At 49.6% G+C, this 141,946-nt stretch overlaps 6 protein-coding genes, 1 long non-coding RNA gene and 2 pseudogenes across 7 annotated transcripts; 2 read left to right on the top strand and 7 right to left on the bottom strand.

The window, feature by feature from the left end:
- The first annotated feature begins 45,611 nt into the window (after window positions 1-45,611).
- On the top strand, window positions 45,612-47,138 carry OTOS (otospiralin). The gene is made up of 4 exons (XM_006077168.4): window positions 45,612-45,866; window positions 46,158-46,239; window positions 46,330-46,356; window positions 46,876-47,138. Exons 1-4 carry the CDS (start codon window positions 45,768-45,770, stop codon window positions 47,058-47,060), a joined length of 393 nt encoding a protein of 130 aa, XP_006077230.4. The 5' UTR covers window positions 45,612-45,767; the 3' UTR covers window positions 47,061-47,138.
- Window positions 47,139-52,583: 5,445 nt separating this feature from the next.
- COPS9 (COP9 signalosome subunit 9) lies at window positions 52,584-57,216 on the top strand. Its single transcript, XM_006077169.4, has 3 exons — window positions 52,584-52,735; window positions 54,576-54,648; window positions 56,947-57,216. Exons 1-3 carry the CDS (start codon window positions 52,673-52,675, stop codon window positions 56,982-56,984), a joined length of 174 nt encoding a protein of 57 aa, XP_006077231.1. The 5' UTR covers window positions 52,584-52,672; the 3' UTR covers window positions 56,985-57,216.
- A 12,301-nt stretch (window positions 57,217-69,517) lies between these two features.
- Window positions 69,518-70,468, bottom strand: LOC102391535 (olfactory receptor 12-like). Its single transcript, XM_006077179.4, has one exon. It carries the CDS (start codon window positions 70,466-70,468, stop codon window positions 69,518-69,520), a length of 951 nt encoding a protein of 316 aa, XP_006077241.3.
- Window positions 70,469-83,788: 13,320 nt separating this feature from the next.
- LOC112585493 (olfactory receptor 12-like) lies at window positions 83,789-84,930 on the bottom strand. Its single transcript, XM_025287384.3, has one exon. The coding sequence runs from the start codon at window positions 84,928-84,930 to the stop codon at window positions 83,980-83,982; it is 951 nt and encodes a 316-aa protein (XP_025143169.3). The 3' UTR covers window positions 83,789-83,979.
- An 11,779-nt stretch (window positions 84,931-96,709) lies between these two features.
- On the bottom strand, window positions 96,710-97,651 carry LOC112585797 (annotated as a pseudogene).
- A 13,325-nt stretch (window positions 97,652-110,976) lies between these two features.
- Window positions 110,977-111,927, bottom strand: LOC102392186 (olfactory receptor 12-like). The gene has a single exon (XM_044944066.2). The coding sequence runs from the start codon at window positions 111,925-111,927 to the stop codon at window positions 110,977-110,979; it is 951 nt and encodes a 316-aa protein (XP_044800001.2).
- Window positions 111,928-113,505: 1,578 nt separating this feature from the next.
- Window positions 113,506-120,216, bottom strand: LOC123333938. The gene is made up of 3 exons (XR_006551529.2): window positions 120,068-120,216; window positions 114,593-114,702; window positions 113,506-114,200 (listed from the first exon to the last, which is right to left on the bottom strand). It is a non-coding gene; the product is annotated as an uncharacterized LOC123333938 (long non-coding RNA).
- Window positions 120,217-126,127: 5,911 nt separating this feature from the next.
- LOC102408867 lies at window positions 126,128-127,855 on the bottom strand (annotated as a pseudogene).
- A 5,004-nt stretch (window positions 127,856-132,859) lies between these two features.
- LOC123333936 (olfactory receptor 12-like) lies at window positions 132,860-133,810 on the bottom strand. The gene has a single exon (XM_044944065.2). The coding sequence runs from the start codon at window positions 133,808-133,810 to the stop codon at window positions 132,860-132,862; it is 951 nt and encodes a 316-aa protein (XP_044800000.2).
- Between the last annotated feature and the right edge of the window lie 8,136 nt (window positions 133,811-141,946).

Genomic DNA, 141,946 nt, shown 5'->3' with positions numbered 1-141,946 from the left:
GTGGATGCGCTGGGGTAAAGGCTCTGTTTGCTCGGACGTGGAGACAGGAGATGGGCGCTTCCAATGCCTTCCTTGACTCCAGTGAAGAGCAGGGAGGGCGTCTTTAATAATAAGGCTGATCCATGCTATGGGTTGAAAACCCATAATAAGCCAAAGCAGGCGGAAAGTATTTGCAATGCATGGAACAGCAAAGAATACAGAAGAGCAAACCAACAGTGAATACAGATGGCCCAATGGGAAGAGGGCCAAATACATGACCAGGAGAGGGTGTGGCAGGTACCCCATCCTGCTGGCATCGAGGGCTTGTAACTGCGCCTGCAGTCCCCAGGTCAGGGCCCCCTTGCTGACCCCGTGGCTGCAGCCCACCCTGGCCCATACTCACAGGTGCCTGAAGGACCTCCTGAAGCCAAGCGTAAGACCTCACCCTGGGGCCTGCTGGGGTGGATGATTGGAGCAGGGAGGAGCGGCTGACAGGCCGGGCCCCATCTCCAGGAGGGGCAGCTTTGTGTGCAGGCTGCACCCTGGAGTGCCTGCGGGTCCTCGGAGGGGCCGCCCGCAGCCGAGACCACCGCTCATCTTCCGCCCCTCCTGCTTCCCGCCCTTCGCATTTCTGCAGTATCGCAAGAGCACCCATCCCAGGCTCTGCTTCAGGGACACCTGCCCCAAGACACACGGTGCACCTTCAGCATACCTGTTAGGAGGGCTCTGATCCAAAAGCAGGAACGAGGATGTGGAGAGACGGGTGCCCTAGTGCAGTGCAGGTGGGAATGGAAAATGGTGCAGCTGCTGTGGAAAACAGTCTGGAGGCTCCTCAGAACTAAACACGGACCCACCATGGGACCAGCAATCCCACTGCCGGGCACGTGCCCGGAGGAGGGGAGAACAGGGGCAGACACTTGCACCTGCTTGTCCACAGCAGCCAAAACGTGGAAGCATCCCAAGTGTCCGTGGACAGAAAAACGGGTAAACAAGACGAGGCCCATCCATACGAGGGGGTATCACCCCGTCTTTAAAAGGAAGGAAATCCTGACACGAGCTATGACACGGATGAACCTTGTAGACATTATGCTAAGTGACATAAGCCAGTCACGAAGGGACAAGCACGCATGATTCCACTTGTATGAGGTCCCTGGGGTCGTCAAACCCTGGAGGAGGAAATGGCAGCCCACTCCAGTGTTCTTGCCTGGAGAATTCCATGGACAGAGGCACTTGGCGGTCTTCAGTTCATGGAGTTGCAGAGTTGGACACGGCTGAGAGACTAAGCACAGCACAGGGTCGTCAAAGTCTTAGCAACAGAATAGAATGGAGATGGGGTGGGGAGAGTTGGTGTTTAACCGGACAGAGTTTCGTTCTGGGGAGGTGGGCAGAAATGTGGAGATGGTGGTGGTGATGACCGCACCAAGCGTGAAGGCACCTAATACGACCGACCTGTGCACTTAAAAGCGGTTACAGCGGTAAACCTTATGTTATATGCGTACTATAAACTAAACGCTCATCTCCTCCTCAACTCCTGTGTTCAAAGTCAATCCTCCATGTGATGGTGTTAGGATGTGGGGTCTTCAGGAACGGATTAGTGCCCTAATAACAGACCCCCAGGCAGCTCCCTCATCCCCCCAATGTGAGGACCCCAGAGGGACGGACGGCCATCCATCCAGGGACCAGGAAGTGGGTCCTCGCCAGACCAGGGAGCCTTCTGTCTTCATCTTGGACGCCCAGCCTCAGAGCTGGGACAAATGTTGTTTATACGCCCGCAGGCTATGCTGTTCTGTTACAGAAGCCAGGGCAGGCCAAGAGAGTGTATTTTACCATAGTTAACAATCTTAGACATTAATAAAACCCTTTCAGCCACAATCAGCTTACTGAATGACTGGGATTTACACGGCCGACATAAGGCTGTGGGGCAGAGGGGACCTTAGTACCCTGGGTGACCCTGACAGGGGGCTGCCCACAGACGGATGCTCACCTTGCGAGAAAAGACAAGGAAACAGGAAGCAGGTGGGCAAAGAGGCAGGGAGAGGCTGCAGTCCCTGAGGGTCAGAGTCCTCCCTCCCTGGGCTGCGGAGACACGGTGAGGACGCGCCCCCGTGAGGACTCTGGCCCCCCGCGCCCCCCACCGTGAGGACGCGCCCCTCCCGTGAGGACCCCGCCCCCGTGAGGACCCCGCCCCCGTGAGGACACGCCCGGTGAGGACCCCGCCCCCTGTGAGGACGCGCCCCTCCCGTGAGGACACGCCCCCGTGAGGACCCCGCCCCCGTGAGGACACGCCCCTCCCGAGAGGACCCCGCCCCCGTGAGGACACGCCCCTCCCGTGAGGACAAGTCCCGGTGAGGACCCCGCCCCCGTAAGGACGCGCCCCCCGTGAGGACGTGACCCCGTGAGGACGTGACCCCGTGAGGACGCGCCCTCCGTGAGAACGCGCCCTCCGTGAGGACCCGGACCCCGTGAGGATGCGCCCCGTGAGCGCGGACAGGCAGGCAGGCGAGGGGCCTCCTCCTCCTCCTCCAGAAGTCCCTTCCTCAGCCCCGCCATCCTGTGCCTTCGCCTGACTCCAGCTCTCAGCTCGGAGGTCGCTTCCTTGAAGAGTGCTCCTTGGTCACTTGATTGGCGCTCTGATGTCCATCTTTCCCCTGCAGCTGCTGGGGAACCACTACCGACCGTCCCTGGCCTTGCCCCTGCTTTCTTCCCTCTGTCCACTGACAACCACCCAGGCCTCGCCCACTCTGTCCCCTCTGTCCACTGACAGCCGTCCCCGGCCTCGCCCCTGCTTTCTTCCCTCTGTCCACTGACAGCCGTCCCCGGCCTCGCCCACTCTGTCCCCTCTGTCCACTGACAGCCATCCCTGGCCTCGCCCCTGCTTTCTTCCCTCTGTCCACTGACAGCTGTCCCCGGCCTCGCCCACTGTGTCCCCTCTGTCCACTGACAGCCGTCCCCGGCCTCGCCCACTCTGTCCCCTCTGTCCACTGACAGCCATCCCCGGCCTCGCCCCTGCTTTCTTCCCTCTGTCCACTGACAGCTGTCCCCGGCCTCGCCCACTGTGTCCCCTCTGTCCACTGACAGCCGTCCCTGGCCTCGCCCACTCTGTCCCCTCTGTCCACTGACAGCCATCCCCGGCCTCGCCCCTGCTTTCTTCCCTCTGTCCACTGACAGCCATCCCCGGCCTCGCCCCTGCTTTCTTCCCTCTGTCCACTGACAGCCGTCCCCGGCCTCGCCCACTCTGTCCCCTCTGTCCACTGACAGCCGTCCCCGGCCTCGCCCACTCTGTCCCCTCTGTCCACTGACAGCCGTCCCCGGCCTCGCCCACTCTGTCCCCTCTGTCCACTGACAGCCATCCCCGGCCTCGCCCCTGCTTTCTTCCCTCTGTCCACTGACAGCTGTCCCCGGCCTCGCCCCTGCTTTCTTCCCTCTGTCCACTGACAGCCGTCCCCGGCCTCGCCCACTCTGTCCCCTCTGTCCACTGACAGCCGTCCCTGGCCTCGCCCCTGCTTTCTTCCCTCTGTCCACTGACAGCTGTCCCCGGCCTCGCCCACTGTGTCCCCTCTGTCCACTGACAGCCATCCCCGGCCTCGCCCCTGCTTTCTTCCCTCTGTCCACTGACAGCCGTCCCCGGCCTCGCCCACTCTGTCCCCTCTGTCCACTGACAGCCATCCCCGGCCTCGCCCCTGCTTTCTTCCCTCTGTCCACTGACAGCCGTCCCCGGCCTCGCCCACTCTGTCCCCTCTGTCCACTGACAGCCATCCCCGGCCTCGCCCCTGCTTTCTTCCCTCTGTCCACTGACAGCTGTCCCCGGCCTCGCCCCTGCTTTCTTCCCTCTGTCCACTGACAGCCGTCCCCGGCCTCGCCCACTCTGTCCCCTCTGTCCACTGACAGCCGTCCTGGCCTCGCCCCTGCTTTCTTCCCTCTGTCCACTGACAGCTGTCCCCGGCCTCGCCCACTCTGTCCCCTCTGTCCACTGACAGCCATCCCCGGCCTCGCCCCTGCTTTCTTCCCTCTGTCCACTGACAGCCGTCCCCGGCCTCGCCCACTCTGTCCCCTCTGTCCACTGACAGCCATCCCCGGCCTCGCCCCTGCTTTCTTCCCTCTGTCCACTGACAGCCATCCCCGGCCTCGCCCCTGCTTTCTTCCCTCTGTCCACTGACAGCTGTCCCCGGCCTCGCCCACTCTGTCCCCTCTGTCCACTGACAGCCATCCCCGGCCTCGCCCCTGCTTTCTTCCCTCTGTCCACTGACAGCTGTCCCCGGCCTCGCCCACTGTGTCCCCTCTGTCCACTGACAGCCGTCCCCGGCCTCGCCCACTCTGTCCCCTCTGTCCACTGACAGCCGTCCCCGGCCTCGCCCACTCTGTCCCCTCTGTCCACTGACAGCCATCCCCGGCCTCGCCCCTGCTTTCTTCCCTCTGTCCACTGACAGCTGTCCCCGGCCTCGCCCACTGTGTCCCCTCTGTCCACTGACAGCCGTCCCCGGCCTCGCCCACTCTGTCCCCTCTGTCCACTGACAGCCATCCCCGGCCTCGCCCCTGCTTTCTTCCCTCTGTCCACTGACAGCCATCCCCGGCCTCGCCCCTGCTTTCTTCCCTCTGTCCACTGACAGCCGTCCCCGGCCTCGCCCACTCTGTCCCCTCTGTCCACTGACAGCCGTCCCCGGCCTCGCCCACTCTGTCCCCTCTGTCCACTGACAGCCGTCCCCGGCCTCGCCCACTGTGTCCCCTCTGTCCACTGACAGCCATCCCCGGCCTCGCCCCTGCTTTCTTCCCTCTGTCCACTGACAGCCGTCCCTGGCCTCGCCCACTCTGTCCCCTCTGTCCACTGACAGCAGTCCCCCCCTGCCTCTGTCCTAACAGTTGTCAGCTGGATGAGTGAGTGTCCACCCAGGACACCATCATCTTACAAACACTTGGTGACCCCAAATAGGAGAGCGGAGGTCCCAGGCCCCCCGTCCATCCCACCACCAAACACCCTGACTTTGGGGGCTGGGTGAGGGCTCATAGGAGGGCAGAGGGTGGGGTGACTGATTTGACATTATATTATATCCATGGATAAGAAGTTCTTAGGCCCCATTTCAAAGACCCACCCAATATCTCTGGTTAACCTTTCTTAGAAAACCTTCATAGACCTTGTTGTTTTCACTAGTATCACATAGAATAACCAAAACACAGGTCTTAAAGGTTAGCAGCTGCCCCTGCGCGACACGGAGCCATATGCAGGCAGCTGGGCAGCAGTGTCCAGGCGGGCGTCAGAGCTCCAGCTCCTGAGTCCTCATCTCCTGCGAAGCGTTGCCCACGGCAGTCATCACAGGTCATGTCGGGGCGTCAGACACGAGGGGCCTCCTCTGGAGCCATCGTGGAAAGAGAACTCTTTCAGATCCACCAGAAAACGTTAGCTCTCCAGAAAGACCTCTGAGAAGTAGTGGGACAGTGGAAATATAACAGGACCGGTGGGAGTGTGACACATTGCTTTTAGGACAAGGAAGGCACGGCTCTGTACCCATCACCCTGATAGGCCGGCTTGAGGCTGGTCCTGCTGCCCAGGAGTGAGAGGTGGAGCACGCTCAGGGCCACCTGCAGAGGTGGGGAAACGGGTTTCCACGGGTTTCCGCAGGCGTTTGTCTTTAGAAAGGGCTTCCCAGGTGGCTTGGTGGTAAAGAATCTGCCGACAATGCAGGAGATGTGGGTTCAATCCCTGGATCGGGAAGATCCCCTGGAGAAGGGAATGGCAACCCACTGCAGTGTTCTTGCCTGGAGAATCCCATGGACAGAGGCTACACTCCATGGTGTCACAAAGAGACATGACTGAGAAACTAACACTTCCATGGGTGTGTGCAGGGGGCTTCCCTGATGGCTCAGCTGGTAGAGAATGCCTGCAAAGCAGGAGACCTGGATTCAATCCCTGGGTTGGGAAGATCCTCTAGAATAAGAAATGGCAACCTGCTCCAGTATTCTTGCCTGGAGAATCCCATGGACAGAGAAGCCTGGAAGGCTGCAGTCCATGGGATTGCAAGAGTCAGACACCACTTAGCAACTAAACCAAATCAGATTAAAAAGGAGTGTTTCTTTTCAATGCCATATTTTCTCCAGGGATGGCCCTCAGGCCTTCACTTAACACCAGCAAGTTGGAAATGCATTTGTGTTAAAGTTGATCGACTATCACAGACCTGGGGAGCCGTATGAAAGGTCTGTCTTTCTCCTTGTCCCACGGTACCCCCTCGTACCCCCCACCCTCCCAGGCTGGGCAGATTCAGAGGCAGCATCCCCGACAAGATCTCCCTTTCAGCTCCCTCAGTGGCTAGATTTACTGCATTTCATTCTTCTACTTTTTTCCCTGTGAAACCCTATGAGGTGAAAAATAAAATTTCCACTTTTGTTCCAAATAACTAGCCGTTTATTTCAGTATCCTTTATTACAGCATCATTTATTGACTAAATCTCTCCTCCTTGTTGATCTTCTGCATCAGAGATCGAGTTTCCTGGCTACCAGTTTTGGTTTCTGGATCATCTGTTTCCCATTGCCCTAGAAGTTGCCCTAGAAGTTGACTTGCATGCCGATTTCACACGAGGTTCCTTACTGCACTATTATAATGCTCTAACATTTGCCTCGATGGACCTGAGTTTGAGCAAGCTCTGGGAGCTGGCGATGGACAGGGAGGCCTGGTGTGCTGCAGTCCCTGGGGTCGCAGAGAGTCAGACACGACTGAGCGACTGAACCGAACTGAACATCTGCTGGAGCTGGTCGCTCCTCATGCCTCTTCCTGAAAAAGTAATTATTGTTTTAAAATAGTAATTATAAATAAGCTTATTTATAATTTACAGCTTTGCTTTGAAGACCATGTGAAAGTTCACTGAGATAATTTTAGAATTTTGCTGTTGTTGTTCAGTCGCTCAGTCATATCTCACTCTTTGTAACCCCGTGGACTGCAGCACGCCAGGCTTCCCTGTCCTTCACTGTCTCCCAGAGCTTGATCAAACTCATGTCCAATGAGGAGATGATGCCATCCAACCATCTCGTCCTCTGTCGTCCCCTTCTCCTGACCTCAATCTTTCCCAGCATCAGGATCTTTTCTGATGAGTCGGCTCTAACCATCAGGTGGCCAAAACGTTGGCTGCTGCGGGGCCAGGGGCACTGGCTGGGAGGCGTGGCATGTTGGCATAAGTCCTCTTGGAGGAACTTGCTATGAGCCCTGCCATAGAGCCTGTATGGGCCTTAGGAAGCATCACTATGAACAAAGCTAGTGGAGGTGAAGGAATTTTGGTTGAGCTATTTCAAATCCTAAAAGATGATGCTGTGAAAGTGCCACACTCAGCATGCCAGCAAATTTGGAAAACTCAGCAGTGGCCACAGGACTGGAAAGGTCAGTTTTCATTCCAATCCCTAAGAAGTCGCTCAGTCGTGTCCGACTCTTTGTGACCCCATGGACTGGGGTCCCTCAGTCCATGGGATTTTCCAGACAAGAGTACTGGAGTGGGTTGCCATTTCCTTCTCCAGGGGATCTTCCTGACCCAGGGATTGAACCCCGGTCTCCCACATTGTGGGCAGATGCTTTACCGTCTGAGCTACCAGGGAAGCTAAGAATGCTCAAACTATTGTACAATTGCATGCATCTCACACACTAGTAAAGTAATGCTCAAAATTTTCCAAGCCAGGCTTCAGCAATACGTGAACCATGAACTTCCAGATGTTCAAGCTGGTTTTAGAAAAGGCAGAGGAACCAGAGATCAAATTGCCAACATCCGATGGATCATTGAAAAAGCAAGAGAGTTCCAAAAAACATCTTCTTCTGCTTTATTGACTATGCCAAAGCCTTTGACTGTGTGGATCACAATAAACAGTGGAAAATTCTGAAAGAGATGGGAATGCCAGACCACCTGATTTGCCTTTGAGAAACCTGTATGCAGGTCAGGAAGCAACAGTTAGAACTTGACATGGAACAATAGACTGGTTCCAAATAGGAAAAGGAGTACGTCAAGGCTGTATATTGTCACCCTGCTTATTTAACTTCTATGCAGAGTACATCATGAGAAACACTGGGCTGGAGGAAGCACAAGCTGGAATCAAGATTTTCGGGAGAAATATCAATAACCTCATATATGCAGATGACACCACCCTCATGGCAGAAAGTGAAGAGGAACTAAAGAGCCTCTTGATGAAAGTGAAAGAGGAGAGTGAAAAAGTTGGCTTAAAATTCAACATTCATAAAACTAACTTCAGGGCATCCAGTCCCATCACTTCATGGCAAATAGATGGGGAAACAGTGGAAACAGTGGCAGACTTTATTTTTTTGGGGCTCCAAAATCACTACAGATGGTGATTGCAGCCATGAAATTAAAAGACGCTTACTCCTTGGAAGGAAAGTTATGACTAACCTAGACAGCATATTAAAAAGCAGAGACATTATTTTTCTGACAAAGGTCTGTCTAGTCAAGACTATGGTTTTTTCCAGTAGTCATGTATGTATGTGAGAGTTGGACTATAAGGAAAGCTGAGTGCCGAAGAATTGATGCTTTCAAATTGGGGTGTTGGAGAAGACTCTTGAGAGTCCCTTGGCCTGCAAGGAGATCCAACCAGTCCATCCTAAAGGAAATCAGTCCTGAATGTTCATCGGAAGGACTGATGTTGAAACTGAAACTCCAATACTCTGGCCACCTGATGTGAAGAGCTGATTCATTAGAAAAGACCCTGATGCTGGGAAAGATGGAAGGCTGGAGAAGAAAGGGACAACAGAGGATGAGATGGTTGGATGGCATCACTGACTCAATGGACATGAGTTTGGGTAAACTCCAAGAGTTGGTGATGGACAGGGAGGCCTGGCGTGCTGTGGTCCACGAGGTCGCAAAGAGTCAGACACGACTGAGTGACTGAACTGAACTGAACTGAATTGAAAGCCTGTAGCCCTGCCATAGAGACTGCAGACTCCAGGACTGGTCTGCCTCAGGCCAGACTCAGGGAGACAACACAGCCCCATCCATCAGCAGAAAATTGGATTAAAGATTTACTGAGCATGGCCCTGCCTACCGGAGCAAGACCCAGTTTTCCCCCACAGCCAGTCTCTCTCATCAGGACACTTGCACAAGCCTCGTATCGTCATCCATCAGAGGGCGGACAGAATTTCATTAAAAAGCTATAAATTAGTTTAGGGAAAAATTGGTGCTCATAGAATAGAATTGATTCTATTCATTTTGTCATTCCAGACTTGAGCAGAGTGTGTCTCTATGTCTATCAAAGACTTTTTAATGTCTCTAAGTTGTTCTGTATAAAGAAAGCTGAGCGCCGAAGAATTGATGCCTTTGAACTGTGGTGTTGGAGAAGACTCTTGAGAGTCCCTTGGACTGCAAGGAGATCCAATCAGTCCATCCTAAAGCAAATCAGTCCTGATTGTTCATTGGAAGGACTGATGTTGAAGCTGAAACTCCAATACTTTGGCCACCTGATGGGAAGAGCTGTCTCATTTGAAAAGACCCTGATGCTGGGAAAAATTGAAGGTGGGGGGAGAAGGGGATGACAGAGGATGAGATGGTTGGATGGTGTCACCGACTCAATGGACATGAGTTTGAGTAAACTCCAGGAGTTGGTGATGGACAAGGAGGCCTGGCATGCTGCGGTCCATGGGGTCACAAAGAATTGAACATGACTGAGTGGCTGAACTGAACTGAACTGAAGTTGTTCTGAACTTTTCCATGTCTGTCCCAGGATTTCTCCACAAGGTTATTCCTAGGAATCACTTGCTCCATCACGCATAGCAGGGATTTGTCCAGCCCTGGCATATGGCAGATGGCCACTCTTCTGTGGGCGGTGGGCAGCCTTGGGAGGCTGTTAGCAGGGGAAGGACGTGATCCTACTGGGATTCTGGATCATTCTGGGGGAGGGGCCTCGTGGAGGTCAGATTGGATGGCCAGCTGAAACTAAGGCCCCTCCCCACTGTGTGGTCCCCTCACAGCAGAACCCCTTGCCCATTCCCAGCCCTGTGTGGTGAACCAGAAGGTACAGGAGACCCGCTACCAGGTGTGCTGTGCCACAGACTGAGAGAAGAAAGCTTCCTTTCAGGCCCTGTGAGTGCGTGCCCCACCCCCAGCCAGGTGGCTCTGATGTTCCCACTTGTCCACCCCCCTCCCAGGGCCGGGTGCCCTGCTCACGGCTCCAACCCGTGGTCCCTCTGGGCTTGAGGAAGGGCAGGAAGGACTAGCTGGGCTGAGCTCAGAGTGGGCTTTGCTTGGGTTCACTCCCCCTGCTGCTGATGGCTGGGCAAAAGTTCCCAGGGAGAAGGGTGCAGGGTGGACAGGTGCCCAGCTGCCCCCACCATGGTGGAACTGGCAGTGTTCGGCAGGATGTCTGAGCAGCAAGCAGGGCACTGGGTCCTCCTGGCCTGGCTGTGTCTACACCCCTGGCTCTAAGGCAGGCGAGCAGTGCATCCCAGGAGCAGGGGCCCCACCAGCCGGACCTGGGTCGTGGCGTCCTCACTGTGACCACCGTCTCCCCTGGCTGCAGCTGCTCGGTGCCCCAGAGGGTGTCCCTGTGTCCTGGGCCAGGAATGGCCGGCACCCTGCACCTTCATCCGGGTCCCGGGATCTGGGGGTGCCGCGTCCGCTCCCAGAGCAGGTGCTCCTGCCAGTGTGCCCCAGGCCCGCCTGCGCTGCCTCCCCACGTGCCCCATCAGCCCCCAGCCTCCCAGAAACAGACCCCAGGTCCAGAAGAGGCTTCTGAGCAAGACGCTGACCCATCCAGGGCCGCCACTGTGGGGATGGTGAAGCAAGGGCGTGGCCCCCTGTGACACCCCCATCACTGCCTGGGGTCCTGGTTATGCTCCCCATGGCCACTCCTGAGCTCCTGCCCCGGGCGGCCCTCCCCGGGTGTGGACTCTACCCTTGGGCTTCCTAGATGTTCTCATAGCCCCGGGGCGTCTGTGCAGCAACTCAGCTTCGGTTGTTAGAGGCAGAAGCACCCAGGAGCTGGGGAGGGGCTCCCTGACACGTGCCTCCATCCCAAGGCCACAGGACCTGCTCATCTGCTGCAGTACTCGCAGCCCCAAGCCTAGCGACTTAACACTAAGCACCGCCAGCTTGTCCTGTGGCCAGCACCCTAGACACCACTCAGAGGGCGCCTCTGGCTCGGGATGGCTCCTGAGGCTGCAGTCGAGCCCTGTTGGCACGGCCGTGGTCTCCCCGAAGGCTCCGCTGGACGTGGTCCACCTTCAGGCTCACTCAGGTGGTCACTGCCCAGACACAGTACCTGGCCGACTGTCTGTCCATCCTTCCCCTGCTGGACAGCTCACCGCAGGGCGGGCAGCTTTCCTAGAAAATCAGCATTGGCGCTCCACAGGCAGGACAGGAGCCAGAGTCCTTCTCGCTTCATCTTGGAAGGGCCATCCCATTCCTTGCACTGTCCTTTCTCATTTAGAAGCAACTCATGGGCCCGCATCACTCAGGGCAGGAATGACCCAAGGCTAACGGGGTGGAGCTATTAGGGGCCACCAAAACTGCCTTCCTAGCAGCCTCATGGAGCTGCTGCTCCCCAGCCGTGAACCCCAGGGTCCGAGTGACACCTCTGCCTCTAGGGAGACAGATGCGGCCCCCCATCTTGCTGGCACGGAGACCTCATCATCCCCACCCTCGAGCCCCCAACCTGCCACCAGGGAAAGGCTGTTTGATGAGAGGCTGAACGGGTTCCAGGGCTCAGTCCTCATTACAGTGAAGCAGAAGGTGTGAAGATTCTCAACTTTCCTTTTAATCAGGAGGCGTCCACTGGGGAAATCTGCCAGGTCGTCCTGAAGAGCCCTTGACAAGTCCAAGCTCCTGAGGAGACTTAATTAAACCTGTGAAAATGGCGGGGCCACACCGGCGACGGGGACCAGGCCAGCAGCTGCCAGTTGCTTGGGTGCAGACACGCCTTGACTCGCCCGTTCTAAGCCTGCACATGCCTCGCCTGGCGGTCCTGTCCTCGGACCCAGCCCCTTTCCTCTTCACAGACCCCCAGCCGCCTCCTGCCCTCGCCGATCCACTGACCCTCCCTTGAGCCCCACCCCACTGCTCCCAGGCTGGGCAGCCGCCCCACTGGAAACATCATCTTGGTTTGCTGTCTGCCCACTCAGGTCTCCTCTGGAGCCCCAGCGCGCTGTGCCAGGGGTCTCGCTCCTGGGCTGAGGCAGAGTTTAGATTTAGGATGCCGTGGGGTGCAGAGGGTGGGTGACCCGCTGGCTCACCCAGGGCAGAAGCAGCCCAGGGAGCAGAGCTGGGTGAGGGGTGGACGCACCAGGCTGATAGAGGAAGAGATGAGGGAGTGTGTTGAGAAGGACTGACATATACACACGCTACTATATGAAATGAGATGAAAGTCACTCAGTCGAGTCTGACTCTTAGTGACCCCATGGACTACACAATCCATGGAATTCTCCAGACCAGAATACTGGAGTGGGTAGCCTTTCCCTTCTTCAGGGGATCTTTCCAACCTAGGGATCAAATGCAGGTCTCCCGCACTGCAGGCGGATTCTTTACCAGCTGAGCCACAAGGGAAGCCCAATATATAAAGAATAGATAACTGATAAGGACCTGTGGCATGGCACAGGGAACCCTACTCAATACTCTGTAATGATCTACAAAGGAAAAGAATCTAAAAAGGACTGGATATATGTATTAATATATGTGGGCTTCCCAGGTGGCTCAGTGGCGAAGAATCTGCCTGCAATGCAGGAGACCGGGATTTGATCCCTGGTGGGAAGATCCCCTGGAGGAAGGAATGGCGGCCCACTCCAGTACTCTTGCTGGGGAAACCCCATGGACAGAGGAGCCTGGCGGGCCACAGTCCACAGGGCTGCAGAGTCGGACACGGCTGAGCGACTGAACAACAGCATATGGTACGACTCACACTTTGCCATTCACCCGGAACCAACACAGCGTTGTCATCAAATAAATCCCAAGAGAAACTTTTAAAACATAAAAAGAAAAGGCTGGCCTGGCTGGAGGATGCTGGGGAGGTCGGGATGGGGATGGGGCAGGCAAGGATGCAGGGGCAGCCCCGGCAGAGGCACTTGGACAGGAAGGGGTGATGGCCTGGTGCAGCTGGTGCTGTTTCCCACGGCCCGTCAGACCCATCCTGGTCACAGCACCAGGACTCCTGAGTCACCAGAGAAGACCTCTGAGTTGTCCCCAGCAAAACTGTGCTCCTGAGGAGCGAGGAAGAGAGAGAAATCCCGTTGCCCACCCTTTGCTGAGAATGCTTCCTTCCCCTGCTGCCTGGCTGGCAGGAGCTGAAGTTGCTGCTGTCCTCATGACTACAGAGCTCAGGGCTCCCCTGGGATGTGGTCAGAGTAGGACAGGCCAGGCTGGATGACCCACTGGGAGGGGGCATTGATGCCCAGGTCGTGCTCTCTGCCCCCCAGAGTTCCCGGATCCCTGAGCAGCTGCATCCCTGAATCCCCTCCTCAGGACCTTGGACCAGCCCCCAGGGTCACCACAGACCTGACCCCTCAAGTGTGTGCTTGAGCTCTTGTCCACACCCACTGCGAGTCCACTGGAAACACCACCCTGTGAAGACCACATGCTGCTTCTGGAGATGCCCCTGGTTGCAAAAAGCAAAGCCTCTGTTTCCTGGAGGACAGCACCTGCCCCAGGAGGGCCACTCGGCTGAGGCTGTGACCGGAACCCACTGGGCTCAGGGCCCGCCCAGCCCCGTCCCTCCTCCCAGGAGGCTGCAAGTCAACACAGGTGAGCCGACTTTCTGTCTCCTGGAAACAGCCAGTTGGAAGCTGAAATTTAAAGAAAACCATTTATAATAGCATCATAAAATGTGGAGTGTTTAGGGACAGATCTGACACTGTGCAAAACCTGCTCTCTGAAAACCCAGAACACTGCTGAGAGAAAAGAACTGAGAAACGGGGTCATGTTTCATGTTCCTGGGCCAGGGGACTCAGTGAGGTCAAGATCCCACGTCTCCTCCTTCTGATCCATATCATCAGTGCAATTCCCGTCGGGAATCCCGGCAGGATCTTCTGAAGAAAATGCCAAGTCTAAGATTTGTATGGAATTGCAGAGGAATTAGAAGAGCCAAAACAAAGGGAGAGGACTCACACTGCCTGGTTTCAAGCCTCATAAAGCTGCTGTAACCGAGACGGTGTGATGTGGGCACAAAGACGGATAGGTCAGTGCTCCAGGACAGGGCTTCTGGAAGCAGACCCACATACATGTGGGCAACTGGCTTTCAGCCCATGTCCGCAGGTCATTCAATGGTGAAAAGGAAGTTTTCACAAATGATCCTGGAATAATTGGACGCCCATTTGAAAAGAAATATCTCTATCAGGTGGGGAGTGGGGAAGGGAGGGCTGCAGAGTCACTCGGGGCACAGGAAATTTTTAGTGGGGGTGGGTGGGCATGTCCCTGTCTTGATTGTGGTGATGATTTTTACAATTTATACCTGTAAAAAATTGTCAAGGTATACTCTTTTAATATGTGTTTGAAAGTGAAAGTCGCTCAGTTGTGTCCAAATTTGCGACCCCATGGACTGCTGCATGCCAGGCTTCCCTGTCCATCACCAACTCCCAGAGCTTGCTCAAACTCATGTCCATTGAGTCGGTGATGCCATCCAAACATCCCATCCTCTGTTGTTCCCTTTTCCTCCCACCTTCAATCTTTCCTAGCATCAGGGTCTTTTCAAATGAGTCAGTTCTTCGCATCAGGTGGCCAAAGTATTGGAGTTTCAGCTTCAGCATCAGTCCTTCCAATGAATATTCAGGACTGATCTCCTTCAGAATGGACTGGTTGGATCTCCTTGCAGTCCAAGGGACTCTCAAGAGTCTTCTCTAACACCACAGTGCAAAACCAACAATTTTTTGGTGCTCAGCCTTCTTTACATTCCAACTCTCACATCCATACATGACCGCTGGGAAAACCACAGCCTTGACTAGACGGAGCTTTGTCAGCAATGTCTCTGGTTTTTAATAAGCTGTCTAGGTTGGTCATAGCTTTCCTTCCAAGGAGCAAGCATCTTTTAATTTCATGGCTGCAGTCACCACCTGCAGTGATTTTGGAGCCCCAAGGAAATAAAGTCTGTCACTGTTTCCATTGTTTCCCCATCTATTTGCCAGAAGCTTATTTTATGTTAAAAGTTGCCCTTAAGACCCTATGTGACAATGGAAAAATGGGCAGAAGACCTGAACAAAAATTTCTCCAAAGACAATGCCCAGGTGGCCAGGAGGCACATGGAGAGGTGCTTCACATCATTGACTATTGTATTCACACTCAGTCATTCAGTCACTCAGTCGTGTCCGACTCTGCCACCCCATGAACTGTAACCTGCTGGGCTCCTCTGTCCATGGGATTTCCCAGGCAAGAATACTGGAGTGGGTTGCCATTTCCTCCTCCAGGGGATCTTCCCAAGCCGGGGACTGAACCTGCGTCTCTAGGATCTCCTGCACTGCCGGCAGATTCTTTACCACTGGGCCATGAGGGAAGCCCTCACTAATTATTAGAGAAATGCAAATCAGAACCACAATTAGGTGTCACCTCACACAGGTCAGAATGGACATTATTAAAAAGTCTATAACAAAGGTAGGAGAGGGTGTGGAGAAAAAGGAACCCTCCTACACTGTTGGTGAGAATGTATGGAAGACTGTGTGGAGGTTCCTCAGAAAATAAAAAATTGTACCACATGATCCAGCAATCCCACCCCGGGGCATATATCCAGACAAAACTACAATTCAAACAGATACATGCGCCCCTATGCTCATTATGGCACTGTTTACAATAGCCAAAATGAAACCTGGGAACAGCCTAAATACCCACCGACAGATGAATGGATGAAGAAGACGTGGTGCACATGTAGAATAGAATCCTGCTTGGCCATAAAAAGAGTGAAATGATGCCATGTGCAGCAACATGGACGCAACTAGAAATTTTCATACCAAATGAAGTACGTCGGAAAGACAAGTATCCTATGATCACTTATGTGTGTAATCTAAAATATGGCACAAGTGAAGTTATGTCCAATACAGAAGCCTACTCAGAGACACAGAGAACAGACTTGCGATCGGCAGGGTTGGGGGTGCGGAGGAGAGCGGTGGACGGGAGTCTGGGATTAGCAGAGGCGGATTGTTACACTTAGAACACAGGACAAGGTGCTCCTATACAGCACAGGGAACTACTAGCTGTAGAACCAACTTCTGCCTGCGCTGGCGCTAAAGTAATTGTGGTTTTGTACTGTTGAGCTTTGCTGTTTGATGCTGGAATACATTCTTAAATATTCTTAAATGGCTATGTTATATATAATTTTAATGTGCATTTCTAGCTTTATGTATTTTTTGCTAACAACTTATCACTTGCTGTTTATTTTATATTTATTTTAGACTGGGAAATGATGTTAGACTAAAAGCAAATTCAAGCAATTTTCTTATTTGAGTTCAAAATGGGTGGTAAAGCAGCAGAGACAGCTCACAACATCAAGAGCACATTTGGCCCAGGACCTGCTAACGAACGTACAGGGCTCGAGGAGTTTTGCAAAAGAGACGAGAGCCTTGAAGATGAGGAGCCCAGTAGTCGGCCATGGGAAGTTGACGGCAACCAACTGAGAGTTGTCATTGAAGCTGATCCTCTTATAGCTACACAAGAATTTGCCAAAGATCTCAGTGCCAACCATTCTATGGTCGTTCAGCATTTGAAGCAAATTGGAAAGGTAAAAAAGCTCGATAAGTGGATGCCTCATGAGCTGACCACAAATCAAAAATATCATTGTTTTGAAGTCTCATCTTCTCTTAATCTGCTCAGTAACAACAAATCATTTCTCAATTGGATTTTGATGTGTGATGAAAAGTGGATTTTATAAGACAACTGACAATGACGAGTTCAGTGGTTGGACTGAAAAGAAGCTCCAACTTCCCAAAGCCAAACTTGTGCCAAAAAAACAGGTCATTGCTGCTGTTTGGTGGTCTGCTGCTGGTCTGATCTGCCACAGTTTTGTGAATCCCAGTGAAACCATTACATCTGAGAAGTATGCTCAGCAAATCGATGAGATGCACCAAAAACTGCAACATCTGCAGACAGCGTTGGTCAACAGAAAGGGCGCAGTTCTTCTCCATGGCAACACCTGACCACATGTCGCACAACCAATGCTTCAGAAGTTGAATGAAATGGGCTGGGAAGTTTCACCTCATTCGCCATATTCACCTGACCTCTTGCCAACCGACTACCACTTTTTTCAGCATCTCGACAACTTTTCAGAGGGAACGTGCTTCCACAGGCAGCGGGATGCAGAAAACGCTTTCCAAGAGTTCGCTGAATCCTGAAGCATGGGTTTTTATGCTACAGGAATAAACAAACTTTTATCTTGTTGGCAAGAATGTGTTGATTGAAATGGTTCCTATTTTGATTAATAATGATGTGTCTGAGCCTAGTCATAATGATTTAAAATTCATGGTCCAAAACGACAATTATTTTTTCACTAACCTAATACATCCAATCTCTTGGGATAACTATATTGGAAAAGAATTTTCAAGAAAGAGTGTAACTGAGCCAATTTCTGTACAGCAGGGGTTGGCACAACACTGTAAACCAACAATATGTCAATTTAAACAAAGAGCCTGTCTTTGTGATCTGCCCGCCTTCCCCTGACCTTACCTCCCACCCCTCCATCTTTTGCTCTGTCGCCCTGTCTACAGAGGACGCTTTGCTATTTGGCCACCCTCTCACCTCAGGGCTTTGCACGTGCTCTTCCCTATGTCTGGACGCTTTTCTCCTGAAACATGCTGTCTCAGTCTCACCACCACAGCCTCTGTAGGTCTTGGCTCAAATGTGACTACTCACAGGCTTTCCTTGGCCATCCTACTTAAAATCAACACCTTCTACCTTGTGTGCACATGCGTGCACACACACACACACACACACACAGTCCTGATCCACTTTCACATGGTACCTGCTAATATTCTACGTTCTTCACTTCCTGTCACCCTTCCACACACCGTTACATATACCTTCCAGAAGAACAGCAGCTTTATCCCTCTTGTTCCCTGCTGTGTTCTCAAAAGTTGGAACACAGATGGTCACTTTTGAGACAGTCAGTACACATGTTGCATCAATGAGCAAAATGACCAACTACATGCTCCTTGGTCAGGTTCCCTAAAGAAATGTTTGCACACTGGTACATTGCGTGCCAAGTCACTATAGTCTGCCTGACTCTTTGTGACCCCGTGGCTGTAGCCTGCCAGCCTCCTCTGTCCTTGGGATTCTCCAGACAAGAACACTGGAGTGGGTTGCCATGCCCTTCTCCAGGGTTCTCCAGGGGATTTTCCCAACCCAGGGATTGAACCCATGTCTCTTGTGCCTCCTGCATTGGCAGGCAGCTCTTTGCCACCGGTGCCAACTGGGAAGCCCCAGTGGGACATTACTCAGCTGTTAAAAAGGATGGAACACAGTTACTCATACTGCCTTCTGCTCTGCTTGGTCCGTCTCAAGGGGCCTCAATTTAAACAGCATCTCCTGGGTCTCTCGCATGGGTCTCCCAGGCCCCCACCCCAGGAGGCCTCCAGCCACCCTTCCAGCAGCTCAGACCTGTCTCCACCTGCAGCAGCCCCACCACATGCCCGCACCCTGAGCTCTGAGGCTGCCTCTTCAGCCAGGGAGCTGAGCCCACCCATCAGCCCTCCCTCCCTCCCACGCCCCTGAAAATGTCAGATTAGAAATGAGGGAAGTGAGGGGAAAGTGGGAAGTGGGCCTATTTATCATTTCCAGCTCCTGTTTTTGTTTTTATTAGGCAGAAAAATTTATACAAACCATAAAATTCTTCTGGCTTATTTGTGATGCATTTTTGAGTCAAATTGTGCTCTCTGTTTCTCTGAATATTAGCAAGAGGTAATAAAATCTAAATAAAAAAGTCCCCAAATCAGGTAAACATCCACCTCCCTAATTTTTATTTCAACTCTAAGTTGGCTAATGCCCAAATAGAACCTTAAAATGCTGTCCCCGCATGTAGAAAGATGTCCAAGATACAGTAAGTAAGTGAAGCAGTTTGCAGAGCAAATATGGAGAGGATTTCAGTTATATAATATGAACTGTGCATGCGCACACGTGTGCTCAGTCGTGTCCGACTCTTTGTGACCCAGTGGACCATAGCTCACCAGGCTCCACTGTCCATGGGGAGCCTCTAGGCAAGAGAACGGGAGTGGGTTGCCATTTCCTACTCCAGAGGATCTTCTGACCCAGGGATCGAGCCCTGGTCTCCTGTGTCTCCTGGGGATTCTTTACCACTGGTGCCACCCACTTACTCAAAAGAATGTATCAACAGTTGTTCATTATAGTTGACTAGATAATGGTGGAATTGTGGAGGATGTGCAGTTTCTTATGTTATGCACACTTCTGCAAAATTCAACCATTTTCAGTCAAACATGTATTATATTGATCATCATTGAATAATAACAGTATTTCCATTTTTGGTGGGGGGAACACAAACGAAATAGAGCAAGGAAACATTTGCAATGGGTCTTCTAAATATTCCAAGAAGGCAGCTTTTAAGAAGAAACAAAAGACTAGAAGATTCTTGGTTTTGTTCCTGAAACCTCCTTGTTGTTTAAGAATGCTTGAAAAATAAGCACTGGAATCATCTCGATCCCCTACCTCTCCCATTTGCCGCGCATTCTTTCCCTCTTGGCAGAGGCTCGTTTGCATTTGGCTCGCCCGTGGATAAACATGTGTGTGGAAGATAAGCTCCAGATCAGGAAGAAAGCCTGTTCTCTTTCCACAGGGGGGCCCGGAGGAAAGCATGAAAACGCTGGAGCCTCGCGCAGGGGCATCTCTCTGCGGCAGGCCTGTTTGGTTCATGGCAGTCGCCCTTTAAGCGAAGCCTGTTGGGTGGGGCGGGTAGTGAGGGCAGCAGAGAGCCCCAGACAGAAGACCACGGTGTGGCTGTGGTTCCGGGAAGCTCCGTGAGCCTAAGCACCCCACGGCAGGATGGATGCCTCACTCGGCAAACGGCAGAGCCCTGTCCCGGGGTGGGGGCAGGGAGGAGCAGAACATTCAGCAGCCAGGGTCTAATTAGCTCATTTCCCTACGATTTGGGCTTCCCCGGTGGCTCAGTGGTAAAGAATTCATTTGCTAACGCAGGAGACCTGGGTTTGATCCCTGGGTCGCAAAGATCCCCTGGAGAAGGAAATGGCAGCCCACTCCAGTACTCTTGCCTGGGAAATCCTGGGGACAGAGAAGCCTGGTGAGCTACAGCCACCAAAAGAGTCACAAAGGGTTGGAAATGACCTAGCAACTAAACAAGAGTAAAACCCTAAGGTTCAGATGAGTGGGGAGGTACTTTGAAGCCGAGGGCTCTGCCTAACCTGACCACTGCAAGAATGTGGCCAGGACAGAACAGCGGTGGGAGATCCTTGGCCACCTGGGCCAGCTGGACTCCACGGGTGGGTGGGGGGCTCCCTCTTTGGAGATTCCATAACCCAAGGAAGTCAGCTTTCTGGCCCAATTCTGTTACTGAGGCCAAGCTCACACTGCTCGCCTCAAGACAGGCTAATAAGTCAGGAGACGAGTTGTTGGGGCAAAGAATACTGACTTTATTCAGAAAGCCAACAGACTGAAAGGGTGGAGGACTTGTATCCCAAAGACCCATTTTGCCAGAGTTAGAATCCAGGCTTCTTTTATACTATTAATAAAAGAAGAGGAAGTAAAGCCAAACATTTCCTGGTCCCCATCCCGGCTGTGTTGATTTCTTCCTTCCTGCAGAGGTTCACATGAGGGCTTGGTCAGGATGTTCCCTGTGAGCTAAACAAAGGTATTTTAGCTTAAAGCTCATTGCCTGGGGGAAGGGTTCCTAGAGATGGGTCACCGTGTATGATTTCAGTGCACAGACAACATCCCTTTAGTTGAACTTGTGATAGAACAAAGGTCCTTCCCTAGAACAATCCCATTGACAAAAATCTACCTTCATACTAACTTTGAAGAGCAATAACTGGCCCCTACTGGTTCTGAAATGGTGTCAGGATTCCCCCACCTGGCATGACTGAGCGACTAGCTTTTTATTTTTATTTAATTAAAGGAACTACTACCAGAAACCACCCCAGCAACCGAAGCATAGTCAGATCATGGTAATGTGCTAAGTCGCTCAGTCATGTCTGACTCTGTCATCCCATGGACTGTAGCCCACCAGGCTCCTCTGTCCATGGGGATTCTCCAGGCAAGAATACAGGAATGGATTGCAGGGCCTCCTCCAGGGCATCTTCCCAACCCAGGGATTGAACCCAGGTCTCCCGCATTGCAGGCAGTTTCTTTACCGTCTGAGCCACCAGGGAAGTCCACCAGGGAAGCCCAACTGGGCCATAGTTGAGTCTTTAATCTATTAACCGAAATTAAGTGAATGATAATATGTGAATAACTGGTTCACCTTTGTCACTATTATTATATAAACAAGCTTCTACCTCAGCCTAGAAAATAAAATTCTCAGTTGACTCGATGATGTTGACTTAATAAAGCATAAAGACAAATCTCAGTAAACACGCCTGTAATCGCATTCTTCACCACTTGCCACTTGAGACTAAAGAAAGCTGGGCATCCTGCCTCTTCAGAAAATCTCTTGCTTCTTGGAGCAGAAGGTACGTGGCCCCTGGCAGACACTCTATGGACAGAGCTTGGCCGGGGGACAGCCAGACTCTCTGCTGCCCGCGTGGAGCTGGTGGGCCCCTCGGAGAAATCAGAGCTTGGCTCGGGGTGGTGGGGTTTCTGACTCTGGGCTCGAGGGAAGGCAGGGAGGGTGTGCAGGAATGGAGCTGTGGCCGGGTCTACCTCCGGCCTCTCAGCAGGTCCTCACGGGCCATCAGGTTTCAAGTCACATCCCAGCTGCCCGGTCTCGGGACCCACACCCTTCCCCACTGACCAGAGCACGTTTGTGATCATGACACGACTGAGCACACACACACACACACACACACACACACACACACAGAGGACAGCAGGTGTGCACAAGCCGTCTCAGGGAGGCCAGGGTGACCCTTCCCAAGCCAACCCAGGGCCCCTACCCGTGGGTCCTCCGCGGCTCAGCCCTGTCGTGCGACGACTCAGCTCCTGGTGGGGACTGGGGGCTGACGCTGGGAGGAGGCCTCCCTGACGGCCCGGCCTGGGCCCTGGGGTATTTGTGGGACTGTCCAGGCAGAGGTCGCAGCAGGGACGCGCCCTCGACAGCAAGACCGAGCTCTGTATCTCCAGGTCACAGCAGAAATCCCAGGCAGACAGGCGGGGAGAGAGCTCAAGGTCTGGGGGAGACAGGCAGCTCACCTCACAGGACAGGACAGGGACCAGGTGGCCCGCTCTCGGGGCCACAACCTGTCCCTGGAGGGCTTGTGACATGGGGGGAGGGCTGGAGTCTCTACAGGGCGTGAAGTCGCCTGGGGCGGTCAGCTGCCTTGGACTCTGGTGCTGGGAGCCAAGTGGAATCTCCAACCGCAAGGGCCGTTCACAGCTGTCCAAACCCAGTGGTCAGAAGCCCAGAGACAAGGCTGGAGGTGGGGGCGGCAGGCCCCGGAGAGGAGGGTGACGGGCCAGAGGGAGGAGGAGGCGGGGGGCCTGGAGAGGGAGGGCAGATGGAGGGGGTGCATTCTGATGTGGACTGTGCTCCTGGCGGGGGGCCCACGCCCTGGTCCATCAGCGGCCCCGCCCTGCACCTCCTGGCCAGTCCCATCACGGCCAGCTTCCCCTGCACCCCGCCCGGGCCAGGGAGCCTGACGGCCCCACCAGCTGCATGTCCACCTTGGGCGCCTTCAGAGACGCTGCCTGGACCATGCCCGGAAGCCCACATAGGACGCTGCCTAAGCGGGAGGCCATCTTGCTGTTTCTCCTTGCCAGGTGGTTAGTCTTTTTGAGCTTGTAACCATATTCTATTTTACCTTATATTTTTAAGTATATGGTTAGTTTTTTTTTTTTAATTATTCTTTATTGAAGTATAGTTGATTTACAGGCTTCTCTGATACCTCAGTTGGTAAAGAATCCACCTGCAATGCAGAAGACCCTGGTTTAATTCCTGGGTCGGGAAGATCCGCTGGGGAAGGGATAGGCTACCCACTTCAGTATTCGGAGGTGAGACAGGGAGGGAGGTGAGGGGGATGAGACTGCAGGACTGGACTGTGTGGACCAGGGTTCCCGAGGCTCAGGGAGGCCGAGGTGGGTCCTGTGGGAAGGTCCCTGCAGGTCCCGTGTCCTCTTCTCCTCAGAGCAGGGGGCAGCATCGTCTGGGGGCAACCTCCTCCAGCCCTGATTGGTGGACGTGCTCTGTTACCATGGAGACGGCCCAGCACATGCCCCATCAGCCACCTGGGAGAATGCGGCCCCTCTCCAGGAAGAATTCAGTCACCTTGAGGGTTCCTCCAAAGGCCACAGAACCTCCTGTATGCAGGACACACCGGGGGGAAGGGGGTACGGCAGGCTCCTGGGGCCACCACCGACAAAGCACCACAGGACAGGGGACTTCAAAGCACAGAAAGCTATTGTCTCGAAGTTCTGAGGCCACAGGTATGAAATCAAGGTGTTGGCAAGACCAGGCTTCCTGCAAAGGCTGCGGGGATGACCCTTCCTGCCTCTCCCAGCTTGTGGCAGCCCACGCCTTCCCTCCTGGCCTCCATCTCCCCATGTGTTCTTCTCCCTACAAGGACACACGGCACAGTCCCTGTGGGCCCACCCTCCTCCCGGGGATCCCGTCTTCCCTTCACCGATCGCGCCTGTGATGACCCTGTTCCCAGGTAAAGGCCCGCGCTGGGGAGGGACTTCCACACGTCTCCCTGGGGGGCTACCGCTGCCCGGGGGCCTCTGGGGCAGGTTCCTCCGTGGGCCAGGTTGGTGCTGGCCCTGCTAGCAGAGGGAGTCCTGGGCCCTGCACCCTGTACCCCCGCCTTCCACCAGGGTCTGCTGGCCCCTCGCCCTCTGAGGCTGGCCTCCCGCCTTACAGACCTGGGTCTCCCCACGGCAGACCCTTCTCTGTGCTCCTCCCCCAACGGCCTTGCACGCAGGTTTGACCTTGGAAGCCTCATACTCAGTCGCTGTCTCTGCAGACCCTCTCCTGTCTCCAGCGCCGCCCCCCTCCACCCTGCTTGGTAGCCCCTCTGGGCCCAGCCTGGGCCTCAGCAGGCCCCTCGGGCTCCATCCTCCGGGCTGGATCCTGGGCCGACCGTCTGCCCCACATCGGGACAGGTGCACAGGGTCCCCAGGCGGGTGTGGGCACGGGGTCCTCTGGCCACCCGGCAGGGATCTCCGGCTATAGGGACTCCACCCCAGACCCTCCTTCCAGCCCTCACGGTCACTCCTGGAGGAAGGCCAGGCTCACGCTGTGTCAGGAAATGAGGCTATCCGTCACTATGCCACCGGCCACTTTAGGGAAATTCACCGAAAATCAATTTCCTGAAAGGCAATTTGCAGATGGCCAAGTGAGCAATTGATCACCGAGGACCCCGAGGTTTGTGACCTGTGTGCGCTGGGTGGAGGGGCTCTCGGCGCTGAGGGAGCACAGACCCTCAGAGAAGCGGACTCAGCCCCTGCCTCCTGGGGAATGTGCTGCCCTGAGCCTCACACCCGCCTCTCCCTCCCCTGCAGGTGGCCCACCCTGGCCTGCGCCTCCCCCAGAGGCTGCATCCTAGCCCCCCGACATGGTTCCCAGAGGACCCTCACCCTGAACCATGTCCCTCCCGAGCCCACTGACCCCAAACCCCAGTCTCCGGGTGGTCTGCGCACAGTGTGCAGCCCCAGCTCCCACCTCCTCCTTTTCTACCCCTTCCTGGGCCCTCCTGAGAGCCCCCTGCTTGGGGAAGCTGACCTCCCTCCTGAGCATTCTGACCACCCACCCTCGCTGTCTCCCCAGAAACATCGCCAGAGAGGCAGCCCCCCTCGTGAGGCCCCTTCTGGTGGCCTGCTGCTCCTCCTCTGATGCCCCTCCCCTCCCCACGGCTGGGCCCCCATGGCCACACCCCCGGGTTCCTCTCCTGCTCCGGCCTGCTCTGCTCCCCCTCCCTCCCCCCCCCACACGCTGATGTCCCCCCACCCCCAAGTCAGGGACCCAGCATGTCCCTCAGGTGCCCCCGCTGCCCAGCGCGGATGCAGCCTCACGCCCTGCAGAGGCCCAGGGCCAGTGGCGTCACGCGAGCCGTAGGGCTGGCCTGGGACCACCTGCTCTGCTCAGGACTCAGGAGTGGTGCGTCTGCCTCCGTCTGTCTGTCTGTCTGTCTGCCTGTCCACCCATCTTTAGCAAGGGCTAGAGACCCAGGCTGGCACACCGGCAGGCAGGTGGACATGAGGCAGAGAGGGCGAGCAGAGGCCCGATCCTGAGCCACCCTGGGCATAGCATCCACTCCAAGAGGATGCTGTGGGCCTCGGCCACTTGGGGGACAGTTTTCTGGAACAGCTGCTGGGGACGCGAGGCCTCTGTGATCCTAGAACAGCTCCCTGGAGCCCCAGCCACCAGCCAGGGGCAGGAGGGGTGGGGAGACACAGCCCCGGAGGAGGGCTGGCCTCCCTGCATGGCCTGACTGCCCCGCATCGCCCCCTGCCAGGTGGTCAGAGCCAGCGCCATCTCCCCTGGTGCCTCCGGCTCCGCTCCAGAAATGTCACCTCTCCCCAGCTGAGACCCTTGGATCTCCAGTCTCAGGAAGGCCCCATCCACCCTGTCTTTGAATTAGAGTCTTGCGGTCTCCTGGGCAAAGGGCTGGGCCTTTGGAGGGACATCCACGGCCCTGCAGAGGTCCACATCCTAATCCCAGAGCTGAGACCTAGCCAGTCACGTGGCTTCGAAGCTGGGGAGAAGGCAAGGCCCTCGAGGGAGAGGTGGTCCCAGATTGTCCGGTGGGCCCAGCATCCTCTTGAGGGTCCCTATAGTGGAAGTGGGGCAGGGGGGTCAACAGGAGTGAACGTTGGAGCAGATGGGACAAGGCAGGCAGATCAGAGAGTGGGCGGATGTCACTGCCTCTGGAAGGTTCTGACCTTAAGAAACGGTTGGTAATCAGCTCCAGGTCCTCTGATTCTCAAGGGCAGGCCCATGTCAATAATGTCTGCATCTGAGGGACTGAGGAGGGCAGGAGTCTCCTGAGTCTGGGGGGCAAGAGGGCACAAGGCAAAGGTCGGGGGGCTCAGGGTGTTCAGGAGTGTTTGCTGCATTGATGGGGGTGTGAAGTCAAAGAGGGGGGCTCTCTCGAGTGCAGAAGAAGGAGGTGCTCTGTGCAGGGTGCAGCTGTGGGGGAGGGGCAGGGGGAGGGGGGAGCCTTCTGGCTGGGCTTGACAGCCTGTCTCCAAGACTTTCACCGGTCTTCCCACGATGGCTTGACCAGCGGTCCTACTGCGTCATGCACTTCTCGTCCTCTTTGTGTCTGGAGCCCCTGGGCGCACTCAGGGCAAAGGGCGTCAGGCAGGCGAGGTGTATTGCCATGGAGGTGCTCACTGCTCACCTTCATACCTTCGTACCCAGCTACCACACCCTACAACCTTGCCCTAAAGACGGGGCTTCTGAGGTTCTAGTTTGCACATTTCTGTTTAAGGAAAAAAAGGTGAGTCTCTCATTGTGCACCCAGGTTTTCATCAGTCAGTTCAGTCTGAGTCTGAAGACTGAGAACCAGGAGCACGGATGTCTGTGGGGTCTCAGCTGAAGCAGAGAGCAAAGCTGCCCCTCCTCCGCCATTTGTCTTACATGGGCCTCAGTGCATTGCAGGATGCCGGCCCACATTACCTCAGTCCACCGACTCAAATGCTGGTCTCCTCTGACACCCCCATAGATGCACCCAGAAAGCACGTATACTGTCCTGGGCATCCCTTGCTCAGGCAAGCCGACTCCCCACCCAGGCAGGAAAGGACTTGCATCCTACCTGAGCATCGCTGAGAACTGCGTCTTGTACTGAGACGACTTTCCTGAGCGCTCTGGGCTCTCTGCACACCTTGCCCCACCTCCCCTCCTCCACCCCTCCTGCTTCTGTCCGAGGTGCAGAAGGAAGTGACCTCTGGCCCGGCCCCTCCCCGCCACGATTCCAGGCAAGGCAGCAGGCGGGTGCAGGGCCACTCCTTCAAGCCCACTCATCCCAGGCTGGCTAATGATGACTCTCCTTCACCCAGAAAGACTGCAGACCCTCTGAACGGGTCCAATAAGACCCAGGCTGGAGATGCCCTCCACAGTCCCCGGGTGCCCATGGCCAGCCCGCCTCTGGGGACACGGACACCAGAGCAAAGGCAACAGGCTGAGCCCGTTGTCAGGAAAATATCAGGGTCTGGTTTGTTTTCTGTTCTTTGCAAAACTTCCAAAACCTGGGACTGGGAACTCAGTGCTAGGACTTCCCAGAGCCCTGCAGCAGGTTCACACAAGTCCTGATGCTGCAGCTGCACACGTTCCAGCAGCTCCGCCTTTGCGGGGAGTCCCACGGGGGGTCAATCACACACACCCAGAGAAACCATGAGTACAAGGCGTCACTTGTCCTGGGATCACAGGAGACCCGCTGCGCAGATGTGGCTTTGGGAGACAACGGGGCAAGGGTCTCACCCCGTGAGTCTGCCCCCAGGAACATGAGACAGCGTTCAGACGTCTGGGCTGTCCTGACCGGTAACGCTCCTGGCATCAGGGGTGGAGGCTGGGGGTCCTGCTGAACAGCCCTTGGCACACAGGATGGCCGGACCCTGGGCGTCGTCCCCTCCCAGTCCATGGTGTGAGCTCCACCCTGGAGTCTCACAGCTGCTGCAGAGGACGGGTGAGTCTAACATCCGGAGGCCCGGCAGAGATCCAAAGTGTATCATGCGAGGAGGAAATGCAGCCGTGGGGGCAGCTGCCTGCAGGGCAGGACACACACCAGGCGCCCTGGGTGTGGGTGTGCACAGGGCTTGGCCGGGCGGGGCGGGAATGGGAGAGCTCGGTCCAGGCCAGGGCCTGAACCCCCAGGAGGCGCTCAGAGCAGGGACGTGCAGGGGGGTGGTAACCAGCTTGCCTCTCTGTATCATGGGAAAGATTGTTCTCTGTGTGCAGCCTGTTCCCATTGTTCGGCCAGCTTAGGGGGCCCACGGCAGACATCTCCCCGGGAGCGAGGCAGGAGGCGAGGCTCCGCTTTCAAGGCCCGTGGTTGCCTCCCAGCCATCCAAGGAGCCGGATTTAGCGCTGCTTCAAAAGGCATTTCCAGCCTTTAATTCCTGGACGCAGCTCTGGCCCTGCCCCGGCCTCCGGCTCCCCGCGTTGCAGGCTCACAATACCTGCTCCTCGGATGGATCAACGAATCTAGGACGACGAGTGAGAAGGGAGCCAGGCAACCTGCCCTGTTACCAACCTGTTTCCACCGTCACCAGGGAAGGGAGAGCCAGGAGGGCTGGCGCCCAGCTCCCAGCAGAGACCCTCAAAGGCAGGAGGGCAGGGAGCCCCCCGACAGCGCGGGATGGGGCCCCGCTGCCCGGACGCCTCATTTGGGCTGAGAAACATGCCGAGCCCCGGTTCCCATAAATCCGGCTTTTATGTGGCGATGAATAGGGGCAGACAATGGATCTATTTTAGGCTGCGGAGAAACTGGCCCGGCCTGGGTCTCCCTCCTGCAATTAGGAGCCTCGACATGGTGGGGCCTGGAGTCCCCAGCCGGCATGGAGGCCTCACAAAGGTGGAGGCCTGCCCGGCTTGGGGGAGGAGATTTCACCCTCCTCAGGGTCTGTTGCTGGCAGGCCCCTCTCCCACCGCGGGAGGAAGTGCTGTTGGCAGACCCGGCTGCCAGCAGGGCCCAGCGGGTGGTGACTGCCCCATCTCCCCATCTCCTTGGGCACAGGGCTGGCCCTGGGCCTTGTCTGGTGTCCCCCTGCAGCTGCTCCCAGAATGGGAAACCCCCCCACGGTTCTCCAGGGCCCCCTCTGCCACTGTGGCCAGCCTCTGCTGGACACCCCACTCCTCCAAGCCCACCCCGGAGACGTCTGAGAAGCGACGTCAGCTTCCTCCAGCCCCTCACTGCCTGTGGATGCTCAGCCTGCCCGTGGGGTGGGCACTGCGTGAGCCCGGTGGAACACGTTGGCCATGGCTACACAGCAGCCCTCCCTGCCCCCACCGTGGTCCAGGCTGCACAGGACTCCCCACCCCAGAGCGTCCTCCTCCAGGCAAGTGTCCCTGTAAAGTGTGTCCTCCAGAGCCTCATCACCGGGCCCCCAGCCCGCCCCACGGTGGGGCAGAGGGAGGGACGGGCATGGCAGAGGGACCTTGGTGCCATGCTGCCCTCACCAGCCCCAGGCCTCCTGGCGCCTTCGTGCTGGGCAACACCCCCCACGCGGGGGCAGAGAGGCTGTCAGCCTGTGTCTCATGGGAGCAGCATGTTCGGCTCTGCCAGCTGTTCTTCGGGCCTTCACCTACTTAGGTCCGAAGAACAGGGTCACACCTGTGATGCCACTTGGCCCGGCCGCAGTGCCCAGGTATTTGCTCAAGCACAGTCTAGGTGCTGCTGGGAAGGTGCTTTTTAAATGGAAGCAGACGACCCTGTAGATGGGCCTCGCCCAGTGGGTTGAATGCCTTGAGGGAAAAGCCCAAGGTCTCCCAAGAAGGAGGAATCGGCCTCCAGGCTGTTGCTGGACTCCAGATTGCAGCCCTGACTCTCCCTGGGGCTCCGTCTGCCCACCTGCTCTGCAGCTTTCGGGTTTGAGGCCCCCACGACTGCATGGACCAGCTCCTTAAGCTAAACCTCTCTCCCTCTGTCCTTATACACCAGTGCCGTCGGTTCTGTTTCTCTGGAGGCCTTGACTAACCCACACCCCGAGGTGGGCAGCATTCCGAGAAGGTCCCTGATGACCCTGGCCCGCTGGTGTCCACGTCCTCCCGTGAGCGTGGGCAGGGCATGGTGACGGATCCTGACACAGAGAGCCTGGCAGCTGTGACAGGCAAACTCACCTCTGGGATGCGGGCCCAGAAAGACCCATCGTGCCCACCTTCTGTCTCTGGAGTCAGAACCTTCCCTCCGGGGGAACCCAGTGGTCAGAGGGGAACCACCCCATGGAGAGGCCCTTGTGGCATGGAACCCACAGCCAGGCTCTGAATCCTGGCAACAGCCTTGCTGAAGCTGAAGCTGCAATATTTTGGCCACCTAATGTGAAGAGCAGATGCACTGGAAAAGACCCTGATGCTGGGAAAGATTAAAGGTAGAAGAAGGGGACGATAGAGGATGAGATGGTTGGATGGCATCACCAGCTCAATGAACATGAGTTTGACCAAACTGTGGGAGATGGTGAAGGACAGGGAACGTGGCGTGCAGCAGTCCATGGGGTCACAAAAGTCAGACATGACTGAGCGACTGAACAGCAACAGCAGCCCTGTGAGTGAGGGGGCTCCTTCTCCAGCCAGGCCTCCAGGTGATACCTCGAGACCCTGAGTCAGAAGACTCTGCTGCCCCCTGAGCCTGGATTCCTCACCCGCTCAGCCTGAGTCTGCCCATCGGGGTCTGTTGTTAGGAGTGGTTGGTTACCCTGGACCAGGTAATGCACACATGCCTCCCTCTTTATCATCTTAAACCTTGTCTGTTGAAGGCTTCCTGTCTCACTCTGATTCTCTCTTCCCGTCACACAACAAATCTCAAAGTTTGGTTAAAATAATAGTCAGGCCTCAAAGGATTACAACAAGGTAAAGAAAATGTATTGGGTTGGCCAAAAAATTTGTTCAAGTTTTCCGTAAGATCTTATGAAAAACCCAACTTAATTTTTTGGCTAAAGCAATACTAGAGCACAAAGTTGCAAATTTTGATGGTATTTCCTTCTCTTCAAATCCCATTCCCAACCTGAGTTAGTTGTTACCTTGCTTTTACTGGGGAAAAAAAAAAAAAAAGTGGGGGGGAGGAAGTATAGTTTTCCATGCAAATGAGTGAGTAAAAGTTGCTCAGTCCAACTCTTTGTGACCCCATGGACTGTAGCCGGCCAGGCTCCTCTGTCCATGGGATTCTCCAGGCAAGAACACTGGAGTGTGTTACCATGCCCTTCTCCAGGGGATCTTCCCAACCCAGGGATCCAACCTGGGTCTCCTGCATCGCAGGTGGATTGTTTACTGTCTGAACCAGCAGGGAAGCCCAGTTTTCCAAGTACCCGTTTATAATTCCAATGCTCTCTCAGAATTTTCAAACGCCATCGATATCTGTACAAGTGCTCAAATGCTCAGACATCTACTGCTTCCATTTTCCTTTTCCACTGACAATCTCGCCCGTCCCTGGGGTCCCTGGGCCTGCAGGACACGTGTCACTCGGGGACTTGCCCCACCTCTGTTTGGAAGCGCTCGACCCGCAGCTTCCAGGGCCAGCGAGGCGTGGGACAGGGAGCCTGGGAGATAAAGTGTTGAGTCCGTGTGGGCCCTCTTCCAGTGGTGGCCGATCAATCTTTCAGGCACAGTGTCCTGGCCCCGGTCCAAGGACTGGAGAACCTTCCTGTGTTCCCCGGCTTCCTGTGTCCCCCAGCTTCCTGTGTCCCCCGGCTTCCACGGTGGCTAGAGAGATCCAGTGACCCTGGAACTCCCGTTCTTTTCGTGTGATCTGCCTCTGCAGCTTGGAAACGTGTAGGCTTCCCTCTTTGTGTCCGGTGTCCCGCAGTTTCCATAGCCATGTCTTCATGGGCCTTCCTCCTCCCCTGGGCGGGGCGGAGCCCTGTGTCTCTGGAGGCCGGCCTTCCCTGCGAGGACCGCCCCCTTGCACAGCCATCGCTGTCAATCATGTCAGATCTCCTGAACTCATCCTCTTGCTGTTCCTGTCCTTCCTGCAATTTTCTGCTTTTGTCTTTTTGTTCTATTCTATGATTTTCATCACTCTACCTTCCCATCTTTCTGTTGACTTCTTTAAATTTTAAATTACTATATTCTTATTTTGAATCTCCAATAGCGTTTCTTGCTTTCAGGGTGCTACCTCTGTTGTGACATCCCGTTCTTTTTCTTGGACACAGTATCTTATCCAACACTGATAATTTTAGTGTTTTAAGCCTCTTCCTTGCTGCTCCCTTAAATTGATGTGCAGACCTTTCATTTTGTAAATATCGGTAATAGCTATGGCCAGACTCCAGGAGTCTCCTGGAAGTTATCCCGTGATTGCGCCCATTTCTCCGGTGAGAAGCTGAAGCCCTGTGAGGGTGTGCGTCCTGCCCAGTCTCACAGCCTGTCAGAGGTCGGGCCAGACCCAAGACAGTAGGAGCCCGTCTGAGCCCAGGCTCTGACCGCTGGACCAGTCTGCCTCAGGCGCCTCCCTCCCCCAGGTCGAGTTGGCAGGATGGATGGTCTTCACAGTCCACCCCGAGCTCGTCCCTGCCCTAGGCCCAGGCACCACCCCTCCAGAGCATGAGTCCTTCCAGCCAGCCTGGAGGGGCGGGGGCCGAGCCGTGGGGCTGCAGAGACGTGTGCAGGCCTCCGGGAGGGGGGACTCAGCGGTCTTTCCTAGCTCTGCGATGCCCCCTCCCCGCCCGCCCCCCACAGAGCTGTCGGTCCCTGGCGCAGAGCTGGCCCAGGGGCTCAGGTGAGGGCACTGACCCTGGCTGGGAGCCCCTGTGTGCGGGGACCCCCCACTCCGGCCCCGCACAGCCCTTTGACCTCAGTGGCTGAGGCACCATTTCACAGATGAGGGGCCCCAGGTGCCAGGTAACTGGCTCAGGGTTCCACGGCTGGGGCAGGGCAGGAAGGCCCAGAAGCCAAGGTGCCCTCCCCATCATGAGCCGCCTGTGGTCTGGGGCGAGCAGCTGGGTGTCCGGGGCCTGGCAGGGGCGGGAGAGCGTGCGTGGCTACGCCTCTGGCAAAGGCCCCGGCCCAAGGGCCCTCCCCATTTCCTGGGTCTTGGAGGGAGGTGCAGCTTTCCAGGGGGCAACCCTGGGGGGGCCGGGCCAGGCACCCTGGGCAGGGGAGACCCTGAAAGCTGGCCTTGGACCCCCACCTAAGGAACCAGGCTCACCCCAAGACCCTGGATGGGAAAAGGTCTGGAAAGAAGCAGACAAGTGACACTCCGGGGGCTGCATGAGTTACCTTGTGAAAGAGGGGCCTCGGGAGGGTCAGTCTGCAGTCTGTGGTCAGAGCAGGACAGGGCACCTCACGGGAGTGAGGGACAGCAAGGCTCAGGCCGAGCTCTCCCCAGGGGCGGGGGGCTCCTCACGCTCTGTCTCCCATTTCAAAGCAGAAGCAGGCCGAGTGGGCCCCTGGGCTGCAGGGAGGGCCTGGGCAACACAGGACACCTGCCTCGAGGGCCTGGAGTCTGCGATGTGGGGACGGGGCGCCCCACGCATGCACCCTCGGGCTGGCACTGCCTCCCGGGCCTCACCTGCCCGCTCTGCTTTCCTGGGAGACGAGGGGGAGGGCAGAGGAGTCTTGCTCAGCAGGGGGTCCAGTGGTTGAGGCCACTGGCCCGCCTCAGATGCAGAAGGCAGACCCACAAAAGTAAAGGGAGGCTGTGCCCTCGGGCTGTTTGTTTGATGTCAGGTGAGGGCGCTGGCGCAAGGGGTGGGCTGGCGGGGTGCGGGGACTGACCTGCCACGTGGGTGGCGACCAGGGCTGAGCACGTGTGGCCAGTGAGCTGTGCTCCCCCATCGTGACCCCCCATGGCCTCAGTGACGTGGATAAAACAATAGCAAGGCTCGGAAACCCTCCACTTTGTAATATACCCTCCAGCCCAGCCCCCCAGCCCTTCCCACAGCCCCTCTGCCTTCCCCAGCTCCCCACCATCCCCCACAGCCTGCCAGCCGTGGAGGAGGGCCAGACACCCTCACACCTGGCAAAGAAGCCGGCCAATTTCCACGTCACGCCAGTTTCCTCCTCCCTGTGTTACTGGAAACGCGTCAGGGGTGAAGGGCTCGCATGTGCTCACCGGGCCCTCCAGTGAGCCAGTAGACCCGGAGGCACCGGGGCCCCAGAAACGGGGAGCGCGCCCCATGCGACCCGGGTCCTCTGCCCATGGTCACCTCCCCCGGGACAGGATCTGTGGGAAGGACAGAGCCCGGGAAGGGACCCCATGCGCTGGGCTCCCGCCCACCCCCCGCCCCCTACCTGGATGACAGCCCTGTGTGCCCGCCTGGTCCCACCCTCCCCTGCCGGGCACACCCACCCAGGCCCCAGGGCCCACCATGCACCCCTGTGGGGGCAGGAGGTCTGGAGAGCAGCGACCCGGGGCAAGCTGTGGAAGTGACGCTGGGCGACAAGGCAGGCCCTGCTCCCCATCCACGGACCCTGACTCTCCCCACTCCCCAAACCACAGGGTGCCCCAAGTGCGATCCCGGGATCACCTTGGTCCCCTTATTCTCCCCGGCTTTGCACACAGACCCCTAGCCTGGCCTGGACCGCCCTCCTCTCCACCCACCCTGCCCAGCTTCCTTCTCCTGCCCGACTCTCACCTGGGTCCCAGGTGAGAGGTCCAAGGTCTCTGCCTTGCAGAGAGCAGGCAGACTGTGCAAGCTGCGGACCTGGGGTGGGGGGCACTAGATGGGGGGGCATGCATGGCCATAGAGGGCTGGAACATGCCTGCCCCACTCCCCCCAAACCCCTCCCTCCAGGACGTCCAGTGGACGGACACTCTCCCCTCTGACGTTGGATCCCCTGAGGGCTGCGAGCCAGCCTCTACTGGCGGCTTTGTGACTGAGGGGTTAAGAGCCCGGGAGACGAGAGGCTGGGGAGGGCAGGGGCATCCATCCAGGCCAGCAGAGGGGCCTCCTCCCTGCCCGAGGACCTTGCAGGCTCCTCCCGCCCCTGGGGGAGGTAAGCCAGGACCCCGAGGTGCTGGACGGAGCTGACGGTGAGTAACTGCCCGGGGAGCTGCTGTCTTTCTGCTCCGGTCAGTCTCAGGAACGCTTTGGCTGTCGTCCCGAAGCCAGGGGTTAAAAGACCCTCTGGGCTCCTTGTGGACAGAGCCCGAGGGCACTGGGCCCAGAGCCACTGCAGGAGGTCATGAGCCGCACCTCGAGGGCCAACGGGCTGGACGGTTCTGTCAGGGCAGTGGCTCCCGACGACCAGGGGCCGCAGAGGACCAGCGGCATTGTGACCCCCATGAGCAGGCTTGATAGGCGGGGGCCCATGGCCAGGCTTCTGAAGGAGGCCGTCCGCTGTGGGGACAGTGTGCCCGTGGTCAGGCTGATGGCCAGCGGGGGATGGAGGGCGTTCTGACCCTAATGAGGGCTGCCCGGGGCCCCACCATTCACCGTGTGCCCCAGCCGGTCCCCAGCTCTGAGCGCCTTGGTTTTCTCCCCAGTAAGTGGGGGCGAGAGAGACGGCTCTGGTCGTACTGGGAGGTGAGGATTTCTGCGAATGGTCTGTGGAGGGACCTGGCACAGGATGCCAAAAGATGCCAGGACCTCAGCAGATGCCACGGGCTCCATGCCACCCTCCACCAGGGATGGGGTCACCTGAGTGAGCGTCCTGTTATCATGCGAGGCAGTGACCGGGTGCCCTGGAGGCTCACCGTGCTCTCCGGCACACAGACCACTGTCTGACTTGCTGCGAGGGCAGTGTAGACCTGACTTGGCTCTGGTCCAGCCTTGGGGGCTGCACTGTGTCCTCTGGGGGCATGCGTGCTGGGAGGATGAGGAGCACACAGGCCCAGGAAACCCCCAGCCCACCTCTCCCGCTTAGCCCCAGACAGAGCGCCCAGCTGTGCCCAGGCCTCCCCTGCCGCTAAACCCCCACCGCCCCGTGCTTCTCAGAGACCCCAGGAGCCCAGTGGACACCTGGCACCTGGAGTTGGGGGTTAGCCCCGGGGTGGCCCCAACCTGTAAGATGCAAGACTCCGATCTGTGCTTCCTCTGGTCTGAGGTCTCAGGAGCCCCAGGCAGTCAGCGGGTCGTCTCCGTTCTAGCTTCGCCCCTTCTGTTCCCAGCTCCACCCAGATGCCCGCCTCTGCCCCCGGGACCACGACCCCGAACCATGTTCCAGACAAGGAGTGCTGGCCATGCCCACTCCAGGACGATGCTGGTGGGGCTCGTGGTGTGGGGGAGACCCTCAGGTACTCTCAGTACCCTGGCAGGAGGAGTGGGCAGCCCTTTGTCCAGTGTCTCCCGTCGCTCTCACAGGTGGGGACCAGGGGCCTCTGTCTCCAGGGCCTTTAATCCCATACAACCAGGGCCTTACCTATGGCCTGGACACGAGTCCACCTCCACCATGGAGCTGAGGCCTTGAGGCCTTCTCGGGGATTATCTCCAGGACGGCCTGGTGCCCAGGAGCCTCAGAGGCCAGGGGACACAACCTGTCCAGTGCGGGTGCATCACAGGCCCCTGGCACAACTCACGTCTAATGTGGATGCTTCTCCTTCTCTGAGTCCTGGGAGCTTGAGGCATGGCCCCCGTGTCCCTGTCCTGGCCCCGCGGTCCCTAGGGTCCTATGAGAAGGGGTCTCTTCCAGCACGGTCCAGCCCACCTTTCCGGCCCCATAAGGTTCTCTCCATGGCAAAGTGAGCTGGGCCAGCCCTCGACAGCTGCGGAGACTCCAGGCGTCCAGGGCCCGGGGCTCAGGGCTGCAGGCCAGCTGCCACCTGTGTGCCATCCTTGTGAGCCTCCAGGAGGAAGCAGCTTGGAAAAGACCCTCCGGCGTCTGCTCCACCTCCAGGGCGGGACTCCCTACTGCCCGCCTGAGCCCAGAGTCCAGCTCCCAGGCAGAGCCTAGGCTTGGCGCTGCGGGCCAGGCAGGGCCTGAGCTTGGCAGGATTGTCGTTTCCACAAATACAAATACAGGCCCAGGTAGACCAGAATCTCAAATAATCAATGAATGCCTTTTAGTACTGGGGCGTCCTGCATTTTTCTGCCCACCCTGGGCTACTGCAAGCTCCCACTGCCCGGCCTCCCTCCACCCCAGGCCAGGGTCCCCTGGGCTCAGGAGAAGGCTTCTCACAGAACGAACCGGGGCCTGGTCAGAAACGCTCACAGACCCCCTAAAGGCAGGAATGATTTTCAGGGAGAGTCACGTGGGTCTCTTAGACGTTTAACTTCCAAATCTCAGCCGGGCTCTGCGCTCCTCGGATTCCAGTGCTCCTGGCGCCCTCTGCAGCCCACTTCTGGGACACATGCTCCGCGGCGTCCGGCGTGGGATCCCTCAGAACTCAGGGACAGTCCAGGTTCCAGCCTTCCAGCGCCTCGGGTCCACGTCCACCTGGATGTAGTTTCCGGCAGCGTCCACCTCGAGTGGGCCTTGCCAAGGCAACCGAGTCCTCAATCCCCTAAACTCTGTTCCTGTTCGTTAGATGTCACGTTGAATTACAAATCCTTTTCTTAGAATGACCAGTACAATCAGAGGCTGTGGGCGTGGGAACAAATAGGTGAGGGTGAGAGGCGCTCCTTCCCCTTGCAGGAGATGGGGGCGTGTGTTTCTGGAGGGGCCCTGGGGCGGAGTGAGGGCTGCATGGGGACCGCCAGGTGAGTGGCCGGCAGGACCCGGCGCCCACGCTGACCAGGTGAGCCTGGCGTGGCCCCGACCCCCCAGGTGCTGAACCTGCGCCTTCCCCCACTCCACCCACCGGACACTCGGAGACTCGGGAGCCGCAGGCTCAGAAAGGAAGTCCACCTAGCAGGCGGCCAGCGTCACCTGCTGGGACCATGCACATGGGACAGAGTGACTGGGCGGTGATCGAGCCCCCTCCCAGTGCTGAGGCAGAGGGCACACTCCTGGGGTACCCGGAGGTGGGTTGTCCACAGGGGCCCTGCGAGCCCCCGAGCAGCCCGGACTGAGACTCCCTGAGGCAGATCAAGACCTTGATTGGGGGCGGGGGGGGGGGTGCACGTCTTCATCACCCTTAGCCGAGGGTGGTCCTGGGAGGGGTTCGGGGAGGAGGAGCCTCCAGGAAGCAAGGGGTCCTGTGGCTTTAGGGCTTCGTAATGAACCAGGGTCTGGCTTGCGTGGGGACAGCTGAAAGAACTGTAACCCGGGCACCCTCGGGTCCTTCCCGGAGACCCAGGTGGGTGGCCGTGCCCGGTGTGCCCGAGTCGGGCAGCAGGGGGCGCCCCGAGACCGCCAGATGGCAGCGACCGGCCAGCCTCACCTGGTGCAGGTGGAGCGGGGAGGAGGAAGTCCCTGGTGAGACCCTTGAGCCCCCCAGCCCCTCATGCCCTTCTCTCTGCCCATTGAGCCCAGGAGGCAGACGGGAGGCTTCTGTCCACTTCCTCCAGGAGGGCCTGCAACCAGAGCTGCTTCTCAAGGCAGGTGGGTGGGGGGACCTTCAGAGGGTCCAGTGCGGGCGGGAGCGGATGTAGTCAACCAGGCTTCAGAGATTTCACTGCTGCGACCTGGGCCCTATCCCTGACCCATTACACTAGTGTCCGCCCCAGGAGAATGGGGGCTGGAAATGCCGCCTATTTACAAGTCTGCAGGTGGTCCCCATGAGTACCAGGGTCAAGCACTTCTTTGGACAGCAGCTCTCAAAGCCTGGCCCTGGACCTGCTCGGCACCCCTGGTGAAGTAATCAAGGTGCAGAGTCCTGTCCCCCCCTGATCTCTAGAATCAGAACTCTGAGAGGCAGGGCCTGGGAAGGTGCATTCTGCCACGTCCCCTTGGCAATTCTGACACTGTCAGGGTGGACAGCCTGCTCAGGCCTCCCTCTCTAGGTGTGCTCTGGAGCCCCAGCACAGACACCTCCTGGGGAGTCCTAGGCTCCATCCCCCCACCTGCTGAATCACAGCTGCGCTCTGTTCTGTCAGGGTCCCAGGCCATGTGAGAACCAGGGCTCGGGTCCTGCCGAACAAGAGCTGAACACAGCTGCGTGGGCACAGCCCCTGCAAGGGTCACTGTGGGAAGGCTACTGGGTGAGGGGCCAGAGGAGCAGTGGCTGCGTGGGCGCAGGAGGGCCGAGAGGAGCTACTCCACATTCAAGGTCAGGGGGGGCGGCAGTGAGGAGCTACCCCTTGTCCAAGGTAAGGAGCAGCGGCTGCGCTTTGCTGGAGCAGCCGTGAAGAGATACCCCACGTCCAAGGTAAGAGAAACCCAAGTAAGACGGTAGGTGTTGCAAGAGGGCATCAGAGAGCAGATACACTGAAACCATAATCACAGAAAACTAGTCAATCTAATCACACTAGGACCACAGCCTTGTCTAACTCAATAAAACTAAGCTGTGCCTGTGGGGCTACCCAAGATGGGCGGGTCATGGTGGAGAGATCTGACAGAATGTGGCCCACTGGAGAAGGGAATGGCAAACCACTTCAGTATTCTTGCCTTGAGAACCCCATGAACAGTATGAAAAGGCAAAATGATAGGATACTGAAAGAGGAACTCCCCAGGTCAGTAGGTGCCCAATATGCTACTGGAGATCAGTGGAGAAATAACTCCAGAAAGAATAAAGGGATGGAGCCAAAGCAAAAACAACACCCAGTTATGGATGTGACTAGTGATAGAAGCAAGGTCTGATGCTGTAAAGAGCAATATTGCATAGGAACCTGGAATGTTAGGTCCATGAATCAAGGCAAATTGGAAGTGATCAAACAGGAGATGGCAAGAGTGAATGTCGACATTCTAGGAATCAGTGAACTAAAATGGACTGGAATGGGTGAATTTAACTCAGATGACCATTATATCTACTACTGTGGGCAAGAATCCCTTAGAAGAAATGGAGTAGCCATCATGGTCAGCAAAAGAGTCCGAAATGTAGTACTTGGATGCAATCTCAAAAATGACAGAATGATCTCTGTTCGTTTCCAAGGCAAACCATTCAATATCACAGTAATCCAAGTCTATGTCCCAACCAGTAACTCTGAAGAAGCTTAAGATGAATGGTTCTATGAAGACCTACAAGACCTTTTAGGGCTAACACCCAAAAAACATGTCCTTTTCATTATAGGTGACTGGAATGCAAAAGTAGGAAGTCAAGAAACACCTGGAGTAACAAATTTGGCCTTGGAATACGGAATGAAGCAGGGCAAAGACTAATAGAGTTTTGCCAACAGAACACACTGGTCATAGAAAACACCCTCTTCCAACAACACAAGAGAAGACTCTACACATGGACATCACCCGATGGTCAACACCGAAATCAGATTGATTATATTCTTTGCAGCCAAAGATGGAGAAGCTGTATACGGTCAGCAAAAACAAGACTGGGATCGGACTGTGGCTCAGATCATGAGCTCCTTATTGCCAAATTCAGACTGATATTGAAGAAAGTGGGGAAAACCACTAGACCATTCAGGTATGACCTAAATCAAATCCCTTATGATTATACAGTGGAAGTGAGAAATAGATTTAAGGGACTAGATCTGATAGATAGAGTGCCGGATGAACTATGGACTGAGGTTCGTGACATTGTCCAGGAGACAGGGATCAAGACCATCCCCATGGAAAAGAAACACAAAAAAGCAAAATGGCTGTCTGGGGAGGCCTTACAAATAGCTGTGAAAAGAAGAGAAGCGAAAAGCAAAGGAGAAAAGGAAAGATATAAACATCTGAATGCAGAGTTCCAAAGAATAGCAAGAAGAGATAAGAAAGCCTTCCTCAGCGATCAGTGCAAAGAAATAGAGGAAAACAATAGAATGGGAAAGACTAGAGATCTCTTCAAGAAAATTAGAGATACCAAGGGGACATTTCATGCAAAGATGGGCTTGATAAAGGACAGAAATGGTATGGACCTAACAGAAGCAGAAGATACTAAGAAGAGATGGCAAGAATACACAGAAGAACTGTACAAAAAAGATCTTCACGACCCAGATAATCATGATGGTGTGATCACTGACCTAGAGCCAGACATCCTGGAATGTGAAGTCAAGTGGGCCTTAGAAAGCATCACTACAAACACAGCTAGTGGAGGTGATGGAATTCCAGTTGAGCTCTTTCAAATCCTGAAAGATGATGCTGGGAAAGTGCTGCACTCACTATGCCAGCAAATTTGGAAAACTCAGCAGTGGCCACAGGACTGGAAAAGGTCAGTTTTCATTCCGATCCCAAAGAAAGGCAATGCCAAAGAATGCTCAAACTACTGCACAATTGCACTCATCTCACATGCTAGTAAAGTAATGCTCAAAATTCTGCAAGCCAGGCTTCAGCAATACGTGAACTGTGAAATTCCAGATGTTCAAGCTGGATTTAGAAAAGGCAGAGGAACCAGAGATCAAATTGCCAACATTCGCTGGATCATGGAAAAAGCAAGAGAGTTCCATATTTCTGCTTTATTGACTATGCCAAAGCCTTTGACTGTGTGGATCAGAATAAATTGTGGAAAATTCTGAAAGAGAGGGAATACCAGACCACCTGACCTGCCTCTTGAGAAACCTATATGCAGGTCAGGAAGCAACAGTTAGAACTGGACATGGAACAAGAGACTGGTTCCAAATAGGAAAAGGAGTACATCAAGGCTGTATATTGTCACCCTGCTTATTTAACTTATATGCAGAGTACATCATGAGAAACACTGGGCTAGAAGAAACACAAGCTGGAATCAAGATTGCCAGGAGAAATATCAAGAACCTCAGATATGCAGATGACACCACCCTTATGGCAGAAAGTGAAGAGGAACTAAAAGCCTCTTGATGAAAGTGAAAGAGGAGAGTGAAAAACTTGGCTTAAAGCTCAACATTCAGAAAACGAAGATCATGGCAACTGGTTCCATTACTTCATGGGAAATAGATGGGGAAACAGTGGAAACAGTGTCAGACTTTATTTTTTTGGGCTCCAAAATCACTGCAGATGGTGATTGTAGCCATGAAATTAAAAGACGCTTACTCCTTGGAAGGAAAGTTATGACCAACCTAGATAGCATATTCAAAAGCAGAGACATTACTTTGCCAACAGAGGCCCATCTAGTCAAGGCTATGGTTTTTCCAGTGGTCATGTATGGATGTGAGAGTTGGACTGTGAAGGCTGAGCACTGAAGAATTGGTGCTTTTGAACTGTGGTGTTGGAGAAGACTCTTGAGAGTCCCTTGGCCTGCAAGGAGATCCAACCAGTCCATTCTGAAGGAGATCAGCCCTGGGATTTCTTTGGAAGGAATGATGCTAAAGCTGAAACTCCAGTACTTTGGCCACATCATGTGAAGAGCTGACTCATTTGAAAAGACCCTGATGCCGGGAAAGATTGAGGGCAGGAGGAGAAGGGGACGACAGAGGATGAGATGGCTGGATGGCATCACTGACTCGATGGATGTGAGTCTGAGTGAACTGTGGGAGTTGGTGATGGACAGGGAGGCCTGGCGTGCTGCGATTCATGGGGTCGCAAAGAGTCAGACACGACTGAGCGACTGACCTGAACTGATACACTACTATATATAAAATAATCAACAAGGACCTAGTATATAGCACAGGGGACGCTACTCAATACTCTGCAGTAATGTGAATGGAGAAAGACTCTGAAACAGACAGGTGCACTGTCGACATGCCTTGCTGTACACCTGAAGTCAGCACAACGCTGTAAATCGACTCCTTTGCTTGTTTAGCCGCCGAGCCCTGTCCGGCTCTTTTGCGACCCTGTGCACTGAGGCCACCAGGCTCCTCTGTCCACGTGTTTCTCCAGGCAAGAGTACGGGAGCAGGTTGCCACTTCCTTCTTCAGGGAATCTTCCCGACCCAGGGATTGAACCGAGTCTCCTGCACTGGCAGGCAGATTCTTTACCACGGAGCCACCAGTCAACTGTACCCCAATATAAAATAAAAATTAAAAAAAAATAAATTAAGGAATATGTTATACCCAGAAAGAAGAAAAAGCATATACCTATAGCTCCCAACATCATCACTGCTCGTTGATCGTAGACTTTGTCTACACTGAGTGTTTTTGTTAAGTAAACAGTTGTAAAATAAGTACTGGTAATTTTATTTCAGTTTTTCCTAACATCATAGGGACATTTGCACATCGTCTTCACACATGAAATTATTAACGTTGCCACCAAAATCTTGGTCTTGAAGCCGAATGAAAAATAGAGAGACAGGGTTTGGAGGAGATAGAAAGGAGATTTTACTCTCAGCCAGCAGAGAGGGGGACACAGTAGGTTCATGCCTTAAGAACTGTACCCACCGCCCCCCGCCCTCACCCATAAGGAGTCTAGGGGCTTGTATAAGGCAAGGGCTCACAGTCAGGATTCAGTGATGAGGAACAAAGGGGATAGGATCTTGATTCCTTCCTTGTTTCAGAGACAGTCATAAACTGGCGTCAGTCACCCAGTAACTGAGTCTGGCAGTTAGGCGGCTCGGCAGCCTGATGTGTAACCACAAGGGGAAGCGTGTTGTCAGGGTAAACACCAGACAGGGGATGCATTTAGCACAGAGTCCAAGGAGAAAACGTGACTTGTAGCTCCTGCAGCGTTAGGGGGCAGAAAAGCAAACTTAGTTACAGACACGCAGCATTGGAGCCCTTAAAGCAAAACGACTAGGAACGCTCAGGCCTGCTCACTGTGCTCTGTATTGTCTTTGTTCTCAGGAAGGGGGAAGACAAAGCTCATTCCCCTCTTTCCTTTTCACTACAACATTAGCGATGACGATGGCGGCAGGACGGGCTGGTCCTCGCTCCCTGCCCCCATCCGGCTCTGCCTCAACATCGGGGTCCCAGGCTCACTGAGATGCTGGGCCTTGAAAGCACAGACGTGAGAGCCACACAGAGACCGCTTCCCTCGCTCCTTCCAGACTCCACTTCCTCAGCTCCCCCTACACACACACTCCATATAAGTCCTGTTCCTACATACCACCCCCCATCCCATTAGGCTCCTAGTGGCCCTGTCAGCAGACTAGTGGAGGCAGGGGAGCGGCCCAGGGGACCAGACGGGTCAGGGTGGTCTCGAGAGCTGGTTCTCTGGTCTGACGTCAACGCTGCTGTTCCCAGTGGTCAGGGGCCTCTGTCAACCATGGTACCAAGTGCAAAGTCAAGTCCCAGAGCCAAGAGGCTGCAGGGGGTGCAGGTGACCGGGAGGTGTGGGTGACCCCGAGGTGTGGGTGACCCAGGAGGTGTGGGTGACCCAGGAGGTGCAGGTGACCCCGAGGTGTGGGTGACCCAGGAGGTGCGGGTGATCGGGAGGTGTGGGTGACCCAGGAGGTGTGGGTGACCCAGGAGGTGCGGGTGACCCAGGAGGTGTTGGTGACCCAGGAGGTGTGGGTGATCAGGAGGTGCGGGTGACCTGGGAGGTGCGGGTGACCCCGAGGTGCGGGTGACCCGGGAGGTGCTGGTGATCGGGAGGTGAGGGTGACCCGGGAGGTGAGGGTGACCCCAAGGTGCCGGTGACCGGGAGGCTGCTGCCCTTTAGTGAGGCTGTGGAGTAAGGACTGGGCTTGGCAGCTTCTATGTGTGCTGGAGAATGTGGGAAATGAAAACAGTGAACTCAGAGCTTAAATTTCTAGCCCAGGAAACAAAGAACCAGGAAACTACGCTGTGCAAAGAGTTAACAGGCAGGCCCACCTGTCCCCTCGAGAGAGCCGCCGACCTGCTCAGGAGGGACTCCCGTGAGGCTGGCCCTGGGCTGGAGCTTGGGGAGGGTCCTTGGGGAGGAGGAAGGCCTCGTTGCCTCTAAACATCTGTGCAGAGTGAGGCTCCTGCCAGCGGAGCACTTCCTCTGGGGGTCTGGAACCTTCCCCAGGCACAGCTGCCTGTGACCCCTACCCCGACCCCCAGTAAAAGCCCCGGGTGCTGCGTGTCTACTGGGCTCCTGGGAAGATAGCACCTGCTGGCTGGTGGCGGGGGTGGGGGGATGTCGCGTGTGGGGCGGGGCTCTGGAAGCTCACGCCTGGTCCCCGGCCTGTCCCCGCCTGCCTCTTCCTCTCACTGATGTCGCTTTGCATCCTTTCTCTGTCCTGAATTTCAGCTGAGTCCTGGGGGTCCCCCCAGCCAATGTGGGGGTGGTCTAGGGACCCTGATACAGTCACAGACTGCCCAGCTGAAGACCCCAGCACAGCTGCCCTAAGAGAACTCCTCTCCTGTAGGCACAACAGAAACTGGGTTTCTAAGAACAAAGCCCAGGGTCCGGTCTGGAGTGTGGCCGCGTGGCAGGAAGGTTGAGCAGACCACCTCTCCTGGTGAAGCTGGGACCAGAACCCCTAAACTCTGCCAGGTCTTCTTTGCCAGAAGACACCCTGTTGCAGGGAAGAGGCCAATTTTGACTCCACGGTGACTTGCTTTCCATCGCTTTTGTTATTAGGATCATACAGAAGGGCCTGCTTCCGAGAATCCTGCTGCTCCACCTGACTAAACCAAAGTGCCTTTGCTCAGAACCCGGTCCACCAGTAGACGGCAGGAAGGAAGAAATCGACGCGTCCCCTGCCTGAGACTTGCCATTCTAGGAGCAGTTTGCAAGGTTAATGGCCTTTTTACTTTGCTTCTCAGCTCCCCCCATCTCTGATCTATAAACGAACCTGGCATCCAGGCCCCGAAAAGATGGTTATTTTGAGGGGACAGCCCGCTGTCTTCTTGGTCAGCTGGCTTTCTGAATAAAGTCATTTTCCTTGCCTCAACACCTCATCTCTCAGCGAGCAGAGCGAGTGTGGCCTTGGTAACAATCCTTCTTCCCTATCTGGGGATCAGTACCCCACACCTGGGGAACCGTGATGGTCACCCCCTAAGTAGCTGTGTTGCCTGGAGACACTTCATCACTGCAGGGAAGCTGGAAGGTGCCAGTCTGGAGACACCCTCCCTTCCTGCCATCTCTGGGCTCAAGAGTGACCTGTGGGCAGGGGCTGCTGGTGGCTCCCCAAGGGTCCCGTCCTGCCTGCCTGTCCCTGGGGCAGCCCTGTGATTGCTCTGTTCCTGCAACCTCATCAGACTTAGGCTGTTTCTCTCCTGGTAGAAAGGAAGTGGTTTATTTTGGGAAACGATGTTGAATTCAGTCCTAAACATCTTCGTTCTGTGCAAAGACAGCTTTCTCCCATTTGATCTCTGGATCAGACTCCCAGAAGTGGACGGACTCCTGGCCGTCTGCCAGGGTCACAGGCACCCTCAGTTCTCTGGGCGGGGATGAAGCCAGAGGTTTGACGGTTCATGGAGGTGACGTCTCTTCCCCGGCCCTTTATAAAGAGGAGCCTGAGTGCCTGCGGCAGGAGCCCCTCAGGCTGCAGGGCCGACGAGAGCAGCTGCAAGGTAACTACCAGGAGGGCAAACACCCGGGTCCGTCCTTAAGTAGTTCAGAGAGATAGGCCGCCCGCTTCTGAATCGTGGGCTTAGCCCCAGAAGGACGAGGCCACTGACATCGAAGTTGCCATGAGAACACTGAGAACTTGTCTTTTTACCAGAGCTGTTTTCCTGGGAGGTGCCCACTTGGGGGTGGTGGGGGGAGGCGGGGGTCCGGGGAGGCAGGGGTCCGGGGGCGGCAGGGGGAGGCAGGGGTCTGGGGCCGGGGGGTCTCACCCGTCTGGCTTCCTCCGGCTGCAGGTCGCTGGGGTCGCCCTGGGGAAGATGCTGGCCCGCCTGCTGCCCGGGCTGGCGCTCTGCCTCCTGCTGGCGCCTCTGGCAGGTGGGGGCCGCCTGTCGTCCTGCGCTGTCCCGGTGGGCGGTGGGGTCCCGCCCGGGGGCCTCAGGGTGACTGCTCTCCCTTCCCTCGCAGGGACCAAGCCGGTGCAGGAGGAGGGAGGTACTGTATGGCTCTCGTCTCTGGTCTCGTGGGTGGTGTGGGTCTTGTTTCTGGTCTTGGGTGTCCAGTCCCGGCAGAAGGGGGGCCGGGTGGCAGTCACCCTCTGCCCCAAGCTGGTGAGGCGGAAGCCCTGGGTCAGCTGGAGGTCGAGCCCCACAGGGAGAGGGACTGGAGCTTCTTCCCTGGGGACACACTGGGCAGGAGGGACCCTTCACCCCCCAGGACTGGGCATGCCCACCTCAGACTCCCCATCTCGGGGCAGAGTGTCCAGGCCTGGGGACCAGGGTCCCTCTGGGCCCCCCTCGGGCGCCCCCACATCCCACCACGGTGTCTCCACCAGCTCAGTGTCTCCAGGACGACGGGGCCAGACTCCCCTCCCCTGGCCCCGGTCCCCTCCTCCGCCCCAAGCCAGGGGCTCAGAGGGGCAGGGCCAACTCAGCCCGCTTCCCGGAGGACCAGGTCCTGTGCCCCCAGGCACCGCGGGCTGGCCCAGCCCCTGAATTGGGTGCCTCCCTCCAGACCCCTACGCCGAGCTGCCGGCCATGCCCTACTGGCCTTTCTCCACATCTGACTTCTGGAACTACGTGCAGCACTTCCAGGCCCTGGGGGCCTACCCCCAGCTGGAGGACATGGCCCGCACCTTCTTCGCCCACTTCCCCCTGGGGACCACCCTGGGCTTCCATGTCCCCTACAGAGAGGAGTGAGCATCTGGGCCAGGGGCCCCCGGCCCCACGGGAGCTGGGCAGCCTCGTCCTCAATAAACTCCTGACTTGAGTGCACCATACCCGTGGTGGGTCTTGGTTTTCTTTGGAGAAGTGGCTCCACTCAGCTCTTCTTCCTCTTGCTTGATGAACCAGCCTGGCCCCTCTTGACCGTCAGGGAGCTCAGACAATAGGCTCTGTCCACGGAGCACCAGCTGCGATTCTCCCGCATCCTCCCGCTGAACCTAGGAGGGGCCCTGGAATGCAGGTGGGGAAACTGAGGGACACAGACACCAGGCAACTGCCTGGCTTGTTGACAGAACCCAGATCCTGTTCAGGCAGGCTTGCCCTAGAGCCCCCACCTTTGGCCACCGAGCTGGGCAGTGAGCAGACCTGCAGTGGCCACCCTGGGCTGGAGGTACCACCCGTCACGCTGAGCTCACCCCGGGGCAGCTGGTCTTTGAGGATCTCCAGGCGCTTGGGCGCTGGGTCTGCAAGCAGAAGGCCCCCAGAATGTGACCACCAGTGCTTCAGGCTCAGGGACTCGGGGGTGGGAGGAGTGGGCTGCCCATCCTGGGCCCCGAGGAGCAGAAGGCCACACAGACAGCACGGACAGCATGTCAGGGACTGTCCTCCCGCCCTGGGATAGCTGCTCTATGGTGGGGACCCCACCGCCCAGGTGCAAGAGCTGCAGGTCACACTTGGTCAGATGGTGAAGAAATTGGTTTCCTGGGCTGCAACCAGCTTTCCTTTTACAGTAAAATAATAGAAAGTGCTTACTATTTAACTTTTATTGTTGTTCAGTTGCTAAGTTGTGTCTGACTCTTTTGTGACTCCATGGACTGCAGCCCGCCAGGGTCCTCTGCCCATGGGATTTCCCAGGCAAGAATACTGGAGTGGGATGCCATTTCCTTCTCTAGGGGATCTTCCCAACCCAGGGATCAAACCTGAATCTCCTGCACTGGCAGGTGGATTCTTTACCTGGAGCCACCTGGGAAGCTCATTTAACTTTAGACACCAGTTTTTGTGCTAGCATTTAACCACAGAGACTAGCACACGTAATAAGAATTGTGTAAGGTCTTGTGAAACTTGTGTGCTGCACGCTATGTTCTGTGGAAATATGTGATGGAAATGAATTTATCCTTGTGCAGTTTCAAGGCCTGCCCTTTAGCATATGAAGCAGGAAGGTCACTCTGAGAACTGTCTCCCCTCCTCTAGCACAGACACCAGGCCAGGCAGGGAAGGGCCCCGGAAGGGTGAGGGGGGGAGGTGGCCATGGTGCCCAGGCGGTGGCCTCGAGAGCCACCCACTGGCGCCAGGTGTCCAGCAAGGCTTCTTGCCCTCCCCTCTGCTCCACCTCCTGCGGTCACGGGCAGCTTCCCTTCCCGTCCCCCAGCTTAAATTCTCAAGGGAAAGAGTCTGTTGGTGTAGCCAGTTTTTTCCCCTCACTGAGCTAGTTTGAATTTGGTTTCTGTAAATTAACTGCAGACACACAAAATTTCCTGGCTCCTGTGATAGCCCACCTGTGGCAACTGGGCCTCAGCCAAACACACCAGACAAAAGGCACCTTCACCCCTCTGGACAGCAGGCTTCCCTTGGCATTGACCTGTGTGTTAATTCATAAGATGTGTGTGTGTGTGTGATCATTTACATGTCACTCGGATGTTCGTGCTCCCAGTTACGCTGAGCATTGGAGAGTGAAGGTCCCAGATGCCCCAGTAGGTGGCTCCAAGGACCCCACCCCACGTGCCCCCAAAGGAAGGTCCCAGGGTGCCCTGGCTGCAGCCGTGTCCACACAGCTCTCGGACACACCCACAGCTGCTCAGGACACACAGCTGAATTCCATGTCTTCAAGGCCTAGCTGCCCTTCTCCTGTTCTCAGAAGAAGAAATCCGCATCCCCAAGCCACCCTTGGCAGACACCCTGCCTGCCTGCCCATGGCCCCGGGAGCAGCTCACTCCCCGCTTGGGACTCAGACTTGGCTGTGACCCCGTTCACCTGAGCGCACACAACTTCCTCTCTCCTCTGTGCACCCCTCCAGTCTCCCTCACAGTCGGAGCCCCCTCTTCCCGCCCCACAGCCCGCTTTACCGACAAGCACCACCCACAGCCACTGTCTTCCCGCCCCTGTCTCGGTCGACGATGGCTGCAGGACCACACGCCCACGGTGCCGAGCAGGCGGTGCCCATGCTGGTTGAGAAACACGCCTGACCTAAAAGTTCAGAACTGTGTTTTATTTGGCAGACATGTTGCTGTTGTTCAGTTGCTAAGTTGTGTCTGACCCCGTGGACTGCAGCACACCAGTCTCCCCTGTCCTTCACTATCTCCCAGAGTTTGCTCAGATTCATGTCCATTAAGTCAGTGATGCCATCCAACCATCTCATCCTCTGCCACCTCCTTCTCCTTTTGCCCTCAATCTTTTCCAGTCTTAGGGTCTTATCCAATGTGTTGGTTCTTCGCATCAGGTGGCCAAAGTATTGGAACTTCAGCTTCAGCATCAGTCCTTCCAGTGAATATCCAGGGTCAATTTCCTTTAGGATAGACTGGTGGGATCTCCTTGATGTCCAGGGGACTCTCAAGAGTTGTCTCCAACACCACAGTTTGAAAGCAGCATTTCTTGGGTGTTCAGCCTTCTTTATGGTCCAACTCTCACATCCATACGTGACTACTGGAAAAAACCATAGCTTTGACTAGATGGACCTTTATAGACAAAGTGATGTCTCTGCTTTTTAATACGCTGTCTAGCTTTGTCATAGCTTTCCTTCCAAGGAGCAAGTGTCTTTTAATTTCATGGCTCCAGTCATATTCGATAGTGATTTTGTAACTCAACAAAATAAAGTCTGTCACTGCTTCCACTTTTTCCTTGTCTATGTGAACAAATTTCACTTTCCTGCATTGGAGAAGGAAATGGCAACTCCAGAATTCTTGCCTGGAGAACCCCAGGGACAGAGGAGCCTGTTGGGCTGCTGGCTATGGGGTCGCAAAGAGTTGGACACGACTGACACGACTTAGCAGCAGCAGCATGTGAACCAAGGGCTAGGACTGGGTGCCACGATCTTAGAAGGGCAGACATACCGAGGCCTTAAGCTGGAGAGACAGCCTCCCAGATCACTTTGAGGGGCTGTCCTGAAGAGGTAAGGGAGGAGCCAGAATATATATATTTTGGAGTTTTTGCCAAAAAAGACTAGGTAGTTGGAACATGAGAAAGAGTACTGTTGATTAAAGAAAACCGGACATCTCAAGTTAGTGAATTTGGTGCTTCTCTATGTTTGGGAAGATACAAGAATCTGGGCTTACTGAATCCACTGCTCTGAGTGCACCTCAGCTATCCGGGGCCAGCATCCTGCCTTTCTTCCTTCTGAATCCCCTCTGGGTGCAGGGTTGGGGGCAGCTGCAGAGGCCGATGGCCCGATGGCCTCAGGTCGTTTATTTACCGATATGACACCGCATTCTTCGTCCACACCTCTGGCCCGGAGCACTCATGAATAGGGCCCTTTGACTCTCAGAGGACGTGGGCTGGAAGTGATCACTGGCAACAGCCCGCAGCCTGCCGTGCCTTGGGGTCCCCCAGTCTGCCCTGTCCTTGCTTCACCTCTGCGGCATCACATGCTGGTTCCCCCCTCTGTAAACATTAGCTTCCCTGCGCCTAGCTCTCCTGGAGACTTAGCTCCTCCACGGGAATGGGGGCTCCGCGCTTTGAAACCACTCAGGAGGGGAGCCTGTTGGTGCCACGGACCCCAGCGTCCTTGGTCTGACTTTCACTCAGGCACTTGAGGTGACTTGTGTCGCAATGATACTGGGGGCTCACCCACACGTCCAGTCACCTCTCCCTTTTCCCTGGTCCACCCACGCCCGACCCAGGCAACAGTCCCAGCTCAATCCCTGTTCAATTCCTATCTCCCTGCAGCCACCCTCCCCTCCCCAATCCCTACTTCTCCCACAGCCCAGCCCCCTAAGCCCACCCACTTCTAAACCTGTCACTCAAATATCTCTGATTCTCCTTCCATACCCTCTTCCCCCTCCCTCTTGCCCTCCCTTCTCATTCACATTCTTTTTAAAAAAACTTATGACAAAATAAAGATAATGTAAGATTTATTATCTTAGCTATTTTTGAAAGGCATTAAGTGCATTCACACTGTTATGCAACAATCCTTACCCTCCACCTCCAGACTAGCTCCTCGTCCCAAACTGAAACTCTGTCCCCAATAAAAACTAACTCCTCTTCCCCAGCCCTGTCCTATTTTCTGTCTCTATTAATTTGATTACTCTACAAACCTTATATAAGTGGAATCATATATTTGCTTCTTGGTGATTTCACTGAACATGGTGTCCTCAAGGTTCTCCCGCATTGCAGAAGCAGTCAGAATTTCCTTCCTTTCAAAGGCTGAATAATACTGCATTGCATGGATGCACCACATTTTGCTCAACCATTCAAATGTTGATTCATACCTATTTGAGTTGCTTGCACATTTTAGCCATTGTGAAGAACCACGTTTTAACCATCGTGATGAACGTTGCTGTGAACACGGATGTACAAATACTATCTCTTCGAGACCCTGCCTTCAGTTCTTCTGATTATATGCCCAGAAGTGGAATTGCTGGACCATTTGGCAAATCTGGCTTCCCAAGTGGTGCTAGTGGTCAAGAATCTGCCTGCCAACACCAGAGACGTAAGAGATTTGGGTTCGATCCCTGGGTTGGGAAGATCCCCTGGAGGAGGGCATGGCAACCTACTCCAGAATTTTTGCCTGGAGAATCCCATGGACTGAGGAGCCTGGTGGGCTAATGCTTGGCAAATCTGTTTAATCTTTGAGGAACCTCCATACTGTTTTCAAGAACAGCTGCACCATTTTACATCCCAACCAGCATTGCACAAGGGTTCCTATTTCCCCACATTCTCCCAACACTTGTTATTTTCTGGGGTGCTGATAGTAGCCATCTCGATGGGTGTGAGGTGGTATCTCGTTATGGTTTGGTTTGCATTTTGCTGATGAACAGTGATGCTGAGCATCTTTTCATGGACTTATTGGTCATTTATAAACCTGCTTTGGAGAAATGTTTATTTGAGACCTTTGCTGACTTTTTAATGAGCCGCTTTGTTTTTTGTTGTTGCATTTTAGGAGGTCTCTGTACATTCTGGATATTAACCTTTTATCAGATACACAGTTTGCAAATATTTTCTCCATTCTCTGGTTGCCTTTCACTCTGCTCACCACTCGCATCCTTTAATGGGTAATTTCTTGGGCACCTATCTGTGCCAGCCCATTAGGGCCAAACTGACTGTGGTGGCAGGCCACCGTGAAGTCATCAAGCAGCTTCTCGTACGTGCTGACAGGCAGCCAAGACCCTGTCCACCCCAGGCCAGACCAGGACTGTCCTCCCCCGACCGGCCCTAATCGAGACGAATGTAGGAGGGGACCATAGAGTTGAAGGTCCTCCGGAGTCTAGACTCGCCAAATGGTGTTGGTGGTGATGGGGGGGGTGGGGGGGGGGGGGGGGGGAAAATCATAGAGTCGATCGCCCTCCAGCGTCTAGACTTGCCACGACGGGGCACGCACCGGAAGAGGCAGTCAGCGGGCCGGAAGTGAGCCAGGGACGCTGGGACTGTGTGAGGAGATGAAGCCGGCGGTGGACGAGATGTTTCCCGAGGGCGCCGGGCCGTATGTGGACCTGGACGAGGTGAGGCGGGCCGCGCCGGGCCGGGCCGGAGCGGCTCCACGTGCAGCTCTCGGGCGCGCTTCGGGGCCGGGCCGAGAGAAGGCAGCGGCCTGCAGGGCCCCGCGCTCGCCTTCCCCGCGGTGCCTGCCTTAGCGCTGGGCCCCTGGGAAGCCTGTGGGAGGCGGCCGGTGCTGAGGCAAGCGTCCGTGCCCGCCGCCTGGAGGGCACCCCTGGGTGTGGGCCCCGCTCTGGAGGGCGTGCTGCCGGGCGGCGGGGGCGAGCCCACGTCTGGGAGGCGGGGAGGCGAGGGCCCGGCTGACGGCGGGGCTTGGGAGGGAGGCGGGCACCCGCCCGGGAGCGGGGAGAGGGCCGTTTTGGGGGCCGTGCGCAGCGCCGTGCCCGGTCCTCCCCCGCTCCTGTGGGTTACAGGAGGTTCCTTGGTGCTGGTGTTCCGTGGTCTCCAAGTGTCAGGCCAGCTCCCCAGGGTCAGGGCCTCCGTTTCTGTTTCTCACAGCCCGGGGCGGGGGGACAGCCCCAGCCTGCGTGCTCCTGGAGATAGCTACGGAGAGAGTCACTGCCAGCCCCGGTGTATGGGGAGGTTGGCGGTGCAGGTTGTTAGAAGCCCTCCCAGGGCTTAGGGGTGGGCCAGCAAAGCCTTAGGAGTGCAGCTGACTGCAGCCAGATGCCGGAGGCCGTGCTGGGTGGGATGGGGACGGGGGAGGGCGTCTAAGGGAAGGCACGGTCACACGGTTTAACGCGCGGGCCAGACCTTTAGGTGCCTGAGGGAGAGCGGGGGATGAAGCCGGGAGGTGAGGGGAGATGGGGGCGCGGGCAGAGGGCAGCAGATCTTGAATTGCTCCCCGCTGTCCTGGGATGGGTGGGCTCTCCATACCCCAGTCTAGGAGGCTGTCGCCCCTCCGCTAACCTGCTTCTCAGCCCTCACTCCAGGCGCTGCCTTAGGCAGGTGTGGGGTCCCTGGAAGGCTCTACTGTGGGGGTGATGGGCTCCGCAGATGTGCAGAGAGAGTGGGGTGGTGTGAACCGAGGAACAGGAAGCCAGAAGAGGGTGTGAATGAAGGCCAGGCCTCCAGGGGCCAAGTCCACACCGATGTCACTGCAGGGCTTCCAGTGGGGTGCAGGGTGGGGGGGTGGGGCTAGCTAACTGAGGAGAGAAGGGAGGCCTCTGAGAACCCTGGTTGCTGAGAGCAGCCGCCCGCAGCTCCATGGGGAACTCAGGAGGTGCTCAGCTGTCCGAGCTGGAAGAGGTGGACAGCCAACCTGGGGGTGCTGGGAGTCAGGGTGCAGAGGGACCAGGGGGCGGCCCCCAGAGGCCTCTGCTGTAGTGTCCCCACGTGAGCTGAGAGACGCAGAGTCCTCATGACACTGCCCAGCTGTGGTCCTGACATTGTTTTACTGCCCACGCTGAGGGGTGGCCAATGATGGATCCCCCACCAGAAGAACCCCAGGTCAGCAGGTCAGTTTCTCAGGGGAAACGGCTTAATTCTCAGAAGAAGCAGGGGGCATCGAGAGCAGAGGGATTGGTGGGCTCAGTGGGGCCTCTGTGGCCAGGCCAGTGGGGACAGGAGCCCCCTCCTGTGGTGTGTGCAGGCGAGCTGCCGTCCAGGCAGGATTCTCTGTAAAAGGCATGGAGGAGCCTAGGACCCCAAGACCTGAGGGGACCTTCCCGTCATTCCTCCAAATGCTGCCTGCCTCACCCCTGCTCCAGCCACTTCCTTCCCTGGACTGAATTTGGTCCCTGACCTGGACACTTTCTGCCCAGCAGTGGTATGGAGCCCGTGAGGCACTTATCCTTCATTCTCTCTGAAAACCCCGCTGACATAACCTTTCCTTCCCCCAACCAGGCAGGAGGCAGCACCGGGCTCCTGATGGACTTGGCAGCCAATGAAAAGGCAGTTCACGCAGACTTTTTTAATGGTAAGTATGCTGGCATTGGCTTGCCAATTTCAGCCGATGTTTCTTTTGCAGGTTATGGGGTGGAGCAGCTTCATGAGATGAGTGACGTGGGTTGTGACCAGGTCCTCTGTCGTTCTTGGACTGCAGTGCAGCTGTGGGAAATGGGCTCCCCTGTTTTTCAGGAGGGAGAGGAGCTCCCGTCCTGCGTGCCAGGTTGGAATCTGAGCCCTAGACTGTGGTGGCATCCGCCCGCCGGGCTCTCTCCGCGCTCCTGACGGCTGTGCTCTGGGCTCCTCCATTCGCCTGGGTGCTCGTCCCCAGTGCCTGTGCAGAGCGACAGCCGCCCTCTTGCTCCCCCTGTGCCTCGTCTCTGAGACCAGCAGCTGTTTGTGTTCGAGTTTGGTGCTCGTTTGAGAAACATGGGTGGAGTTTTACGAAATAACAGTGAAAAACGAACTTTATAGGAAGTCTTCATCCACGTTTGAGGGGGTATTTTCTTGTTCCCTTCCGATTTCTTAGGGCATTGTTCCTACAGATTTATAAATCCTTACCGAGGGTTAAATCATAAGTAGAAACATAAGACTGCTCTCTCAGGAGAGTTCAGTGGTTTTTCTCTCTCATCATCTTTCTTTCATGCAGGGCGCCTGTGACTACAAAGAGCTTTGGTCACTGGTCAGTGGCAGCTAGATGTTATCTTGCCCTGTTGGTTTTTGCTGGCCCCAGACCCCTCTCACGCCTGAGCCCATTTTCTCTGTTCTGTTCAGGCCCCCGTTGGCTGAACAGAAAAGCCAGGCTGCGTTATGAGGACAGGAGGTGACATTTGGGCCCCTGGAACTGAGTAGCATATAAGTTCTTTAGGGAAGTGGGTGTGGGGGCACGTGGTGCAGAGGTCTGAGCGTTCTCCAGACCCACTCGTGAGCCTCACCTGGGCAGGAGTGTGTGCTCGCCAACCCGGCACGACCCAACCCCGCTCCTCCTCTGCCAGCCTGGGGGCTTAGAGGCAGTTGGCTGTATCTAGGGTTCATGTTCGCAGATTTTTGACAGCAGCTCTTTAGTTCTGACAGAAGTTTCTGTGGGAGGGACCCAGGCCGCCCTGCCTAATGAGCACAGGAGCGGATGAGGGCCTTTCTCCCCCAGAGGCCGATTCCTCGGAAAAGGGAAGGATTTCAGGCTTGGGCTTGGGCACGCTGCCTGGCAGGTTGTGACGGCCCCAGCATGTGGGAGGCGTTTCCCTGCCAGGAAGCCCAGTGGCCTGTGGAGGGGCTTGTCCTGAGCCCTTTTCACTCACTGAACAGACGGCTTTGATGGTCTCTTGTCCCCGAGGCAGTGGGTTCTAGCCCTGAACCGGGCCTGCTGTCCTCACGTCTTACAAAACAGGAGCGCCTTCGAGAACGGGCAGACCGAGACAGCTCCACGATGGGAGCTTGATGGGTGGCACGGTGCCTCCAGGGGTGCCTCCAGGCCGGGTCTCAGGAGGCGGCACCTGCAGGGGGTGGGGGTGCCTGGTGCCGCCGTCCCCGGAAAGCAGCCACGTGGGGACTGGTGGCCCTCTTGCTGGTTCCGTTACTCTGCACATCCTCAGTGCATGGTGCACGTGAGTGGGATGGTAGTACTTTTTCCCTCGTGAAAGTAACACCCGTGGTGGAAGTTTAGAGAATTTACACAGAAGTACACAGAAGGACAAAATAACCCTGAACGAGGTTTTACCCCTTGCAGATGCAGTGCACCCTGATTTTGCAGTGTTTCTTTCAGTGGGAACGGGGTCCGGCTGTGATCTTCAAGCTAAATATAGGTCCGACCCTTTTAACGGGAGTCTCACGGGCTCTGAGTTCTCACAGCGCTCCGTTCCTCCACCACCTTCCTCCCGCTGCCTGCCCACCTCCCCACCGCCCCCCCGCCCCCAACCCCAGCCCCAGCATTTCCACTCTCAGGCTGTGAGCCTCCGGGGGCTTCCGCCAGCCGCCCCTTCACCTCCACGCAGCGTCAACACGAGTGGGGCCTGGCCGTGCTCACAGGTGCGGGCGCTGCCCTGCACAGTCCTGGCCGTGAGGGTAGCCCACAGGGTCCAGAGCACACTGCGTGTTTTCTCGAGGTTGTCGTCTAAATGGAAACAAGACTAAAGGTGCCCACTGGACCGCTGTCCTCTTGGGCTGCGTCAGCCCTGGTTGGGTAAAGTTGGGAGCCCATCACGGGAAAGTCATTTATCAGATTGTCTTCTGTTTTCTCTCTGGTTTTGAACGACTGCATAACCCCTTTATGTTATGTCCTCTGTTATTGACCTTGTGTGACCATCAATTTGTGGTTTTGTTCATTTTGTAGATTTTGAAGATCTCTTTGATGATGATGATATCCAGTGAGGTGTGTCCAGCGGTGCGTCTGGCCGAGCTTCGCCGCGTGGTGGTGTGGTGGGGCTCCTTAAAGGACAGTTTCAGGTGGTTCCAGAGAACTTGTGGGAATTGCTAGAATTTAGGAGATGATTAGCCAAGAAAGAGAAGAAGGTTTTAACCATCTGGAGGAGGCCTGTTAAACTCTGAATGTGGCCAGCTTTTGTCCTTAACTTCAGTTAAAATAAAGTGATGTTATTACTTACAGGGTAACTTTGATTCTTGCATTTTGATGAATGTTACAATCCCTGGACATGTGTGTATGTATGCCCCTCTGTGTGTTCCATGCTAAGAGAAGCAGGTCTCCTCATAGAAACACACACTGCGCTTTTTGACTTGTGACCTTGAGTGATTCTGACAGCTCACAGCTGCTGAGTTGGTGCTTGTGTGAGGCCCCGCGAGGCCCTGCTCCTGCCCCGTGGGCTCCCCCGGTGGGCCTCGTGTTCGGCTCTGACATCAGAGCGGCTGCTGCCCCCAGACCCGAGGCTTGAGGAAACAGGCAGCTTGGTGATGACTGAAGGAGACGCCTCCCACCTGAGAAATGTGTGCCTCAGTCCATTTCAGAGGAGAGCCTAGTGTCTCTGGGGGCAGTTTCTTACTGGTCCATCTCAGCAGCTGATAATGGCTGTGAACACTCGGATCTCACATCAGTCTTGAGGAATGTGTCTTTGATCAGGAACGACCCAGGGCACACGACTTGGTGGTTCCCATAGCTCCGAGCAGAGCAGAGCCGCTTAGTGGATGAGTCAGGCTGTCCCCTCTCGCTGTGAGAACCACCAAATGGAGCAGCCCGATGGCTTGGCTGTGAAAGAGCTGTGTTTACTGAGAACCATCATCTCGTGAGTGCCGAGTGGGCTTCTGCTCTTCGCATGCTCCTCCTGGTGGAGCTCGGCCCCCGGCAAGGAGGACCAGTTGTCCGGGGCAGCTCAAGGGGCCGACATGAGGGCAGCATCCCAGTAAAGGCCAGGTTAGGAGGGCCTGGGGGCCCCATCATGGGAGGCCCTGCCCTGGGACCCCAGGCTACTTCCACGTCAGACTCAACGGCAGGGCTTCCAGCAGGAGCTGCATGGCCTGACTCCAGGGAGAGGTGTCTCGGGGTCTGTTTTTGAGGTCACGTACTGGCAGTCCGCTTTACTCAGTGGGCTCCTTGGAGCAGGCCCGGAAGGCTCTGTGGGGAAGGACGGGGCGTTTGGCCATCAGCAGTGGCCGTGCTTTGTCTGTGAGCTGTGAGGGCCGCACCTGTTCAGGCCTCAGGATTGGGAAGGCCCTTTCGGACAAGGGGAGGTGGTGGGAGGAGGACCCCCGCTCGTGGCCATGGCGGGGACTTGGAGAGTATTGTCTGCTAAGGTCGGGTGTCTGGATCCTTGTTGAGTTGTTCTTGGAAGTTGTTCCTTGTTCTTGGAAGTGAGAGCTCCTAATGCAGGGAGCCTGTCAAAACCACGTGAACAAGCATGTGGGTTATTGGGGTTGAGCTCTGGGGAATTTGGGTTTGGGGAGGAAGTTGGAGAAAGAGCTGTTTTAATGCTCTGAGCTGTGAAGACTAGTGGAGGCCTTTGGAAGAACCATCTGCTCTCCCTGCCCTTACAGTTCTCGGTCTTCCTGGGTAGAGGGAAAACATTTGTCCCTCAGCCTCTGCCCCGGCCGCTTGTTTGAATGGAAAGGGGCTTACGTGCTTTTTATCAGGGCTCAGGAGACCGCCGGGAGAGGAGGGTGGCCTCCTCACACGTGAGCAGCTGGGTTAGGGACGCTTCCAAAGCAAGTGACACTGTCAGGAAGCAGCATTACTGACTTCAGAAAATTGAGTGCTGTGAGTTCTGCTTGATGTCAAGATGAGAAAAAGTGCTGAAATGAAGAGCCCTTTGGTCCCTCGAGAGGCCAGAGGCCAGGGCTCCTCCCCCTGGAGCTCCTGTCCTGTGGAAACACTGTCTTCTTGTCGCGCACTTGACTTGTCCCAGGTCACCCAGCGCTTGGGGGGCAGAGGGGTGCCAGCCCTTGGTCAAGGGCTGCATTCTCTCACCGAGACCAAAAACAAAGCCAGGAGACACTCAGCATATTAAGAAGGAAGACAGGAAGCCTGGGTCCCAAAGGGCTGGACTGTTAACATTTGCTGATGCAGAGAATGTTTACAGACTGGTACCAAGGAGGCATGCGCTGGAGATTGATGGGCACCAAGACGCCAGTTTACAGAAGAACCAACTCAGACAGCCAGGGAGCACTTAGAGGTGCTCAGGGTCACAGGAAGTCAGCGAAACGTCCATTGAGGCAGCAGGATGCCACTTTCCTTGCTGGAGGGCAGAGGCTTTGTGATGAGGGGTGCCCATGCCCGCGGGGGTTGGGTGGGACTAGGGGGAATCGTGGTCTCCTTGGAAGGGATGCAGTGACAGTGATGAAGACTGGAGAGAGCCAGCAGAACCCAGACACGATGTTGATTCTAGCGTTTTTCCTCTGGGAAACAATATGGAGACAGAATGAATGATCATGATGAGGAAGTGATGGTGCAGGCACGCTTTGGGGAGCCCTGTGTCCCCTACTGAGTGGCGTTGGGCCTGGGGGGGATTACACGGGCACCTGTGGGTGGGGAAGCTGAGAGGCAGGAGAGGGGCTCTTACCTGGCACGTTTATACCTGTTCATCTGATGTACAGACTATTTTTTTGGGCTCCAAAATCACTGCAGATGGTGACTGCAGCCATGAAATTAAAAGACGCTTACTCCTTGGCAGGAAACTTATGACCAACCTAGACAGCATATTCAATAACCTCAGATATGCAGATGATACCACCCTTATGGCAGAAAGTGAAGAAGAACTAAAAGCCTCTTGATGAAAGTGAAAGAGGAGAGTGAAAAAGTTGGCTTAAAGCTCAACATTCATAAAATGAAGATCATGGCATCTGGTCCCATCAATTCATGGGAAATAGATGGGGAAACAGTGGAAACAGTGTCAGACTTTATTTTTTGGGGGGCTCCAAAATCACTGCAGATGGTGACTGCAGCCATGAAATTAAAAGACACTTACTCCTTGGAAGGAAAGTTGTGACCAACCTAGATAGCATATTCAAAAAGCAGAGACATTACTCTGCCAACAAAGATCCATCTAGTCAAGGCTATGGTTTTTCCAGTGGTCATGTATGGATATTAGAGTTGGACTGTGAAGAAAGCTGAGCACCGAAGAATTGATGCTTTTGAACTGTGGTGTTGGAGAAGACTCTTGAGAGTCCCTTGGACCGCAAGGAGATCCAACCAGTCCATTCTAAAGGAGATCAGCCCTGGGATTTCTTTGGAGGGAATGATGTTGCAGCTGAAACTCCAAGACTTTGGTCACCGGATGCGAAGAGCTCATTGGAAAAGACTCTGATGCTGGGAGGGATTGGGGGCAGGAGGAGAAGGGGACGACAGAGGATGAGATGGCTGGATGGCATCACTGACTCGATGGACGTGAGTCTGAGTGAACTCTGGGAGTTGGTGATGGACAGGGAGGCCTGGCGTGCTGATTCATGGGATTGCAAAGAGTCGGACAAGACTGAGCAACTGAACTGAGATGATGCATGTGTGCAGGGGTCCCTGTGGCTCAGACAGTAAAGAATCTGCCTGTAGTGCAGGAGACCAGGGTTCAATCCCAGGGTTGGGAAGATCCCCTGGAGAAGGGAATGGCTACCCACTGCAGTGTTCTTGCCTGGAGAATCCCATGGACAGAGGCTACAGTCCATGGTGTCACAAAGAGACATGACTGAGCAACTAACACTTCCATGGGTGTGTGCAGGGGCTTCCCTGGTGGCTCAGTGGTAAAGAATCCACCTGCCAATCCAAGAGACATGGGTTTGAAAGATCCCCTGGAGAAGGAAATGGCAGCCCACTCCAGTATTCTTGCCTGGGAAATCCCATGGACAGAGGAGCCTGGAGGGCAGTAGTCCATGGGGTCAGAAAAGAATCAGAGACAGCCTAGTGACTAAACAACAACAAATGCACATGTGTAGGGACACCTCCTCCTGTGCGCCCAGCTTGGCCTACCGGCTGTGATGACACACGTGTGTGTGTATATGATCATACGTGTGTGTGTGAATGCTTCAGAAAAGACGGCGCTCCCAGCCCTGAGGGGAAGGGCAATAAATCAGGAGCCTGTGAAAACCCAGTGTACAGGTGTGATGATGTTTGTGGGGGCAGGTGTGGGGTTTGTGGGGGCAGGTGTGGGAGCAAGCGTGGGGAGTTGTGGGCCAGGTGGGGGGGTTTTGGGGGCAGGTGTGGGGTCAGGCAGTCAGGGGCCTCCCTTTTTGGAGGAGGCACTTGTGGGGAACCGAAACTTTGAGGTGAGTGGGAGAAGAGGCCTTAGGAGAGGGCAGGAGAGCGGCCCAGGTGTGTGCAAGGCCTTGAGGTGGGAGAGTGTGTGGCCATCAGGGAAGGAGAGGGGGCCCCGAGCCATGAGGGGCACGGGGGTGGAGTGCAGTGCTCAGGAGGCTTTTCCTCCCGTCTCCTGCGTCTGCCCCAGGCTGGTTCCCAGTCTGCAGCTGAAGCGGAGCAGGAAGGCCTGGTGTTCGTCGTCAAGGACCAGTAGCTGTTAAGGAGGGACTGATTTCCCGGCTGGATCCCTGAGCCTGGGGCCTGGAGAGACAGCGCTGGGGCGTGTGTTCAGCGGGAGTCTGCCCTGCACTGCAGTATTTTCTGCTCCCCTGAGAACTGGCTTGCGTCCTGACAGCACAGAGCTGACTCTGTACCCCTCAAGGGCACTTGGGGTCTGCAGGCAGGTGGAGGCTTCCTTGCAGGAAGGCGCCTGTGTGGGGACCCAGGAGATGGCGCCAGCCAGCCGCCCTTGGCCAGTGCTGTGGGTTTTGCTTGTTTCTTTTTTTTTAAATTTCCTTTGACTCAACTTTAGCATTTATTTTGCTGAGACTTAATTTTTCTGTCACTTGGAGGGCTCAGTTCTGTCTCCAGCTGTGTCCAGAGCAGTTAAGTAAATGTTGAAGGAACCTGCTGGAGTCCTTGCTGAGACAGGAAAACCACCAGCGTGCCATGAAAGGACATTTGAAGCAGTTGGCTGGATTTTTTTCTTTACTTAGTGTCTTGCTGATGATCATAATAATGCCCCAAAGATGCCTTTCATTGAGAGCCAGCTTTGAGCACAGCATTTATATTCCACCAAGTCCTCTGAATGTTCCAGAGAGGAGGGTCACGTATTATTCACTTGCCGGTAAATACACTGAGGCTCATGGAGGTGACGAGCCCTCCCTGAGCTGGCCCTCCAAGTGGGGCGGAGTGGGCTTCATCCCAGAGCCTTGGAGTGTTCCTACTTTAGACATTAGGCAGGGGCCCTGGTTCTGCCCTCTAAGACATGGGAGCTGGAGGAAACTGGTTAATGCTCCTGCCTCCATGTTTCTCATCTACACAAATGAGGGATATAAAGACACCCAGCTCAATTTCTTTTCAGCAAAAGATAGCATTGAGGAACAGCCAAGCTGTAGGTGGGGGAGCATTGCAGTACAGGTCCTAGCAAAGGGCTCATTCAGAATATATGAAGAGCTCCTACAAGCCAACAGTAAGACCCAGACAACCTAAGCAAATGTGGGCAAGAGACGGGAAGGGGAGATTTGCACAGAGACACGCACTTGGCCTCTGAGCATCTGAGCCGATGCTCGACACTCAGGGAGGTGACGGAGCAACGTTCCTTTCCCACTGACTAGAGTGAAAACTCACGCATCAATCGATCAAGTGCCCCCCACCCCTGCCCTGGCCCGCCTCCACGCCCAGGTGACTTCACTGCAGCGTGAACTGTGTTCTTCACGCATCGTGGTTAATAGGCCCAAAGTGTGTAGTCAACACGCGCGCCTCGCAGAGCAGGCTGTGAGCATGGGTCAGGGCCGGCTCTGCTTTACTGTGGATTGCGGGGTGGGGGCTCCCTGCTCAGATCTTTACCTCATTTTATCATCCATCCTACAACCACTCTACAGGATAGCTCTTTTTACTTTTTCTTTTTTTAAGACTCTCTGTGTTAGGCCCTGAAATTTGCCCCCCATTCATAGGTGATGTCTGCGTCTGGTTTCGGTATTAGGAGAACACTGGCCTCGTAGAATGAGCTGGGAGTTATTCCCTCTGCTTCTGTCCTCGGAAAGAAGTGGTAGAGAACGGGCATAATTTCTTCAGTGTCTGGTAGGACCCACCCGTTTTCCCGTCTGGGTTTGGTGCTTTCTGTTTTGGAAGGCTATTCACTACTGTCTTCAGTTTCTTGAAAAGATACAGCCATAACAAGATTGTCAATTTCTTCTTGTGTGAATTTTGACAGACTGTGTCTTTCAAAAAATTAGTCCATTTCGTCTAAGTTATCAAATTATTGGGCATAGAGTTTTAGTATTATTTCATTATCCTTTTTTTTTTTTTTTTAGCTTTTTTATTGGAATAGAGTTACTTTACAATGTCGGGTTAGTTTCTGGTACATAGTGAAGCAAGTCGTCTGCGTATACACATGTCTCCTCCCTCTTGGACCTCCCTTCCTCCCTGCCCCATCCCACTCCTCTAGGTCAACACAAGAGCACTGAGCGGGGCTCCCACTAGCTATCTGTTGTACACATCGTAGTGTGTATATGTCAATCCTAATCTCCAGATTCATCCCACCCTCTCGTTCCCCCACTGGTACCCACATGTCCACTCTCTGCATCTGTGTCTGTTCTTGCAGATGAATGGATAAAGAAGATGTGGTCAGTGAGTTCAGTCACTCAGTCGTGTCCAACTCTTTGTGACCCCACAGACTGCAGCACGCCAGGCTTCCCTGTCCACCACCAACTCCCGGAGCTTGCTTTTAAACTCATGTCCATCAAGTTGGTGATGCCATACAACCATCTCAACTACTGTTGTCCATTTTCCTCCTGCCTTCAATCTTTCCCAGCATCAGGGTCTTTTCCAATGACTCAGTTCTTTGCATCAGGTGGCCAAAGGATTGGAGTTTCGGCATCAGCCCTTCCAATGAATATTCAGGACTGATTTCCTTTAGGATTGACTGGTTTGATCTCCATGCAATCCAAGGGACTCTCAAGAGTTTTCTACAACACCGCAGTTCAAAAGCATCATTTCTTCGACACTCAGCTTTCTTTATGGTCCAACTCTCACATCCATACATGACTACTGGAAAAATCATGGCTTTGACTAGTTGGACGTTTGCTGGCAAAGTAATGTCTCTCCTTTTGAATATGCTGTCTAGGTTGGTTATAGCTTTTCCAAGGATCAAACGTCTTTTAATTTCATGGCTTCAGTCACCATCTGCAGTGATTTTGGGGCCCAAGGAAATAAAGTCTCTCACTGTTTCCATGTGGTACAAATATACAATGGGATATTATGCAGCCACTAAAAGGAATGAGATAGGGCGATTTGTGAGGTGTGGATGGACCTAGAATCTGTCATACAGAGTAAAGTGAGTCAGAAAGAGAGAAACAAACATATATTAACATGCTTGTGGAATCTAGAAAAATGGTCCAGATGAACTTTATTATCCTTTTGTTGTCCATGGTATCTGTAGCTACATTCTTTTTCTAATTTGTGATATTAGTAATTTTTGTCCTTTTTCTTTTTTTCTGCTTTTCTTAGCTTCCACAGTGGCTCAGCAGTAAAGAATCCACCTGGCAATGCAGGAGATGCCAGAGATGTACGTTTGATATCTGGGTCAGGAAGATCCCCTGGAGAAAGGAATGGCAGCCCACTCCAGAATTCTTGCCTGGAGGATCCCATGGACAGAGGAGCTTGATGGGCTACAGTCTATGGGGTCACAAAAGAGTCAGATACGACTTAGCCTTAGCGACTAAATGACAACAGCAATATTTGATATGTTTAGTTTTTTCCTTCCAGTCCATGATTTGTGTGGTGGGCTGGTGACTGCCAGGGTGGCCTGAGGCCTCTGCCTCCTGTCTCACGCTGCTGTTTGGGTCTCTCCTTCGAGGACTCTGTTACTTCCTTCTAAGGAGTAGAACACGGCAGAAGTGATGCTGTGATTCTCCCAAGAATAGGTTAGTTATGTAATGTAAAGGCTGTAGCTTCCCCTTTGACCTCCTTGTCTCTCTCCCCTCTGTCTCTCTCATCCTTTCCTCTGCGGTAGGACAGCTTTCACACCGTCAGGACGCTCGGGCACCGCGCAGCGAGGTCGTGGTGTATCTCGGCATTTACTCAGTGCTCCTTTTGTGTCTTTCAGTAACAGTTTTATTTCTAAAGGTAGTGTGTATCATTTGTTACATTTATTCATACATGCCGAGGGATTTATAGTATATTTTACTTTTTAAATATTTAATAATATGATCTAAAATAGCATGAGAATAAACAAGTAGCAGAATAAGACGTAGAAGTGAAGTGAAGTGAAGTCGCTCAGTCGTGTCTGACTCTTTGCGACCCCGTGGACTGCAGCCTTCCAGGCTTCTCCGTCCATGGGATTTTCCAGGCAAGAGTACTGGAGTGGGGTGCCATTGCCTTCTCCAGGGGATCTTCCTGACTCAGGAATTGAACCCCGGTCTCCTGCATTGTAGGCAGATGCTTTACCCTCTAAGCCACCAAGGAAGCCCTAGAAACAGACCCACATGTGCAGAGGCACTTGGTTTATGATAAAGATGACGCTATACAGCAGTGGGGGAAACATTTAAAGAGCAGTCCATGGGATAACCACAGGAAAAAATAAACCATTCCTATATAAAATCCCCACAAATTTAATAACATGTGAATTATAAGTTCTAACATAAAAGACTAAGCAGAAAACAAGTTCCCCAGGAAACATAAAAGAGATACTTTTGGATCTTGCATGGACAATATTTCTTTAAACATGCCGCAGAATGAAGTAGCCATGGAAGAAGTGCCTGATAATCTTATTAAATTTAAGAACCTCTGTTCATCAAAAATAATTTTAAAGGTCAATACAAGTATAAATATAGAAACCACAAAGTAAGAGAAGATATTCAGAACTCATGTAACCAATGAAGGGCTCATATCAAGAATAAGAATTTCTATGATCTTTGTGAAAAAGAAAAAATCTGGCAAAACATATATGCTTCCTCAAAAAGAGCATTCAGTTTGCTGCTAAATATGTGAAAATATTAGCTCATTAGCCACTAGAGAAGGGGGAAACTTCCTCCTTAAAAAGAATCGCAACTTTTCTCATTGGTGGACTTGTATTACAAAAAAACAGTGTTCAATTGTTATTATACTTTGAATTTTGTCAAAAATATATACATTTCTTTTCTCTCCTGTTATGTGTAAGTAACTATGAAATATATTTAGGCCACGAATGCCTAAAATTTGTTTTTATAGATTTTATTGGCGTATAGTTGATTTACATCTATGGCGTTAGTTTCAGCTATGTTGTGTTACTTTACCTTGGGTGTACAGCACAATGATTCTGTTATCCGTGTACTCACTCTGTTGTTACTCTTTACCTGTGCTGATCGTTGCACCGTATGGAGTGTAGGTCCCTGTGCTGTACAGCAGGTCCTCATTAGTCGTCTAGTTCACATATAGTCGTGCATATGTATCAGTCCCAGTCTTCCACTTTGTCCCTCACCCCTTACCCCCTGGTGACCATAAGCCTTTCTCTGTCTGTTGTGGCCAGCACAGCAGGTAGGGATCGAAGTGGTTGACATGCAGTTTGGGAAAAAGCAACTAGAGACAGAATTAAAGTTTTAAAGATGGGACCGGGGAACTCAAGACCTCGTGGGTCCAGAGCCCTGCTCCTTGGAGCCACATCACTTTTATTTAGCGTCTTGGCAAGCAGAAAGGATCTGTGTGTTACGATGGAGTCGGCCACCTGTGTCCCCGGCCACGTCTCCCATTTTACTGGTTACTTTAAACTGTCCTTCTTATTTTCTTGTGCAAGGGCTATCACCTGGCTGGAGGCCATGGACCCGCATATGCCTTGGGAAAACGTGGTGTGTGCACAAGCAGAGTGCTGAACTTGTGCTGACCAGGCGTTCCAAGGCCCACACTATGTGTTTTTCCTTAGCTTAGCAGGGCATGACAACCCCAACTGATCAACCTGATGTACTCTTATTTGGGTTATGCTTACTGCTATATTTTGCTTTTATTCTTTTCCCATGGTGATTTTCTCATGGCTTGAGAAAGTCACCAGGGGCTTCCCTGGTGGCTCAGAGGTTAAAGCGTCTGCCTCCAATGTGGGAGACCCGGGTTCAATCCCTGGGTCAGGAACATCCCCTGGAGAAGGAAATGGCAACCCTCTCCAGTTTTCTTGCCTGGAGAATCCCATGGACAGAGGAGCTTGGTAGGCTACAGTTCACGGGGTCTCAAAAAGTTGGACACGACTGAGGGACTTCACATGGTGATTTTCTCATGGCTTAGCCACAGCAATAGGTGGCTGACTATTAACCCCTGCATATGTCTGAGAATCTATTTCTGTTTTTTTTAAATGTTCAAAATTGTTTATTTAAAAAATAAAAATGACAGTTGGAATGCTATATGACCACATACCCAGCAGAAAGGCTAAAATTGATAAAGCAGACAATATGGTTTGTCCCCATTAGACAATGGGCTTCCCTGTGGGCTCAGCTGGTAAAAACTGTCTGCAATGAGGGAGCCCTGGGTTTGATTCCCTGGGTTGGGAAGATCTGGAGAAGGGAACGGCTATCCACTCCAGTATTCTGGTCTGGAGAATTCCATGGACTGTATAGACAATAAAGCTTGTCCATGTTAGATAGCGTCACTAACTCAATGGACATGAATTTGAGCAAACTCCAGGAAATAGTGAAGGAAAGGGAAGGCTGGCATGTTGCAGTCCCTGGAGCCTCAAAGAGCTGGGCATGACTTAATGGCTGAACAACAACAAATGGCTTGTCCATGATGGTGCACAGCAACAGGGACTCTCATGCACTATTTGTGGGATGAAAATTGCTTTTCCATTTTGGTGAAACTTTAGAGGTAATCAAAAGCAAGAGCATTCAGCTCCTAAGAATGCCAACAGTAATTCACTCATAGCAAAAGACATGTAAAAAATTTTGTAGAAGCAAGGAGATCCAACCAATCCATCTTAAAGGAAATCGGTCCTGAATATTCATTGGAAGGACTGATGCTGAAGCTGAAACTCCAATCCTTTGGCCACCTGGTGTGAAGAACTGACTCATTTGAAAAGACCCTGATGCTGGGAAAGATTGAAGGTGGGAGGAGAAGGGAACGACAAAGGATAAAATAGTTGGATGGCTTCACCAACTCCATGGACATGAGTTTGAGTAAACTCCGGGAGTTGGTGATGGACAGGGAGGCCTGGCATGCTGCAGTCCATGGGGTTGCAAAGAGTCGGACACAACTGAGCAACTGAATTGAACTGAATTGAATAAACTTGAATGGCCATCAGTGGTAGAATGGATAAATTATAATATTTTCATATGGTGGAATCTTATGTAGTAATGAAAAATTAGAACTACATTACGGGCAGTAACATGGGTTAATCTCATAAATATGTTAACCAAAAAAAAAAAAAAAAAGGCACAGAAGATAAACTGGATGATTCTACGATGTATTCACTGAATGCTCACAGTAGGCAAAACTAATCTGTGTGTTAGAAGCAGGATTCCCGCTAACCCTGGCAGGCAATGAATAGAATGAGGGGAGAAGATCTTGTGAAAATTGGGTGAATTTCTCATTCTCAACCTGGGTGGTGGTGAACTCCCTGAATGGATATGATTTGAGTATTTTTTCTGAAGATATATCAAAACTGTACATGTGTTTATGCTTCATGTCTTCCATCCTGTGACTTGGAAGGTGGTGCTGTGGCTGGGGTCATCATCCCTAATAATAGTGTCATCCGTGCCCTTAGTGTGATGGAGCAGGAGCCCAGGGGTGCTTCTGTCCTCAAGTGGAACCACCACATTCACCAGACCACTGACGTGGCTCCTCCCTGAGAGGCCCTCCTTGTCAGCCCTGAGCCACTGAAGCCAAGCCTATTCCTACTCACCCCTACTGACCGCGGGGAACACCTTGGCCATTATCATCTTAAACAGATCTCTTTGGTGGTGTTGAAAGTGGGCTGAAAAAGGCCAACTGGAGGCAGAGGGCCCTCAGTGGACAGTCATGTCCTGCCAACAGGTGATGGTGATGTCCTGCATCCCAGGCGGGGTTGGGAGATGGAGTATGTTGCATGCAAACACCTTTTCTTCCAAGTTTGATCAATGCACATATATCTGACTTCTTTCCTACCAAAACCCATGGAATGACCCAGAGAACCATGATACACAAAGGGGACAAGACCCGCCCCTGCATCCTGCCCTGTTCATTCAGTCTTCATGTGATGAGTCACTGCTCCGTCTTGCAACACGGAGAGTTCTGGTTGCAGAGCATCCTTGTCCATCTCTGCATCTCACACATAGTGAATGTCTGCTTCATAAATGCCTTCAAGCAATGTGATTGAATAAATGGATCAGAGTCCTCAAGACATCCCATTCCATTCAGAAGTGGAAGAGGTTTGAGGGGCTCCTCATGGTTCACTGTCTCTGAATTCTCCATCCAGCCCTCAGGATATTGGATGTCCCCCTCTGTCCACCCTCCTTCACATGGCTGTGTGTCTCTGCCCCAGTCTCCGCAGAGCATCCTTCACGTCCTTGTTTCTCAGACTGTAAACGAGGGGGTTGAGCATTGGGATGACCAGGGTGTAGAAGACAGAGACCACCTTGCCCTGCTCCATGGACTCCACAGTTCCCGGCTGGGCATACATGACAAAAAGGGTCCCATAAAAGAGGGACACGGCTGTCATGTGGGAGCCGCAGGTGGAGAAGAGCTTGTGTCTCCCTCCTCCTGAGCGCATCCTCAGGATGGTCACTGTGATGTAGCCATAGGAGGTGAGGACCACGAGTGTGGTGCCCACGATGATGAGGCCACAGATTCCAAACAAGACCAGCTCATTGAGGGTTGTCTCAGCACAGGCAACCTGGATCATAGGAGGCACATCACAGAAGAAGTGGTCGATGTGGTTAGAGCTGCAGAACGGGAGGCTGAATGTGAAGCTGGTCTGCAGGATGGAGTTGAGGCAGCCCCCACAGTAGGAGCCCAGCACCAGGCGGGCACAGACCGAAGGGCACATGGAGATGGGATAGCACAGGGGGCTGCAGATGGCCACGAAGCGGTCATAGGCCATCACGGCCAAGAGGAGAGTCTCAGAGGTAGCTAGCAGGGAGAAGAAGAAGAACTGGGTGGCACAACCTGCAAAGGTGATGACCTTGGAGGAGGACAGGAAGTTGGCCAGGGCCTTGGGGTAGATGACAGATGAGTAGCACAAGTCTAAGAAGGAGAGGTTCTTGAGGAAGAAGTACATCGGGGAGTGCAGATGGGCATCCAGCGTGATGACCACAATCATGGTGAGGTTCCCCAGGACGGCCACCACGTACAGGGCCAGGAACAGAGCAAAGAGCAAGGCCTGGGTCTGCAGGCCACCCTCAAATCCATCCAGCACAAACTCCTGCAGAGGCATCACTGAGAGGTTTCCATTTCTGTGGGGTGACATGGTCTTGAGCCTTTGATGACTCACTGCCAACTGACCAAGAGGCCACCAGCTGCCCAGTTCTCCCTGCAGATGAGCTCAGGCTGACCTGAAAGGGCAGTATTGCCTGTGACTCACAAATTCATAAATATGCATGGAGAACTCACTCTGTGGAACCCTCTGAGTTGTTAGCACAGGGGTGGGGTAAGTGCCAGGAGGGTTACAGAGCTGAGAGTCTCCAGGGCAAGAATGGAGTTGCAGCCCCCTATCTCCTCCTTTGAAGTAAATGCTCTCCTTCCCTCAAGGATGCTCCTGAATTTTGCCATTTCCACTCTATGCTCCCATAGCTAATCCTGTACTTTCTGTTTCTTATAAAATCATTCATTGATTTCAGAAATGTTTACTGAGGACCCCCGGCCCACCAGAACTTGACCTAGTAATGGTTTCATCTCCAGGCCAAACTGGAAGGAGAGCAAAGACCCGCCATCACCAGGCTAATGAAGGTGTTTTGTGCCTGTCTCCCCTGCAGATTCTGAGCCCCATCTCAGAATCATGGCCTCTGAGCCTGGACCACAGTGGCATTTCATCTGCAAAGCTCTCTGCACCCTTGAGGTTCTCATGGGGCTTTCTGCGCATGTGCAGGTGTTTGCCAAATCATGGAGAAGGAACAGTCCAACTTTCAAGAGACGGGCATGTCCTCCTTATCATTGTCACTGGCGACTCATACTCCATGCTCTGCAAATCACTTCAGAACAGCCTTTTCCATTTGGAACTATGGAGATCTGGGCTTCGGTCTGTTCTCTGGAATTCTCTGAGGTCTTTCTGCTCCCTGCCTTTGTCACAGCACAGACCGTTCAGAAGGTCAGAGCAGGGCTGTGCAGCAGATATCAGTTGGCCACCGTGTTGATTCATGGAGCTGCTGTGCTGACAGGGGCATGGGTGGAGGGGTGGAAGGGGGTCTGCACTGTATCCTGTTGGTACCAAGTTGATGGATCCCTGCTGCCCACCCCCCAGGGATCATTCACATGTTGTGGGGACAGGTGGCTAGTGTGGCACACCTGTTCACCCCCACACCCCAAGAAGCAGGTGTTTCTGTGGTGAATTCAAAGATTCTGAGTTCATGGTTTTGTGCTCAGTATTACTTGACCATTTCTCTTGACGAGCCCTTAGCATGACAAAATAGTGACTCCTTCTGGTAAGCTGAAAACAAAGAGAAATTTTCATTTCCAAAGCCAGGCTCTTTGTTTGTTTTTTTGAACAACAAACAAGCAGGGGGCTCCAGCCTGCTGAGGTCACCCAGGGTCATCCATGGGCATCGTTGACATGAGGAAGCCTTTAATCCGAGCCTAAGGGATGCACTTGATGAGGTCAGAGCAGCTGAACACTTCTCTGCAGTGGCACATAGCCTGTACTAACATTCGGTGCTAACCCTCCTAACTGAAAGTGTGGTCCAGGGACCAGGAGCATCACCACCACCTGCGAGCTGGTTAGAAATGCAGACGCTCCAGTCAAACACACCTGTTGAATCAGAACTTGCTGCTGAACAAGTTGCTCGGAGGACTCATTCACTGGCTAAAGAAGCACTGCTTTCACAACCTTGAAGCTGAGGTCGGGGTAGGGAGGCAGGAGAGTGGACATCACTCCAGCTGCTGAGAACAAGCCCTGGCTGCTTACTGTGGACAGAGCCCTGCTGCCCTTACCCTCCTGCAGCCCTGATGGGTGCCTGCCTTGACCTTACCTTTTCCAGGTGAGGGTCATGACACACCCAAGTGCACACAGCCAGGATCTGCTTTCCCAGGATCTCCCAAGCTCCTGATCCAGGTCTGTGCTGATGAAGACCAGTGGACACTGAGGACTCCTGCCTCTCCCACCTCTGGCTTCCTGTGCAGTGAACCAAGGGTGGGAGGGGGCACTTGGGGTCCCACCAAGAGTCTGGCTGCAGGAGGGCCCTGGGGCTTGGTGCAAGCAGAGAAGGGGATGAACTCAGCTCACCTGCCCCTCTACATCTTGTCCCATCGTCTGTGAGGTGCCTGGACCCTGGGGGTGCCTGCTGGGGAAGATTCTCTCCACCTGCCACACCTGGGACTTGAGGCCACACATGGCCAATTAGATGAGACTTGGGCTGTGAGTGCATTGGGACTCACAACTCCCTGGGTCCCAGGAAGCTGCAGTCCTGAGGCCAATCTTCCCCTGACTCCCACTTGGCCCAAGGTAGGGGAGGTGGGAAGCCTGAGGTCCTCAGGAAGTAGTGGGGGCCAACAGGGGAGGAACACAAGTTAGAGGGATCCAGTGCCCCTCCTCTGAAAAGTCCCCAGGCAGCCAGTGTGAGCTCCTGGCCCACGGCCCCTGCTGTCCTCCACCTGCACCCTTGTATAGTGGTGAGACAAGTGGAAGGCAGGAAGTATTTCCCTGGGGCAGCAGCACAGCAGTCTCTATGCTTCAAGTGGCCATGCACTCAGTCCATAAAGAGAAAAGGTATCTGCTTAAAAAATATTTTAACTTGGAATAGAAATGAAAACCAAAGTACAAAAGTGGTGCATGTTTAATATAAAAAGAGTATATAAATAAAAGCCTGAGAAAGTTGTTCTAAGAAAAAGAACGCTGATGTGGCTCAATAATTATTATACAAAGTAGGGTTCATGAAAAAAAGTTTATAAAGAGGCATTTCACAAGGAAAGTTAAATTCAACTGGATAATGTGAAAATCATTTCCAAGGCAAACCATTCAATATCACAGTAATCCAAGTCTATGCCCCAACCAGTAACACTGAAGAAGCTGAAGTTGAACGGTTCTATGAAGACTTACAAGACCTTTTAGAACTAACACCCAAAAACGATGTCCTTTTCAGTATAGGGAACTGGAATGCAAAAGTACGAAGTCAAGAAACACCTGGAGTAACAGGCAAATTTGGCTTTGGAATATGGAATGAAGCAGGTAAAAGACTAATAGAGTTTTGCCAAGAAAATGCACTGGTCATAGCAAACACCCTCTTCCAACAACACAAGAGAAGACTCTATACATGGACATCACCAGATGGTCAACACCGAAATCAGATTGATTATATTCTTTGCAGCCAAAGATGGAGAAGCTCTATACAGTCAACAAAAACAAGACCAGGAGCTGACTGTGGCTCAGATCATGAACTCCTTATTACCAAATTCAGACTTAAATTGAAGAAAGTAGGGAAAACCACTAGACCATTCAGGTATGACCTAAATCAAATCCCTTATGATTGTACAGTGGAAGTGAGAAATAGATTTAAGGGCCTAGATCTGATAGATAGAGTGCCTGATGAGCTATGGAATGAGGTTTGTGACATTGTCCAGGAGACAGGGATCAAGACCATCCCCATGGAAAAGAAATGCAAAAAAGCAAAATGGCTGTCTGGGGAGGCCTTACAAATAGCTGTGAAAAGAAGAGAAGCAAAAAGCAAAGGAGAAAAGGAAAGATATAAGCATCTGAATGCAGAGTTCCAAAGAAGACCAAGAAGGGAAAAGAAAGCCTTCCTCAGCAATCAATGCAAAGAAATAGAGGAAAACAACAGAATGGGAAAGACTAGATATCTCTTCAAGAAAATTAGAGATACCAAGGGGACATTTCATGCAAAGATGGGCTTGATAAAGGACAGAAATGGTATGGACCTAACAGAAGCAGAAGATATCAAGAAGAGGTGGCAAGAATACACAGAAGAACTGTACAAAAAAGATCTTCACGACCCAGATAATCACGATGGTGTGATCACTGACCTAGAGCCAGACATCCTGGAATGTGAAGTCAAGTGGGCCTTAGAAAGCATCACTACAAACAAAGCTAGTAGGAGGTGATGGAATTCCAGTTGAGCTCTTTCAAATCCTGAAAGATGATGCTGTGAAAGTGCTACACTCAATATATCAGCAAATTTGGAAAACTCAGCAGTGGCCACAGGACTGGAAAAGGTCAGTTTTCATTCCAATCCCAAAGAAAGGCAATGCCAAAGAATGCTCAAACTACCACACAATTGCACTCATCTCACATGATAGTAAAGTAATGCTCAAAATTCTCCAAGCCAGGCTTCAGCAATATGTGAACTGTGAACTTCCTGATGTTCAAGCTCATTTTAGAAAAGGCAGAGGAACCAGAGATCAAATTGCCAACATCCGCTGGATCATGGAAAAAGCAAGAGTTCCAGAAAAACATCTATTTCTGCTTTATTGACTATGCCAAAGCCTTAGACTGTGTGGATCACAATAAACTGTGGAAAATTCTGAAAGAGATGGGAATACCAGACCACCTGACCTGCCGCTTGAGAAACCTATATGCAGGTCAGGAAGCAACAGTTAGAACTGGACATGGAACAACAGACTGGTTCCAAATAGGAAAAAGAGTACATCAAGGCTGTCTATTGTCACTCTGGTTATTTAACTTATATGCAGAGTACATCATGAAAAACGCTGGACTGGAAGAAACACAAGCTGGAATCAAGATTGCCGGGAGAAATATCGATAACCTCAGATATGAAGATGACACCACCCTTATGGCAGAAAGTGAAGATGAACTCAAAAGCCTCTTGATGAAAGTGAAAGTGGAGAGTGAAAAAGTTGGCTTAAAGCTCAACATTCAGAAAACGAAGATTATGGCATTTGGTCCCATCACTTCATGGGAAATAGATCGGGAAACAGTGGAAACAGTGTCAGACTTTATATTTTGGGGCTCCAAAATCACTGCAGATGGTGACTGCAGCCATGAAATTAAAAGACGCTTACTCCTTGGAAGGAAAGTTATGACCAACCTAGATAGCATATTCAAAAGCAGAGACATTACTTTGCCAACAAAGATCCATCTAGTCAGGGCTATGGTTTTTCCAGTGGTCATGTATGGATGTGAGAGTCAGACTGTGAAGAAGGCTGAGCTCGAAAGAATTGATGCTTTTGAATGGTGGTGTTGGAGAACACTTGAGAGTCCCTTGGACTGCAAGGAGATCCAACCAGTCCATTCTGAAGGAGATCAGCCCTGGGATTTCTTTGGAAGGAATGATGCTAAAGCTGAAACTCCAGTACTTTGGCCACCTCATGCGAAGAGTTGACTCATTTGAAAAGACCCTGATGCTGGGAGGGATTGGGGGCAGGAGGAGAGGGGGACAACAGAGGATGAGATGGCTGGATGACATCACTGACTCGATGGACATGAGTGTGAGTGAGCTCTGGGAGTTGGTGATGGACAGGGAGGCCTGGTGTGCTGCGATTCATGGGGTCACAAAGAGTTGGACATGACTGAGCGACTGAACTGAACTGAACTGAGTAGAAAATTTAAATGTATAAATCAAAAACTGATGGAATTAAAAACATATTCATATGTCCAAATCATAGTTGATATTTTGTATACCTCTGTAGTAATTGATAAAACAAACAGATAATAAATAGTATGTTAGAACTGAATTAAAATATCAACCATATGGACCTACTTGACATAAATAGAACAATACACTCAGCAACTGTAGAGTATATGGAAACACATGGAAGATCACTGTACGAAGGTGAATAATATCTTCTCCCCCCAGATCATCTACTTTGGAATGCAGAATGTGACCTTATTTGGAATTAAGGTCCTTCCAAATAAGTTAGCATGAGATCATGCTGGATTAAATGGCCTTAAATCCAATGACTGGTGTCCTTTTAGGAAGAGGAAATGACACAGAGACACAAAGACACAAGGACTAAGGGCATGAAAGACTGGCCAGAGGTTGGAATGGTGCAGCAAAGGGGAAGGAAGGAATGCCAAGGATACCAAGAGCCTCCAGGAAGAGGCGTATGTTTTCCTAGAACTTTCATGGGCAGCGGATGCTGCTGACAACTTGATTTTGAACACCTATCCTGCAGGCCTGTGAGAGAATAAATTCTTGTTGCTATAAGTCACCAAGTTTGTGTTACCTAGTTATGGTGGCCCTGGTGACTGACACAGGAGGGTGGTGAGGGAGTTTGCTTTCACCTGGCAAGGTCAGCAATACACTTTCACTCTCCTGTCTCAGGGCTATGTCATCTCTCCAGGGCTATGTCATCTCTCCAGCTCTATGTCAAAATGCACTCTGCAGGATCTTGATCACATTTCCCAATCCTTCCATGTTCTAGTTCACTTATTTCAATTGTTTTAAAAGTGAAACTATGTCCCCAACTACTTGTGGAACCTTCTTTACAGAGACTTTTAGGTTACTTCCATTTCCTTTTTTAAATTTGGTTTTTCAATAATGAAAATTATGTAATGGACATTTTCCCCCTCCAAAGTGTATATATTTTGAAGTGGATTCCTGAGTAGAAAGGCATATTGTTTCTCAAACTCATTAGTTCAGTTCAGTTCACTTGCTCAGTTGTGTCTGACTCTTTGCGACCCCATGAATCACAGCATGCCAGGCCTCCCTGTCTATCAGCAACTCCCAGAGTTCACTCACACTCATGTCCATCAAGTCGGTGATGCCATCCAGCCATCTCATCCTCTGTCATCCCCTTTTCCTCCTGCCCCCAATTCCTCCCAGCATCAGAGTCTTTTCCAATGAGTCAACTCTTCGCATGAGGTGGCCAAAGTATTAGAGTTTCAGCTTTAGCATCAGTCCTTCCAAAGAACACCCAGGACTGATCTCCTTCAGAATGGACTGGTTGGATCTCCTTGCAGTCCAAGGGACTCTCAAGTGTTCTCCAACACCACCGTTCAAAAGCATCAATTCTTCGGCACTCAGCGTTCTTCACAGTCCAACTCTCATATCCATACATGACCACTAGAAAAACCATAGCCTTGACTAGATGGACCTTTGTTGGCAAAGTAATGTCTCTGCTTTTCAATATGCTATCTAGGTTGGTCATAACTTTCCTTCCAAGGAGTAAGCGTCTTTTAATTTCATGGCTGCAGTCACCATCTGCAGTGATTTTGGAGCCCCCCAAAATAAAGTCTGACACTGTTTCCACTGTTTCCCCATCTATTTCCCATGATGTGATGGGACCAAATGCCATAATCTTCGTTTTCTGAATGTTGAGCTTTAAGCCAACTTTTTCACTCTCCTCTTTCACTTTCATCAAGAGTCTTTTTAGTTCCTTTTCACTTTCTGCCATAAGGGTGGTGTCATCTGCATATCTGAGGTTATCGATATTTCTCCTGGCAATCTTGATTCCAGCTTGTGCTTCTTCCAGCCCAGCGTTTCTCATGATGTATTCTGCATATAAGTTAAATAAGCAGGGTGACAATATACAGCCTTGATGTACTCCTTTTCCTATTTGGAACCAGTCTGTTGTTCCATGGCCAGTTCTAACTGTTGCTTCCTGACCTGCATATAGGTTTCTCAAGAGGCAGGTCAAGTGGCCTGGTATTCCGTCTCTTTCAGAATTTTCCACAGTTTATTGTGATCCAAACAGTCAAAGACTTTGGCATAGTCAATAAAGCAGAAATAGATGTTTATCTGTAACTCTCTTGCTTTTTGGATGATCCAGCAGATGTTTTCAATTTAATGTCTGATTCCTCTGCCTTTTCTAAAACAAGCTTGAACACCTGGTAGTTCACAGTTCACATATTGCTGAAGCATGTTCATATTAATCTTACATTATGGAGGTTCTTTTTCTTGCATCTTTCTTTTTGTTAACCAATTACTCTACTCAAAGGCTAGAGGCCTTCCCTTTTAAGAGGCTCTGATTCTGTGGGACTGAAGCAGTCTATCAGGTGCCCTAGTGATACAGTATTGGCTAAGAGTTAGCAGGGAGGTTATCCATGATAATCCTTTTCCTCTGCAGTTGCTTCACCAGGTCTATATGTCTGGACTGTCCACAGCTTTCACAAGGACAGGCATGTGAATTGTTCTTGGTATAAATCATTCTTTCCTTTCACTGTTCTTGGTGAGCAACTGCATCGTATGAAATTCATCCTTCTTTATCCACTCATCTGGCCAATTTTCTCTCAAAATGATTGTACCAATGAAGAACATCCAGCAATGTGGGAGTCCCTGTTTTCCTCATCCTTCAGCCTTCTGATGGATAAGTTAATCTCTTCTTTTTTACTTTAATTTGATTTCCTAACTGCAAATGAGTTCCAGTAATTTATCAAAGTATTTTCATTTGAGTTTCCTTCTTTTTCTATCATATTTCTTTGCCAATGGCATTGAAAATGGGCTGAAAAGAATCAAAGTGGAGGCAAGGTGCCCATCGGTCAAGGCTGATGAGTGGCCAAGAGGAGATGGCAAAGCCCTGTATCCTGGTGGGGCTGGGGGAATGGAGGTACATTGTGTTTGAAAATTATTATGGATTTTCCCTTTAAAATTTGTGTCAGTGTGATACAACATGCCCAATTCCACATTTTCTACAGAAATACAGTTGAATGACAACACATTCTATCTATCATCTATCTATCTATCTCTTTCTCTATTGAGAGAGAGGGGGATGGGGAAGAAGGGAAAAGAGGCAGGATAGAAGATCACTTCAGAGCTAGAATGTAAGTAAACACTATCAAAAGAGGTGTTTTTAGAAAATCAACCACTGTCTATACCCCATTAACAGAATGAAGGATAACCCCCCCAACCCCCCCCCCCACATGATCATTCAATTGATTCAAAAAAAGCATTTGACAAAATTCAACATCTTGACATAAAAAAACTCAATGAAGTAGTAATAGAAGGAATATACCTAAATACGTGTACCATGAACTTCCAGATGTTCAAGCTGGTCTTAGAAAAGGCAGAGGAACCAGACATCAAATTGCCAACATCTGCTGGATCATCCAAAAAGCAAGAGAGTTCCAGATAAACATCTATTTCTGCTTTATTGACTATGCCAAAGCCTTTGACTGTGTGGATCACAATAAACTGTGGAAAATTCTGAAAGAGATGGGAATACCAGACCACCTGACCTGCCTCTTGAGAAACCTATATACAGGTCAGGAAGCAACAGTTAGAACTGGACACGGAACAACAGACTGGTTCCAAATAGCAAAAGAAGTACATCAAGGCTGTATATTGTCACCCTGCTTATTTAACTTATATGCAGAATACATCATGAGAAAAGCTGGGCTGGAAGAAACACAAGCTGGAATCAAGATTGCCAGGAGAAATATCAAGAACCTCAGATATGCAGATGACACCACCCTTATGGCAGAAAGTGAAGAGGAACTAAAAAGCCTCTTAATGAAAGTGAAAGAGGAGAGTGAAAAAGTTGGCTTAAAGCTCAACATTCGGAAAATGAAGATCATGGCATCTGGTCCCATCACATCATGGGAAATAGATGAGGGAAACAGTGGAAACAGTGGCAGACTTTGTTTTTTGGCGCTCCAAAATCACTGCAGATGGTGATTGCAGCCATGAAATTAAAAGACACTTACTCCTTGGAAGGAAAATTATGACCAATACAGACATCATATTCGGAGAAGGCAATGGCACCCCACTCCAGTGTTCTTGCCTGGAAAATCCTTGGATGGAGAAGCCTGGTAGGCTCAGTCCATGAGGTTGCTACGAGTCGGACACGACTGAGCAACTTCACTTTCACTTTTCACTTTCATGCATTGCAGAAAGAAATGGCAACCCACTCCAGTGTTCTTGCCTGGAGAATCTCAGGAACAGAGGAGCCTGGTAGGAGGCTGTCTATGGGGTCGCACAGAGTCAGACACGACTGAAGCGACTTAGTAGCAGCAGCAGCAGATAGCATATTCAAAAGCAGAGACATTACTTTGCCAACAAAGGTCCGTCTAGTCAAGGTTATGGTTTTTCCAGTGGTCATGTATGGATGTGAGAGTTGGACTGTGAAGAAAGCTGAGTGCCGAAGAATTGATGATTTTGAACTGTGGTTTTGGAGAAGACTCCTGAGAGTTCCTTGGACTGCAAGGAGATCCAACCAGTCCATTCTAAAGATCAGTCCTGGATGTTCTCTGGAAGGAATGATGCTAAAGCTGAAACTCCAGTACTTTGGCCACCTCATTCGAAGAGTTGACTCTTTGGAAAAGACTCTGATGCTGGGAGGGATTGGGGGCAGAAGGAGAAGGGGACAACAGAGGATGAGATGGCTGGATGGCATCACTGACTCGATGGACGTGAGTCTGAGTGAACTCCAAGAGTTGGTGATGGCCACGGAGGCCTGGCATGCTGCAGTTCATGGGGTCGCAAAGAGTCGGACATGACTAAGTGACTGAACTGACTGACTGACTGACTGACCTAAACATAACAAAATCCATATATGAAAAGCCCACAGCTAACTTCATACTTGATGAAAGCCCAAAAGGTTTCCCATTAAGATCAGAAACAAGACAGGATGTCCACTCTCACCATGTCTATTCAACACGGTACTGGAAGTCCTAAGCAGAGCAGCGAGGCAAGACTACAATGGTTAATTTCATGTTATATATATTTTTGACCACAAAGAAATCTTGAAAATTGTAAATAGTTTTCAGTGTACAGTTCAGTGCCTGCTTAGTCACTTCAGTCGTGTCCAACTCTTGGCAATCCCATGGACTGATTCTCCAGGCAAGGATATTGGAGTGGATTTCCATGCCCTCCTTCAGGGGATCTTCCTGACTTAGGGTTCAAACCTGTGCCTCATGTCTCCTGCATTGGCAGGTGGGTTGTTTACTGCTAGCACTACTGGGGAAACCCACTTAGTTCAGTAGTGTTTGTATATCCACATTTCTGCACAACAAGTCTCCAGAATTCTTGGACTCACGCCCCCTTAAAAACAATTCTGTATCCACCCCCACCTTACCTCACCACTGAGAACCACTTTCTACCTTCTGTCTCTGTGAATGTGACTACTTTACTGCATGTTAGAATCATACAGCTTTTGTCTTTTTGTGTCCGGCTTATTTCACTAGCACAATGTGCTAAGCTTCATCTGCGTTGCATCTGGTGACAGGATTTTCACCCCTTTTAAGGTGGGTGCCTTTGCATCCTATGTATGTGCATCATTTTGTTTATTATCTCATCCACAATGAACACGTGGCTTGTTTCTACCTTTTGGCCACCACAAATAATGCTGCTGTGTACTTGGGTTTGCAAATATCTCTTAGAGAGCAGTCTATAATTATTTTGGATACATACTCAAAGGTGGATCATGTGGCAATTCTTTTTTTTTTTTAGTTTTTTGGGGAAATTCTGTACTGTTCCCCATAATGGTTGCATCATTTTACTATCTACCAAAAGTATATAAGGGCTCCAATTGATCTGCATCCTTTACAACACTGGTTATGTTTACCTGTGTTTCTTTTTTGCTTCTAATACAGCCATTCTCATGGATGTAAGTGGTATGTCCTTGTGATTTTGACTTGCATTTCCTCAGGGATTAGTGATGACGAACATCTCTTCATATGTTTGTTGCCCATCTGTAGATCATCTTTGGTGAAATAACTATTCAAATCCTCTGCTCATTTTTGACAGGATTATTTGTCTTAAGTTGTAGGGGTTCTTCACACACTCTGGATGTTACCCCATATCAGACATAAGAGTTGCAGTCATTCTCTCCCATCCCACAGGTTGCCTTTTCACACTGTTATTTAAGTCTTTAATGCACAGATTTTTAAGTTTGATGGAGTCCCTTGTGTCTCTTTGCACTTTTGTTTCTTGTGCTTTTCAGTTATATCCAAGAAATCATTGCCAAATCCAAGCTCATAACTCTAATGCTATGCCAAGTATATTTTGGAGTTCAATGACTAGTTAACAAGGAAGTCAAATTATAATCCTCCAGTAGATATGTACCACTGCCAATCTACTCTGTGGAGCTAGCATACAAAACGTTGTATAAGATGAACAAAGCGAAGTGAATTGCCTCTAACGTTGTTCTGTGTTCGTCACTACAATCTGAAATGTAGGTAATTTAGGAAGAAACAATCTACGATTTGCTGTTTTTTTTTTTTTTCCTTGTTTGTTTATTTTACATTTCTCCTGCAGACTACTGTCAAATTTTTGTTCCATCTAAAGTCAGACCTTTTATTTATTCCTAATTCAGGATAGATGCTGTTTTACTATGAATCTTTAATTGATTTCTTACTATGTATAACTTTGAATTCTACAGAATTAAGATAAATCTACACTTGTGCATGGAATGAATATATATTATATGTATGCATATTCCAAATTTGGATCAAGTAGAAGACCCAAGAATATTCCTGTAACATTCCATGGAGTGACGAAAAAAATCACAGCAGACAGACAGAGGATAGCGCGTGTGAGAGGGAACAGCTGCGGCATGAGATGACAACAAGGGCTGTCATGGTGAAGCAGAATATTTGGGGAAGCCTCAAGTAACAATTTGTTATCAGATGAATACAACAATCTATGGCAGACATAGAACTAGTTTTGGAGCCCAAAGACAATGTGAATAGGAATCCAGCAGGAAGCTTGGAGGCGGTTCCACTTGAGTAATGGGGAGCAGCAGTCCGACAACTTAGCTGCCAGCCTCTCCCCCTGTCCCCTGGAGCAGGGAGAGAGGGGGGTGGAGAGCTGTGATCAGAGGGGCAGGGCACGCCCCCTGCCCCTACAGGGAACAGACCACCCTCTCGTCCAGAGGACCACCTCCTGGCAGTGACCATGGGAGTGGGTGACTCTCCCACAGGGAGACATGAAACGCCCTGGGTCCAGGCTGTGTGTTGGGTCCATGGAGCAGGGGCCTGGAGCTCTGAATGGGGAGGTCAAGACTCCCAGCTGCCCCAGGGAGTGTGGGACAGACGGCCAGGGAGCTGTGCTTCTACCAAGAAACTGCCCCCTCTCTCTACCCTCTCCTCTGTGCAGCAGCACCAGGACCTCCATCCTTATTCAGAGGTGTTGGTGCTGACAAGGCTCCATTTCTTAGGGTCACAAATAGTCAGGACAGTATCACCTGTCAGACTGGATGGTGAACTATGGGTGTCAGGCATCCACGTTCACTCCCTGGGGCTCCCAGCTGCTGTCTGAGGGGAGAAACCCAGGACAGGGAGCACTAGGAGCCTCTGAAGCAGGAGCACGGGTGCTCCCTGCTGCCTTGTTGGGTGGTGGCATCAGTGAACAGAAGGGGGAGGGGAGGAACAGCCCTGCTGCTGGATTGAGGGGAAGCATGGTCTTCCTAACCCCCCTAATTGGCTGTGGGGATGCCCAGGCGATCACCAAGAAAGGGGCTGGGCTGAGTGTCCTAAAGCCCCCTGCTAGTTGTCCCAGGGTAGATTGCTGGGTACATATTTACATTAGATTCAATAAAGAAGCGAAGGGATAAGGTCAGAGAGTTTGTCTAGCCCACATACCTTCACCAATTGATGTTGAACTGGGACCCATACTGTGCTTCAAAGACTCCCAGTTCATGACTCTGCCCACCGTGTTACACAAACTTCAAGTTTAGTGTCTTGCCCCACTGTGGGCCATTAGATTTTTGGTGGCAAACAAGATGCCTTACTCATCTCTACATCTCACACTTGTAGTCTGTGGTCCATGATGTGCCTCAAAGAAGGGTTGGATAAAATGCTGGATGAAAGAATGAATTGGCTGAATAAAGAATGAATTCCTCAAACCAAACCCAGTGCCTCCCCTCAAGTCTTCTTGTCCAGCCCTCAGGACACTGGGTCTCTCTGGTCACTCTCCGTCATGTGGCTGTGTGCTTCTGACCCAGTCTCCGCAGGGCATCCTTCACGTCCTTGTTTCTCAGACTGTAGATGAGGGGATTCAGCATCGGGATGACCAGAGTGTAGAAGACAGAGACCACCTTGCCCTGCTCCACGGACTCCACAGCTCCCGGCTGGGCATACATGACAAAAAGGGTCCCATAAAAGAGGGACACGGCTGTCATGTGGGAGCCACAGGTGGAGAAGAGCTTGTGTCTCCCTCCTCCTGAGCGCATCCTCAGGATGGTCACTGTGATGTAGCCATAGGAGGTGAGGACCACGAGTGTGGTGCCCACAATGATGAGGCCACACATAGCAAACAAGACCAGCTCATTGACGGTCGTGCTGGCACAAGTGAGCTGGAGCAGGGGGATCACATCACAGAAGAAGTGGTTGATGTGGTTGGAGCTGCAGAACAGGAGGCTGAATGTGAGGATTGTCTGCACCCCAGAGTTGAGGCAGCCCCCGCAGTAGGTGCCCAGCACCAGACAGGCACAGACCGAGGGGCGCATGGAGATGGGGTAGCTCAGGGGGCTGCAGATGGCCACGAAGCGGTCATAGGCCATCACAGCCAAGAGGAGAGTCTCAGTAGTGCCCATCATGGAGAAGAAGAAGAACTGGGTGGCACATCCCTTAAAGGTTATCACCTTGGAGGAGGACAGGAAGTTGACCAGGGCCTTGGGGGCGATGACAGATGAGTAGCACAGGTCCAGGAAGGAGAGGTTCTTGAGGAAGAAGTACATTGGGGAGTGCAGACGGGCATCCAGGGTGATGACCACGATCATGGTGAGGTTCCCCAGGATGGCCACCACGTACAGGGCCAGGAACAGAGCAAAGAGCAGGGCCTGGGTCTGTGGGCCACCCTCAAATCCATCCAGCATGAACTCCTGCAGAGGCATCTCTGGGAGGTTTCCATTTCTGTGGGATGCCATGGCCCTGTGCTGGGGGACACGGGGCAGAGAGCAAGCGGGAGGCAGGGAGAGGGAGGAGGTGAGGGTCACAAGGTCATACTTTCTTGGAGCACAGGGACCCTTCAGTGCCCAGTCCTCCAGGTGAGCTCAGACTGACCTTAAAAGGCAACATTTTCTCCAATTGGCTAATTCACAAATATGCAGGGAGCACTCGGCCTGTGGGGACTCTGAATAGTCACTGTGGGGTGGGGTGGGGGTGCCAGGAGGGTTGCAGAGCTGAGTCTGGAGTGCAGAAATGGCGCCACAGCCGCCTGTCTTCCCAGCGACGCTGCCAGCTTTCTGCTCTTTACTCCTGTATCTAATCCTGCGTGTTCTGCCCCTTTGTGTACTCTTCATTAATCTCAGAAAAGTTTCCTGGGTGCCTCTGCCCACCACGTCTTGGACAGGCCGGGAGCAGGGCAGGGGCCAGGTCTCCCTGGGCTAATGTGGGTGTTTCCTGTTTCTCTCCCCTGCATGCCTAGATTCCCATCTCAGCATCACTGCCTCTGAGCCTGGACTGGGGCGTTATCTGCAAGACGAGTCCAGAGCTGGCCAGGCAGGAGGGTGTCCCCACTTCCCCTGCGGAGAGCAGACCCGAGTGCTTACTGTATGCACAGCCCTGCCCCCTTACCCACATGGTCTCCTCCCACTCCTGCAGCCCTGAGGGTGGCCGCCCTGACCTTACCTTGTCCAGGTGAGGGCTGTGATTGCCCAGCCGCACACAGCCAGGAACTGCTCTCCCAGGGCCTCCTGAGCTCTTGACCCAGGTCTGTGCTGATGATAATCAGTCGGCACCAGGACCCCTGTCTACTGCCCTTTCAGCTCTGCCTTCCTGTATAGTGAAGGGAGAATGAGGGGGTGCCAAGGAGGGCGCCGAGGGTCTCAGAGAGCCTCAGACTGGTGCCCCAGATTCTGGAGTGGGAACTACTGGATCTTGGAGGAAGCTCACCTGCTCTTCCATGCCCTGCCCACACCTCTGAGTCACTCAGTGGGGCAAGGTGTTCTCTACCTGCAGGTCTGGGACTCAAGGCCTCTGATGGCCAATTAGGTGAGGCTTGGGCTCTGCGTGCACTGGGACTGCCAACCCCCAGGTCCCAGGAGCTGCAGTCCCAAGGCCAATCTTCCCCTGACCCCTCTCGACCCAAGGCAGGACAGACAGGAAGCCTGAAGTCTTCAGCAAGCAGTGGGGGGCCAACAGAAGGGGAACACAGACAAGTTAGAGGGACCCAGTGCCCCTCGTTGGATGGGTCTCCCCAGGGGGCAGATGTGACCTCCTGGCCCTCAGCCCTCACTCCTGCCCATCCTTGGAGGTCGTCAGTGTGAGGAAGGGGGGCAGGTGGGCAATCTGTGCCCAGGCCAGCACACAGCCCTCTCTACTCCAGACATAGAGACTCTGCCTCCACAAGCCTGAAATGTGGGCACATCCTTACCCTCTTGAATAATGGGAACGTGGAAATGGACTCTGAATCCCCTCTGTTGTTTTTGTTGTTGCTGGCATGTCTAAAATTCTCCGTGTGTGTGTGTGTGTGTGTGTGTGTGTGTGTGAAATTTCAGAATAAACACATGCTTGATGAAATTCAAGAATTAAGATGTGATATAGTACAATGGGGACTTCCCAGGTGGCGCTAGTGGTAAAGAACCCACCTGTCAATGTAGGACACACGAGTTCCATCCCTGGGTCAGGAAGATCCCCTGGAGAAAGAAATGGCAACCCACTCCACTATTCTTGTCTGGAGAATCCCACGGACAGAGGAGCCTGGCGGCTAGAGTCCATGAGGCCGCAGAGTCAGACATGACTGAGCAGTTGAGCTCACAACGGTACCATGGAAATGCGTTTTCCTTTGGCCCCAGTAAAGCCTCGCCTCTCTTAGCAGTTGGGGGTGTCTGCCCAAGGTGTGTCTGCACGCGTGAAGCCTTTCTTTTAGTATCTTTGTGTGAATCAGGTCACGCTGTCCTTAGCTCGCAGTTGGGGCCTTCACTTAACAGACAGCCTAGCAAGGGGGTCTTCCCGGGTCAGTTCTGAACGTCTCCATGGTGTTCCCCTGTGTAGGCGCAGCCAGTGTCACGGGTTTCCTGTCCTGACAGCCACTCCCTCACTCTCCTTCCTCTCACAAACCACGACTTAACCTATGTTCATTCTGGGCTCCTGCTAATATTTCTGTGGGCTAGGGTCCTACAACCACATCACGGGTCATTACAGTGTAGACAGCTTGCTTTGTCTTTATTTTTTTATTAACACAGTCTATTTCCTCCAGAAATGTACAACTTATTTTCTTCCAATGGCTCACAAAGATTTGAATTCCCTTCCCCTCACCACAGCTCATCGTCATCCACCCTGACATTTGCACACTTAGCAGGCAGGTAGTGCCTATGAACGTGCTGGTCGCTCAGTCGTGTCTGACTCTGTGCGACCCCATGGATGGTAGACCACCAGGCTCCTCTGTGCATAGGATTTTCCAGGCAAGAATACTGGAGTGGGTTGCCATTTTCTTTTCCAGGGGATTTTCCCGACCCAGAGACTAAACCTGGGTCTCCTGCATTGCAGACAGATTCTTTACCGTCTGAGCCATCAGGGAAGCCCAGGCCTCTATTTCCTTGTGAGGCTGCATATTTTTTCACGTATTAATATTTGTTGACCATTGGCATTTCTGGGACTGGTTTCCTTAAAATGGTGCCCTGGGTCCTTGCTGCCCAGCTTTCAAGAGAGCTGTGGGATGGACCAGGCACCCCCATGAATTCTGTTATAGCCGGAGGAGGGCACTGGGGATGGCTGAGCCACACCTGAGTGGGGGGTCCCTGCCCCAGACTGAGAGCCCCAACTTTCTCAGTAATTGATAAAACAAGAAGACAAAGTTGGTAGTTATATATTATAAATGATTTAAAATATCAGCCATCTGTATGTCTTCTTTGGAGAAATGTCTATTTTGTTCTTTGGCCCATTTTTTGATTGGGTCATTAATTTTTCTGGAATTGAGCTGTAGGAGTTGCTTGTATATTTTTGAGATTAGTTGTTTGTCAGTTGCTTCATTTGCTATTATTTTCTCCCATTCTGAAGGCTGTCTTTTCACCTTGCTTATAGTTTCCTTTGTTGTGCAGAAGCTTTTAAGTTTAATTAGGTCCCATTTGTATATTTTTGCTTTTATTTCCAATATTCTGGGAGGTGGGTCATAGAGGATCCTGCTGTGATGTACGTCGGAGAGTGTTTTGCCTATGTTCTCCTCTAGGAGTTTTATAGTTTCTGGTCTTATGTTTACTCCATTTTGAGTTTATTTTTGTGTATGGTGTTAGAAAGTGTTCTAGTTTCATTCTTTTACAAGTGGTTGACCAGTTTTCCCAGCACCACTTGTTAAAGAGATTGTCTTTCCTCCACTGTATATTCTTGCCTCCTTTATCAAAGATAAGGTGTCCATAGGTGCATGGATTTATCTCTGGGCTTTCTATTTTGTTCCATTGATCTATATTTCTGTCTTTGTGCCAGTACCATACTGTCTTGATGACTGTGGCTTTGTAGTAGAGCCTGAAGTCAGGTAGGTTGATTCTTCCAGTTCCATTCTTCTTTCTCAAGGTTGCTTTGGATATTCAAGGTTTTTTGTATTTCCATACAAATTGTGAAATTATTTGTTTTAGCTCTATGAAAAATACCGTTGGTAGCTTGATAGGGATTGCATTGAATCTATAAATTGCTTTGGGTAGTATACTCATTTTCATTATATTGATTCTTCCAATTCACAAACATGGTATATTTCTCCATCTATTAGTGTCCTCTTTGATTTCTTTCACCAGTGTTTTATAGTTTTCTATATATAGGTCTTTAGTTTCTTTAGGTAGATATATTCCTAAGTATTTTATTCTTTTTGTTGCAATGGTGAATGGAATTGTTTCCTTAATTTCTCTTTCTATTTTCTCATTATTAGTGTATAGGAATGCAAGGGATTTCTGTGTTGATTTTATATCCTGCAACTTTACTATATCCATTGATTAGTTCTAGTAATTTTCTGGTGGGGTCTTTAGGGTTTTCTATGTCGAGGATCCATTCTGAAGGAGATCAGGCCTGGGATTTCTTTGGAAGGAATGATGCTAAAGCTGAAACTCCAGTACTTTGGCCACCTCATGCAAAGAGTTGACTCATTGGAAAAGACTCTGATGCTGCAAGGGATTTGGGGCAGGAGGAGAAGGGGACGACAGAGGATGAGATGGCTGGATGGCATCACTGACTCGATGGACATCAGTCTGAGTGAACTCCAGGAGTTGGTGATGGCCACGGAGGCCTGGCATGCTGCGATTCATGGGGTAACAAAGAGTAGGACATGACTGGGCGACTGAACTGAACTGAACTGATGTAAAGGATCATGTCTTCTGCAAACAGTGAGAGTTTTACTTCTTCTTTTCCAATTTGGATTCCTTTTATTTCTTTTTCTGCTCTGATTGCTGTGGCCAAAACTTCCAAAACTATGTTGAATAGTAGTGGTGAGAGTGGGCACCCTTGTCTTGTTCCTGACTTTAGGGGAAATGCTTTCAATTTTTCACCATTGAGGATAATGTTTGCTGTGGGTTTGTCATATATAGTTTTTATTATGTTGAGGTATGTTCCTTCTATTCCTGCTTTCTGGAGAGTTTTTATCATAAATGGATGTTGAATTTTGTCAGAGGCTTTCTCTGCATCTATTGAGATAATCATATGGTTTTTATTTTTCAGTTTGTTTATGTGGTGTATTACATTGATTGATTTGCAGATATTGAAGAAGCCTTGCATCCCTGGGATAAAGCCCACTTGGTCATGGTGTATGATCTTTTTAATGTGTTGATGGATTCTGATTGCTAGAATTTTGTTAAGGATTTTTGCATCTATGTTCATCAGTGATATTGGCCTGTAGTTTTCTTTTTTGTGGGATCTTTGTCAGGTTTTGGTATTAGGGTGATGGTGGCCTCATATAATGAGTTTGGAAGTTTACCTTCCTCTGCAATTTTCTGGAAGAGTTTGAGTAAGATAGGTGTTAGCTCTTCTCTAAATTTTTGGTAGAATTCAGCTGTGAAGCTGTCTGGACCTGGGCTTTTGTTTGCTGGAAGATTTCTGATTACAGTTTCAATTTTCATGCTTGTGATGGGTCTTCGCAGCACTGTTTATAATAGCCAGGACATGAAAGCAACCTAGATGTCCACCAGCAGATGAATGGATAAGAAAGCTGTGGTACATATACACAACAGAGTATTACTCAGCCATTAAAAAGAATACATTTGAATCAGTTCTAATGAGGTGGATGAAACTGGAACCTGTTATAGAGTGAAGTAAGCCAGAAAGAAAAACACCAATACAGTATACTAACGCATATATATGGTATTTAGAAAGATGGTAACGACAACCCTGTATGCGAGACAGCAAAAGAGACACTGATGTATAGAACAGTCTTTTGGACTCTGTGGGAGAGGGAGAGGGTGGGATGATTTGGGAGAATGACATTGAAACATGTATAATATCATATATGAAATGAGTCGCCAGTCCAGGTTCGATGCATGATACTGGATGCTTGGGGCTGGTGCACTGGGATGACCCAGAGGGAGGGTACAGGGAGGGAGGAGGGTTCAGGATGGGGAACATGTGTATACCTGTGGCAGATTCATGTTGATATATGGCAAAGCCAATACAATATTGTAAAGTTGAAAAATAAAATGAAAGAAAAAATCAGCCAAGCATACTTTCTTGGTGTAAATAGAACATGACATTCAGAAACTGCAGAATATAAATTCCCTTGAAGAACGTGGAACATCACTGTGGCAAGGGGAACAGTGTCACCCCCTCCCTCCTCCCCCCAAAACAGTGTCTACTTGGAAATTCAGGAAAAAAGTGAAAGTGAAAGTCGCTCAGTCATGTCCAACTCTTTGCGATCCCATGGACTGTACCCCTCCAGGCTCCTCTGTCCATGGAATTTTCCAGGACAGAATACTGGAGGGGGTAGCCATTCCCTTTTCCAGGGGATCGTCCCAACCCAGGGACTGAACCCAGGTTTCCTGCCTTGTAGGCATATTCTTTACCAGCTGAGCTGCCAGGGAAGCCCAAAGGGCATGTTGCTTCCCCATCAGGGAATTAAATCCCGGTCTGTCACATGACAGGCAGGGATACTCAACCACTTTACTAAGAGGATGGCAAAGTTGCTCAGTTGTGTCCAACTGTTTGTGACCCCGTGAACTATATAGTCCATGGAATTCTCCAGACCAGAATCTTGGAGTTGGTAGCCTTTCCCATCTCCAGGGGATCTTCCCAACCCAGGGATCGAACCCAGGTCTCCTGCATTGCAGGTGGATTCTTTACCATCTGAGCCAGCACGGAAGCCCAAGAATACTGAAGTGGGTAGCCTATCCCTTCTCCAGGAGATCTTCCTGACCCAGGAATCAAACCGGAGTTCCCTGCTTTGCAGGTGGATTCTTCACCAGCTGAGATACCAGAGAAGTCCTGGTAACTCAGACTATTACCCTATTTGGAAATAGGGTCTTTCCAAATGAATTAGTTAGGAAGAGGCCATACTGGATTAGAAGGACCCTAAATCCAAAAGACTTCCCTGGTGGCTCAGATTGTAAAGAATTTTGTAATATGTTGAGAATTTTTGCATCTATGCTCATTAGAGATAATAGTTGGTAGTTTTACTTTCCTGTTGTGACCTTTTCTGGCTTTTGTATCAGGGCAATGCTGGACTTGAACGAGTTTGAGAGTGTTCCCTCTTCTTCAATACTTTGAAATTGTTTGAGAAGTATTGGCATTGATAATTCTTTAGTGTTTTGTAGAATTCACCATGAAACTATCTGGTCTGTGGCTTTTCTTTCTTAGAAGGTTCTTCATTACTGATTCAATCTTCTTATCCATTTTTGAACTTTTTAGATTTTCTGTTTTTCCCTAATTCAGTCTTTGGAAGCCACATGATTGTGAACTTGCCCAATTTCTTGCAGGCTGTCAGTTTTATTGGCTTATAACAGGTCATGTAATCTCTCAAAATATTTTGCATTTCTGTCGTCTTGGTTGTAGCTTCTCCTGTTTCATGCTGCTGCTGCTGCTAAGTCGCTTCAGTCATGTCTGACTCTATGCGACCCCATAGACAGAAGCCCACCAGGCTCCCTGTCCCTGGGATTCTCCAGGCAAGAACACTGGAGTGGGTTGCCATTTTCTTCTCCAATGCATGAAAGTGAAAAGTGAAAGTGAAGTCGCTCAGTCGTGTCCGACTCTTAGCGACCCCATGGACTGCAGCCTACCAGACTCCTCCATCCATGGGATTTTCCAGGCAAGAGTACTGGAGTGGGGTGCCATTGCCTTCTGCGTGTTTATTTGGGCCTTCTCTTTTTTCTTAATGTATCTGGCTAAAGGCTTATCAATTTAGTTTATCTTTTCAAAGAACCAATTATGGTTTCATTGATCTTTTCTATTTTTTTTTCTTTTAGTCTGATTTATTTATTTCTGGCCTGATATTTTAAAAAGATTTCTTTGATGTGGAACCATTTTTAAAGTCTGTATTGAATTTGGTACAACATTGCTTCTGTTTTTTTTTTTTTTTTTGGCCCCAAGTCATGTGGAATCTTAGCTCTCCAACCAGGAATCAAACTTGCACCCTATGCATTGGAAGATGAAGTCTTGACCACTGGACTTCCAAGGAAGTCCCTGGACTGACTTTTATTATTTCATTTCTTCTAGTAAATTTGGATTTTGTTTATTCTCTTTTTCTATTTTCTTTTGGTGTAAAGTTAGATTGTTTATTGGATATTTTTCTTATTTTATGAATTAGTTTGTATTGCTATAAACTTCACTCTTAGAACTGTTTTAGCTGCATCACACAGATTTTGGATTGATGTGTTTTCCTTTTCCTTTGACTACAGGTATTTTTAAAATTTCTTCTTTGATTAATTCAATGACCTATAGGTAGTTTAAGTGAAAGTGAAAGTGAAGTCCCTCAGTCGTATCCGACTCTTTGCGACCCCATGGATTGTAGCCTACCAGGCTCCTCTGTCCATGGGATTCTCCAGGCAAGAATACTGGAGTGGGGTGCCATTTCCTTCTCCAGGGGAGCTTCCCGAACCAAGGATTGAACCTGGGTCTCCCTCATTGCAGGCAGACGCTTTAACCTCTGAGCCACCAGGGAAGCCCATAGGTGGTTTAGGAACATATTGTTTAAGTCTCTGTGTTTGTGGGGTGTGTGGCAGTTTTATTTTTTTGCAGTTGGTTTCTAGTTTCATACCTTTGTGGTCAGAAAAAGGTGTGTTATGATTTCAATATTCTTGAAGTTATTGAGACTTATTTAGTGGCCTTGCATGTGATCTGTCCTAGAGAATATTCCACATCCACTTTGAAGAATGTGCATTCTGCTGTTTGGGGATAAAATATCCTGTATATAGCAATTCATTCTATCTGGTATAATAGGTCATTTAAAAGCACTGTTTCCTTACTGATTTTCTGTGACATTAAAATAAAAAACAGCAATGTGATAACTACTTCACAAGTATTAGAATGGCTACTCTTAAAAACAAAGAAAGAAAAGAAGATAGGCTGACTAGGAAGTGGAGAAATTGGAAGATTTTTGCTCTGTTGATGGGAATGTAAATTGATACAACTACTATGGGAAGTACTTTGGAGATTTTTCTCCCAGATTAAAAACCATTTACTATATGATCCAGTAATTGCATGTATGAACTTAGAAAGCAGTATCTATAAGAGATATTTGGACAACAGGTGAAAGGTAGAAGTAACCTAGGTGTTGAATAGATAAACAAAATGATAGATAAATAGATAAGCAAAATGTGGTGTATATACATGATGGACTGTTATTCAACCTTTAAAAAACGAAAATATGTTCATTTACAGCAATATGAATGAACCTTGAAAAAATTATGCCAAGTGAAATAACCAGAGAGAAAAAGGCATATTCTGTGTTTTACTTACCTGTGGAATTGAAAGTAGCCACTTTCATGGAGATAAAAATAAATGTTGACTATCAGTGGTGGAGGTAAGGGGAAAATAAGGAGTTGTTGCTGAAGGGGTATGCAGTTCAGTTTTGCAGGATGAAATTTTCTGGAGATCTGTTACACAACAAGGTGAATATATTGAGCAATACTAAACTGTACACTTATGATGGTTAGATGGTTGGAAGGCATCAGTGGCTCAATGGACATGAGTTTGGGCCAACTCAGGGAGACAGTGAAGGACAGGGAAGTCTGAAGTCTGGTGTGCTGCAGTTCACACGGTCACAAAGAGTCGGACATGACTTAGCAGCTGAACATCAACAAGCTGTACACTTATAATTGGTTACAACAGAAATGTTATTTTAAACACAATAAAAATTGTAATCTTTTAAAAAAGTAAGGAAACAGAATTAAAACTACAACATGGTCTTCAAATTTAAGATGTTTATTCTACACTTAATTAAGATAACTAGAGCTATGTCAGGTGTATTTCAGAGTACAATGGCTAATTAGCACTGAACTCAAATTATAATCAGCCAGGAGATATGTGCTGAGAACCTGCAATGTGGCACAGGATGCAATGCATGTATAGGATGAACAAACTAAGTAAACTACGTCTAAAATTGTAAAGAGATGTTCACTGCAATCTGAAATCTGGGTAACATAGACAAATGGAGTGCAGGGTTTTTAAAAGTCATGTTTTCCAGATTTTGGAGAATTTCTACTCCATTGACTATCTGATTAACTTCCTAAATTTATTCCAAAGTTAGAATTAATGCTCTTCTACTAGAACCACTAATCCCTTATCATATATATAATTAAATTTACATATCGATGATAATTGTACTATTCTGTAAGAGAAAAAATGTGTTTCCTTTTCTCATTTTGGATTCAGATTCTATGTGCCGTTCTTAGTCACTTAGTCATGTCTGAATCTTTGTGACCCCATGGACTGTAGCCCACCAGGCTTCTCTATCCTTGGGAATTCACAGGCAAGAATACTGGAGTGGGTTGCCATGCCCTTCTCCAGGGGATCTTCTCAACCCAGGGATCAAACCCAGATGTCCCTCATTGCAGGCAGAACCTTTACTGTCTGAGGCCCAAGGGAAGCCCAAGAATATTGAAGTTGGTAACTTATCTGTTCTCCAGGGGATCTTCCTGACCCAGGAATTGAACTGGGGTCTCCTGTATTGCAGGCAGATTCTTTCCCAGCTGAGTCACCAGGGAAGGCCCTAAGATATTATAAGTCGAGGAATTAAGATTAAGATATTATAAATCGTGGAATATCCTTTTGAAAATCCACGGAATGAAAGAAGAATAAGAGAGAGAAGGGAGAAGAAGGAGGAGAAGGAGAAAGAAAAAAAAAAAGGAGGAGGAGGAAGAGAAATGTAAGAAGAGAAAGAAGGAAGAGGAGGAGAAAGACTAGGAGGAAGAGGAGGAGGGCCAGAGTAAAACGAGGGGCAGAATTTGGAAGATGGAACAGTCGTGTAGCATGAGAAGATACCAAGGCATGCCAGATGTGGAGCAGGACACCATGGGTTCTCAAAGGAAGAAATGCATTATATCAAATACAGTAATATATGTCAGCATGCTCAGAGATGAGACAAATGGGGACAAGAATCAAGCAGAGACCTTGGAGTAGCTTCCTACTGAGAAACTGTGAGCAGCAATCAGATAAGTTAGCTGTCAGCCTCTCCCCACAGTCCTCCTGAGCAGGCAGAGAAGGAGATGGAGAATTGTGGTTAGAGAGGCAGGACACATCCCTACTGACCATCCAGGATAGAGAGCACCCCTGTGTCCACAGGGCCACCTCCTCATGGTGACCATGGGAGTGGATGACCCCACCAAAGGGAGGCATAATGAGGCCACTGGGCTCTGAATCCAGGCAGCGTGTTGGGTCCATGGTGCATGAGGGTGGAGCTCTGAATGGGCAGATCAAGACAGAGGGTCCAGGATCTCCCAGGGAGTGTGGGACAGAGAGCAAGGAGCTGTGCTCTCTGCCAAGAAAGGGCATCTTCTCTCTCCACCTCCTGTCTCTAGGGCAGCCATCAGGACTTTCAGAGATGTTTGAGCTGACAAAGCACCATTTTCTGTGGTCAGAAGTAGTCTGGCTGTGTGGTAGAAGGTCACTGGATCTTTGGGTATGAGACATCCACATTGACTCCCTGGGGCTCCCAGCTGTGGTCTGAGGGGAGAAACCCAGGACAGGGAGCACTAGGAGCATCTGAAGCAGGAGCACAGGTGCTCCCTGCTGCCTTGTTGGGTGGCAGCATCAGTGAACAGAAGGGGGAGGGGAGGAACAGCCCCACTCAGGATTGAGGGGAAGCATGGTCTTCCTAACTCTCCCTAATTGGCTGTGGTGGCCCAGGCTATCACCAAGAAAGGGTCCAGGCTGAGTGTCCTCAGGTTCCCCTTCTAGGTGGTTCAGGGGAGATTACCAACCTCTTATATACAGTAGATTTAGGGAAGGAGGGATAGGAATGGCCTGAGAGTCTATCTACTTACATACCTTCACTGGAATTTGTTGAACTTGGGACATAAATTCTGTTTCAATATTCTGTTCACTGCTCTGACAGTTGTGTTATTCAAACTTCAAGATTAGGGTCTTGCCCCATCATTCACCATCATTTTTCTGGTGCCTTATCTGATCTCTTCATCTCACACTTGCATGGGGGGCCCATGATGTGCTTCCACAGTGTTGAATGAAATGAATGAAAGAATCACTTGGATGAAGGAAGAATGAATACTTCCAACCAAACCTCTGTCTCGCCCAGAGCCCTCATGTCCAGCCCTCAGAACATTCTGTCTCTCCAGTCACCTTCCTTCACATGGCTATGTGCTTTTGGACCAGTCTCCGCAGGGCATCCTTCACGTCCTTGTTTCTCAGACTGTAGATGAGGGGATTCAGCATCGGGATGACCAGAGTGTAGAAGACAGAGACCACCTTGCCCTGCTCCACGGACTCCACAGCTCCCGGCTGGGCATACATGACAAAAAGGGTCCCATAAAAGAGGGACACGGCTGTCATGTGGGAGCCACAGGTGGAGAAGAGCTTGTGTTTCCCTCCTCCTGAGCGCATCCTCAGGATGGTCACTGTGATGTAGGATGTAGACGAGGACCACGAGTGTGGTGCCCACGATGATGAGGCCACAAATGCCAAACATGACAAGCTTGTTGATGGCTGTATTGGCACAAGTGAGCTGTAGCAGGGGAATCACATCACAGAAGAAGTGGTTGATGTGGTTGGAACTGCAGAATGGGAGGCTGAATGTGAAGCTGGTCTAAAGGATGGAATTGAAGCAACCTCCACAGTAGGAGCCCAGCACCAGGCAGGCACAGACCAAGGGGTGCATGGAGATGGGGTAGCACAGTGGACTGCAGATGGCCACGAAGCGGTCATAGGCCATCACAGCCAAGAGGAATGCCTCAGTGGTGCCCATCATGGAGAAGAAGAAGAACTGGGTGGCACATCCCTCCACACCTTGGAGGAGGACAGGAAGTTGGCCAGGGCCTTGGGGACGATGACAGATGAGTAGCACAGGTCCAAGAAGGAGAGGTTCTTGAGGAAAAAGTACATCGGGGAGTGCAGACGGGCATCCAGGGTGATGACCACGATCATGGTGAGGTTCCCCAGGACAGCCACCACGTACAGGGCCAGGAACAGAGCAAAGAGCAGGGCCTGGGTCTGAGGACCACCTTCAAATCCCTCCATCACAAACTCCAGAAGAGGCATCTCTGAGAGGTTTCCACTTTTGGGGGGTTGCATGGCCCTGCGCTGGGGGACACAGGGCAGAGAGCAGAGAATAAGTGGGAGACAGCAAGGGGAAGTCAGTCTAAGTCAGATCATTTTCTCTTGGATAACAGGGGCCCTTCAGCACCTTACTGTTCACTGACTAAGAGACCACCGGCTACACAGTTCTGCTCCAGATGAGCTCAGGTCGACCTGAAATGTAAACATTTCCTCTGATTTACTAATTCCTAAGTATGCTTGAAACACTCACTCTATGAGATGGCTCCAGGGGTCCTGCTGAGCTGAGAGTCTCCAGAGTAAGGATGGCTTCCATCTCCCTGTCCTTGTTTTGCAGGACATGCTCTCCCTTCCCATGGGGATGGTCCTGAGTGGTGCCATTTCTGCACCTGCTCAAGTATCCAATCCTGCACCTTCCACCCCTATTTTATTCATTTTTAATTTTAGAAATCATTAAGCACCTGATGCTATCAGGAACAGACCCAGTGATGGTTCTAACTCCAGGCCAGTGAGGGAGCAGACCAGGGACCAGCCTTCACCAGGCTAAAGTGAAACTATGTCTGTCTCTCCTGAAGACCCCGAGACCTATCTCAGCATCTTTATCTCTGATAAGACTGTGATGGCAACCAGCAACAGAGTCCTCCACATCCTTGAGAATCTAAGGGTTCTTTCTTGCAAAGCCCAGATGTTAGGCAGTTCATGGGCAGGGGAGAGCCCAGCTGCATGGTCTGAGAACAGCAGGACAGGGGCTGTGACACATTCAGGACATGGCATTTCCTCCCCCATCATTACTTTTGTGCCCCTGGTTCCTCTGCACACCCCATGGGGCGATTGCTTGGAGCAATGGGAGCCACCAACACGGTCACACCTGCTCAATGACTGGGCCCTCCTGCTGGGTGCTGCTTCCTGTCCCTGTCACAGCCCAGACCTCCCTTGTCTGCCTTGAGCAGGGCTGACCACCACACTTTCATCGGACATGGGGACCAGCTGCGTGATGGCCACAAGAGTGGTTGAGGGGAATTCTGCCCAAAGATGGAGGAATGAAAAAGGAAGTTGGATGCTGAGCCATCGTGCTTCCTTGGAAGGCAAGCAGATTAGTCAGTGGGTGGAAGTCTATTTCAGAGCAGATTCCACATTTTGTAGAGGTCAGATCTGCAGTGTCATGGAGCTGGCTCTCTTTGGATGGAGTGAGTTCCCTGGAAGTGGGGATATACCGGCAGAGGTTGGGTGGTCAGTGGTATCTGTGGAGGAGAGATTACCCCAAGCTCCCCTAAGCAGGGGAGGTAGTCTCTTAGAAGGTAGTCTGAGAGGGTCCATACTTCCCCAATAAAGCACAGGTTGACTACAGTGAAGGCTGTCCAGTTTCCCTCTCCTGGGAGACTTGACCCCAACCATCACATGAATGAGATGGGACAGTATGACCTGGGATGTCTGGAGTTGGTCACTGCTGTACACGCCATGGCTGCCCACCCCTTTGCTACCAGCCCTGACCTGTGCACACACTCACATTCACCAAGGCCAAGCTTTTGCTTCCATCTCTGCCCACACCTTGCTCATACATACAGCAGAGCCACTGTGGCCAGAGTGACTGTCTTCTCCCCACCACCCCATGCTGGCTGTCTTGCTCCTGTGTCCACTAGTTTTCCCAGCTTCCTGTTTCTGTTCTGTTTCCCAAGGCCATTCATCCACCTCAGTGGCCTTAGGTCATCAAAACAGTGACCCTTAGGATGCCTGGGGAAGCACATGAGCAGAGATCAACGTCTTCATCTGGGAAGTCAAGCTCTTGGTTTTTTAAAAAAACAAACTCGCACATTCCTTTGGTTGTTGAGACAACTCAGTGTGACTGTAGCGCTGGCCTCAGGAAACCTGCCTGTGAGTTGAGCCTGGTAAATCCTCAATGGGGGAGGCAGAAGAACCCAGTGTTGTCTACAAGCCTCTGTTTTTAAAGACTGTTCTGCATCTATTCCTTGTAAACTGTAGCTTATCAAGTGTGGTCTGAGGTCTGATATCAGGAGCATCACCTAAAGCTGGCCAGAAATGCAAGATCTCAGGCCACTGAATTTAAACCCATGGTGATACAAGACCCCCTAATTATTTCTACTGTTGTTAAAGTCCAGAACTTCTGCCTTGACTGGCCCTGCCCAGTCCATGGGGCTATAAGTGGTGATGTGTCCAGGTCCAGGCTCCCAGGACTCACCTGTCAGTGATGCTGATCACAATCTGTTGAGTGGTGATCACACTGCTCCTGTGATGTCAGGAGGGGCATGATCCACCCAGGACCCTGTGCTCCCGGGGAGGACTCCTGACCCAGGTCTGTGCTGATGATAATGACGTGGTGTTGAGCACCCTCCTCCACCATGTTCAGCTCTGGCCTCCTGTGCAGGGAAGTGAGAGTGGGGAGGGTGCAGAAGAGAGCACCTGGGGTCACAGTGATAGGCAGACCATGTGCTCCAATTGCCTGCTGCAGGAAGTGCTTGGCTCTTGGTACCAGTGGAAGATTGGTTCAACTCACCTGTTACTCTGTCTTGCCCCCACAGCTGTATAGTATTCATGGCAGCTGCATCCTTGGTCCCTCTGCTGGGGAAGATGCTCTCCACTGGGGACAGCTGGGACTCTCATCTTCAATTGGCCAATTAGGTGAGACTTGGCCTGGGAGTGCACTGGGACTCCCAATTCCCTGGATCCCAGGAAGATGCAGTCCTGTGGCCAAACTTCCTCGGATACATCTCTGTCCAAACCAGGGGGAGGCAGGAAGCCAGAAATCCCCATGGGAGCACTGTCGTCCACAGGCAAGAAGCAAGTCGTTTTAGAAGGACCAGTGGCCATCTTGGAAGGGTCTTCTCAGGACTGCAGGTGTGGCTTCCTGGCCTGCAGTCCTTCCTCCTCTGCTTCATCCTTGTATATTGGTGTGATAAAGAGCGATGGGAAGGACTCTGTGTCTGCAGAAGCTGCAAAACGCTTTCTCATTTATAATGTGGCCCTTCCCTCAATGCAGGTTGAGTAAGCATATCTATTAAAACAAAATATTTTAATCCTGGACAGAAACCCCAAAACAGAGTACAAAGGTGATATATGATTACTATTAAAATATAGGAAGTGTGAAAGTAAAAAGTTGGAAAATGTAGTATCATAAATAGCCTGAAAAAGCCAAGGCTACTGTATTTCAATAATTATCAGACAAAGTAGATTTCAGGAGAAAATTTTGCTCATAAAAGGACATTTTTAAATCCATTAAACATTTTTTATTTATTTTTAATTGAAGATGATTGCTTTACAATATTGTGTTGGTTTCTGCCATACATCAACATGAGTCTGCTATAGGTCACATAGCAGGGACACCCTTCTTCTTGCAACTCCCTCCTATCTCCCACCCCATTCCCCCGCTCTGGGTTGTCATAGAGTCTTGGTTTGAGTTCCCTGAGTCATAGGGCAAATTCCCACTAGTTATCTATTTTACACATGGTAGTGTATATGTTTCCATGTTACTATCTCCCTTTGTCCCACCCTCTCCTTCCCCCACCCCATGTCCATAAGATTGTTCCCCTCATCTGCGTTTTCATTGCTGCCCTGAAAATACATTCATCAGTGCCATCTTTCTAGATTATATATACATATATATATGGATTAATATATGATACTTGGTTTTCTCTATCTGACTGACTCACTCTGCATAATAGGCTCTAGGTTCATCCATCTCATTAGCACTGAGTCAGATGCATTCCTTTTTATGACTGAATAATATTCCATTGTATATATGTACCATAGCTTCTTTCTCCATTCATCTGTCAATAGACATCTAGATTACATCCATGTCCTCAGTTCAGTTCAGTCGCTCAGTCGCGTCTGATTCTTTGGGACCCCATGAATCGCAGCACGCCAGGCCTCCCTGTCCATCACCAACTCCCGGAGTTCACCCAGACTCATGTCCATTGTGTCAGTGATGACATCCAGCCATCTCATCCTCTGTTGTCCCCTTCTCCTCCTGCCCCCAATCCCTCCCAGCATCAGACTCTTTTCCAATGAGTCAACTCTTCTCATGAGGTGGCCAAAGTACTGGAGTTTCAGCTTTAGCATCATTCCTTCCAAAGAACACCCAGGACTGATCTCTTTTAGAATGGATTGGTTGGATCTCCTTGCAGTCCAAGGGACTCGCAAGAGTCTTCTCCAACACCACCATTCAAAAGCATCAACTCTTCATCGCTCAGCTTTCTTCACAGTCCAACTCTCACATCCATACATGACCACTGGAAAAACCATAGCCTTGACTAGACGGACCTTTGTTGGCAAAGCAATGTCTCTGCTTTTCAATATGCTATCTAGGTTGGTCATAACTTTTCTTCCAAGCAGTAAGTGTCTTAATTTCATGGCTGCAGTCACCATCTGCAGTGATTTTGGAGCCCCCGAAAATGTCCTAGTTGTTGTAAATAGTGCTGTGATGAACACTGGGGGTACACGTGTCTTTTTCATTAAAAGGGCATATCATAAAGAAATCGGAGAAGGAAACGGCAACCTATCCCAACATTCTTGCCTGCAAAATTCCATGGACAGAGGAGCTTGGCAGGGTACAGTCCACAGAGTCAAAAGAGTTGCATGTGACTCAGTGACTAACACTGACTGACTCATAATGAAATGTTCAATTTTCAATACTCTATATTCAAATGGATGATGTGAAAATTTTAAATTTGTATGAAACTAAAAAAGATTAATTATATAAAGGAAAATCTGACAGAATTAAAAAGAATGCAAACATCCAAATCATGGTTTATTATACCGTCTCAGTAACTGATAAGCAAACAGAAAAATTGTAGTCATATGTTAGATTTGATTCAATATATTAGCTAAATGAGATTATTGGGAGTAGATAGAAAACTATACTCAGAAACTGTAGAATGTAAATTCCCCTGAAGCATAGAGAACATCACTATGATAAGGTGAATAGTGTCTCCCTCCAAAAAAAATGTCCACCCCCAAAATCAGAAATTGATTTTGTTTGAAAATAGGATCTTTCAAAATGAATGTGTTATGATGAGGTCATGCTGGATTAGGTGGACTGTAAATCCAGTGACTGATTTCCTTATAAGAGGAGGAAAGGACACAGAGACATAAAGACACAGAGACATAAAGACAAGGGGCATGAAAAGACTGAGTGGAGGTTAGAGCAATACAGCAACAGGGGAAGGAGTGCCAAGGATACCGAGAGTCCCCAGCACCTAGGAAAAGGCAGGGAAGAATTTTTTTAAAGAAATTTAAAAGGCAGCAGGAACTGCTGAAAACTTGATTTTGGACATCTATCCTCCTGACCCATGAGAGAGTAGGTTCTTATTGCTATAAGTTGCCAACTTTGTGTTAATTAGTTGCGATGGCCCTGATGACACACAGGAGAGCAGTGAGGGAGTTTGCTTTTACCTGGCAAGGTCAGCAATACACTTTCACTCTCCTATCTCAGGGGTGTATCACCTCTCCAGGTCTATGTCAAAATGCACTCTGCAGGGATCTTGATCACCTTTCCCAATCCTTCCATGTTCTAGTTCACTTATTTCAATTGCTTTAAACATGAAAACATATCCTAATTACTTGCAGAAGCTTCTTTAGAGAGACATTTGCTGCTGCTGCTGCTAAGTCGCTTCAGTCGAGTCCGACTCTGTGTGACCCCATAGACGGCGGCCCACCAGGCTCCCCCGTCCCTGGGATTCTCCAGGCAAGAACACTGGAGTGGGTTGCCATTTCCTTCTCCAATGCATGAAAGGGAAAAGGGAAAGTGAAGTCACTCAGTCGTGTCTGACTCTTCATGACCCCATGGTCTGCAGCCTACTAGGCTCCTCCGTCCATGGGATTTTCCAGGCAAGAGTACTGGAGTGGGGTGCCATTGCCTTCTCCAGAGAGATATTTAGGTTACTTCATTTTTATTTGTTTCTTCAGTAGTGCATATTATGCAATGGATATTTTATTCACCTCTAAAGTGTAATCTAGAAAAGGATTCTTGAGTACAAAGACATTTTTTCTCAATTTCATTAATTTTCATGTTAATTTTACATTATAGAGACTCCTTTTCTTCTATTCTTATTCATTTTGCCATCCCCTTACTCTACACAACTGAAAAGATAAGGCTTCTCTTTTAAGAGGTCCTGGTTCCATGGGACTGAAGCAGTCTATAAGGTGCTCCATGACCATGGTGTTGTCTAATAAGGTGAGCATAGAGGTTACCCTTGCCAATCTCTCTTTTCTCTTATAGTTCTCCAGAAATATGGTTTGTCTACATCCATAACATCCAAAGCAAAAGGGTGGTGATTTATTCTTCCTATAAATCGTTCTAGCATTTTGCTCTTCTGGGGAGCAACTGCATTGCATAAGCTTCTTTCTTACATTTACACTTATCTGACCACTTTTCTCTCAAACTGATTGTACCAATGGGCTGCAATCAGCAGTGTGGGAGTCTTTGTCTTCACTATATTCCCTCATTTTCTGGGTGTGTTAAATACATGTTGCTTTGTTTTAATTTGAGTTTCCTAAATTCACAATGAATTCTAGTAACTTTCTGAATTATTTTGGCCATTTGAGTTTCCTTTCCTATTGTTCTTTTAGACATTTGACAAAACTAGTTTCAACTGTTTGCACTAAAATGTATCTAGCTTTTTTTCAGGAAAGGTCCCTCTTGCTTTTTCTTTTTAAAAAGTCCTCTATATATTCTTTGACAAAGAACTGTACAAAAAATATCTTCACAACCCAGATAATCATGATGGTGTGATCACTAAACTAGAGCCAGATATCCTGGAATGTGAAGTCAAGTGGGCCTTAAGAAGCATCACTATGAACAAAGCTAGTGGAAGTGATGGAATTCCAGTTGAGCTATTTCAAATCCTAAAAGATGATGCTGTGAAAGTGCTGCACTCAATATGCCAGCAAATTTGGAAAACTCAGCAGTAGCCACAGGACTGAAAAAGGTCAGTTTTTATTCCAATCCCAAAGAAAGGCAATGCCAAAGAATGCTCACACTATCACACTATTGCACTCATCTCACACGCTAGTAAAGTAATGCTCAAAATTCTCCAAGCAGACTTCAGCAATATGTGAACTGTGAACTTCCAGATGTTCAAGCTGGTTTTAGAAAAGGCAGAGGAACCAGAGATCAAATTGCCAACATCCGCTGGATCATGGAAAAAGCAAGAGTTCCAGAAAAACATCTATTTCTGCTTTATTGACTATGCCAAAAACTTTGACTGTGTGGATCACAATAAACTGTGGAAAATTCTGAAAGAGATGGGAATACCAGACCACCTGACCTGCCTTCTGAGAAATCTGTATGCAAGTCAGGAAGCAACAGTTAGAATTGGACATGGAACAACAGACTGGTTCCAAATTGGGAAAGGAGTACATCAAGGCTGTATATTGTCACCCTGCTTATTTAACTTCTATGCAGAGTACATCATGAGAAATGCTGGGCTGGAAGAAGCACAAGCTGGAGTCAAGATTGCCGGGAGAAATATCAATAACCTCAGATATGCAGATGATACCACCCTTATGGCAGAAAGTGAAGAGGAACTAAAGAGCCTCTTGATGAAAGTGAAAGAGGAGAGTGAAAAAGTTGGCTTAAAGCTCAACATTCAGTAAACTAAGATCATGGCATCCGGTCCCATCACTTCATGGTGAATAGATGGGGAAACAGTGGCAGACTTTAGTTTTTGAGCTCTAAAAGCACTGCAGGTGATGACTGCAGCCATGAAATTAAAAGACACTTTCTCCTTGGAAGGAAAGTTATGACCAACCTAGATAGCATATTAAAAAGCAGAGATATTACTTTGCCGAAAAAGGTCCGTCTAGTCAAGGCTATGGTTTTTCCAGTGGTCATGTATGGATGTGAGAGTTGGACTATAAAGAAAGCTGAGTGCCGAAGAATTGATGCTTTTGAACTGTGGTGTTGGAGAAGACTCTTGAGAGTCCCTTGGACTGCAAGGAGATCCAACCAGCCCATCCTAAAGGAGATCAGTCTTGAGTGTTCATTGGAAGGACTGATGCTGAAGCTGAAGCTCCAGTACTTTGGCCACCTCATGCGAAGAGTTGACTCATTGGAAAAGAGTCTGATGCTGAGAGGGATTGGGGGCAGGAGGAGAAGGGGACAACAGAAGATGAGATAGTTGAATAGCATCACTGACTCAATGGACATGAGTTTGTTTAAGCTCCGGGAGTTGGTGATAGACAGGGAGGCCTGGAGTACTGTGGTCCATGGGGTCATAAAGAGTTGGACAGATTTGACAAGAGGCCAAGTGGAGGCAATGGGCCCTTTCAGTCAATGCTTATCATTGCTCGATGGGAGGTGGCAAAGCCCTGCATCCGGGTGGGCTCAGGATGAATGGTAAAGAGTGTGGGGAAGGTATTAGGGATTTTTTTTTTTTTTTCTGTGTGAAGTTTGAGTCAAGGTGATACCACAAGATATTTATTCTCTTTCCTACTAAATAAGTGCTTTGATGACAACAAACATTTATGTGCATGATACATAAAAATACGGGGGGAGGAGAGAGAAAATAGTATTACTGACTAGTATGTAAGTAAATCGGAGAAGGCAATGGCAACCCACTCCAGTACTCTTGCCTGGAAAATCCCATCGGTGGAGGAGCCTGGTAGGCTGCAGTCCATGGGGTCGCAAAGAGTTGGACACAACTGAGCGACTTCACTTTCACTTTCCCTTTTCCCTTTCATGCATTGGAGAAGGAAATGGCAACCCACTCCAGTGTTCTTGTCTGGAGAATCCCAGGGATGGGGGAGCCTGATGGGCTGCTGTCTATGGGGTCGCATAGAGTCGGACACGACTAAAGCGACTTAGCAGCAGAAGCAGCAGCATGTAAGTAAATACATAAAGAAAGCTGAGCACTGAAGAATTGATGCTTTTGAACTGTGGTGTTGGCTGGATGGCATCACTGACTCTATGGATGTGAGTCTTAGTGAATTCCAGGAGTTGGTGATGGACAGGGAGGCCTGGCATGCTGTGATTCATGGGCTTGCAAAGAGTTGGGCACGACTGAGTGACTGAACTGAACTGAACTGATGTAAGTAAATACTATGAAAACTTGTGATGGTTTGGAAATCAAAGACTGTAACTCAGTATATTAAGAGGATGATGGGGGAAAATCCCAAGATCAGCTCAACTAATGCAGGTGAATGTTTTAAAAATCCAATTCCCTTTAATTGTATATTAAAAAACAAATAGAAAATGAAAGAAAAAGTTCAACTAAGTGAAATCCACATAGGAACTCTCACAGCTAACATCATACTCACTAGTAAAAGCTTTTCTTCTAAGATTAGGAACAAAATAAGAATGCCTCTTGCCACCTCTATTTAACATAGTACTGGAGGTCCTGACTAGAGCAGGTAGGCATGAAAAAGACATAAAAGAGATCCAAGTTGATAAAGAATTTAAAAATATCTGTATCTACAGATGATATGATATTATGTATACAAAACCCTAAATATCCATGAAAAATCTGTTAGAAATACAAAATTTAGCAAAGTGTCGATGTATAAAATCAATACATTAAAATGAGAAGCACTAATATGCACTATTAATGAACTACATAAAAAGGAATTAATAAAGCCAATCCATTTACAAAAATATCAAAAAGAATAAAATACTAAGGACTAAACTTAGCCACGGGGATAAAAGACTTGGGGATATAAAACTAGAAATCATAGCTGAAAGAAGTTAAAGATATTCAACATAAATGAAAGATATCCCAAGTGCATGAGTTGGAAGATGAAAATATTACCCGATGTGTTCTGAGATTCAGTGCAACCCTTATCAAAATCACAATGTTATTTTTTCTAGAAAATGAAAACATTTTAAATTCATATAGAGTCTCAGGGAGGCTATATGACCAAAACCAACTTGAAAAGAAATTTGGGGGTCTCAGACTTCTTTATTTCTTAACATAAAAGCTACAGTAATCAAAACAGTATGGTATTGGCACAAAGATAGACTGGTTGAACAATGGGGCAGGATAGAGAGCTCAGAAGTGAACCTTCATGGTTTTAGTCAAATGACCTCCAACAAATGTCCCATGGAGAAAACACAGCCTCTCCAACAAATGTCATTGGAAAACTAGCTGTGTATGTGCACAAGTATAAAGCTGGCCCTTTACCTTGCATCATGAACAAAAACCACCTTAAAATGGAATGAAAACCTAAATGGATGAGCCGAGTGTCTTAAATCCATAGAAAAAACATAAGAGAGAAGCTAATAGTCTTAGATTTAGGCATGGTTTCTTGGATATGACATCAACAGGATATGAAACAAAAGTGAAATAGACATGTTGGATGACATCAAACTTAAAAACGTGTTCATTGAAGACTTAAATATTAATAACAGTGTGGAAAGGCAAGCTGTGGGGTGGGGAAAACGTTTGCAAATGTCTAATAAGAGGATAATATTTGGAATACATAAAAATTACTAAGTTAAGCCAATAACCGTATTTAAAATTTTCATATTACTCGAAGGCATTTCTCTAAAGATGATCTACAAATTGCCAACAAACATATAAGAAAATGCTCAAATCACTAACCATTAGTGAAATAAAAACAATAAAGAGATAATACTTTACAATCATTAAATGGCTGACATGAAAGAGAAAAGAACATGTGTTGGCTATTATGTGGAGAAATTGCAATGATTTTGCCCTGTTGCTGGGAAGAAAAATGGTGCATCTACTATGAAGAGTAATATAGGGTTCTTCCCAAAATTGAAAAAGAATTATTATATGATGCAATAAAACATCTAAATAGATACTAAAAAAAGAACAAAAAAAAAAAAAAAGAAAAGAAAAGAGGTAGTCTGTCTAAGAGATATTTGCATGCCCATTTACATAGCAACACTCTTCTGCATAGTTTAAAAGTGGAGGCAACCCAAGTGTTCCTTGGTGGATGAAGACGGAAACAAAATATACACATGTGATGGAATACTCTTCAGCCTTAAAAAGGATGGAAATACAGTCAGATGCTTCAAAATGGCTAAATCTTGAGGACACTATGCTAAGAGAAACAACCAAACCCCCAAAAGACGAATGCTATAGGTTGTACTTTTCTGGAGTATCTGAAGAAGTCACATTCGTTAGGATAGAAAGTAGAATGGTGGCTGCCAGTGGTGGAGATAATGGGGAAACAAGGAGTTATTGTTTAGGTGCATGGAGTTTCAGGATTGCAAGATCGGAGATCTGATTTACAACAAGTTCAGAGATCTGATTTACAACAGGGTGACTATGCTAAACACTACTGAACTGCACGCTCAAAATTAGTTACAACAAAAAATGCTATTGTTTTGGATTATAAAAAGGTAGAAACTTATAAAAGTTAGTAGAGAATCAACATCAAAACTACAGTAAGGTCTTGAAATGTAATGGGTTTATTTTCCACTTAAGGAGAATAAAAAAACTAGAGCTGCATCATGCATATTTGGGGGTTCAATGACTAGTTAACACTGAACTCAAATTGGAATCAGGCAGTAGGTTAGGTGTGAACTAAGAACCTACTGTGTACCAGCAGCTTGCAAACCATTAACAGGATAAAAAGCCAAATAAACCACTTCTGACACCTTACAGTGATCTTCAGTGTAAAGATCAACCAGGGGTAAAGCCAACCTGTACGGTTTTAAAAATAATTCTCTTTAAGAGTGTTTGAGAATTTTTACTCAATCTAAAATCAGACAAGCTTTCCTGATTTAGTCAAATTTAGAATTAAGGGTCTTCTAAGATCCACAGATTCCTTTCTGTTTGTACCATTAAATGGACATAATGATGAGATATCTAGAGTCGCAGACAACATATTGTGCTTTTTCTTTCATTTACAAATTTAAATGAAGTATTCCATGGAGTGACAAAAATAAAATAGATGAGAGAGAGAAAGAAGGAAGGAAGAAAGATGAGGAAAAGAGGAGGAGAGTGAGGAGAATAAAAGAGATGAAGAAAGAGAGAGTATGAGATAGAATTATATAATAGCATGAGATGATAAAGAGGCATGTCATTTGGGAATGGAAAATTGTAGGCACTCCTCAGAGTGAAGGCATTATGTGAGAGGAATACAGTAATCTATGGAAGGCTTTGAATTAATTTTGGAGCCCAAAGATGAGACAATGGGATCAAGAATCCAGAAGGGTCCTTGGATTATCTACCCCTTCAGTAATGGTGATCAACAGTCTGATGACTTGGGTGTTCTAGCCCCTCACCCACAGTTCTCCTGAGCAGGAGAGCAGGGAGATGGAGAGCTGTAATCAGAGGCAGGGCACATCCCCACTGACCATATAGGGTGCAGACCATACCATGTCCAGGGGACCACCTTCTGGTAGTGACCATGGGAGTGGATGACTCTAGGGACCTATGACAAGGAGGCCATTGGGCTCTGAGTCCAGGCTGTGTGTTGAGTCCAGGGAGCAATGAAGATGGAGCTCTGAACAGGCAAGTCAGGATTGAGGGTCCAGGCTACCCTGGGGAGAGTGGGACAGAGAGCAGGGAGCTGTGCTCTCTGCCAAGAAAGTGAACCTTCCCTCTCTAACTCCTGCCTCTACAATAGATACCAGGACCTTCCTCCTTATTCAGAGATACCTGTGCTAACAAAGCACCATATTCTGTGGTCTTAACTAGCCAGGACACTGTCACCTGCCGGGCTGGGTTGTGAAGGATCAGTAGAACTATGGATGTTGGGCATCCCTGGGGCTCCTAAGGGGAGAAACCCAGGACAGGGAGCACTAGGAGCATCTAAAGCAGGAGCAGAGGTGTTCCCTGCTGCCTTGTTGGGTGGTAGCATCAGTGAACAGAAGGGGGAGGGGAGGAACAGCCCCCTGCAGCACTGAGGGAAGCATGGTCTTCCTGACTCCCCGTAACTGACCCCCATGTTATCACTATGGAAGGGGCAAGGCTGAGCCTACCAATGCCCCCCTTCTAGGTGGCTGAGGGGGAATGCAGAGCACATATTTACATGGATTCAGTGAAGTGAAGTGAAGAGGAGGCATCAGAGTTTGTGTAGTTTCATGTCTTCAGTGAAGGATGTTGAATTCGGACACATATGCTATTTCAGAGACTCTGCTCACCACTCTGCCCACTCTGTTACCCAGACTTTGAGCTTGGAGTCTTACCCTTTAAGGATATTAATTTTCTGTTGGCAAGTAAATGCCTTATTCATTTTTCATCTCATACTTGCAGTTATTTTTTTGTCCAGGATATGCTTCCAAGAAGGATTAAATAAAATATAGGATGAAAGAATAAATTAAATGAATGAGGAATTAATTCCTCAAACTAAACCCAGGGCCTCCTCCAAAGCCCTGTTATCCTGCCCTCAGGAAAACCAGTCTCTGCAGTCACCCTCCTTCACGTGGCTGTGTGCTTCTGCCCCAGTCTCCACAGGGCATCCTTCACGTCCTTGTTTCTCAGACTGTAGATGAGGGGGTTGAGCATCGGGATGACCAGGGTGTAGAAGACAGAGACCACCTTGCCCTGCTCCATGGACTGCAGAGCTCCCGGCTGGGCATACATGACAAAGATAGTCCCATAAAGGAGGGACACGGCTGTCATGTGGGAGCCACAGGTGGAGAAGAGCTTGTGTCTCCCTCCTCCTGAGCGCATCCTCAGGATGGTCACTGTGATGTAGCCATAGGAGACGAGGACCACAAGTATGGTGCCCACAATGATGAGGCCACAAATGCTAAACAAGACCAGCTCATTGATCATAGTGTCAGCACAGGCAAGCTTGAGCAGAGGCAGCACATCACAGAAGAAGTGGTTGATGTGGTTGGGGCTGCAGAACGGGAGAGTGAATGTGAAGCTGGCCTGCAGGATGGAGTTGAAGGAGCCCCCACAGTAGCAGCCCAGCATCAGGAGGGCACAGACTGAGGGGCGCATGGAGATGGGGTAGCGCAGGGGGCTGCAGATGGCCACAAAACGGTCATAGGCCATCACGGCCAAGAGGAATCCCTCAGTGGTGATCATGGTGGAGAAGAAGAAGAACTGGGTGGCACATCCTGCAAAGGTGATGACCTTGGTCGACGACATTAAATCAAACAGGGCCTTGGGGTAGATGACAGATGAGTAGCACAAGTCTAGGAAGGAGAGGTTCTTGAGGAAGAAGTACATTGGGGAGTGCAGACGGGCATCCAGCGTGATGACCACGATCATGGTGAGGTTCCCCAGGACGTCCACCAAGTACAGAACAAGGAACAGAGCAAACAGCAGGGCCTGGGTCTGTGGGCCACCCCCAAATCCATCTAGCACAAACTCCTGCGGAGACATCACTGACAGGGTTCCATTACCATAGGGTGACATGGCTCTCAGCAAGGCAACAAGCGGCAGACAGCAGAAAGCAAGTGGGAGCAAATGAGAAGGAGCAGGTCAAGGTCACAAGGTTGCATTCTTTTGGAGAACAGGATCCCCTCAGTGACCCACTGCCTCCTGACTAAGGGACAACTAGATACACACCTTTCTTCTAGGTGAGCTGTAGACATAACCTGAAACACATATTTCCTCTAATTCACCAATTCCTAAGTATGCTTGGACCATAAAAAAAGACAGGCACCAAATGATTGATACTTTTGAATTGTGGTGCTGGAGAAGACTCTTGAGAGTCCCTTGGGCTGCAAGGAGTTCAAACCAGTCAATCCTAAAGGAAATCAACCCTAACTATTCATTGGAAGGACTGATGCTGAAGCTCCAATACTTTGACCACCTGATGCAAAGAGCCAAGTCATTGGAAAAGACGCTGAGGCTGGGAAAGGTTGAAGGCAGGAGGAGAAGGGGGCAACAGAGGATGAGATGGTTGGATGGCATCACCGACTCAATGGACATGAGTTTGAGCAAACCCCAGGAGACAGTGGAGGACAAGGAAGCCTGGCATGCTGCAGTCCATGGAGTCTCAAGGAGTTGGACACGACTTAGTGACTGAACAGAACAACAGAGTATGATTGGAGCACTCACTCTGTGGAGGACGCCCAGTGTTTGGTAAGAGATGGTGAGAAAGTCAATTCCTAGGCAGGTTGATAAGAAGTCTGGGGTCCCTGAGGAGGAGAGAGGGGTTTGGGGCTCTCAAAGAGGAGATAGGGGTCTGGAATTCTCAAGGAGGAGGAAAGGACAAGCGTTTTTTTCCTACATTCCTTAGTAAGGGTTATATAACAACAGTGTATCCTGCTTGAGAAACTTGAGGACAGTTTCTCCTTCCTGAAAACCTTCTGGCTGAGCCTGTTATTTTAAAAATGTAAATTATGGGAGTGGGTCTAGTAAGATCCTTACAACCTTGAGACAGTCTTTTGATTTATTGTAAAACCAATATAAAAGTACATAACTCCCTTGCTTAGACTAGTGAGGGGGGCACTCTCCATCCCTCTTCTGATGTCTATGTCAGAACCTTTCTCTGGCCCTTTTCTTACTTTAATAAAACTTCGCTACGCAAAAGCTCTTTAGTGATCAAGGCTGGCCCCTGGTCCCAAAGCTATATCTTCTTCTTCAGAGATCATGAATCCGACATTGTTCACTGTAAGCTATCATTCTGGGGCTTCGTCCAGGATCTTCAGGACAACATAAGAACCCTCAGAGCTCTAGACTCTGCTTTCTCAACATGCACATTTTCTGCTTTACTTTACCAACTCTTCTGTGTGCTTTTGTGAACGAATGACATGCCCCACGTGAAGCAAGTGATGAGCCCTGCTCTGTGGTTTCACAGTGCTGTGTAATGACTGATGGAAGCCCCAGAAAGGGGAACCTTGTCGGGGGTTTATATCAACCTGCCAATGCCAAGAGACACCCAACATCCCTGCGAGGGTAGCAGCCAGAGTTGGGCAAAGCGTGTGGACCAAACTTTCCTTTCTCAGTTACCTTTTCCTGGTTTCGTTGACCATTTTGTAATTGCTTGGGGAATTAAACCTACTAACATAATCTGTCAGATCATAAACTTTCAAGGGACTTGTGATCCATGCTGCTATTGTGTACTTTTACTTAGACCCCCTCTATAGGAGTGCTTAGCCTTGCTAGAAAGTTACTAGGAGCATATATGGAGCAAGGGGGAACTCTCGGTCCAGCAGCATGTTCGGGAACTAGGCAGAACTCTAGCTCCAGGAATATCTCTCAGGCTAGAGGTCACTCCCTTGGCTGTCTGCCTCAGGGACCAGAGTCCTAAAAGTGAGTCTTTGTCATGGCTGTGCCTCCACCCAATGTGGATAGAAGCGCTGCTGGTGACCATGAGGTTTTTGAGGACACAGACCAGGAATTGCAGGATCTGGTCAGATTGGAAGTGCAATGGGCTTCTTCCTTTGCTAGTGCTGTTAGTGGACCAGGGGAATGAACGGGAAGGATTGGTCCTAGAAGCTTGAGGACAAAATTCACGTTTTCCTCACTGGCCAACCCTCCACCACCTCTTTTACTATCACGAATACTAGCGTGGTGACGCTCAGAAGGGACGTCTTGATCGTTGTTCATCTCTTCGTGACTCACCGCTTCTACTGCAGTCAGGATTGTATTCAGGAATGTGAATGGGCACATGGAACACTGATGCTTCCCATAGCAGTCCCAGCTTGGGCAACATTGCGGGACAGCTACTCTGTTGCATTCTGGGTGGCAGTAGAGAAAAGGACAAGTGAAACAAAGATCTTGGTGGTAAGGAGCTAGAAATCAAGCTGGGATGCCATCAGGTCTACCCCTGGTGCATCTCCACCCCTCCTCAGTGGAAGAACCGGGAGGGATGAGTAAGGCGCCTGTGTGGGTAAGGGACAGACTACGTCTGACCAGGGAAAAAAAGCTTCAGTGGAAAGTCTGTCTACACCCCCATTTAGAGCAGGGAGGGATGCCTCTGATGGAAAGAAGCCATGGCTGTGGATGCTGCTTTTTTCTCTCTTACAGATGGGAGGTAGCAGTTCCAAAACCACTCCTTTAAAACGTATTAAAAAAAAAAAAAAAAAAAAAACTGGGATGAGTTTGATCCCTACAATTTAAAAAGACATACCTGATCTTCTTCTGTGATATTGAATGGGCTCAGTATCCTTTGGAAGACAGGGAACACTGGCTGGTTAAAGGGTCTCTCAATTATGACACTGTTTTACAACTAGACCAGTTCTGTAGAAAACAAGAGAAAAAGGGTAGAAGTACCATATGTGTGGCTCTTTATCTCTCTCTGAGATATTCAAGACTTGGGTTCCAAGGGTGCAGATTTGGGTGTTAAACCTTCAGTTCCCCCCAGTCCTCTTACTTTGCCCCTGCATCTGGGGTTCCCAACTGAACAGGCTGAGAATCAGGACACCCTTCCAGGAGGGGTTGCTTCAGTCTAGGTAGAAATTCACACAGTTCCAATTGTGGTCATGACTATTTAGAGGATCCAAAAAGTACATAGAAGTCTTTATGGGACTAACTTTACTTTATGAGCTTACTTAGAGAGATATAATACATGTCTTGGGACAGATGCTGACTCCTGACTTGAGAGCTCGAGTTCTGAGGGAAGCTACTACTTTTGGAGATGAATGTCTTGAACCTGAGATAAGGGGAAAGAGGGAACATGAAATAGGCCTCCCCCCTACTGGGAGCCAAGCAGTTCCCACGACAGAGCCAGACTGGGACTATAACATGGCTAACTGGGATCAGAATCACTTTGCCAGACATATTCTTGAGGGACTCAAGCAAATACACACTCAGACTTTATGCTAATTTGGCTGACATAGAGCAGGATGAGAAGGAAACTCCTGGCAAATTCCTAGATAATTATGGGAGGCTCTCTGCAAGTTTACTGACGTTGATCCTGTAACTGCAGAGGAGGAACGATCTTAAAAGATAGATTTCTCACTCAGTTGATTCCAGATACCTGCTGTAAGTTACACAAACAGGCATTCAGACCAAATCAGCCTTTAGAAAAACTGTTGCAGCTGGCTCAGACAGTATATTACAGTAGAGAAATGAGGATAAACGACAACAGACAAGAACCAAAGAAAAGACCCAGGCTCTAGTGATGGCTGTGAGAACTGCTATGAATCAACCTGAAGAGAAAAGTGCCCAGAGGGACCCAGGTGAAAAGGGGCGGACTTGTTATCACTGTGGAGAGGAGGGGCATCTCAAGCGGGATTGCCCTCAGGCATCTACGCCGCCCCTGGCTCCATGTCTGGTCTGCAAAGGACCACGCTGGAGGAGAAACTGCCCTCTGAGGCATAGGCCCCAGGAGTCAGACTTTCAGGACAATCAGGACTGAAGCTGCCCAGGGTCCCCACACAACCCCCCCATCCTAACAGCCCTTGAGGAACCCTGGGTATTAATAACTGTGGAGGGCCAATCAGTCAATTTTCTTTTGGACACTGGGGCAAATTTCTCTGTCCTCACTGAAGCCCCTGGCCTGCTTTCCTTCCAATCCACTACCATCATGGGACTATCTGGACAAGCCAAATATTATTTCAGTCATCCTTTAGGCTGCAACTTGGACTCTGTACTATTTTCTCCTGAGTTCCCATTCGTGCTGGAGTCTCCCTCACCCTTTCTGGGGAGGGATACACTGAGCAAGGTCCAGGCCTCCGTTTTCATAAATGTGGAGCCTGCTCCTTTTCTCCCATTAATTGAACAAAATGTAAATCCTAAAGTGTGGGCTGATGGAAAAACTGTGTGTCGAGCACAAAATGCTGTTCCTGTCTTTATCAAGCTCAAAGGTCCTCACCTATTTCCACATCAAAAGCAGTACCCACTGAAAGTTTAAGGAAGGGTTAAAACCCATCACTGAGAATTTAAAGGAGCGGGGGCTATTAATTCCCTGTAACAGTCCATGCAACACTCCTATTTTGGGTATAGAAAAATCAAATGATAAATGGAGACTAGGTTTATGAAAAATAAGATTTATGAATAATCTCATTATCTCATAATAAGATTTATGAATAATAAATGAGGCTGTGGTTCCTTTTCCTCATGTGCCAAAAACAAATGGATTTTCTTGCTCACAGGTCTGGGTGGACACTTTTACTGGGTGGACTGAGGCCTTTCCCTGCTGTAGTGAACAGGCTAAGGAGTTATGCACATTTTGATCCCTGAAATTATTCCCAGGTTCCGGCTGCTGCAGAGCCTCCAGAGTGACTATGGCTCCACCTTAGAGCTGCTGTGAGTCAGTGGGCGTCAAAAGCTTTAGGAATAGAATACTACTTATACTATCACTGGAGACCCAGTCCTCAGGAAAGGTTGAAAATCTAATGACATCATGAAGAGACAGCTGCACAAATTAACCCAAGAGACACAGGAAAATGGGCTTAAAATTCTACCCATAGCTTTAATGAGGGCTCGAGCTGTCCCCCAAAAGGAGGGACTGTTCCCCTTTGAATGTATTTATGGAAGACCCTTCTTATGCACAGACATTGTTATAGACCCTGAAGCCTCAGAATTAACTATGTGACTCAGCTTTCAGCTTTTCAACCTCCTCACCAATTGATGGCTTCCCATGGTGGGTTTCTCCACTTCAGGGGAAGGACTTTCTTCAACTCTGTGAAAACCTTCACCACCAACAACAATCATATGTGATGCCTCTTCTTGATCTGATGGCATCTAACAATCCTAAGATGGACTGGTATAACTTAACTAAGGACATAATGTGACTTTTAATTTTAGAATTAAAATTTTATGTTTTAACTTGGTTTAATGACTATTTTGCCTTACATCTGTAACTGTAAAGTGAGGTTTGTTTCTAAGCGTCTGAAAGCTTCTAAGTTACAGATGGCTGTCCAGGTTCCTACAATTGCTGCAGCCTCCCCCAACTATTACTGGGGCCCCTGGTCAAAGACCCTGCTATGAGGATTAGCAGAATATGTTGCCTCAACAGTTTAGGGACTATGCTCCTCAACAGCAGGAAGTAGTTATGGAATGAAAACGATGCCCCTTTCCCTTGGAAACATAATTCTCCTAAAATATAAGGGGGGAATGAGAGAGTCAATTCTTAGGCAGGTTGATAAGAAGTCCAGGGTCCCTGAGGAGGAGAGAAGGGTCTGGGGTTCTCAAAGAGGAGGCAGCGGTCTGGAATTCTCAAGGAGGACGGAAGGCCAAACTTATTTTTTTTCTTCTATATTCTTAGTAAGGATTATATAACAGCAATGTATCCTTCTTGAGGACAGTTTCTCCTTCCTGAAAACCTGGCTAATCCTGTTATCATAAAATATAAATTATGGGAGTGGGTCTAGTAAGATCTTTACAACCTTAACACATTCTTTTGACTTATTGTAATAACTAATTAAAAAAGTATATAACTCCCTTTCTGAGACTAGTAGGGGGGGCACTCTCCATCCCCCTTCTGATGTCTATGTCAGAAACTTTCTCTGGCCCTTTTCTTACTCTAATAAAACTCTGCTACACAAAACTCCTGAGTGATCCAGGCTGGTCCCTGGTCCCGAACTTAAATCTTCTTCTTCAGAGATCATGAATCTGACATCGTTCACCATAGGCTGTCAATGGCTTAAGAGGCCCTGCTGAGCTGAGAGTCTCCAGCATAAAGATGGCTTCCATCTCCTTGTCATTGTTTTGCAGGACATGCTGTCCCTTCTCACGGGGATGGTCCTGAGCTGTGCCATTCCCGCACTGGCTCAGATATCTAATCCTGCACTTCCACCCCTATTTTACTCATTCTTAATTTTAGAAATCATTAAGCACCTGATGCTATCAGGAACTGACCCAGTGATGGTTCTAACTCCAGGCCAGTCCAGGAGCAGATCAGGGACCAGCCCTCACCAGGCTAAAGTGGAGCCCCGTCTGCCTCTCCTGCAGACCCTGAGAGACAGACCCTATGTCTCTCAGCACTTTTGTCTCTGAGATAAGACTGTCGTGGCAAACATCAACAGAGCTTTCCACATTCTTGGGAATCTAAGGGTTCTTTCTTAAAATGCCTAGAAGTTGGACAATTTGTGGAGAGGGGACAGCCCAGTTCCATGGTCTGAGAACAGCAGGACAGAGGCTGGGACACGTTCAGGACATGAGCAAATCCTCCCTGTCCTTACTCCCATGCCCCTGGTGCCTCGGCACATCCCCTGAAGTGATTGCTTGGAGCCATGGGAGCCACCAACACGGTCACATCTGCCTCAATGTTTGAGTCCTCCTGCTGAGTGCTGCTTCCTGTTCCTGTCACAACCCAGGCCTCCCTTGTCTACGCTGGACAGGGCTGACCACCACACTCACATGGAGCATGGGGACAAGCTGTATGATGGCCAGAGAAAATGCTTAGAGGACATCTATCCTAAATAGGAAGGAGTGTGGAAGGCAGGGGACACAGAGCTACGGGGCCCCGAAGAAGTTGAGGCGATTAGTGAGAGGGTGAGGTCAATCAGCTTTAGAGCAGTTTCATATTTTCTAGAGGTGAGATCTTTGCCATCCTGGAACTGGCTGATTTTGGCGGGAGTGAGCTCCCTGGGAGTCAGGGTGTGCAGTTGGAGCCCTGTTGGTTGGGGGCTCCTTGAAGGAGCGATGACCTTCCCAGCCTGAAGTTCTCTTAGAAGGAGGTCTGAGAAAGTTCACTCTTTCCAACAATAGAAGTGTGGATGACCATGAAGGTTATCCAGGCTTCCTCTTCTGGCAGACTTGAGTCCAACCCTCACGTGAGAGCAGAGGGGACAGTCTGGCTTGGGACAGGCAGGGTTCACTGTGATATGTGTTTGGAGCTGCTGCTAAAAGCGGAGTTGATGGTCTGCCCTATGCTCCATGGCCAACCACCCTGGCCTCCCACCCCTGGCCTGTGCAAGCAGTCACATTCATCATGACCAAGCTTTTCTGTCCAACTCTGCTTACCCCCTGGTCATACGCACAATAGATTCACTGTGACCAGAGGGACTATCTTTTCCCCACCACCCCAGGCTGGCTGTCTGCTCCTGGGGTTCCCAGCTTCCTGTTTCTGTTCTCTGTTTCCCAGGGCTATTTGTCCACCTCAGGAGCCTCAGGTCATCAAAACAGTGACCGTTAGGGTGCCTGGGGGAGCACATGAGGAACAATTTGCATTTTCATCTGGGAAGCCAATCTCTCAGTTTGCTTTATGAAAACATACTCACACATTCCCTTGGCTGTTGAGATGACCCAGAGTGGCTGCAGTGCTGGCTTCACTGAATCTGTGAGCTGAGCCTGAGAAATGCCTTAAGGGGTGAATCGGAATAATCCAGTGCTGTCAGAAGCCTCTGCTTGTAATGACTGGGCCCTGAGTCCTTTCCTAGTATATCTAGTTATCATGTGTGTCTGAGGCCCTACAGCAGCAGCAGCATCTAAGACCCGGTCAGAAATGCAAGGTCTCAGGCACTGAATTTAAGATCAAATTTATTCAAGACCCCCTGATTATTTCTACTCTCATTAAAGATAAAATCCACACTTATATAACACCTCCTGATTATTTCCACTCTCATTAAGGTTCAGACCTGTGGCCCTGACTGATCTTGCCCAGTGCAGTGAGAGGTAGGGGGTCATGTTGTTCGGAGTCCAGGCTCCCAGGACTCACCTGTCAGTGATGCTGCCCACGCCTGCTGAGTGATGACTGCAGCGCTCCTGTGACGTCAGGAGGGGCATGGCTCACCCAGGACCCTGTGCTCCCGGGGAGGACTCCTGACCCAGGTCCGTGCTGACGATAATGACGTGGTGTTGAGGATCCTGCTCCCTCCTTCACCTCTGGCTTCCTGTGCAGGGACATGGGAGTGAGGAGGGGGCAGCAGAGAGCACCTGGGGTACCGGTCAGAGGCAGGCCATGTGCTCCAAGTGCCTGCTGCAGGAAAGTCTTGGGTCTTGGTGTAAGCAGAAGATGAGACTGGCTCAATTCTACCTGTTACCCTCAGCTGGGTAGTATTCATGGCACCTGCATCTTTGGATGACTCTATTCGAAGATGCTCTCCACCTGGCACAGCTGGGATTTGAGGCCTCAAGTGGCCAATTAGCATTAACTTGAGCTCTGAGTACGCTGGGACTCCCAACTCCTTGAGTCCCTGAAAGATGCAATCCTGTGGCTAACCTTCCTTTGATACATCTCAGCCCAAAACAGGAGGAGCAGGAAGCCTGAAATTCCTCTGGGAGCACTAGGGTCCACCGGGTGAGAAGCAACTCAGAGGGACCCAGTGGCCCTTCTTGGAAAGGTCTCCTCAGGCTGCAGGTGTGACCTCCTGGCCCACACCACACCATTCTCCTTTGCTTCATCCTGGCGTGTTGGTGTGACAAAGAGTGATGTGCAGGACTCTGTGTCTGCAGAAGCAGCACAACCCTCTCTAAGTCATAATATGGTCCTTCCCTCATTGCAGGTCGAGAACGTGTATCTCTTAAAATATTTTAATCCTGCACTGAAAATCAAAGCCAATTTATAAATGTGATATATGATTATTAGAAAAGTATAGGAAGTATGAGAGTAAAATCCTGGAGAAAGTTGTGTTATGAATATGGTAAGGAAAATGAGGCTCTTAAGGTTCAAAAATTATTAGACAAAGTAGGTTTCAGGGGAAAAGTTTGCTTATAAAGGGACATTTCAAAATAAAAATGTTGAATCCACGTGGATTATCAGAAAATTTAAATTTGTATACCGCTAACCAGTTCATTCTTCTTTGCAACCAAAGATGGAGAAGCTCTATACAGTCAGCAAAAAGAAGACCAGGAGCTGACTGTGGCTCAGACCATGAACTCCTTATTGCCAAATTCAGACTTAAATTGAATAAAGTAGGGAAAACCACTAGACCATTCAGGTATGATCTAAATCAAATCCCTTACGATTATACAGTGGAAGTGAGAAATAGATTTAAGGGCCTAGATCTCATAGATAGAGTGCCTGATGAGCTATGGAATGAGGTTTGTGACATTGTACAAGAGACAGGGATCAAGACCATCCCCATGGAAAAGAAATGCAAAAAAGCAAAATGGCTGTCCGGGGAGGCCTTACAAATAGCTGTGAAAAGAAGAGAAGCAAAAAGCAAAGGAGAAAAGGAAAGATATAAGCATCTGAATGCAGAGTTCCAAAGAATAGCAAGAAGAGACAAGAAAGCCTTCTTCAGCGATCAATGCAAAGAAATAGAGGAAAACAACAGAATGGGAAAGACAAATCAGAGATACCAAAGGAATATTTCATGCAAAGATGGGCTTGATAAAGGACAGAAATGGTATGGACCTAACAGAAGCAGAAGATATTAAGAAGAGATGGCAAGATTACACAGAAGAACTGTACAAAAAAGATCTTCACGACCCAGATAATCACGATGGTGTGATCACTGACCTAGAGCCAGACATCCTGGAATGCGAAGTCAAGTGGGCCTTAGAAAGCATCACTACGAACAAAGCTAGTGGAGGTGATGGCATTCCCGTTAAGCTATTCCAAATCCTGAAAGATGATGCTGGGAAAGTGCTGCACTCAATATGCCAGCACATTTGGAAAACTCAGCAGTGGCCACAGGACTGGAAAAGGTCAGTTTTCATTCTGATCCCAATGAAAGGCAATGCCAAAGAATCATCAAACTACCACACAATTGCATTCATCTCACATGCTAGTAAAGTAATGCTCAAAATTCTCCTAGCCAGGCTTCAGCAATATGTGAACCGTTAACTTCCTGATGTTCAAGCTGGTTATAAAAAAGGCAGAGGAACCAGAGATCAAATTGCCAACATATGCTGGATCATGGAAAAAGCAAGAGAGTTCCAGAAAAACATTTATTTCTGCTTTACTGACTATGCCAAAGCCTTTGACTGTGTGGATCACAATAAACTGTAGAAAATTCTGAAAGAGATGGGAATACCAGACCATCTGCCTCTTGAGAAATTTGTATGCAGGTCAGGAAGTGACAGTTAGAACTGGACATGGAACAACAGACTGGTTCCAAATAGGAAAAGGAGTATGTCAAGGCTGTATAGTGTCACCCTGTTTATTTAATTTCTATGCAGAGTACATCATCTGAAACGCTGGACTGGAAGAAACACAAGCTGGAATCAAGATTGCCGGGAGAAATATCAATAACCTCAGATATGCAGATGACATCACCCTTATGGCAGAAAGTGAAGAGGAACTAAAAAGCCTCTTGATGAAAGTGAAAGTGGAGAGTGAAAAAGTTGGCTTAAAGCTCAACATTCAGAAAATGAAGATCATGGCGTCCGGTCCCATCACTTCATAGGAAATAGATGGGGAAACAGTGGAAACAGTGTCAGACTTTATTTTTCTGTGCTCCAAAATCACTATAGATGGTGATTGCAGCCATGAAACTAAAAGACGCTTACTCCTTGGGAGGAAAGTTATGACCAACCTAGATAGTATATTCAAAAGCAGAGACATTACTTTGCCAACAAAGATTCGTGTAGTCAAGGCTATGGTTTTTCCAGTGGTCATGTATGGATGTGAGAGTTGGACAGTGAAGAATGCTGAGCACCGAAGAATTGATGCTTTTGAATTGTGGTGTTGGAGAAGACTCTTGAGAGTCTCTTGGACTGCAAGGAGATCCAACCAATCCATTCTAAAGGAGATCAGCCCTGGGATTTCTTTGGAAGGAATGATGTTAAAGCTGAAACTCCAGTACTTTGGCCACCTCATGGGAAGAGTTGACTCATTGGAAAAGACTCTGATGCTGGGAGGGATTGCGGGCAAGAGGAGAAGGGGGCGACAGAGGATGAGATGGCTGGATGGCATCACTGACTCGATGGACATGAATCTGAGTGAACTCCGGGAGTTGGTGATGGACAGGGAGCCCTGTCGTGCTGTGATTCATGGGGTCACTAAGAGTTGGACACGACTGAGTGACTGATCTGATCTGATCCAAACCAGTCCATTCTAAAGGAGATCGGTCCTGGGTGTTCTTTGGAAGGAATGATGCTAAAGCTGAAACTCCAGTACTTTGGCCACCTCATGTGCAGAGTCGACTCATTAAAAAAGTCTCTATTGCTGGGAGGGATTGGGGGCAGGAGGAGAAGGTGACAACAGAGGATTAGATGGCTGGATGGCATCACGGACTCGATGGACCTGAGTCTGAGTGAACTGCGGTGTTGGTGATGGACAGGGAGGCCTGGCGTGCTGTGATTCATGGGGTCACAAAGAGTCAGACACGACTGAGTGACTGAACTGAACTGACTGACAATGAAGGAGACCTGGGTTCGATTCCTGGGTTGGGAAGATCCCCTGGAGAAGGAAATGGCACCCCCTCCAGTATTCTTGCCTGGAAAATTCCATGGACAGAGAAGCCTGGTAGGCTACAGTTATGGGGTTGCAAAGAGTCGACATGACTGAGCGACTTCACTTCACTTCACCACTAATGAAGATTTCAAATATATAAATTAAAAACTGACAGAATTAGAAATGTAAACATCAAAATCATGATTTAAATTTATCATACTTCTCTCAGTAATTGATGAAACAAATAAAAATATTGTTGTCATGTATTAGATTGATTCAAAATATGAAACATGATATCACAACAAACTGTTGAAAATTCTTAGACAGATGGGAATTCTTAAAGAGATGCCTCTAAGGAAACCTGTATCCAGGTCAAGAAGCAACAGGTAGAACAGGACATGGAACAACAGACTGGTTCCAAATTGGGAAAAGAGTACGTTAAAGCTGTATATTGTCACCCTGCTTATTTAACTTCTATGCAGAATATATCATGGGAAATGCCAGACTGGATGAATCACAAGCTGGAATCAAGATTGCTGGGAAAACCGGGATAACCTCAGATATGCAGCTGACACCACCACTATGGCAGAAGTTGTAGAGGAATTAAAAAGCCTCTTGAGGAAGGTAAAAAGGAGAGTGAAAAAGCTGGCTTAAAGCTCAACAGTCAAAAAACAAAGACTATGGCGTCTGGTCCCATCACTTCATGGCAAATAGATGGGGAAACAATGAAAACAGTGACAGATTTTATTTTCTTGGGCTCCAAAATCACTGCAGGTGGTGACTGCAGCCTTGAAGTTGAAAGACGTTTGCTCCTTGGAAGAAAAGCTATGACAAACCTAGACAGCATATTAAAAAGCAGAGACATCACTTTGCTGACAAAGGACCATATAGTCAAAGCTATGGCTTTTCCGGTAGTCATGTACAGGTGTGCGAGTTGGACCATAAAGATAGCTAAGCGCCAAAGAATTGATGCTTTTGAGCAGTGGTGTTGGAAAAGGCCCTTGAGTATCCCTTGGACTGCTGAAATAGCTGAAAGAAATTAAAGGCAACCCAAAAAATGAAAGATATCCCATATGCTTGAGTTGGAAGAGAACAAAATTATCCAATGTGATCTAAGCTTCAATGTCACACTTTCAAAATCACAGTTACATTTTGCAGAAAATGAAAAGTACATTTTAAAATTCGTATGGAGTCTTAAGAAAGACAAATAGTCAAAACAATTTTGAAAGCAAAGTTGAAAGTCCCAGACTTTTTAAAGAAATTTATGTATTTTTAATTGAAGGATAATTGCTTTACAATATTGTGTTGGTTTCTGCCATACATTAACATGAATGCCATAAGTCTACACATGTCGCCTCCCTCTTGAACCTCCCTCTCACCCCCCACCCCACCCCATCCCACCCCTCTAGGTTGTTACAGAGCCCAGTTTGAGTTCTGAGTCATATAGCCAATTCCCACTGGCTAACTGTTTTATATGTGGTGATGTATGTGTTTCCATGACACTCTCTCTATTCATCCCACCCCCTCTCTCCTCCGCCTGCCCATGTCCATAAGTCTGTTCTCTATGTCTGCACCTCCATTGCTGCCCTGCAACTAGGTTCATCAGTACCATATTTTTCAGATTCCCCATATATGCATTAATATACAACATTTGTTTTTCTCTTTCTGACTTACTTCACTCTGTATCATACATTCTAGTTTCATCCACCTCATTAGAACGGACTCCAATGTGTTCCTTTTCATGGCTGAGTAATATTCCATCGTGTATATGTGCCACGGCTTCTTTATCCATTCATCTGTCTATGGACATTCAGGTTGTTTCCATGGCCTAGCTATTGTAAATAGTGGTTCAATGAACGTTGGGATAAGTGCATCTTTTTCAATTTTGGTTTCCTCGGGGTATATGCCTAGTAGTTGGATTACTGGACATATGGCAGTTTTGTTTCTAGTTCTTTTTAATTTTCTTTTTTAAAAAATATATTTATTTTTAATTGATTGATGATTGCTTTACAATATTGGCTTGATTTCGGCCATACATTAACATGAATTAGCCATAAGTGGGAAGTTGAAGAGGGAGGGGACATGTGTACACGTATTCCTAGATTTTAAAGCAATCTCCATACTGACTTCCATAGTCACTGTATCTATTTACATTCCCACCAACGGTGCAATAGTCTTCCTATTTCTCTACAGCCTTTCCAGCATTTATTGCTTGTGGATTCTTTGGATAATAGCCATTCTGACTGGTGTGAAGTGATAGCTCATTAGAAAGAAAGATTTTTAAAGATCCTGTCTTTTACACCCAACCCCAACAGTCTCACTCTAAAGAAGATAAAGCTAATGACTTTCCTTACAAGAACTCATGACTAATGTCACTTTGCTATGAAAATCTGTTATTTCTGATTCATTATGAGCACTGAGACAAGATTCAAATATTCCCAGAGAAAGAAGCATAATGCGTGTTGTGATAGTGATCACGGTATCCCAAACTATCTCATCCCAGCAATTAAATGAGCTCAGCCACATTCATCAGTATTTGCTCCACTGTAGAATTGTAGAAAGTCTCAAAGTCATAAAGAATCTTCTTTTCTTCTTCAGTAGCAAAGTTTATAGCCACACTTTTCCTCCCAAATAGACCCCATCTACCGCTTCTGTGATCATCATTTTCATGATTAGTAAGTAGATCATAGATTATAATCAGTGACCCTTGTTGTATATCAGTCGCACAACCCAACAAGTCAGTAAGATCAGAACACAACTTGATCCTGATCAGAGTTCCCTCATGATTACAACTCTTTCCTTCTGATTTATGTCACCATGCACAGAAGAAACTCTGAAGTTCCTGCCATGCATTTTCTCTATGAGTCAGTCTACATTGCGCCTTGTGTTGAGAAAAATAACAGCCTGTGTAATCGTTAGTGTCTCATACAAGTCACAAAAGAATGTCCAACTTTCATTTCTCTCTCTCAACATTAATATTAAATTGTTTGATTCCTTCAGTTCAGTTCAGTTCAGTCACTCGGTCGTGTCCAACTCTTTTCGACCCCATGAATCCCAGCACACCAGGCCTCCCTATCCATCACCAACTCCCGGAGTTCACTCAAACTCATGTCCATCGAGTCAGTGATGCCATCCAGCCATCTAATCCTCTGTTGTCCCCTTCCCCTCCTGTCCTCAATCCCTCCCAGCATCAGGGTCTTTTCCAATGAGTCAGCTCTTCGCATGAGGCGGCCAAAGTATTGGAGTTTCAGCTTCAGCATCAGTCCTTCCAATGAACACCCAGGACTGATCTCCTTTAGGATAGACTGGTTGGATCTCCTTGCAGTCCAAGGGACTCTCAAGAGTCTTCTCCAACACCACAGTTCAAAAGCATCAATTGTTTGGCCCTCAGCTTTCTTCCCAGTCCAACTCTCACATCCATACATGACTCGTGGAAAAACCTTCAAGGGTCAATTATTCCTTTTTCACCAGAATTTGAATTGGGTTTCTCATGAATTTTGGTCACTTCCAAGACAGCTGTTGGCCTTGTGGCAGAAAACAACATCACATGAATATTTGTATTTAATTTTTGGAAAATCTCATAGATTTAATCCTTAAACCCTCAGCTCAGCATTTTATCTGCTTCACCCAGAACAAGCATTTTGACCCGTTTTGGAAAAAGATAATTGTTTAACACATCATAAACTCTCCCACGGGTACCAAAAACAATATGTAGTGCTTCGGCCCGCAGTTTTGCATTTTATTTAGAACATTGGCTACACCAATGCAGACATGACAAGTTGCTCCCACGTACTCTCTAAGTGCCAGAATTACTTTTTGTATCTGTCAAGCCAGTTCTCTGGCAGGGGCCAATATTGTGCTTGGGTCTCCTGGAACTCAGTCTCCAACCATTGAGCAAATGTAGCTGTCTTGCCAGTACCTGACTGAGCTTGATAATCACATCATACTCCTTAATACATGGAAGAATAGCTCTCTGCTGAATAACTGATGATTTCTCAAAACCATAAGCATACGTGCCCCAAAGAAGAGATTCCTTTAAGTTCATATTATCGATGTGATCAACAGCCTCATTCCAGTTGCTCTCGATGACACCAGTGGGTCCACTCCCTCTGGGTCATGGTCACCATGTTCTCTCTTGTTATGATCTATGGAACTGCCAGGCATGATCTGAAGAGCCACTCAGCACCCAACTGAAAGGCCCTCAGCCTTCTTACTTTGGAAACATATTACAAATCTACAGTAATCAGAACAGAATAGTATTGGCACAAATGCAAACTATAGAGCAATGGAGCAGAATACAGAGCTCAGAAATGAAGCTTCATCAATTTAGTCAAATGGTCAACAAATGTGCCAAGATGACTCACAGGGAAAGACAGACCCTTCAACAAACGGCATTGGAAAACTGGCTGCTTATGTGAAAAAGCATAATGTGGGCCCTTACCTTGCTTCATGAACAAAAACTAACTTAATATGGATTAAAAACCTAAACATATGACCTTAGTCTCTTAAACTCCTGGAAGAGAACATCTGAGAAAAACTCAATAACCTTAAATTTAACAATGATTTGTTGGATATGACACCAACAGCATATGAAAAAAAAAAGGAAAATAGGCACATGTGACCACATCAAACTAAAAATGTGTGCATTAAAGACTTAGATAGCAGTACGGTGCCGGGGTCCAGCCCTGGTGGATCCAGGGAATTCGAAGCGGGGACAGCGTCGGCGAGGATCAGGAAACAATTGCTTAATTAAACGTTAATTAAGGATATAAAGAGCGGTTAAATAAGGATAGCTCAGTGAGGAAATTCAGTGGAGAAAAGAGGCTGAAATAAGGATAGCTCAGTGAGGAAATTCAGTGGAGAAAAGAGGCTGAATAATTCAGCCAGAAGGTGAGAGAAAGAATGACATGGGGAGACCAAGTTTTGGTGAATAAGGCCCGCACTTTATTTTCCAAAGTAGTTTTTATGCCTTAAGTTATGCATAGAGGATAATGGGGGAAGGGGTAGAGTCATGCAGTAAGCCAGGCTTTCTTCCTGCAAACTTATCATAAGCAAAAGTTTAGGTGATTTGCATCATCTTCTGGCCCGGAGGCCTGTTAACATTTTAAGACCCTTTCTTCAGAAAACTTATTTTCCTCTAAAGGTGATTAGTCAAGTGCCACCCTCCAAAAGCATTAGATAAAGTTGCATTCCTATAGGGCAAAGGTGTGGTGGGCTACAACAAGAAAAAGAATTAACTCAAGGGTCCAAGGTTACAAACATTAAAGCTACTACTTACACCAATTATATTAATCAATACACTGCCAGGGACACAGCAGGCAAGGGATATGGAAACCTAGCAGCAAACATTGGCCCAACAAGTGAAAAACCCTACACCAATACAATTTCTAATCAATCTTTTACCTGCTCAAAGGAATCTGTATTTAGACAGTTTAGAACATCTCATGCCTCTCACAGTTGGGAGGCTCTGAACAATCACATGTGGCCGGAAAAGCCTATTGAGGCAGGCTAGAGAATTTCCAAAGGAGTTTGTAGTTTGAAACACTGTCACACCCAGGAATTATTAACTGGAGCTGTAAGTTAACTCTTTTTCAGAGAGAGGTAGTGGGGGACAGCCCCCCGTAAAGTCAGAGGTGTAGGTGAGAGCACAAAGCAGAAAGTAGGCAGACTCTGGTTTTGGGGGTAGATGCTCGAGAATTTCCAGGGGGACTCCTGAGGCTCGATCCCGCCTCTGCGTATGCTGAGCCTTCTTCCTCATGACCTTTGCCATGGGCGGAGCTCCTGCTCCCAGCAGTATGGAAAGGCAACCTTGATCTGGAAGAAAATGTTTAAAATGTTATGTCTGATAAGAGGATAATATTCAGAATACATAAGGAATTACTACAATTAAACGAACCAATAACCTAATTTAAAATTTTCATGTTACTTAAAGATATTTCTCTAGAGATAACCTACAAATTGCCAACAAACATATAAGAAAATGCTCAAAATCAATAATCATTAGGGAAATATTAAAAAACAACAAAGAGATTATACCTCACAATCATTATAATGGCTGGCATGAAAGAGAAAGGAAAAGAACATATACTGACTATTATGTGGAGAAATTGCAACACTTTTGCACTTTTGGTAGGCATAAAAATGGTACAGCCATTATGAAAAGTATATAGGGTTCTTCCTAAAATTAAAAAAGAATTCCAATATTATGCAATCAAATATCTGGGTATATAGTAAAAAATAAGATAAAGAACAAAACAGCAGTCTTTCTAAGAGATATTTGCATGCCAAAAGGTGGAGGCAACCCAAGTGCCCCTTGGTGGATGAAGAGATAAACAACAAGTTGCATACACATGTGATGGAATACTATTCAGCCTTAAAGAGGATAGAAATCCTGTCACATGCAGCAACATGGGTAAATCTTAAGGAGACTATGCTAAGTGTTAAAACCAGATGCCAAAAGACCAATGCTTTAGGTTTTACTTACCTGGGGCATCTGAAGAAGTCACATTCGTAGAGAGAGAAGAAGAATGGTGGCTGCCAGTGGTGGAGGTAAGGAGGAAACAGGGAATTGTTATTTAGGGGGATGGAGTTCCAGGTTTGCAAAATGAAAAGTTCTGGAGATCTGATACACACAAGCTGAATATGCCAGACACTACTGAACTCTACAGTTGGGAAGATGCCCTGGAGGAGGAAATGGCAGCCCATTCCAGAATTCCTGCATGGGAAATTCCATGGACATATGAGCCTGGCGAGCTCACTCAAAATACAACAAAAGTTACTATTTTTATTATTATTTTTGCTTTTAAAAGGTAGAAACTCCTAAAGTTCACCGAAATATCAGCATCAAAACTACAATATGGTCTTGAAATGTAATGTGTTTGTTGTCCACTTAAGCACAATAAAGAAATGGGCTTTATCATGTATATTTTGGAATTCAGTGACTAACTAACACTGAACTCAACTTATACTCTGGTGTTAGGTGTGAACTGAGAATCTAGTGTGTGCCAGTAGCTGGCAAAGCATAGTATGGGGTGAACAACCAAGTAAACCACTTCTAACATTGTATAGAGATATTCACTGCAATCTGAAATATAGTTTTACGAAGAGGTAAAGTCAACCTGTAGGGTTTTAAAAATAATTATCTTCCAGACTATAGAACAATTTCATTCCATCTAATACTGGACTCAATTTTCCTGGTTTATTTGAAAGTGAAAATTAATGTTCTACTGAGAATCATAGATTCCTTACTGCTTGTACCATTAGAATTTACATAATGATGAGAACTCTTCACTTGCATATAAAAGATTGGGATTTTTCTTTTCCTTTAGAAATTTAGAGTAAGATATTCCTTGGAATGACAAAAATAAAATGAGAGAGAGAAGGAGAGTGGAAAGAAGGAAGGAAGGGGAGGAAATGAGGAGGAGGCGGAGAAAAAAGAGGAAGAAAGGAATGCAGGCAAAGAGAACAGTATCCCAGCATGGCACTATAAGAAGGTATGTTATTTTGGGAAAACTCCTCAAAGAATAAAGGTCATCAGATGAATACAGTAATCTACAGCAGACTTAAAACTGATTTTGAAGCTCAAAGATGAGACAATACTATCAGAGTCCAGCAGAGACATTGGAGTAGGTTCCTATTGAGGAATGGTGAGCAGAAATCTAATGACTTGGGTTTTGGCTGCTTGCCAGAGTCTCCTGAGCAGAGACAGCAGGGAGATGGAGAGCTGCGATCAGAGAGGAGGGCACATCCCTACTGGCCCTACAGGGAAGAGACTAGCCCTGTGTCCACAGGACCACCTCCTGAGAGTGACCATGGGACTGGATGACCCTACCCAGGAGACACCATAGGGATCTGAGTGTAGACTGTGTGTTGGGTCCATGGAGCAGGGGCCTGGAGCTCTGAATGGGGAGGTCAAGGCAGACGATCCAGCTGCCCCAGGGAGTGTGGGACAGAGGGCCAGGGAGCTGTGCTTCTGCCAGGAAACTGCCCCTTCTCTCTTCACCCCCTGCTCTCTGCAGCAGCACCAGGACCTGCATCCTTATTCAGAGATGTCTGTGCTGACAAGACCCCATTTCTTAGGGTCACAAGTCATCAGGACAGTGTCACCTGTCAGGTTGGATGGTGAACTTCGGGTATCAGACATCCATGTTTACTCCCTGGGGTCCCAGCTGCTGTCTGAGGGGAGAAACCCAGGACAGGGAGCACTAGGAGCCTCTGAAGCAGGAGCGCAGGTGCTTCTGTTGCCTTGTTGGGTGGCAGCATCAGTGAACAGAAGGGGGAGGGGAAGAACAGCCCTGCTCAGGATTGAGGGGAAGCATGGTCTTCCAAACCCCCCTAATTGGCTGTGGTGACCCAGGCTATCACCAAGGAAGGGGCCGGGCTTAGTGTCCTAGAACCTCCCTACTAGGTGGTCCAAAGGAGATCACTGAGCACATAAATACATGGACTCAACAATGAAATGAAGGGAAAAACATCAGAGTTTGTCTAGTTTCATACCTTCACTGGAGAGCAAGGAGATCCAACCAGTCCATCCTAAAGGAAATCAACTCTGAATAGTCATTCGAAAGAATGATGCTGAAGCTGAAGCTCCAATATTTTGGCCACCTGATGCAAAGAGCTGACTCATTGGAAAAGACCATGATGCTGGGAAAGATTCAGCACAGGAGCAGAAGGGTGTGACAGAGGATAAGATGGCAGGATGGCATCACCAACTTAATGGACATGAGTTTGAGCAAGCTCAAGGATATAGCAAGGAAAGGGAAGACTGGCATGCTACGTTCATGGGGTCACAAGAAATTGGACACAACTTAGCTACTGAACAACAACAATATCTTCACTGGAGGATGCTGAATTTGGAAATATATTCTCAATCAAAGACTCTCTGCTGATCACTCTGCCCACTGTATCACCCAAACTTCCAGATTAGAGTCATACCTTTTAAGGATCTTAATTTTATGTTGGCAAATAAAATGCCTTATTCATTTTCCATCTCTTGCAGTTTGAAGTCCATGATGTTCTTCAAGAAGGCCTAAATAAAATGTTGGAGGAAAGAATGAATTGAAAGAATGAATTACAAGAATGAGGAATAAATTCTTAAAATTAAACCTAGTGCCTCCCCTCAAGTCCCTTGTCCAGCCCTCAAGACACTGTCTCTCTGGCCACCATCCTTCACGTGGCTGTGTGCTTCTGCCCCAGTCTCCCCAGGGCATCCTTCACGTCCTTGTTTCTCAGACTGTAGACGAGGGGGTTGAGCATCGGGATGACCAGGGTGTAGAAGATAGAAACCACCTTGCCCTGCTCCATGGACTCCACAGCTCCCGGCTGGGCATACATGACAAAAAGGGTCCCATAAAAGAGGGACACGGCTGTCATGTGGGAGCCGCAGGTGGAGAAGAGCTTGTGTCTCCCTCCTCCTGAGCGCATCCTCAGGATGGTCACTGTGATGTAGCCATAGGAGACGAGGACCACGAGTGTGGTGCCCACGATGATGAGGCCACAGATTCCAAACATGACCAGCTCATTGATGGTAGTGTCAGCACAGGCGAGCTTGAGCAGAGGCGGCACATCACAGAAGAAGTGGTCGATGTGGTTGGAGCTGCAGAACGGGAGAGTGAATGTGAAGCTGGCCTGCAGGATGGAGTTGAGGCAGCCCCCGCAGTAGCAACCCAGCACCAGGCGGGCACAGATTGAGGGGCACATGGAGATGGGGTACTGCAAGGGGCTACAGATGGCCACAAAGCGGTCATAGGCCATCACGGCCAAGAGGAATGCCTCAGTGACACCCATTAGAGAGAAAAAGAAAAACTGAATGATACATCCCTCAAACGTGATGACCTTGGAGGAAGATACGGTGTTTGCCAGGGCCTTGGGGTAGATGACAGACAAGTAACACAGATCCACAAAGGAGAGGTTCTTGAGGAAGAAGTACATTGGGGAGTGCAGACTGGCATCCAGGGTGATGACCATGATCATGGTGAGGTTCCCCAGGACGGCCACCACGTACAGGGCCAGGAACAGAGCAAAGAGCAGGTCCTGGGTCTGCGGACCACCCACAAATCCATCCAGCACAAACTCCTGCAGAGGCATCACTGAGAGGTTTCCGTTTCCTTGGGGTGACATGGCCCTGAGCTGGTGACACAGGACAGAGAGTTAGGAGCCAGTGGGAGGCAGTGAGAGGGAGCAGATCAGGGTCACAAAGTCATCCTCTCTTGGAGAACAGGCACCCCTCAGTGCCCAACTGCAGGACAACTAGATACCACTCTTCTTCCTGATAAATACTAGCTGATCTGAAGCATAACCATTTCCTCTGATTTACTAATTACCAAGTGTGCTTGGAGCACTCACCCTGTGGGAGACGGGGCATTTGCTATGAGAAAAGACTCAAGGGGTCCTGCCAAGCCGAGAGTCTACTGTGTAAGGGTGGCTTACATCTCCCTGTCCTTGCTTTCAAGGACATACTCTCCCTCCCCACAGGGATGCTCCTGAGCTGTGCTATTTCTGCACTTGTTCAGGTATCTAATCCTGCACCTCCCACCCCTTATTTACTCATTCTTAAATTTCAGAAATTGTTACGGACTTCATGCCATATGGACATGACCCAGTGATAGCTCTATCCTGGGACAGGCTGGGAGCATGTAAGGGACCAACCCTCACCAGGCTTGTGTGGAGATATGCCTTTCTCTCCTGCAGGAGCAGAGGCCTAACTTAGCATCTTTGTCTATGAGATAGGGTCTTGATGGCAACCTCAGTTGAGCTCTCTGCATCCTTGAGAATCTAAGGGTTCTTTCTTATAATGTCCAGATGTCAGCCATTTCCCAGAGAGGAGAAAGTCCACCTCCATGGCCTGAAAAGCAGCAGGTCAGAGGTTGTGACACAGTCAGCGTGTGGCATGTCCTGGCTCATCCTGACTTCCATGCCCCTGGCTCCTCTGCACACCCTGTGGGGTGATTGCTTGGAGCCGTGGGAGCCACCAACACAGTCACGTCTGTCTCAGTGACTGGGTCCCCCATCTGGGCGCTGCTTCCTGTGCCAGTCACAGCCCAGGCCAGGGCTGAACTCCACACTCACATGGGACATGGGCACCAGCTGTGCGATGCCCAGAGGGGAGGTCAGGGGAGATGCAGACTAAGAGAGAGGAGTGAAGAAGGAAGGTGGACACCACAGTGTCTCCCAGGCCTAAGAGGAGCATCAGTGGGAGAGCAGAGGTGATTTTAGAGCAGTTTCATTCTTTAGAGGTGTGAGCTGCAGGATCACAGGGCTGGGCGCCTTCGGAGGGAGCACCCTCCCCGGGAGTCGGGGTGTACAGGCAGCAGCTATGTGGTCAGTGGGGCCTGAGGAGGAGCGACGACCACCACACTCTCGCTCAACCTGCAGTTCTCTTAGAAGGTGGTCTGAGAGAGTTCATGCTCTCCAACAATAGAGCATGCAGGAGAAAGAATGGGTTGCCCATCTTTCCTCTCCTGGCTGGCCTGACTCCAACCCCCACAGGACAGCAGAGCATCAGAGTTTGCTAGGGATGCCCTGGCATTGTGACATGGGTTCGGAGCTGGTGGTCAGAGTGCAGTTGGTGGGACGCCCTACACACCTCGGCTGCCCCCTCCTTGGCTGTCCTCCCATTCCTGTCCTGTGCACACATTCACATTAGTCTCAGCTGAGTTTTTGCTGGACTGGAATGAGTGAATTAAACTCAGGTGATGATGATATCTACTGCTGTGGACAGGAATCCCTTAGAAGAAATGCAGTAGCCCTCCTAGTCAACAAAAGAGTCTGAAATATAGTACTTGGGTACAATCGCAAAAGCGACAATGATCTCTCTTCATTTCCAAAGCAAACCACTGAATGTAACAAATATCCAAGTCTATTTGTATGCAGGTCAGGAAGCAACAGATAGAACTGGACATGGAACAACAGACTGGTTCCAAATAGGAAAAGGAGTACGTCAAGGCTGTATATTGTCACCCTGTTTATTTAACTTATAAGCAGAGTACATCATTAGAAACGCTGGACTGGAAGAAACACACGCTGGAATCAAGATTGCCGGGAGAAATATAAAAAACCTCAGATATGCAGATGACACCACCCTTAGGGCAGAAAGTGAAGAGGAACTAAAAAGCCTCTTGATGAAAATGAAAGTGGAGAGTGAAAAAGTTGGCGTAAAGCTCAACATTCAGAAAACGAAGATCATGGCATCTGGTCCCATCACTTCATGGGAAATAGATGGGGAAACAGTGGAAACAGAGTCAGACTTTATTTTTCTGGGCTCCAAAATCACTGCAGATGGTGCCTGCAGCCATGAAATTAAAAGATGCTTACTCCTTGGAAGGAAAGTTATGGCCAACCTGGATAGCATATTCAAAAGCAGAGACATTACTTTGCCAACAAAGGTCCGCCTAGTCAAGGCTATGATTTTTCCTGTGGTCATGTATGGATGTGAGAGTTGGACTGTGAAGAAGGCTGAGCACCTAAGAATTGATACTTTTGAACTGCGGTGTTGGAGAAGACTCTTGAGAGTCCCTTGGACTGCAAGGAGATTCAACCAGCCCATTCTGAAGGAGATCAGCCCTGGGATTTCTTTGGAAGGAATGATGCTAAAGCTGAAACTCCAGTACTTTGGCCACCTCTTGGGAAGAGTTGACTCATTGGAAAAGACTCTGATGCTGGGAGGGATTGGGGGCAGGAGGAGAAGGGGACGACAGAGGATGAGATGGCTGGATGGCATCACTGACTCAATGGACGTGAGTCTCAGTGAACTCCGGTAGTTGGTGTTGGACAGGGAGGCCTGGCATGCTGTGATTCATGGGGTCACAAAGAGTTGGACACTACTGAATGACTGATCTGATCTGATCTGATGCCCCAACAGTAATGCTAAAGAAGCTGAAGTTGAACGGGTCTATGAAGACCTGTAAGACCTTCTAGAACTAACACTCACAACGATGTCCTTTTCATTATAGGGACCTGGAATGCAAAAGTAGGAAGTCAAGAAATACCTGGAGTAACAGGCAAATTTGGCCTTGGAGTACAAAATGAAGCAGGGTAAAACCTAACAGAGTTTTGCCAAGAGAACATACTGGTCATAGCAAACACCATCTTCCAACAACATAAGAGAAGACTCAATACATGGACATCACCAGATGGTCAGTACTGAAATCAGATTGATTATATTCTTTGCAGATGAAGATGATGAAGCTCCAGTCAGCAAAAACAAGACTGGTAGTTAAGTGTGGCTCAGATCATGCACTCCTTATTGCCAAATTCAGACTAAATTTGAAGAAAGTAGGGAAGACCACTAGACCATTCAGGTAAGTTTAAATCAAATCCCTTATGATTATACAGTAGTAGTGACAAATAGATCCAAGGGATTAGATCTGATAGACAGAGTGCCTGAGAACTATGGAAGGAGATTCATGACACTGTACAGGAGGCAGTGATGAAGACCATCCCCAAGAAAAAGAAATGTAAAAAGGCAAAATGTTTGTCTGAGGAGGCCTTACAAATAGCTGAGAAAAGAAGAGAAGCTAAGGCAAAGGAGAAAAGGAAAGGTATGCCCATTTGAGTTCAGAGTTAAAGAATAGCAAGGAGAAATAAGAAAGCTTCCCCAATGATCAATGCAGAGAAATAGAGGAAAACAACAGAATGGGAAAGACTAGAGATCTCTTCAACAAAAGTAGAGATACCAAGGGAATATTTTATGCAAAGATGGCCACAATAAAGAACAGAAATGGTATGGATCTAACAGAGGCAGAAGCTATTAATAAGAGGTGGCAAGAATACACAGAACTATACAAAAAAGATCTTTATGACCCAGATAACCATGATGGTGTGATCACTGACCTAGAGACAGACATCCTGGAATGCAAAATCAAGTGGGCCTTAGAAGCATCACTATGAACAAAGCTAGTGGAGATGATGGAATTCCAGTTGAGCTATTTAAATCCTAAAAGATGATACTGTGAAAGTGCTGCAGTCAATATGCCAGGAAATTTGGAAAATTCAGCAGTGGCTACAGGACTGGAAAAGGTCAGTTTTCACTCCAATCCCAAAGAAAGGTAATGCCAAACAATGTTCAAACTACCACACAATTGCACTCATCTCACATGCTAGAAAAGCAATGCTCAAAATTCTCCAAGCCAGGCTTCAAGAGTATGTGAACCATGAACTTTCATATGCTTAAGCTGGATTTAGAAAAGGCAGAGGAACCAGAGATCAAATTGCCAACCTCTGTTGGATCATTGAAAAAACAAGAGAGTTCCAGTAAAACATCTACTTCTGCTTTATTGACTACGCAAAAGCCTTTGACTGTGTGGATCACACCAAACTGTGGAAAATTCTTCAAGAGATGGGAATACCAAACAACCTGACCTGGCTCCTGAGAATTCTGTATGCAAGTCAAGAAACAACAGTTAGAACCAGACATGGAACAACAGACTGGTTCCAAATTGGGAAAGGAGTACGTCATGGCTGAATATTGTCACCCTGCTTATTTAACTTATATGCAGAGTACATCATGAGAAATACTGTGCTGTATGAAGCACAAGCTGGAATCAAGCTTGTCAGGAGAAATATCAATAACCTCAGATATGCAGATGACACCACCCTTATGGCAGAAAGTGAAGAACTAAAAAGCCTCTTGATGAAAGTGAAAGAGGAGAGTGAAAAAGTTAACTTAAAACTCAACATTCATAAAACTAACATCAGGGCATCTGGTCCCATCACTTTATGGCAAATAGATGGAGAAACAGTGGAAACACTGGCAAACTTTATTTTTGGGGGCTCCAAAAGCACTGCAGATGGTGACTGTAGCCATGAAATGAAAAGATGCTTGATCCTGGGAAGAAAAGCTATGACTAACCTAGACAGCGTATTTGAAAGCAGAGACATTACTTTGCCAACAGAGGTCCATCTAGTCAAGGCTATGGTTTTTCCTATAGTCAGGTATGGATGTGAATGTTGGACTATAAAGAAAGCTGAGCACTGAAGAATTGATGCTTTTGAACTGTAGTGTTCGAGAAGTCTCTTGAGAGTCCCTTGGACTGCAAGGAGATCCAACCACTCAATCCTAAAGGAAATGAGTTCTTAATATTCTTTGGAAGGACTGATGTTGAAGCTGAAACTACAACACTTTGGGCACTTGATGCGAAGAACTGACTCATTCGAAAAGACCCTGATGCTGGGAAAGATTGAAGGCAGGAGGAGAAGGGTGATGGCATCACTGATTCGACGGACATGAGTTTGAGTGAACTCCAGGAGTTGGTAATGGAACAGGGAGGCCAGGCATGCTGCAGTCCATGGGTCAAAAGGAGTCAGACATGACTGAGTGACTGAACTGAACTGAAGCTTTTTCTGTCCATCTCTGTGTACCTCCTATTTATACACACTATAGAGCCACTGTGACCAGAGTGACCATGTTTCCTCCACCATCCCAGGCCTGCTTTCTTTCTTTTATGTCTCCTGTGGTTCCCAACTTCATGCTCTATTCTTGTTTCCCAGGACACTGGGAAAGAAGAATTTGTCCACTTCAGGAGCCTTGGGTCCTGAGAACAGTGACCTCTAGGATGCCTAGTGAAGCACATGAGAAGCAGTTTGCATTTTCTTCTGGGAAGCCAAGATGGTTTTTGAAAATAAACTCACACATTCCATTGGCTATTGAGATACTGCAGTGGGGCTGTGGTCGCTTCAGTAAACCTGTGATTAAACTTGATATGTACCTTCCCCTGTGTAGCAGAAGAATCCAGTGTTGTCTGCAAGCCTCTGTATTTATTGACTGGGTCCTGTGTCCTTTTCCTTGTACATTTAGTTAGGCAAATGCAGTCTGAAGCCCTATGACAATATCATTACCTAGAGCTGGTCAGAAATGCAAGGTCTCAGGCCACTGGATTTAAGCCCATGTTTCTTTGAGACCTCCTGATTATTTCCACATCGTTAATGTTCAGACCTGCTGCCCTGACTGACCCTGCCCAGTGCAGTTGGGAAGTGGGCAGTGATGTGTCCAGGTCCAGGCCCCCAGGACTCACCTGTCAGTGATGCTGACCACGCGCTGCTGAGTGATGGCCGCGGTGCTCCTGTGATGTCAGGAGGGGCATGGCTCACCCAGGACCCTGTGCTCCCAGGGAGGACGGGACTCCTGACCCAGGTCTGTGCTGACGATAATGATGTGGTACTGAGGGCCCTCCACCCTGTTCAGCTCTGGCCTCCTGTGCAGGGAAGTGAGGGTGGGGAGGGCGCAGCAGAGAGCACCTAGGTCAAAATGAGAGGGAGGTCAGGTGCTCCAAGGGCCTTCTGCAGGAAACTCTTAGGTCTTGGTAAAAGCAGAGGGTGGGGGTGGACTCAGCTCACCTGCTCCTCTATGTCTGTCCCCTCAGCCAGCTGGTACTCATGGCACCTGCATCCTTGGGTCCCTCTGCTGGGAAGATGCTCTCCACTTGGCACAGCTGGGATTTGTGGCCTCAAATGGCCAATTAGGTGAGACTTGCCTCTGAGTGCACTGGGGCTCCCTACTCCCAGGGCCCCAGAGAGATGTAGTCCTGTGGCCAAACTTCCTCTGATACATCTCAGCCCAGAACAGGACGGTTAGGAGTGACTCCCTGAAATCATTCTGAACTACTGGGGTCCACTGAGCAAGAAGTAAGGCAATTTGGAGGAACCCAGTGGTCTTCCTTGGAAAGGCCTCCCCAGGGCTGCTGCTGTGACCTTCTGGCCCACAGCCCTTCCTTCCCGTTTCATCCTGGTGTGTTGGCATGACCAAGAGTGATGTGCAGGACTCTGTGCCTGGTGAATAAGCACAGCCCTTTCTCGGTCATAAGGTGGCTCTTCTATCAATGCAGATTGAGTAAACATATGTTAAAACAAAACATTTCCACCCTGGGCAGACATCCAAAATCAAATTATAAATGTTGTATATGGTTACTAGAAAAACATAGAAAGTTTTATAGTAAAAAGTTGGAGAAAGTTGTGTTATGAATATCCTTAGGAAAATGAGGCTCTTATGGCTCAGTAGTTATTAGACAAAATAGATTTCAGGGAAAAGTTTGCATATTATAAAGGGATGTTCAAAATGAAAATGTCCAAGCTGGATGATGTGAAAAATTTAAGTTTGCATACAGATTATGAAAATTTAAAATATATGAAGTAAAAACCATGAGAAGAGATGTAAACATCCAAATCATGATTATATTATCACGTTTTTCTCAGTAGTTGATGAAATGGACCAAAGCATTGCTGTCAGGTGTTACATTGTTTCAAAGTGTTAGCACTATGGACCTGCGCGGCATAGACGCAGCACTACACTCAGCAGCTGCGGAATATACATTCCCCCGAACCAGACACAGCATCAGTGTAGTATGTGAACAATGTCTGCCTCCAGAAATGAGTACCCAGAAACTCAGGATGTGACCTTACTTGGAAATGAGGTCTTTCCAACTGAATTAGTTAGAAAGATGTCATGCTGGATTAGGTGGGTCCTAAATTCATCTGGTCCCATCACTTCATGGGAAATAGATGGGGAAACAGTAGAAACAGTGTCAGACTTTATTATTTGGGGCTCCGAAATCACTGCAGATGGTGATTGCAGGCATGAAATTAAAAGACACTGAATCCTTGGAAGGAAAGTTATGACCAACCTAGATAGCATATTAAAAAGCAGAGATAAAGGTCAGTCTAGTCAAGGCTATGGTTTTTCCAGTTCTCATGTATGGATGTGAGAGTTGGATTGTGAAGAAACCTGAGCACCGAAATATTGATGCTTTTGAACTGTGGTGTTGGAGAAGACTCTTGAGAGTCCCTTGGACTGCAAGGAGATCCAACAAGTCCATCTTAAAGGAGATCAGTCCTGGGTGTTCATTGGAAGGACTGTTGCTGAAGCTGAAACTCCAATACTTTGGGCACTTGATAGGAAAAACTGATTCATTTGAAAAGACCCTGATACTGGGAAAGATTGAAGGCCAGAGGAGAAGCGGTTGACAGAGGGGAGTGGTTGGATGGCATCACGACTCGATGGACATGAGTTTGAGTAAACTCCAGGAGTTGGTGATGAACAGGGAGGCCTGGGTGCTGTGATTCATGGGGTCACAAAGAGTCAGACACGACTGAGCAACTGAAGTGAACTGAAATTCAAACAATGGTGTCCATGGAAGAAGAGGAAAAGGCACAAAGACACAAGATCAAAGGGCATGTAAATATGGGACAGAAGTTGGAGTGACACAGGAACAGGGGAAGGAACATCAATGTTGCCAGGAGCCCCCAGGAAGAGGCAAGGAAGAA

The sequence above is a fragment of the Bubalus bubalis genome, chromosome 6 (genome assembly GCF_019923935.1).
Source record: "Bubalus bubalis isolate 160015118507 breed Murrah chromosome 6, NDDB_SH_1, whole genome shotgun sequence".
In the NCBI taxonomy this organism is placed as follows: Eukaryota; Metazoa; Chordata; class Mammalia; order Artiodactyla; family Bovidae; genus Bubalus; species Bubalus bubalis.
The sequence above is the reverse complement of the archived record's forward strand: the minus strand, read 5'-3'. Positions and strand labels throughout refer to the sequence as shown.

Coding starts and splice junctions, on each gene's coding strand:
- LOC112585493 (XM_025287384.3), bottom strand. CDS start 84,930: ATGGCATCCCACAGAAATGGAAACCTCCCAGAGATGCCTCTGCAGGAG.
- LOC123333936 (XM_044944065.2), bottom strand. CDS start 133,810: ATGTCACCCCAAGGAAACGGAAACCTCTCAGTGATGCCTCTGCAGGAG.
- COPS9 (XM_006077169.4), top strand. CDS start 52,673: ATGAAGCCGGCGGTGGACGAGATGTTTCCCGAGGGCGCCGGGCCGTAT. Junction 52,736..54,575: donor CGTATGTGGACCTGGACGAG/GTGAGGCGGGCC, acceptor TCCCCCAACCAG/GCAGGAGGCAGCACCGGGCT. Junction 54,649..56,946: donor TCACGCAGACTTTTTTAATG/GTAAGTATGCTG, acceptor TTCATTTTGTAG/ATTTTGAAGATCTCTTTGAT.
- LOC102391535 (XM_006077179.4), bottom strand. CDS start 70,468: ATGTCACCCCACAGAAATGGAAACCTCTCAGTGATGCCTCTGCAGGAG.
- OTOS (XM_006077168.4), top strand. CDS start 45,768: ATGGAGGTGACGTCTCTTCCCCGGCCCTTTATAAAGAGGAGCCTGAGT. Junction 45,867..46,157: donor CCGACGAGAGCAGCTGCAAG/GTAACTACCAGG, acceptor CTCCGGCTGCAG/GTCGCTGGGGTCGCCCTGGG. Junction 46,240..46,329: donor CCTGCTGGCGCCTCTGGCAG/GTGGGGGCCGCC, acceptor CTTCCCTCGCAG/GGACCAAGCCGGTGCAGGAG.
- LOC102392186 (XM_044944066.2), bottom strand. CDS start 111,927: ATGTCACCCTATGGTAATGGAACCCTGTCAGTGATGTCTCCGCAGGAG.